The following is a 144,179-nucleotide window of genomic DNA, read 5'->3' as shown; positions in this document are numbered from 1 at the left end:
GGGCTGCTGCATTAATACACCTTACGGTTGCTGCCCCGACAATATCCGACCTGCATACGGACCCAACTTTGAGGGCTGTGAATGTCAAGCCTCTCCGTATGGCTGCTGTGCTGATCAGAAGACATCGGCACGTGGACCACAACAAGAGGGCTGCCCATGTGAGACCACTCCACACGGCTGCTGTCCCGACAAAATCACAGCTGCCAGAGGACCCAAATTTGAGGGCTGCCCGTGCGAAACAATGCAGTTCGGTTGTTGCCCGGATGGTCTGTCCTTCGCCAAGGGACCACATCACCAGGGATGCCACTGTGCCCAGTCAGAGCACAAATGCTGTGAGGACGGTAAGACACCAGCTAAAGGACCGAACTTTGAGGGCTGCACCTGCGTTGAGACCGAGTACGGTTGTTGTCCAGATGGCGTTACCAAGGCTCAGGATGACAAGTTCGGCGGTTGCGAAAATGTTCAAGAGCCACCACAAAAGGCATGCGGTCTACCCAAGGAACAGGGTAGCTGTGGCAACTTCAGCGTCAAGTATTACTTTGATACAACCTATGGAGGCTGTGCTCGTTTCTGGTATGGCGGCTGTGAGGGTAATGGAAATCGATTTGAGACCGAGGCTGACTGCAAGGACACGTGCCAAGAATACACCGGACAGCATGTTTGCCTGCTTCCAAAGAGCTCTGGTCCCTGCCAAGGCTATACCAAGAAGTGGTACTTTGACACAGATCGCAATCGCTGCGAGGAGTTCCAATATGGCGGCTGCTACGGCACCAACAATCGCTTCGACAGTCTCGAACAGTGCCAGAGCACCTGCGCCATTAGCGAGAGCTTACGTAAGTAATGGGTGAAATATATGAGTACACAAATTTAATTTCCAATTGAATATTTATTCCATTATAGCCGCCTGTGAGCAGCCGGTGGATAGCGGACCGTGCGGCGGCAACTATGAGAGATGGTACTACGATAACCAGACCGATGTGTGTCGCCCCTTCAGCTATGGTGGCTGCAAGGGCAACAAGAACAACTATCCCACTGAACACGCTTGCAGCTACAGCTGTCGCCAGCCCGGAGTGCTTAAAGGTTTGAGATTTAATTTGTTTATTTACCGTGGTTTGGTAGCGTAATGTGTATTAGCAATGTTTTGCCTTGGGATAGATTTAAGCATGAACTTTTTATTTTATCCTGGCTAACGGTATGTTTTTCCACAATTTCCTTTCCTTTGCTTGGCTTTTGTCTGTGCATGATTGCTTGTTACTTGCTATCTATAACCTGAACTCCTGCACGTTATCCTCGCCTCACACGTACACACATACCCAGAGCAATGCTCACTGCCTAAGCAAACCGGTGATTGCAGCGAGAAGCATGCCAGATGGCAATTCTCCGAATCCGAGAAGCGTTGCTTGCCCTTCTACTACACGGGTTGTGGTGGCAATAAAAACAATTTCCCCACATTGGAATCATGCGAGGACCATTGTCCTCGACAAGTTGGTAAGCTTTAAATGTTGTTGTGATCGCTTTCAATGTGAAAATGCGAAAAGCTGGTTTCCCAAGGCTCCGACACTTTTAACACTGTCCCATTATCTTAGCCAAGGACATTTGCGATATTCCCGCTGAGGTCGGCGAATGCGCCAACTATGTATTTGCCTGGTACTACGATACTAAGGATGCTGCCTGTCGCCAGTTCTACTATGGCGGCTGCGGTGGTAATGAGAATCGTTTTACCAGCGAGGAGGCGTGCATGGCCCGTTGTGAAAAGAAGCCGGAGCCACCAACTCCTCCCCCAGCGCAGAGCGCCGTGGACGTCTGCGATCAACCGGAGGAACGCGGCGATTGTGACAGATATGCGCTTAAGTGGATGTTTGATAGGTCTAGTGGTGCTTGTCGCCAATTTTATTATGGTGGCTGCGGAGGCAATGGCAACCGCTTCGAGAACGAATCTGACTGTATGCAGCGCTGTGGCAGACAGCAGCCGGAACCACAGCCCCGACCTCAGCCAGAGCCACAACCCCGACCACAGCCAGAGCCACAACCCCAACCACAGCCGTCAGGATCTCTGTGTGATCAGCCAGCGTCTGTGGGCGATTGCGCTGAGTATGTGCTCAAGTGGAACTATAATTCAACTTTGGGTAGCTGCCAGCAGTTCTACTATGGTGGCTGCGGGGGCAACGATAATCGCTTCGATACCGAACAGGACTGCTCTGCGCGTTGCATTGCTGGCGTAGAAGAGGAACCACGCCCGGAATCCGATACGGACAAGTGCTTCAGGGCCCCAGAGCCTGGCAACTGTTATGACAACACAACGCGCTGGTACTACAATAGCCAGGAGGGACTCTGCGATGAGTTTGTTTACACTGGCTGCGGTGGCAATGACAACAACTTTGCCACCGAGGAGGAGTGCCAGAACGACTGCCATCCTGCACAGGAGACCTGCTCCCTGCCACCAGTGGCCGGACGCTGCAGCGACATCTCGCAGCGGTGGTACTTTGACGAACGAACCGGTGCCTGCCATCAATTTGAGTTTACAGGCTGCCGCGGCAATCGCAATAACTTTGTGTCAGAACGTTCCTGCTTGGAGTACTGTCGTCGTGATCAATCGCAGCCGGAGCCGGAACCAGAACCGCCAGCACCTGTAAGTTAACTAATTATATAATCTGTTTCTATAGCTGCTTAGGCTTTGCTTCCTTTAGTCCTTCTCGGTGTGCACACAACCTCCAGAGGCCGGAGAATGCGACAACGAGACCACCGCCTGGTTCTACGACAACGAGAAAATGGCCTGCACAGCCTTCAGCTACAGCGGCTGCGGCGGCAATGGCAATCGGTTCGAGACCCGCGATCAGTGCGAACGCCAGTGCGGCGAGTTCAAGGGTGTCGGTAAGTCAAATGATTTATATATAATTGTATAGTGTCCTAGTTTTATTAACGTGTTGTGTTAGACGTTTGCAATGAGCCGGTGACAAGGGGTCCCTGCACACAGTGGCAGACCCGCTACTACTACGATCGCGACAGCCAGACCTGCCAGCCCTTCACCTACGGTGGCTGCGATGGCACTGGCAACCGTTTCAACGATCTCTATGAGTGTCAAACGGTTTGTGTCGCCGGCCGCGAGCCACAGCCTTCGGGTGCGGCCAAAGGTAACAATGATAGATGTCAGAGCCGAGAGCAATTCGTTTAATTGATTTTTTTGTATTTGATTTTAATTTTGTGTGGACGTAAGTAGATATCTGCCGGCTACCGGTGATCATCGGTGTGTGCAACGGGCGCTCGGTACAAGAGCGTCGTTGGTACTACGACGATGAGCGCGGCACTTGCGTGTCCTTTATTTACTCGGGTTGCTCTGGCAACCAGAACAACTTCCGTTCCTTTGAAGCATGCACAAATCAATGCGGAAGTAAGCCTGCCAACCAATACCAACTGCACCCGAGCACCCGAGCACCCTGCACCCAAATCAATACCCACCACAAATGCACCAAATTCTGCACACTGCCTCACTTTCTGCACAAACTTCAAAATGCTTGATTGGTTAAGCGTAGAAGTAGCATTCCTTAGTAGAAGTACTTAGTTAGAGCACGTTCACTAGACATAAGCTTGCACGCAACTTGGTAGATTAGCTGATTAACTACCTGTGCGAATACCAAAACTGATCACTTTTCACACTTTTCACAGAGCCAATCGAGAATGAGATCGTCAACGAAATCTCTCCCAGCCGCTGCGAAACCTACGATAACGAGTGCCGTGATCTGCGCTGCCCGTACGGCGTGCGTCGGGTGCCCGCCGAATCGCAGCCGGAGTGCGAGCAGTGCATCTGCTTAAACCCTTGCGAAGGCTACCCTTGCCCCGAAGGTCAACAATGTGCCATCGATGTGTCCAACAACGGAGATCGCGATAATCAGTTTGTGCCCGTCTGTCGTGACATCAACAAGCCTGGTGTCTGCCCACAGTTGGCGGCCAACGCCAGCGATTGCGCCCGGGAATGCTACACCGATGCGGACTGTCGTGGCGATAACAAATGCTGCAGCGATGGCTGTGGACATCTCTGCGTGGGTCCAGCACGTCCCACACGGCGACCCAATACTCCGCCGCCGGCAGTCATTTACCCAGGCGAGGTGAGAGCTACGCTTGAGTCGAAGCAGCCACAGGAACTGGATGTACAGACCTCGATTGGCGGCATTGCAGTATTACGTTGCTTTGCAACTGGCAACCCGGCCCCGAATATTACCTGGTCTCTAAAGAACGTGGTGGTAAGAAGTCAACAGGCTTTCAATAGGAACGAACAACTGATACGCACTATCTATCCATTTTAGATTGACACGAACCAAGGGCGATATGTGCTCACCTCGAGCGGTGATCTGACCATTGTTCAGGTGCGTCAAACCGACGATGGAACCTACGTTTGCGTCGCCAGCAACGGCTTGGGCGAGCCAGTGCGTCGCGAAGTTGCACTACAAGTAACAGGTGCGTGAGAAATCTATTTATTTAAACTATATGCCATAAGCATCTGCAAATTCTTTAAACTACATTTATTAAGAGCGAAATTGCGAAGACACCTTAACCATTAAAATGAGCTAGGCAGAAGGAGCTTTATGTCCTGCATGTTCCCTGAGCCGAGAAGATAGCTATTTTAGCAAGAATATGATCAGCTTGAAGAACTTTAGGCTCAGCCACAGACATATTCACAACAATAATTGAATATTTATCAGTTAGATATTTTGGAATCCTTATCAAGGCTTCAAAAAGCAGGTTTTAATTGCAAAGCTTTAGCTCGGAATCAACATTTTCTATTAATATTTATAGCTGTATTTAGATTTATATTTTTTGAAAAGATGGTTTAGTTCAATATAATTTTGTGTTTGGATAATTGCAAATATTTCAAATCGATTTAAAAAAATTTAATCTAAAACAAATTGAATTGTTCTAATGAAAGTGAAAGCAATAGATCGAACCAAAACCTCGGCTCATAGATGTGTGTTAGCGGACTTGACGCACAAAAACTTAATTTGCTAAAGAGCTTTATATAAATAACCTAGGCTAATTGTGTTTGAAAATAATTTGCACATGGCTTTAAAAACTTCGGATTTTCGAAGAATATTATATGTTATTGCTTGCTTTGGTGTTGGCGTCAGAACTAACTGATTTTTCTTTACGCAATTGTGCATGTTGCTTGCTTTTAACAATTTGCATGTTTTTGGTTACGTGTTGGTGTTGGTGTTGGTAGAGCCTAGAGATGTGCCCGCCTATATCTATGGCGATAAGAACGCCACCCAAATTGTGCAACTGAACCGACCGGCGTTGGTCCGTTGCCCGGCTGGTGGTCAGCCTGCGCCCCATGTCAGCTGGTGGCGCAACAATCGACTCTTCGGCATGGGCAGTGAAACGGGTCGCGCTGAGATGAACCGCGACTATTCGCTCTTCTTCCGCTCCATACAGCTGTCCGATCTGGGCCTGTATACCTGCGATGTGTACAATAACAAGGGACGTCCAGTCTCGCTGCATGTTACGCTTAAGGCGGTAGGTCCGGCACGCGCTGTCAACAACGAGGACGCCAAATACTTGCAGTATATCATTGACCCAGCTACGGCGCCGGTCACCCAAAGGCCCACCTATCCCTATAGACCATCGCGTCCGGTCTATGTGCCACCCCCTGTTGTGCACGATCCAAGAAGTAAGTACAAATCGCATGATACTTTTTCGGAATGGTTTGTTTTTGTGTTTTTTCGATTTGCATAGAGCTGAAAGTAATTTGAAATTATATTAATTATCGCTTTATAGTCGATGCCCGAGCTGTTATTGGTCTGGACCCGCAAAATAGCTACACGCCCGGCTCCACAATTGCGATTGGCTGTGCGGTGCAGGGCAATCCGGCGCCCAATGTCACCTGGACTAAGGATAACACGCCCTTATACGCCAACGAGCGCATCCAAATAACATGTAAGGCTTCAATCTCTCTCAATATATCAGAACTTTGGTAACCTTTCTCCATCTCCTCCATTTCAACCAGCCGATCCGCATCGCATGGTCATCCATGATGTTACCACCGAGGATACCGGCGTCTATGGCTGCACAGCGCGCAATGCCTATAGCTACAGCACCAGCCAGGAGACAGTTACCATCGAATGTAAGCAACTAAATATGAGGTGGAGGGAATTCCACTAAAGTTTTCTTTATTCGTTGCAGCTGTCATACCGGTATCGCCCGAATGTATTGACAATCCCTATTTTGCCAACTGCAAGCTGATTGTCCAGGGCCAGTACTGTGTGAATAAGTACTATGCGCAGTTCTGCTGCAGATCCTGCACATTGGCAGGCCAGATAGCGCAGCCTCATCCTAATGCGCTTTAATTCCATACCAAACTTTAAAGCCTAGCATTTTTGTTGGACTTCTGCATTGAATTGAGTTTAAACCAGAAAATATATTCCGAAAATGAGCAATGTCACAAAACCAGCAGAGAGACCAAATAAACCCGCCAATTGCATAGCCCACAGATCAAATATATAACGAACGTTTTGCTTAGTAAATACATATACATATATCATATACTATATCCTATATACGATGATTTCTTCCAGCACAAAAGAAAATAGTATTAGTACTTTATGTTTTTTGTTCCTATTTATTTTTGATTTAAATTCAATCCATAGAAGAAAGTGGCTAAAACTTATTTTCATTTTATAAATATTATTTAGTGTTTTTTCTACGATATTTGTGCAACGAGTAAAGCAATTTAAGTCTAAAAAATATTTGTAAATAAATTAAAATTATATAATAAAGAGTGCATATGTATAAATACTATAACTCTTTCACTCTTCAACCACCCACACACACACAAAAATCATTTCAAATCATTCAACAGGGTGGCAACGCCCTACAATAAGGGGTTATTGATTTTTCCACCAAGCGCCACGCTGCAGCTGTTTGTTGGATTCTGCGCTTTGCTGCCTTGGGGTGGATGGATTGGAGTTTGGAGCAGTACACAGAGAGAGAGATAGTAAAATTTGTTTGTGTTTGTCATCGCGTGCTGTATTTTTTTTATAACAAAATATTTAGAACAAACCAAAACATAGTTTAAGTCGTTGAAGCATGGAGGACAGCGGCATAGATAGTGAGGATAGGCAGTCGAATATATATGAGGATGGCGCAGCGGGTTTGCTGGTAAGTATTCAAATAACTCAAGACAGAAAGAAAGACTCACGGCCATGCCCAATGCAGAAAACCGCCAGTGGAGCGCCCAAACATATGTCGGATCTGGAGTTTGAGGTGGCATTTAGGGGTGCCAGCAAGGTATATGCGCCGACGACCATTGAAATCGATGAAGATAGGGCTGGCCGAGGGACGGAGCGCAACGAGCCGCCAAACACCTGCCGCATACTGCAACGAAAACTAGAACTGAAGGTCGAGCGTGCCAGGCGCAATTATACACAGTTTCAAGAGGAGCAGGTGGGTGCAGTAAATCAAATTGAAAGTCCCTGAGCTGATGATATATAGTTCATCTATTCTCCAGGCAACTAAAACACAAGCGGCAACACTCATACCTATCAATCGTTTGCCCATTCCGGGCGAGCAGGAGCAGAAGCCGCTGGTCGATTATAAGTCTGAGAGCAGTGACGAGGCGGAGGAGATATCCTTCTTTCCGGCACAGCTGAGGCGGGCCAAACGACGGCAGCAGAATCCCGAACTAACCGACACTTTTAGCATACAGGAGATGACCATCGAGTCGGATCTGGACTCCGATGACAGCGGCGGCACTCAGAATCTCGAACTACTCTTGCCCTCCATGAAATCAAATATTTTGGATAAGTTGAAGAGCTGCTTTGGCTGCTGCCGGCGCAGGTAATGCCAGGAGACGCGGCACAGCAAGGGACGGTATAGGCACAAAACACGTTATTGAAAGGCACTAGAATTCACTTGTAGACACAATATACACATAGCGTACATAAACGATTGCCAATACAGATTTGCAAATACACATATATTTATTTGCGTTCATCTAGATAACGATCAAGATAATTGCTTTGAACACATTTCATCGCCATCTCTATATATCCGTATTCAATGTTAGACACACGCCCTGCAGTATCCAATGACTCAGATCCTCCGAGGTGGCCAAATTTGCCTCGAACACCAGACCCACGCCCATGGCATTGCGTCGCAGCGATGTGGTGTACACAGGCGCCAGGAATGTATTCTGCAAAGGTATAAAATGTTATTGAGGAATTTTGATTGGTATTTTTATCATAATCTATTACAACTAATTGGTATGGAAAATTACGAGCTTAGTTTGAAATGTAAAATGTGTTGTATTACGAATTCCTTAGGCAGTCTAGGGATTTCAAGTAGTTAAGTTTCCTGATCTAGCCCCACCCACTTAGTATGCTCTGTTCGAAAAAGTTTGAACTGGTTGCTCAGTTTAACTTCCTATACTCCGCCGCGGCCCCTTTGTTCCTGGCAAAAGTTAAAGCAGCCCGCATTTAAAATCAGAAACAATTAGCACAACAGCTGCCCCATTAGCTGCGGAGGATGCGGAAGCTGTTGGTAATTTAGTGCACAGCATTTAAACAAATATCAGCGAGGGTGAGCACACCAGCCACCAGCCACCCCCAAAATTCACGTATTACGCTCCACCAAACGCATATGTAGATACAGGGTACAGGATACAGGAGGACATTAGTACTTGTCTTTTGCAGACGGCGTCGAGCCCAGGCCGAAAGCGAGCAGCGGAATAAATACAAACCTGTAGCTTAAGCCGGTGCGCTTCAATGGGGACCACGGCCAGAATGGCCAGCTCTTCGACCAGAACTTTTGGATGCGAGCGCTTCAGCTGGCCAGCCTGCATGTCAAAGCGTGCCCCCTCTATATACAGGCCATGCACATAGCAGCCCTGCAAAAAGTTCAACGATTAAAATGCAAACAGAATTCTTAATTACGAAATTAGTGCCAGGCGAGGGCGGGCAGCACTCCTGCTGGTCACATGGGGGGTCATAGTTTTGCATTTAGAGCCGGACGGACTCGACTCACCGTCGCTGGGCGCTCCTCGACGTCATCGGGCTCCGAGTAGGTGGTCACATAGGTGAATAGCGTCGAACGATCCAGGGGCCAGGCGTTCTTGCGGCAGGCAATCTGCGAAAGGGGTAGGGGTAGCGATATATTAGGCAGACTGTCATTATGGAGAACTAGGGAGAACTAACCTGAACCAGGGCCGTGAGGTAGCTCTGCGGTATATGTAATCCGGACAGCCACATGACCAGCGGCTCGCCCGATATTGACCAATACTTGTACTGCACGGCGCGTTTCTAAAATACCAGGTAAAAGCGAATCGCTGATTAGTGGGCCTGGATCTGACTGATTTGTCCGCCGTCAAGTTGATTAATGAGCCGCTACTGTGGCCGGGAATGCGGCGACTCACCTTTAAGTGCTCCAGCCAGCTGGCCAACTGCTTGCATGTGGCTGGCGCCAGTTTGGCCCACGAGGCTGGCAGCAGGCCATTGAATAACGAGTTGGCAATGTTGTCCAGGATATTGTCCATGCCGATTTCGCCGGCGATGGCCTGCGGAGAGCATGCAATTAAATTAAAAGGCACAATGACAGCACATATGCATGCATGAATGGGCGAGGGGCACGACTATTTGTGTGGGCGCGGCAGCATCTATGCCAAGACAATGGCAATGGCAGCGGCAGAGTTCATTTGCATTTGTAAATTTATTTTGGCAACAAAATGCAGCAAAGAATCGTATTCGAATTTGCTTATGGGCAGGACGTGGGCGACCACGAGCATTGGCACGAGTCAGCAGCCAAGTTGGCAAATGCATAAACAAAATGCAAAACAAAGCTGAAGGATTTATGTGAGCTGCCCATTGACAGGCGTTGCGAATGCCAGAGCCATGGCAATCTCTTAGTTACCTTGCGCAGCAGCTCCAGCGTCTTCTTGATGCGCACCACCAGTATGTTAAATCGGTCCAGCTCCTGCAGCAGCACCACGCCCGTGGGTGACAGACTCATTTGGATTTGCTTGCGGATGCGCCACGTCTCGAAAGCGGGCGGAAGTTTTTTCAGTATTCCCGCAGCCACCAGGTCGATGAAGTCGTCTCGGCTGATGCCACCCGAACCCTCACCTAAATGGCGAAATTGTAAAATAAGTAAGGATTGACAATGGCAGAGAAAGCCACCATTGTTATATATTATGTGCAACATTTGTGGTCTACACTATGCTTCTTTTTTCCTATCCTTTTTTGTTTTACATTTTAATTTTTATTTATTTCTTGTTTTTATCCTCGACTCTTCCGATTTTTAATTGTCAATTAGCAAATACTAAAGCTCATGAATATGCAAATTGTCGGCAGTATTTCAGAGAGCTACCCTATAAAAGCGGAGCATTTGGTAGAGAAGCAGGATTAAAGAGGACTCTATTTTTATTAAGTACAGCTCAATTTAAAATTTTATAGGTAGATCGGCGCTGACGTATGTTCCCATTTTGTTGTCGTGCTTGTTATTCCCTGAACCCATTGAAAACACCAAAAATTATATATTTTTGCTCAGCTTCAATAGCCGAGTTTGTTTTAAGAATACACAGATCAATTATCGAAATTAATGTCAATTCCAAATGGATGTTGAATTTTTACAAATATACGAACACAATAAGATATATCATCAAGATCGGTTAAAGTGCATGTGTACAAGAGCGTGCGTTCATTTTCGAATTCTATAAATAGAATTGCAATTGCAATTGTTCTGTGTGAAAGTGCTTATATGAAAGGTCAGTTTTATCCGTAAAGACCCAAATGGTAGTATGACGACGAAGTATGAGGCCGAGGCTAGTAGATCGTTCGATCAAACGGGGCGTGAGATCGAAAAATAATTATTTTTTTTAAATTTGTATAAACAATGCTAGTTGTATGAATTTTCCTATAAAGTAGGTAAATAGGCAAAATGGGTATTTTTAGACTAAGGCCTGAGTAAAGCGAATATGTAGAATATGAATTTTCATACTAAATCATCAAAACATTTATGTGAAATATCGGAAATTTTCTTAAATATACCGTTACTATAATATGGACTATGGAAATGGGTAAACTATGTATTCAATGGCACGTGCAAATCAAGTTTGTTTCAAATCAGGTTCAGGGTATCTCTTAGTCGGGCAATTCCAACTAGAGCACTCTTGTCTCTGTATAACTGTGTAGGTTCTTCAATAAAGATCTTTTAGAATTATCAATTATGGTAAAACGGATGCTGGTCCAGATTGTTTTCAATTTTTGATGTGAGGTTACTTTTCACCAATCTACAGAGTATTCCCTAGTCAATAACTTTCCTTTCGTATAAGTAAATATATATCACGGCAATTTAAACAAAAAACTGTTCGATTTTACTTGGTAAATGTTGGTCCATTCCATTTATTTTTTAAATCAGCTGCATCGTCGCGCTTATTATTTCATTTAAATGTTACAGCCTGTTTGTTAGCGAGAGGGAGGGGTGGGGGGGGGGGGGGTCTGTTTACGTAAAATACTTTACCAGTTTTGACATTGTTTGGTGTCCACTTGGTCGCTGCGTTCGCGCAAAGGTGTTACAAAAAAAACAAAAATTTTTGTTAAATTGAACATAAATATATATATGGAGTTAAAACATTTTTGCACAATCATTGACATGCCACACACATGCGAGTATGTGCGTACGTATGTGTGTATGTGCATATATTACAGCATCGAGTGCGAGTGCGAGTGCGGAAAATGGAAAAGTGCTCTCTGATGGCGGTTTTAACACGCTTAAGCTCGTAACGCAAAATTATCGACTTTCGGGTGACGTTTTCCACCAATTTCTGTTGCTGCGAATGCGGATCAGGGTGAGAGAGCGGTGAGAGGTTAAAACTGAATTCGCAGCTTTTTTGCGGCGATTTGTGGCGATTTGCGGTGTGCGGGTGGCTATAAATGCCTGAACGAATGTGTGTTCGTGTGAGTGTGTGTGTCGAGTGTGTGTGTGTGTGTCGAGTGTGTGCTTCTATTTTAATTTTTAATGCATGCCCTGTTATTGTATGCCGGCTATAATGGCGCATGCAATAAAGTTAATTGCAAAACCGCAACTAATTAATTAAATTAAATTAAAAATTCAACATGCCCAAAATGCAACAGAAATGAAAATCAACAAGATAAAATGTAATAAACGGCTGACAATTGGCACACGCTGCATGTATGTAAATTAAACCATTTACTTGTAAATGGCTTCCGTTTTTTAACCGAACTGTCAAACACTTTATCGGATGCAGATACATGTGTAAGCTCATGTCGCATTCAAGCAGCAGGTCAATTTTCAAAATGCAAATAAAAAACTACAAAAAAAATGAAACAAAGCTCTGAATTCGAGGACAGACTGGATTTTAAAATCTTGCCGAGTTCCTGAAGTCAATACTAACTAATGAGCTTCAGTATATTCATAAAGTACTACACATATTTACTATATTTGAATAAAAATAAATAAATAAAAATAAATCGAATTAATTTCGACATATAAGATAAGAAAATGAGCAGCACATTCTTAAAGTCTGCAAAATCTTTTAGAATTAAGAAATTGACTAAGCAAATGGATTTATGAATCTATGATACATCTTTAGTAAATACTAAAATATCTAAAAGTGCACTAGGTAAGCATATAAAATAAAGTGTGGCAACAAATCAATGTACCCAGAATTTTCTGGTGTGCATCGTTGGCCAGTCACTCACCAGTTTGCGGCTGCAACTCAATCAGGCTGTTCCAGATATTGCGCGCGGCCATTGTGTAATAACCGATTTCCGCGTTTGGATGTAAACCAAATACATCCGGCTTATTGACCAGAGGCAGTTTGTCAATGTGGGCTGTGTGATCAATGCAGTTCGCATGTAAACAAGTCCCACTAACAAGTCTGACTACTTACCAATGAAGTCCTCTTTGAGTACGGTCTCCTCTTCGGGCAAGCAATAGTCGACGTGCTCATCCTCGTAGAAGTGGAACGATTGGAATACGTCGAACAGAAAATCACCCATATATTCATTCATATAGCAGTTGGTAATGCGTCTATCGAAATCGTCAATGACTCGGCCGCCGTACATGACCTCGCCAATGAGATACTTGAGACTATTCCAGGGTATCTTATCCTCGGCGCAGCGGCTCAAATAGTTGCGCAGAATCTCCGTGCAAACCTCAAAGTCCGTATCGTTGAAATCGTACGCTATATTCCAGCCAAGCTTATCGTATTTGCGGCGCTCCTAGTCGATAGGGAATTCGTATAGGGAGGGCATGTGGAACAGATTAATTTGGGAAAAAAGTAACTGCGCTATCAATAACAGTTTGTTGAGCAAAAAGCACAATGGCAGCTCCATCAATTGGCCAACTTGGGCGCAGTTGTGTCCAAAATGCTCTCAACAAACAGCTAAAAATGAACAAATTAATAAATAACGAAGTGCATGGCACAGACGGAGCAGCTGTGCCCAGCCAGCCCTTCGTATGCAGCTACAAATTTTTTGTTTTTTTTTGTTGTCTGAAAACTCACTTGCACAACGCCATGGAAGAAGGCGAGCACATAGATTAATGAACGATAGGCGCGATGAGAGCACGCCTCCAGACGATCCTGTCGCACCTTAAAGAACGTCGAGCGCAGGTTCAGCTTCAAGCCATTGGGCGGTTCAGTTACCACTATATATAGATAGGGTATATAGTGGCTTATAGATATTAATGCTGATTCGATATTTACCCTTGAGGGACTTTTGCAATATGCCGATAGGGAAGGTCGGTGTTGGATCTGTGGTAATCCATAGCCGAAAGTCTGGATGCGGATTCTCGACCTTGTCCAGAAACTTTTCCAATTCGCGCACAAATTTAACCAGCAAATGACCATTTTGCAGCATCAACCATTGACCCTGTCTGATGGCGGTTTCCAGCATTGTCAAGGCCGTCTTCTCCTGCCCCTGGCCAAGCGAAATATGACAGAAATTGCCCATGCCACCAAGTACGATATCCGCTAGTTTAATCAGATCATTGGTGGGATCCGAGCCGGCGCTGAGTATAAAGCAAACGGGTATCGAGGCGGTCGTTTGCTCATAGACGGCGGAGAAGCTCACAACCGGTGGCATAATATAGAATTCATCCATGGTCTCCACAATGTATTGATTTATGCAGCGGAAAATTCGATCCACACGGAAGCAGCGCAGGAACAGCAATTTCTGTGGTGAGAGCATGAGAAATGAATCGCCTTTAGACATTGGACATTCTAATAGCACAATGACAGCGACGCTGACTGACACGGTCGCTCATCGATGTGCCATATAGTTAGTCCTTGCCAGAACTTGTATTGTGGCTGTTGCTGCTGTAGCTGTTGCCATCGTCCTTGTGGTTTCTAGCTTAGCTCAAGTGCAAATTGGGCTCGCCGCTGGTTTCAAGTGCGACTGCCGGCGTAAATTGCCGCTCATCTAATGGCTTGGAAAATTGATAAAATATGGTAATGCACACACCAACACACACACACACACGCTGAAGCTACAGCCATGCTGGCTGACAAAAACAGACTGCTAATAACTTAAGCAGAAAATGTGCGCCAAAGTTGCAGGACGTAGCAAAAGTCGAGTAAAACTGAACCAGCCCAGACTGTGTGTGCTTGGGTGTGAGAGCGTGGGTGTTTGGGTGTGTGTGTGTGTGCGGCTTGTACATAATAATCCACTAGAAACGAGCATAAAGTACGAAATCCAATAACGCTCGATGGCAACGGCAGCTCCTGGCAAGGACCTACTCGGACTAGGGCCAAGCGGCAGCCACTTGAAGCTGAAAGCATGCAAAGCAAAAGCACACAGCAGCAGCGGCACTTGCCTGGAATGCAGTGCATTTGATGTTGTACTCGCCGGGGCATTCCACCTCCTCAGGATTCTCCAAGTCAAACCACTGCACCACCATAAGCCATGGGCATTCGCCGATAAGTGCAAACAGAATGAGCATCGGCAACGGAAGCCATTGAATGCCACATGCCAGTCAAGAACAGTTTCAGCGACCATCCAATGTCCAAAATTGTTGTCGTCGTCGTCGTCGTTGTTGTCGTCGTTGTTGTTGTTGTTGTTATTATGTATTTTTATGGCATAGTCACAGAAGCAGCAGCAGCAGTTGATAACAGGGCATTGGAGTTGACGTTGACATAAAGATGGCGCACCATAATATCGAAAAAGAAAAAGAAACAAAAATAAATAAAAATGTTGAAAATATGAACATGGATTGCTTAACCCATTAACGAACGCATATAGATAACGATTCTGTAAAGCATATTGGCGCATCTTTAAAGGTAAGCAGATAAATCAAACGTAAGCGCGGAATTGCCCGACTAGCTTATACCCTGTACGGACACACACACAAGCAGGCATATCGCTGGGGTCGGTAAAGCGATATTTATTTACAGAATGCAATAGAATATCTAACATCTGTTCTAACTTGGCATACGTATGTGTACATAGATGGATAGATAGATGGTATGATATTTTAGCTCGACCTAAATGAGAAATATTTCAAATAGGTATTTGTAGTATGACATCATATACCATGCTTGATTTGTATGCATATTTTTGCGCTCTATTCTTATTCTTCATTTTATAGAATCTGACAATATATGTATACGCTATAGCTATGGGGACTTACCTCCTTCCACTCTGTCAGGTTGAGACTGAAATGATCTGGCAGCGAGCCAAACGTGTTCGGAAAATCAAAGGCTAATTTAAGGACATCCTCCCAGCTCTTTTCAGACAGCCATTTTGTGGGATTGCTGCGCTCGCTCTTTGTCAACGCGATGCTGCCCTTGATGAAGAAATCAATTTCCGCCTGCGACAGGACTCCATCACGCTGCGCCAGTTTTGTGGCGATCTGGAAGGAGAAGAGCAGCTTGTGCCGCTCAAAGATGCCCGTGCAGCCATAGCAATAGACATTCTCGGTCAGTGTCTTGATAATGTTGTTCAGACGCTTGGCCAGCACCGTGTCCGGCACAGCCTTGCGCAGCGAGTAGACGAAGACATCAAGATAGGCGGCGAGCGCATACTGATACATGCTGTTCACTGTGGCCATGTCGGCGAGGGCGAAGAAGAGGACTGCGCCGCGCTTGGCAGCCGGCCGATAGCCGTTGCGAAGGATTTCAATATCGGCGGCCGTGTCGCTGGCCAGCTTGAGCTGCTCCATGACAAGGCCGGCCTTGGATTTCGTGTTCTCCAGAGTCTCGACCAGCTCGACGTTGTCCAGCATGTTGCCCGTTGAGGTGGCCAGCTCGCGCAAGAGTGAATCTTCGAGCTGCTGGAGCAGCTGTTTATTCTCGCTGGTTTGTGCTATAAGATCCGAGCGCTGTTGCTCGAGATCCGGCCGCTCGGTGCCAACCACAACGCTAAGCAGCTGATCTTCCAGACCCGTCTGGGTGACTGTGTAGTTGATGACCAAGGCCTTGGCGTAAACGGCGGGATCGAATTTGGGATTGGAGAACTTGGTGGTCAAATAGAGTCGGAATCTGTGATCCCAGTCGACTTCCTTATCGCCCAACATGGTAAACTTGCGCCCTCCCTGAACACGAATGTTCTTTTGCAGAACGTCATCAATGACCGGATCGATGTAGTCGTCCACATCTTCGAATAGTACAGGCAAGCCGTACATTATGGCCATTTCCAGCTGCTTTAGGAAGTCCGAATCGCTGAAGGAGAGCACCTTGAGATTATTACGATATTCCCTCTTGCGAATCCACTGCAGCGCCTGCAGCTGAGGATCTATGCAGAGTGGAAAACGCGAGGCGCGCATCGTTAGAATGCCGTTCTGAACGGAGAGCTCATCGGGCGGCAGGCCCTCGTTGGACCATTGCGAGATCTCCACATCGGTGGTGAGATAACTATCAATTTTTAAGGGCAATTTCGTTGGTATGCCCAGCGCAACGATATCTTCCAGCCAGTCGTCAAACACCATGGCCTTGCGGAACTCCCACGTGAAGGCACCTGTGTAAGCCAAAAATGAGGAACTGATGAGGCAAACGCCAATGCTATCGATCAGCTGTTGGCCCAGGCTGGCCATCTCGGCGCTCCATCGTATCAACTCAGAAGAAAGACCACTGATCAGTTTATCGGATGCGATCAAGCGACGTTCGGCCTGCTGCATCATCTCGGTCAAGGCCCGCATTTGCTTCATGGAGGTGGCATAGTGCTGGTTCAACTCGTCTAGTTTCTCCTCCAGCTTTTGAATCTCGGAATTCAAATGATTTAGCAGCTTTATTTGCACTTCCTGCTCCTCAACCAGGAAGTCGACGCGCTCTTTCTTCGGCTTGACTTCGCGGTAGACATCAAAGAAGCCGAGCACCGCCTTCACGAACTTTAACAAGCCCGCTCCAGCAACGGAAATTTTTCCCATATCATCGAGATTTTGAGTTTTCATATGGTTGCGACAGGAGGTGATCTGCTTCTGAGTCAAGGCCTCGCAGTCCATTTCCATTAAGCTCTTAAGGAAGTTCACATCGCTCATCATGCCCTTGGCACTCTTCCAGCTGATCTCCTTGATGCCCTTCAATATGGCAACGCACTCGCAAACAACCTGCACGGCGGCCGGGGGCGTGGCAAAGGAACGAATCTCAGTGATCTGGGCTTTTTCCAGCTCGGAAAGCGCACGACGGGCTTCCTCTAACGCCGGCATTGCATCAGCCAATATCTCCTCAGCCTCTTCCTTTTCGATGGCAATTAGCTTGCCTTTAATTTCCACCTCCACGGACTTTTCAGATGCTTCAGCTTTTTTGGTGTTTGCCTTTTGCGTGGATGACTCGATGGTGACCAACATGGCCTCGCACTCCGCTGCTGCAATGGCAACGTTTTTCTTCTGCTCTGTGACTATAATGCGCAGCTCATCAATCTGCACGGAAGCCTCTTCGATTTTCTTAATACCCTCCCCGAGACGTTCGCGCTGCTGCATGATGTGCTTATGTTTCTCCTCTGGGTGAGGTAAAGGTAATAATAAATGTTAATCAGTATAATCTTGGCATCATGAATCTTACCCAGTAGTCCGAGATAGGTGTTGATGTAGTCCAAGTAGTGCTTGGGCGTTACGAAATTACTACGCCTCAGCTTCGTTTGATAGTCCTTGGAATATTCCTGAATGGTCATATGAACATGCACCACATGCTCGATGATCGCCTCGCGGTGAAGCGGCGGTATCATGGGATGCTCGGTGAGGAACAGCTTTGCCACCGCATAGAGCGCCTGCTTGGGCCAGGGGAATACCCAATCTATGTACGTGCTGCCAATGAGACCGGGGAAGCTACGGCAACGATTGCGGAGTGCATCACCAGCTGGAGACATACAGAGTACCACGTGTAAGTTCTCGGCGCAGGTGCGCAGGAAATAAGCCCAAACAGAGTCCCTGTGATGGGAAGAAGTATTAGATGGGGCTGGGATAAATCTTTAAGGTTCTCACTTGGATGCAGAAAGTCCCTCTTCTTCGGCAAATTTGCGCACATGATTGACAATTCCGTCTTTATCCTCATCTGCAAATAATGCTGGCACTTGGCCCACTGTTAGAATGTTGTTGATCAACTCCAAGAATCCCTCCTCGGCTATCTGCAACTCAGAAGGTGTTAGTTCTACCAATAATAATTTAAACTCATTTCATACACACCTGTGCGGCTGTGAACAGGAACACGACCTTCTTGCGCTTAACTCCAGCGATGTTATACAATATTTTAAGGTCCTCGCGGAACGAAGTCTCGTTGTAGCCACGGGAAATTGTGATCTCAAATACCTCACACTCGGCCGCAAAGGCGGAAAGGCGCGTAACACACTTCTTGCCGCAGCCCCCGACGCCAATGAGCAGCACATGACCGCGATTCATGCGCAGTGTGCGATGCACCCGAGTCAGATGCTCCAAACAATCTTCGAACAGGACTAGCGTCATTTTTTGCCTGCGCTCGCAGTACTCGCCCAAGATCTCGGTGAACAAAGTGTAGACCGCTTTGTAATCTACGAGATCTTCGTAGAGGCGCGGCTCAGATTCGTTGGTGAAATTGCGAAAATCGCCGAAAACCAATGGATCACGCAGCACAAAGTCCTTGAGCGATAGAACCACCTCCGGGCCCTCATCACCCTCCTCATCCTCCTCTTCGTCTTCCTCTTCGCGTGCTGCGGCAGCATCTTCGGCAAGAGCATCGTACAGTAGTCGAGCCTGTGCCTCTGCTGCTGCGGCTTCCAAGTCAATGAAACCATGTTCTTCCTCAAACTCGGGGGGAAAACGTTCCTCCACCTCGAGGGCCAGATTGCGACGCACATTGAATATGTCCTGCATGTTGAAGTTAAGCAAATGTGCTCGACCTTTCGGGAAAGCTTACTTACCGTCTGCGTAATAAGACGATCGCATATTATTCTGGTGAACTCATTGCGCCAGACACGTATGAACTCTCGAAGGCCCTTGAAATGCTCGGGCTTAATCAGAAGCATGCCCGCAAAGATGCGCGACAGATCCTTCAGATTGAAAATGTAATGGAACTTCGATGGGGTCGGCGGCAGATCTACAATGACCATCTGACGACACGAAGGACAACAGCAGTAATTAGAGCAGGCATTTGCAAGTGGCAAGGGCCACGCCCTACACAAATCAATTTTATCTCTACTACTGGCAATATGCATTCAAATACTGAGCATCCTTTGCACGAGGTAGAGAGGTGGAGAGGGGGGAGCAGGGGACCTGGACAACTTGCATTCACTTAAATTTACAGCCATTATCGAGCTGCAGAGCGCCGCACCTCTCCAGTCCTGGCAATTCAATTCAAATAATTCATTTTATTCCATTTCGTGGGACATTAATATCTTTTGGCCTGGCGCGTCGAGTGTGTAAAGAAGACATACGAACTAGACAGGCCTGGGTAGCTACTACTCTACTACTGAAACTGGAATCTGCAGGTGTGAGTAAATCATATTCAATTTTTTTTAGGTTTTTTTTTTTTTTTTTGTCAGTCTGTTGGAGCTGGTGCTGCCTCTGCGTATGCTGCTTGTGGCAATTGTGGCGACAAATGCATTTTTATCTGCACGCAATGAAATGCGATAATATTTTAGTGTCAACAATTGTTAAAAGCGCCATAAACTAATGCTCCTGCCTTCGGAGGGGGGCAGCGCGCTGCGAAAAGAGCCATCTACAGTTCAATACTTGAACATAATCAAATTTCGCTCCGGCCAAGATGTGCTGGCAAAGATAGGCGGAGCACCGAGCACCGAGACAGACCTAGACACAGTCAACTAGGCAGCAGTCGAGGCGGGTGACCATTGTGTAAAAGGCCAAACAGCAAATGGCAATGCTACCAGCCCCAGCCCCAGCCCCAGTTCCGGCTTTTCCTCTTACTGGGGCTCTGGCATCAACTGCCACCAGCACTGAGCTGTACTCGAAAAACCAATGGAGCAGCCATGGAGAACGACGCTCCTCATGGTGCATTACAGACCATTGAATAATTTCCATTGTATGGCAGCGAGGCAGCAAAGCAGATTATGAAAAATTGCCTTTATTTGCATATGTAAATCGAATTTCATAAAATTTGTGAGAGATTTTAAAGCGCTCTCCAGAATGCGATAGCTTTTTGTTCGCCCCGCACAAGAATTCATACAAATTTCCTACAAAAAAAAAATACACAAGAATATTTAAACTGTTTTTAACAGTTTCTTAGAGTAAAATTGGAGTGTATCGTTGGGGGATATATCGAATATGTTTCGTTGAACTACCTTGAAAATGTTAGTTGTTATAATAGAGGGGAGGGGGGAGGTTTCGATACCTGGACTATGGTATATAAATATATATATAATATGTCATACGAATATTAGTAGGGAGAATAAGTAGAGTAATAAATATCAAACCTTGAATAACTTGAGAGTCATCACGACAATCATGTCGGCAATCAACATGAAGCGATTGTGGAACTTGGTATATTCTAAATGGCCTTTAAAAATGGACGAATAGATTTGGATGAGCGACTCATCGTTGGGGAATACGATGTTGTATGTGGAGAACATGCTGATGAAGCGCGGATCAACCTCGTTGCGACCGCCGCCAGCGGTGCCCATGGCGGCATAGAATGTCATATCCTTAAACTTCTTCCAGTTGAGATCCTTGTCCCGGTCGTACATGCCACCCCGTTCAAAGAACAACTTTAAGAGCGCAATGGGCTGCTGTGTACCATATCTGTGGGGAAGGGGGGGTAGGCGTAAGTTTAGAGTGCTTTGAAGTAGAGGAACGGTAGGAGCCTATCAGCTGTCGCTGGCAGTTTCCTATTTGGCTTATACTCACTCATCCACCTGCGGCATGTTCATGTCATCAATAAAGCAGGCAATTTTCTTGCCCATCGGTGGGCCATACGTATCCTTGGTGCGCTTCTCGACGGCCGCTTCTAACGTGCGCTGCACATCCAGCGACGAGGTTCTCGATGAAAAATTAATATTGAGTATGACCTGAAAGAGTGGCAAAGGTTTGAGAGAAAGCTATATTGCGTGCAGCTCCACGTTTGTGCGAGACATTTTTCAATTACATTGACAGACGGATTGAGATTGCGCAAATATTGCATGATAGTAGCCGTCTTTGATGTGCCAGCCTCGCCCACCAGCAGTACGGGTCGTTTGATCTGTGAATCCAATCGAAATTAATATTATCGTTGAACAGGCAGGTAAATAGCTCGCGGCATTCGTAACTTTTCAACTTACATCGCTCATGAGGCCAAGCAGCCGATTGGTCCGTGTATTGTCCACGGTGGGTACGAGAATTTCACTGAACTTGACGGCTGGATCATGCTCGTACGTCTTCACTACCCACTCCCAGGCCTTCCAGCAATTATCCTTCAGATCCCAGAAGTAATCATACAGCGTGGGCTTGCCCTGTGGAAACTGTCCGCCCTCGGCGGGCGACTCGTGCGTGTCTTGGACCAGCGGGAATCCGGCAATGCGTTTCATGAACTCATCGAAGACGACCTGGTGCCGCTCGAGCAGACAGGCGCCGAGCGAGCCGTAGACAGCCTGCAGGAAGCAGCACTCCAAGCTGTCCGTATTGTAGACCTTGAGCACAGGCTCATCCGAATTCTTATTCTCGGACGGTCCATATGTGGGCAGCAGTGCGTCATACAAGTTGCAGAACTGTGTGACCATATTGAGATCCGTTTGCATAATAACCAGCTTGAGGGGATTGCCTTGCGTGGTGCCATCCAGACCCTCCAATATGAACGCTATGGCATTCACAATAATCTTCTCGAAGAAATCGTTGAGCATCTCTCGCTGTGGCTCCGGCCGGGTCAGTACCCAGCGTTGCCAGTAAGGACTGTAGCGCAGATTCTTGGGATCCACATAGACCATGCCGGCACGGGAGACAGTGGCTGGGGAGGCATAAAACAAATTACCCACCTCAAAGAGTAGCGCACAATAGTTCTCGAGGCGTATGCGCTCCCCGTTCGCCAATGTTAACAGCTTGTTATCATCCATAACAGAGTTCATGTTCTCAATCCAAAGTGCATCCACGTCGCCATCAAAGCAGGCATAGCGCCGCTCCTGTTTGTGTTGAGCGGTGTTGGATTGCATTAGCCTGAGTGTGTTATTCAATGCCAGCAGATTCTGACTGGCGCTGGCAAAAGCTATGGCTATCACAGAGACACCACCACTGGCGCCGTGGGCAAGAGATTACCTTGCCCGAGTAACTAAAAGAGTTGCCAGGGGACAGAGTACGTTCAGTTATTGCCGATAGGCAATGCCTCGGCCGCAGGTTGTGCAATGGGATGTATTAGCGAATGGCATGATTTCCGCATGAATGATACACATGGAACGCCAAACCAACGCACACCAAACCACGCTCCATTCACAACCACATCCTAGAAACTCGCGTCTGTTATATTCAGCCAGCGTCTGAATTGGCACTGAACGTTGTTGTGTGTGTGTGTGTCTATGCGTGTGCGTGTGCGCGGATTAGCTGCTGTTGCACTTCAATTCAAATGGGATTACTATGGGGCGAAGGTGCAAGGTGACGCGCTATGTGACCCACCTGGTGGTTCGACAGCAGCCAGCGCCAGAGAATATCGGGGAAGTGTTGCGTTTCCTGTACTTACCTCACGCTCTATTGGCTTATTCATTTCACGGAATATATTTGAAAATAATCCGTCGATCCAATCTCTCGTCTCCATATCCAAATAACCATATAATTCAATTACCGAGCAAGCCTGTGTGAGAAACGTTCACATTAAAGAGTTTTTCAAGAGCTATGCATGTTTACTTGTATGTATGTGTACACATGCAAATAGTAATTGTTGCCTAAAGTACGACATGTACTCTCAAAATGACACAGACATAATTCTGGGGAAAACCCATTTAACGTCTGCAATTTAGTCCGAGTTCTAACTCTCTGCGTATCTCTGCTCTGTTAACAACTACTTATTGCATAAGTTTCTATTGAAACTGGACAATTTTGAGTGCACTTATATTTTCTATTGTGATAGCAAAACAAAGAGAACTGTATTATTAAAGGGAAACGAAATCACCTGAACGTCCCACTGCTAACCGGCTTGGACATAATGGAGGAACTTGACATAAAAACAGAGGAGAAGGTACACAATTAAGCTCAATGCAACGACAAATTAATACTCTTTTCTCGTATTTTCCCCTAACTATAAAAATAAAAATAATTAAATTCCATTTTGATTAACGATAATATAAACTACATAAGCAAGTATAATATAATAAATTATATTTGAACTATTTAAGAAAATCGCATGCTCCTAGTATTCAACTTTTGTTAACATAATGTTGTAGTTGTTATGCTCTGTGATAAGAGTATACAAATTGTGCGAAACGTAAAGCGATTTGTGTGTGTGTGTGTGTGTGTGTGTGTGAAGGGAGGCAGAAGTGCCGGACCACTTACCTTAGGGTTAAGCACAATGCACTTGGTGGGCAGGCCCATGTGGCTTTGCGCTTTGACCAGGGCATTTATGACAACAGTTTTGCCGCCACCTGTTGGGCCCACAAGCATGGTCGAGTGGCGGGTCATCATGGTTTCATACATTTGCACCACTTTGTCTTCCTGCCGTCGTACAGTGTGCGAGGGCAAAAGGTAAAGGTGAAGGCGTTCCCGTTGTCGTTGCCGTTGCCGTTGCCGTTGTTGGGGTTTGTCATAAATGATGTCGCCAGCGGGCGGTCGGAGAGAGACGAGCGCCATGACATCAGTTGGCCAGCAGTTGACATTGTGTGTGACATTTGTGTCATTTGTGCAACGTTTTGTTTGATGAAAATGGCAAAATTGGATGGCAAAAATGGCCAGGCGGAGACGAAAGCAGAGAAAATTGTATTAGTGAAAATTGTCAGCAGAAATCAGATAGTAGATGGGACACACAGCAAAGGAGCAAAGTTAAAATTAGATGTAGGCAGCCGCACACGAGGGTATGAAGGAAGAAGTTCTCTTCTGTCCAGCAAAATGCTTTGTAACATTTCCACCATTTGCGATTATGCGACAAAGCGCAATTTACAAAGTGTCAAAGTGTCAACGATGACAACAGGACTGCAGCAGGACAACTCCGGCAACTACTTCTATAGCTCTTTGGTCTGTCTGTCTGTCCGCCAGCTAGTTTTTGCTTGTCAGCCATGTCATGACTGTGCAAAAGCAGCACACGCACAAAGCCATTGGCAGAAGCACTCACCTGGTCGGGCAGCAAAATGTAGCCATCGTTGACAAGGACCTGACGCGTTGCTGCATTGAAGTCTGGATAGCCTATGCGTGGGCAATCAATGCCAGGAAACAGATCCTTGATTAGGCCCAAGAACAGTGGCACATCTTCGAATATGAATTTGGGAAAATTCATGTCCCGCAGCACGCGCATCAGGACCACCGCCTCGGGCAGATCCTCCGACTGACGCTTCATGACGCCGGCCATGCGCAGCACAGAGTTGAGGGAACGCAAACCCCAATCGTAGTGGCACTGCTTGGAGAGCTGCTCCTGAGCCAACGAATACAGCACTGTCATCTTCTTGGCCAGCACCTTGGCCGTGAGGAAGCCGTCGGAGAACAGCGAAATCAGACAAATGAGCTCCAAGTCCGGCTTAATGCAGGTCACAGGACGGAATAGAGCCTTCACCGATTCGGGCAGCTCTGTGCGGCCCGCATAGCCCGGATTCATGGTGACAAATACGCCGCACTTGGGATCCAGACTGATCTCAACGCCTTCGAACTGTCGGTGGCAAAAGTTAAGAAAAGTTTCAACAAGATTACAACATTAATTCTACGCACCACAAAACGCTTGAGCTTGCGTATCAAACCGTTGCGTATGGTCTGCAGCTGTGTGGAGATCACGCTGAGCACCGATATATCGATACGATTGAACTCGTCGAAACAGCCCCAGGCACCGCATTGTACCAGACCAGACAGGATGGTGCCCACGGCCCTGTAGTCCATGCCCTCGCCACAATTGGTGACCACACAGAGCAGGCCCATGGCCTTGGCGAGATCCTTGACGGTTTCGGTTTTGCCAGTGCCGGCGGGACCGGCCGGTGCGCCGCCCAAATTCATGAGCAGCGCTTGGGTAATGGTCAGGTAGATGCGATCCGTCAGCGGCGTAATGACCAGACGTCCGTTCAGACCCATGTACTCGTAGCCGAAGTCGAAACTACCCGAGCACTGCAGCACATGCAGGTTGTCATAGAACTTGACCCAGTAGAAGCGAAGCTGACTCTCCCAGCTGAACTCGCTGGCATCCAGCACGTTATCCCGCACGAAGTTATCTATGATATCCCGGGCATGCACATCAATGGTGCAGATGGCCTTAAACTTCAGACGATCGTTGCGTGATAGATTGGAGCGCACTTTCAGTACGAGCTCCTCGATCTGATAGTTGCTCTTCATGAGGAAATCCTTCATGGCACGCATGTTGCCGTGGTTTTGGGCCTGATCGAACGCCTCCTCCACCTCGGCCGTCCACCAGACTTGGCTGGCTGCCAGGCCCACCATGCCCTGGTAGTTCATTAACCAGTCCGGCCTGTGGAAATCGAAAGTGCCCAATGACTGTCAATTTAATGCAATTGGCCATAAATATGCCGGGACATGCGCTCCGGCCGGCTTATACAAAATAAAATAATAAATCGCCAGCCAAATGACAAAATTATACAGCACTGTCTCAATGTAAATCGCTGGCCATAAAAGAGGCTGAAGCGACGGGGGTGTGGGAGTCGGAAGCGGAAGCGAAGTCCGTGTCACATTTGCGACTGGCTTTAGGCCATCATATATACTATATATATATTTTATGTTGTTCACTTACCTTGAAATTACCAGATCGGTGCCGAAGTCGTAGATGCACGTCTTGGTTATATAGCGATTCGAACGGCGCATTTCATCCAGCACATCGTTCATCCAATGCTCCACGCGACCCTGCGCCCGGGCTGTTCAACAAAAACAATAAGAACAAGGGCAATAACCACATAAATAAACCCCAGTCGCCAATATCAATAAGTGTATACAAAAACAATAAAAATCAGAGTACCCAAATTACAACAACAACAACAACAATCGAATGCCCAATCATCTCCAGCAGGGGAAAATGGCAACGCCGACTGCCTTCAAATTAATTAAAAGAAATTGGTCAGCCAGCCAGCCAGCCGGAGAGCCGGAGAGCCAGAGAGCAGTGCCATAAAAAAGTTCAATTTTAAAATTGGCAATCAGTGCGTAGGGACTCTGCCCGCTTACAGGATGATTGGGAGCGGGATTGGGAGCGGGAGCGGGAGTGGGACTTGGGGTGTACTTACTGAAAAAGCGAAACTCCATGACCTCGCCCTCGCTGGATATCATGGCGGTAACAATTGTGTGAGCGCCCTCCTTCACCAGGCGCAGTGACTTGATATTGTCGTACATCTGCAGATGCGGAATGGAAAATTGTGAAATCAATGCGCAGGCATACATTTTTATTTATAAGCCAAATAAATTCATAAAAATTTACCACGGCTCTCTGGCCTGTGGCGTTTGTGAGCAGTGCATGTGCTGCACAAATGGCGTAATTTCCGCCTTGGACATTGGCCAGAACGCATAAACAGTGACATTAACTTTTATGGCAAGATTCTCTTACACTCACACACACTCGCATACATAAAAATAATGTTGCTGGCAGTTTAGCAAATCTGTTGTTGTCACACCCATAACCACACCCACTCACACACACACACACACACACAGCAATACTCACACATGGTCGAAAACTTCAACCCACCTTAATGATGTGGTTCTGCACTGCAGATGGCTCGCTGCTGCCCAAAATCGAGAGCAGCTCATCGGTGGATATGAAATAGAAGCGCGGGAAAATGCGACGCTTTGAGTCCAAATATTCGTTTAACGACTTCTGACAATTTTCCAAGCCAACTCCCAGACTTTGTATATCCAATAAACGTCCGGGCACTGCACAAAATGGCGCCACTAACGGATTTTTGGCACAATCGACCATGATCTGCAATGGAAGAGGAAGCGGCAGTTAGAACAGTAAATTATTATTATGAAAAGCAATGAGCGCAACAAAAACAACAACAACGATAAACCATCAAGCATAACACAAAAGAAAAATATATTAATCTTGTTAGACCTTTGTTGAAATACCCTTGAAATGGAAACTATAAAACAATTGCCTTAAGTCTAAGAAGAAAACTTAAACTACAATGAAAGATTAAATATTCTATATTTGTCAGATATTATTTTAACTAGCTATTGGGAGTATAAAAACAATTGCTGGAATAAATATTTTACATGTATGGGTTGTTAGCTTGGAGTTTCCAACAGAAAAACCAAGTTTTCCGAAACCTCGTCCTTGAGCCAGCGCATACCTATTTATTTATTCAGAATTCTGCATCTTTTGCACTCTAAACATGCAAGGGAAGACAACTACTGTGCTTGTAAACTGCATTAAAATACTAGTGAACACATTTGTTTGGTAGGGTATAAACATAATACGAATGTCGAAAGCAAATCAAAATAATAAATCATTTCATAAATGGCATCAAATATGTCGGCAAATGTTGCAAATGAAACGTAAAGTAAACGAAGCGAGTGGCGAGCAAGGTTAAGTGAAGTTAAGCGTCTAACACAAACACAAATCTACACACTCACTCACACACACACACACACACACACGGACACAAACGAGTGTGTGCTTGGCAAGGTGAAAGCGTTTGGCTTTGGTAAACACAGTGCGGGCTGACGGTGCGTATGTGTAATGTGTGTGATGTATGGCTGTTGGAGCTGTAGGGAGCTGTCTGAATGTAGGCAGATATGTATTTGTAGTAGTTGTATTTGTGCGGCAACACAATTACGAATACGCAAAGTGGTCGTTTGCATACGTATTATGTTTACCGTTAAGTAAGGCGTCGCCATATTGTCGGCGCACATTAAATCAACTCAAATAAATTGAGTAGATATTTTGGCCATGGCAGTGGCGAGCAGGCAAACAACCAGGATAAACAAATATATATACCAAAACAGCAAATACTAACTCTGCGGTACGACTTGTCAATGTCGTCAAACTTGCGCGCCTCCTCCGGCAGCTGTGTGCGTATGTCGCCCCCAATGAAGATGCCCTCCAAGTAAAGCCACTTTCGCTGTACGACCATCCACTCATCAATGATTTCGGAAATAAGCGCCAGTGCGCGTTCCCATCGGTTGACGGTCTCCAGAAAAGGGCCAATGAATCTGCAAACGAATAACAAATAAATGTAAGAATACTCTAGCTGAGAGGGATGTCAACTATCAGATTCCATGTACATAGAGATATTGTTATCAAATTGGAAGATAATTATGATCCCAAATTCGATTGTGCTAAGACTCAACTCAACTCTTGCTAGCAAGATACCATGTACATAGTGATAATTGTGATCCCCATTTCGAATGTCTTATAACAAAATTACGCAGGCAAAACTTACTGACTCGCTCCCATTGACTGCAGGTTCATGGCATTATCCTCGAGGACTTGCATAATTTCATCGACTGGTCCCAATATCCAGCCGCGGTCCTCCAACCCCTTGAAGTGCTTGTTTACCTTGAAAGACATCGCACCCCATGTTTCCTCCACGGCGCGTACGCCTCGCTCAATTTGCAGCTCCTTGATGGCATTGGTGAGAATCTGCTCGGCGATTTCCTGATACTTGTGCAGCTGCATGGCAAACATATTGTCCAGGGTGAAGCGTGAGGGCGACATATCGAAATATTGTCCCGTCTTCTCCATCAGCTGAAGCCAATGGCGCTCGCGCAATGCCTCGTGCTTGAGGCTGACCATCAGCGGCACCGTGGCCTTGAACTGCTTCATGTGGATCTCCAGCTGCTGGCCCGTGGGCAGCTGGCGCACCTGCAGCGGCGATAGGGTATAGGATAGAGGGTAAACGGTTAGTTAGCGCCGTCAAATCAGTTGAAACAATAGTGCGGTGGTCGGCTGCTGTCAGCTGTGGCTGCATCCGCATTGAATTATGACGAAAGTGCTGCGGCTGTGGCTTTGGTGGTTAGGTTTGGTTTTGGTTTTGGTTTTGGTCAACGGCAGCGGGCTTGTTATGTTGGCCAAAAAGCGCAGTCTGTTTACATTTGCGCGCGCGTTGTCCTCGCCTCTCGCTCTGATTGTTTGCACATGCACATTCAATGCATGGCCGGTGCGGCGCTGTGCGGGCATAAATTAAATTCCAGCACGGGCTGCAACAGCAGGGAGCGCCGGCTTGTCAACATGGCGAGGAGGAGCACAGTCCAGAGTCCGGCGCAGGCGTCAATCGACACCCGTTGGCATTTTAATTATTTTCAATATTGAACAAATTGATTTGCATTTTGGGACACTGATTATGCCTGCCGACTAGGAAGGCCGTGAGGCCCATTCAAAATTATGCATGATAAAAGCTGCATTAAAATGTGTGCATGCCAACTGATTATATTCAAATTTCTGTACATTGCGCTATTTATATTAATGATAAACTAATGAAATAGTTTGCATGCTAATCTATGCATGTAATCACTGTTCAGAGATGCGAATGTACTCCCAACCGCGCCCACTTTCAGTACGAGTTGCGCCCACTTTTCGACAACAACTCGGTTCATTTGTATGAACAAAACTTTTTGGCGCGACAAACTTTTGGCCTGGCCAGAGTGAAATTCCTCAGAAACTTGTTAGTGAAGTAAATAAATCAATTTGTCATAATCAGTTTAGGTGCAAAATTTCGACGCTGCTAGGCCAAATTTCACTTTCCTTGTTTGTTGTAAAGAGAAAAGTCAACAAGTTCCCAGAGTTCGACTATCAGACATGCCTTATAAAATCAGACGCATATGAACTCTGTGAATCTCAACACCTGGTAGCTCACGGGTACGTCTGATTCAATTTCAGATACACGAGAAAATCTGTGTAAGCAATAAAAGTCTACCCGCTTAATTTCATGCAAATACAGGGTATCAAAATAAACGGAATGCAAAGTATTTGCTTGTTATTGTTTTAACGCCTCTGCAATTTTATGAAAAACTCCAAGCTGGCCGAAAACTTTGCCAATTAGGCAAACTTTTTATCTGAAACGCCTTAGGACTTACCGCTTTGGGCATTTTACGGAATTCCTTCAGATAGCTCTCAACGCCCTCGGTCAGGAAATTGGGATCCAAATCGACCCACAATGTCTTGCCCCAGATCTCGCGGCCATTCTTCTGGGATCTGTACAGCTTGTAGATCTGCAAAGCAAATACAATTACAACTGATGTTGGATTCTGTCACATGGGTAGGGTCCTCACCATCTGCAGGCCCTCGTACTCGGATTGTATGCGTGCAAATTCATGATAGTCCACCATGGGCATGTCAAACAGACGCTCGGCATTGGCCAACTCCTGACGCCGCAGCTCTCGTTCGTTTACTTTTTGGCCATACGGATCCATCAAGCGTACGCCTCGCTCCAGCTCGGGGCCGCAGGAGCCAGGTCCGTTTTCGTCCCAATCCTTGATGAATTCATCCAGCTGTAGAGAATGAAAGGACAACGCAATGTTAGTGCAGTACACTTCGTCAAGTAGCACTGTTTGATTGCTGCGCTTTGTGCAGAACTCCCAGTGCCACGCCTTTCGCCCCTCGCGCCTCATGCCTTAATTCAAATAATAAACACTTCAAGTTAATTCATTTTACGCCGACAGCGCCGTTACCGCTAACAACTGGCAATAATGGTTGAGGAAAAATCCAATTAAAATGCCATTGAAGGGAAATAATAATAGAGGGAAACAAAACAGAATTGCAGAAAACGCAAAATTGCGGAAATGCAGGGTCGACAGTGCCAACTGAAGCCCCATACCTAGGGTCTTACACTCCCCCCCACCCCCTCAATGAATAACGCCTGGCATTGTCTTGACAACTTACATCGTCGCAGAAAACGTCGATTTCCACGGAAGTCATCTCCGCGAACTTTTGCTTAATTGGTTGCAGCTTCTCCGAACGATACAGCGCCGATAGAAATAGACGCTTCCAGCGTTTCTCCAGATGATGCGCCATCAGCATGTCCTCATACGAGAACTGTGAAATAGAGAAAAAAGAAAGAGAAAAGACATGAAAACGCACCCACATTCAAATTAAGCAATGTCCTTCAATTATTGCTGAGTGCAAATAATAATCATGAATAGTGCCGAATTCCACTAACGAGCAGCCAAGTGCCGCTTCCACAACCGCAACTGAAACTCGGAATAAAAAGCGTGGTCAAGTCTAGCGTGTTCGACTAGCCGATGCCCTATGTCTGAAGTTTCCTATCACATATTTCTAATTATTAAAATGCAATGCTCTCCATATGAAAAACATATATTCTTATATTCTCTGATATTACACTAAAAGGGCCAAAAATGTCTTCTACTATTAGACTATGGTAACTATTACGAAGAGTTTTTAAAGTCCCATCGACCCGTTTTAAGTGGTTACTGGGTATGGAAAAAAAAATAGCACAGCTTTCAGGGCCGCCGCCGCAGTTGGTCGCCGTTGCATAAATTTTCATATAGCCTTAGCAGCTTTTGCGCTGTATGGTTGCCTGTGTGTGTGTGTGTGTGTGTATGTGGGTGTGTGTGAATGTGCATTTGTTCATTCATTAATTTATATAAAATGCAAGTTAATTCCGTTTTGTCTGGGCCAGAGCTAAGCGCCGCAGCCGCAACGAAATGCCATCAATAAATGAACGAATCCAAAATGGTGGACACACACAGACACGCCCACTAACGGACAAAGGCCGGGACTAACTGTGCCGGAGAGTACCGTTAGCAGTTAACTGCTGCCACCCGCTGGCTGTGTCTAGTTCGACTGTTGCGCTTATATAACCATTTTGTGTGTGTGAGCGTTGTGTGTTGTGTGTGTTGTGCCAAATACGGAAAGCCATTTTCAAATGATGCTCCACTCACTGACCACCAAATATGCATATGTAAACAGTCTGTAGCTGCAGCCGGCCGCGCGGGCTTTAAAGGATTTCGAAAAAGGATTTCCAGAACAGCTCATTTGAATACCCAAATATGCTCATGGCGCAACTTGACATAAGCGAATTTCGTTAAGCCAGTGAATAAGGCTCTACATATTGGGTTTATTAGATTTCATGGAGAGTTGGATTGACGCCATTTGGATAAAGACCCGAATATAACAATTAAAATAGATTTAGACGGTTTTGCCCGACTAGGAGGCACCTGGAACACAGCGCCGAGCTGCCAGCTTCCTTTTCTGCATGCATCCACAATTACACATACACACACAGCACATCACAGGTACTGCTTCTTCTTCCCATTGCTGCACTCTATCCGGAAGTGCGTAAATACTACATAGAAAGAATATAGCTCGAAAAACAGAGTTTTTGACAATTTTGGAAGAAAAACTGGCTATCGATAACGATTTTTTTTATCGATTTTACGTAATCGTTCAAGTTGTCGAATTATTTGTATCATTTTTATCTGCATGCGGCATAGCAGAACCTACATATGTGATAGGCAGACAGAAAGAACGAGACGAGGTTAATAAAGAGAATATATACAATTTATGGGTTGTCGTAGGCAACTATAACCATAAACATTTTTAATGGATGTTCATTTTTAAGCTAATCTGTGGCTATCGCTAGGAATTATTTGTCTTCTATCGGAGGGGGAATATTTTCATTTTAATATTTAGTGAAAAATGAACAAATGACATTCTAATCTAGTTTCGGCATACTCTCTATAGAGCCTTATGTTCTGTTTCCGAGGCTAGACACACATATTTTGTGGACGTATAGAAAGGATAGTTATCTATCTTAATAATTTTCTAATTTTAATAATTATTTGTATTAGATCATGTGTTTATTGAACATATTGCAGAGCTTATATATATATATATAATAAAAATAATAAATGAATCGGAAACAAAAGCAGTTAGCTTACCAGAATTTGATGCTCACTTAGCACTGTGAAGGTCTCCTGCATCTCATGTATTTTCTGCTCATTAGTCAACGTGGACGACTGGACGGTGGCGATGGTTTGCATGACCAGCTTAAAGTCCTCTAGCTCGCGTGTGGTCTTATTAAGATTCATGCTCAGCAACTATCAGAGATCAGAGGGGGAAGTAGATGAGTAATTGAACTGGTGGAGAGCTAGTGGGCCATATGGCTTGTGGGTACCCACTTTGATTTCGCTTCGCATGGACCTCATATTGTCGTTGACATGCTGCAATAGCACCTCGCCCAGTGTGGAGCACCAATCCTTGGCGTGTTGTACGATGCTTTCCAGTAATGGGCTCAAATTTATGCGCACACATCTGACGTCATGGTGCTGGCGCATTTGCTGCAGGGTCTCCACAATGGTCGAGTAAAATGTAAATTTCTCATCGATTTCGACCAGTGTCACTTGGCGTTCCACAAACTTTTGGCATATCATATCCTTCTCGAAGGCCCACAGATTGAAGTACTTGCGAAATCTGACAATGCCAAATGGAGGCATTTACATAGACATGCAGGAATATTTGTACTTACTGCGACACAAAGCCTTTTGCTTCGGACACAACCTTTGCGGCCAAATCGTGTACGTTTATGACAAGATTCACGATGTCCTTGATGCTCACGACGTCTTCGAAAAACGTATAATTATATTTCCACGATGCGCCCGCTTCAATTAGCGGACAGTTCAGGCAAGTGCCACTCATCCAGCGTGTAAATATTTTCAAGCTGTGTTTGGCGTCGCTTTAGCATAGGATTTGTAAAAAATCAACGACTTACCGCGTCAGATAATCCTTGGCAGCTGTAATTATGATGTTTTGCAGCTCATTTGCCGACGGTTCCAGCACAATTTCGGACATGAGCAGCACTGCGCTCACTTCAAACATGGGCTCCTTCGATAGCAGACGATTGATATAACACTTTAAATTATTGTAGGTCATGCTGTGGAACACGAATGCAGATAAACATAGTTTGTCGTTATACACTTTCCAGTTAGAAACTCACTCAATAATACATTTATAGGTCTCCTCCTCCCAGTACTCGTAGTAGTTACGCATTTTTTCCGAACGGCCCGTGAATGTGCCCAATACCAAACTCTCTAGTTTGATGAGGACCGGTCCCAGGGAATCGTAAAGCTTTTTCATTTGGGCCGCTTTCTGATTGCGCGACGACTCCAGGAGCTCGAAATAGCCTTGACAGCTGTAAACCCCCGTACCGCAGGCAATTTCTTGATGCATTTTCTGTTCATCTTTTTCTTCCTCGGCCTGCATGATTGTAACTATCTCGCCGGTCATCGACGTGAAGGTGCGCCCCATTGAACTTTCCATGGATTCATGGGTTAAGCTACGGTTAGTCACTGTGCTTATGATGGAGTCTTTGGAATCCGATTTTTCTTCATCCAGGTTAAACAGATTGTATTTTTGGATCTGATCGATACGGTTGCGCAAGTCCATGCGTATAAAATTGATTTGCGATACGATCGAAGTCAATTTGCGCAACTGTGAATTGATCTGGTCACAAAACTTGCCAATGTTGAACGATATCCAGGTGTATCGCCCCACGCCCATTTGTATGAATAGCTCCGTGTCGTAGATGTGTTCGCGCAAAAATACCACTTCGGACATGGACAAACTACTTATAAGCGCATTGTATTGATTAATGACCTCGGACAGCTTTTCAAAGTCCTTGAAGAGAATGTCTTTTCTCATAATGGCCGTGCGCAGCACCGTGGGAAGCGTAAAGCCCAGCTGCTCAAATAGCTGACCCTCGAACATTGTATCAAAAACTTCACGATTCAAGTTTACTACAAAGTGCATTCCGTACTCGATCAAAACCTTTTCCCCAACTAGTTCCCGCCAGATTGGCAGCATATGTTGGGACTCCGCACGTACGAGTACTTGTGGTAACAGAAAGGAATGCAGATTAATTTTATATATAATTAATAATGAAAATTGTTATTGGTAATGTGTAATGCAAACATATAAGCAAATTTTTCATTTGATTTCGTGTTTCTTGGGGAATGAAATCGAATCGAATTTTGCAATGTTAATGTACTTTGTTGAAGAATTTTAATTGCGAATATGAAAATGCTCTGAACTGTATAAATACTAAAAATTAAAGCAGTCAGCAAACAAATATATTAATGTAAATAATATTAATAAGTATGAACCATACGTGTAAAGGAATTTGTGCTCATTTCATGCTTACAGGGTATTAAGAAATATTTAAGATATAAAGGTGTTAATGATGGAATATTTGAACTTGAAAATGGGCATACTTCTGGCTTAACCATGTCTTAATATATAAACAGAGTTTGTCCTGCCTGAATAACTAATCGGTGTCCAAACATTTGGGTCGAATGTGAGCAGTCAGATATAGATATATATCCAAATGGGGAAACAACACAAATAAAAAACAACGAAGCCAAATAAACTTGGTTTGCAAAAGTCATGTGATGGGCTTGTGAGGCTTAAGTTTTTGAGCAGGGGCAATCGGTTGGTGGGAGGGGAAAATACATGGTGGTAATTTAAGTGCCTTGGTATCTGTCTGAACTTGGTGCGAAGTACAGATAAAATGTTGGTACCAACATTATTCATATGGTTTATATAGTACTATAATAAATATGATGTTAAGGAGAGTAATGTGATGATATGAGTGCTTGACTGCGCATGCTCACCTTCACATGTCTGCATGCACTCCCGATCCCGTGATGTGATATCCCTTGGCTTTCGGTCCTTCATGCTATTCAAAAAGGCGGTTGCCTTGCTCAGCTGCAAGTTGGCATGACGTGTCTTGCCCACCATCCACATGATCATCGCGGTGAGTACCGTGAATCGATTTATTTTGCACATGACACCGATTTGAGCGGCATCTACAGCAGCTTGTGCGTCTTCTTCCTCCTCTATGTAGCTCGTCGAGAGTTGTCCATGCAGACTGTTATCAGATTCCAAATCCATTAGGCTCAAGCTACCGCCATATTGTGAATTATGAATTTGCAATGCTGAATTGGCGCGGCTCTTGGCCTTGAGTGTTTGCGTGGCCTCCGTTATATAATTCACTATTTCGGGAATGAAAAGTTCGATTAGTGGAATGCCGAATTGTCGAGGTGACAAATACCTACTGATTTCCTCCATGCATATTTGTATGTGCAATATGCATGAGCGATTCGTATGGTTTATTATGAAAGTGGCATTTTGCATATATTTCTCGAAGAGTATCTTTTCGAATTGGTACATGACAGTCATCAATTCGAAATATTGCTTGAATGCGCTGCGCTTCAGAAAGCTATTCTGCATTGCCGGATCGTCTTCGACGGTCTTGAAGGCCAATACAGAGTTTTTTAGTTTTCTGCCCAGCAAACGCGCCCAACAGACGGCGCTTATTTTAGCCGGTTGCAGTTTTGCCATTGGCGGAGTTTTCTTATGGCTCTGTAAAAATATACCATCATAAGCGCGATAAAACGAATAAATTGCTGACAATTCTACGCACCACGAAGACATTTTCCACGTTATTAATCTCGCTCACGAAGAATCGTAAGAGATTCTCATGTTTCGTGGAGACGAACTCCTGTAGAACCTTGCGCGTATCGATGGAGTTTGCATTGATTAGCAATTTGATACCCTTTTGTGCTGAGAGCAGCGAGTTGATGCTCTGATCAATGACCGCTTTTGCCTCAATTTCCAGCATCTCGAGTCGCCTATTGAACTGCTCCAGCGAGTACTCCCAGTTCTCCCAATTGCTGGGCAAGAACATATCATAGTCCACGCTGCGAATCAGATCGTCTAGCAATCGGTAGATCTTACGCATTAGATTATCCACAATGGCGGGATCGGTGATCAGTGCCTTAAGATTGCGTCCAAACAGATTCTCATACTGTATAAACACGCGCCCCACATACGCAATGTCCACGGCCACGCGGTATATATGATTCACTTCTTTGAAGAGCGCCACACGATCGAACTCCCAGCGGGAGCCGGCACCGGACTCCTCAATGTGCTGACGACTCACCTTGTAGGCCTGCTTCCAGCAGCGCAACAAGTTCGCACAGTTGTTGGCCGTCTCATAAGTGAACGAGGCAGAATAACTGAGAGTTATGAGGCCATTAATAATTGAACATCAGAAACGTTCTACTTCGCTGTACTCACCGAAATATATTGTCAAAATTGATAATTTTCTTAACCTTCTGCACAAACACATTGGATATTTCACACAGCAGCACTTGCATTTCGGGATCACGACAATAGTAGCTGGACATGGTCCAGATGTGGCGCAGCCCGACCATAACATTCGGTATCTGCATTATGACCATTTTAAAGCTGTCATAATTTTGTATTTTCTGAAGGAGAGATGGAGAAACAAGGATAGAGACTAGAGATGTCAGGTTGATTTCTGTTTTCTACACACCTCCAAGTAGTCTGTTACGGTGCCCAAGTAGTCTGCGTTCTCTTTGGCCAATTTAAAGCGATCCTCTGTTTTGGCAAGCACCTTACTCCATTCGTCAATCACCGCGGAGCCATCATTCGTCAGTCGGTTGAGCACGGCCAACACAAATTCTGTTTTCAGCTGTTCCAGTGTGCCATACAGATCGATTTCCATTTGATGCCAGTATCGATACTCGGCCATGGGTGTAAACTCATCCAGCTTGCTATCTTTCAGGGACTTCATTGTTTTATTCAGATACTTCATCCAACCGTCGACCACATCCTCAAGCTGTACTTGTGTGTAAGTGGGAATTAGCTCCAACTTCCTGGTATCCACCGGCACGCGTATGAGCGCTTCTTCGAATTCGGTCTCCTCCTGACCGGGCAGCACGTAGGACGAGGGCAGATTGAAGGCCCACACAATATGATTGATAGTCCAAACGATTTCACTATCGAACTCCTCAATCTCCTTGAGCAATCGACGCTGTATTGGCATAATGCGCGGAGGGGTTAGCTCTTCGGCAATATGTTCCGCTTCCACCTTAGCTTTGGTCTCATTCAGCAGCTTTTCCCAGCGCGCGGCAATAGTCAGCTTTTCAGGTTTCTGCTCCGCTGGAAAAAGGGCTCCAATGTATTGTCCCGCTATCGAATTTCTTGCAAGCAACTTACCCTCTTCCTCAGATGATGATGGCACTTCGACGGGTACATGGTGCATCTGGTCTTCCTCCTCTTCGTCTGCTTCGCCTTGAGGCTTGGCTGTTGCCATTTTGGCCTGCCGCAGCTTCTTGGCTTGTGCCTCCAGTGCCTTTTTCTTTCTGCCATGTCAAAGAAAATAAATAAACAAATGAACACAATTAAAGGCGGTCGACATGTAAAATTAACACAAAGCGTAATGAAAAGCCGCTGATAAGCGAAATGAGCAGCAAATGCCAACAAAGGACAACAAAGAGAACAAACAGGACAAAAAGGACTTCACTCCGATTGCGCTGGCTGCCATGCGACGAAGGCATTTTTTTTAATGCACAAGTGTCTGCCTAAAAAGGACGACCAGAACAGCGCTCAGCGGTCAAGTGGCTGCTTGAGAAGGGGCGGCAATGAGAGCAATGAAAACCCAATGCACGGGTGAGTGAGGTTCCGCCAGGATGTGCCATAAATGTTGGCTTCCAAACCGAATGGTGAGGGGCGAAAAGACAACACTGATGTCGACGCTGGCGCTGGCGCCGTTGATGGCAGCATGAAATCCGATTAAAAATAAAAATTCTTATCGGATGCGCTGTAATTTATGTGCGAAAAGGGTTATGCAGGATCCCGAAAAAAAAGAAACTGTAGCCGCGTCGATGGCAACCAGTGATAAATGCAAAACAAAGGGCAAACGAAAAATGTGCACGGAGTAAAAAAAATCGAGCAAAAAGCCAGTCGGAGCAGGCACTTCAGCCAGCATAAAACCAATAAAGCGCGGGCGTTACGCCCTCCTATTGCCCCTCTACTGCTAGAGCCCCCCCTTGCCGCCACCCAGTTAGCGAGGCGAACGCGTTGCCGCGCTCGCTGCCTTTGTTAAAAGTTAAATACTTTTGTTGTTTAAGCGCTTTCAAACGAAATTCCGATGGTTTGGATAGCTCCAATAGACCCGGTCCCGATTCCTTGGCCTCACTGGAAACATTCTCCCCAGCATCGCCAGCGGCGCCGCCACCCTCCCTCTGGGCGTCATTACTCTCCATTTGCTGGGTATCCGCGGTGTCCGGTTCGCGAAATTGAAATTGAAAGGCGCTTTTGTAAACCTGCAATAGAAACAAAAAATAAGAATAATATTGGAAATTTCATATGTTGTTCTAATAGGCCGAGTCTGCTGTGTGTGGAGGCGGCGGCAATCTAATTGATTTGCAGCGTTGATTTGCCAAAACCAATTTTCAAAATTCTCAGCAAATTCCCAATTTATTTTCATGCAAAAAGCAAATATTATGGCAGTTGGGGTGCGCTGCTCTCCCACGGACCGCAAAATTTGCAAGCTGCCAAGTCTTATGGGCGAAGGGCCGAAGTTCAGGGGTTGAGTTTGCCAGCCAGCCAGCCAGCCAGTCAGCCTAATGGAAACCGCAACACATTTTGAGGCTATGATGAAGCAATTTGCGTTGAAGCTGTCCGCTTAAGGCGTTGTGGGCGTGAGGCTGTTGCCACACCCCCCCAAAACCCTCCGCATCCGCATCAACAACCGACTGCTTGTTGTGCGCTGAAGCGCAAAAATCTTTCGCCACAGCGTCCATTTTGATAGATGACTGCCTTGTTTTAGGAATTAATTACAATTCGTCACATTTTGTTTTGCGGTTAAGCATGAACGGACCACCGAAGATGGCCGCAGCAAAAGAGGGGAGTCCAGTGTGGCTCATATTGAAGCCCTATTGGAGAACAATGGCCACAGCTCCGAAGCCGTTGATTGATTGAATAACGTTTTATGGGGTGTGAAATGAGCGAAAGGGCGCAAATTTGAGTGATTCTGGTTTGCGGATTGTGTTGCGGCATTAAGTGGCGCATTTTGATGACCAGCTTACTAGCTAGGAGCCGGGCTTACCATCTTTAATGTGTCTCGCAGCGAGTCGATGAGGTTGCCCCTGATGGAGCCCAATAGAAATAGTAATGGCATTTCGGCAAAGCATTTCGATATCTCCGTGAACCAGGCTGAAAAACAAAATAATAAAATTGATGAGAAAATGCACACTAGAATGCGCTCCATTGTCTATCACAATTATCAAGACAATATGAGTGGAAATATATATCCTTATAAGTCTATTCGTTTATGTGCCGAATAGAGATTACTTGAAAATGTATGCGCAATGCTGGTAATAAACATGAGTTGAATAAACATAAGGCATTACTTACAATACAAATTATATTTTATATAAATTTATATAAATATATGTATATATTGTTATAAATTTTTATATATGTATATATATAATATAAAATATAATATATATATATGTGTATTCTTATTGGTGTGTGGTTGGCTATAGATGTGTGTTTGGGTGTGCAAATGATTACATCCTGAACCCATTAAAAATGGACAAAAAGGGTGTAATGTGCTTGTGCAAATGTATCTAACAGGCAGAAGGAAGCATATTCGACCCCATAAGGTATATATATTCTTGATCAGCATCAATAACCGAGTCGATCTAGCCAAGAATCGCACAACCTATAAGGGCCAGAGACTTGAAATTTTGAACGTAAGTCCTTCACTAGGAGTGCTCGCGCAGTAAGACTTTGTTCCCCATAATCGATAACTTGCCCCGTTTCCAAGCAATCGACAAAAATCGATATCGAAATACGGCTTATTGGGCAAATCTTGTAAATTTACCAATAAACTTCTTGAATATTATATAAATCTAATATCCTTCATTCTATAACTATTCCTAGTGAGGGAAACATGTTGATTTTTTTTATTACTGCTTAAGCAATCGAATCGTAGCACAAGGTGTATTTGGTGTTGGCAGATGAGGGTTCAGGGTAACCCCTAGTCGGGAGCTCCCGACTAGAACCTCTAGCTTTTTTTTTGTTAAATTGCATATACTTAGTCATCCAAATGTTGTATAATCTATTTAACTAAATACATTCAGATAATTACAACTTACGAATTTCTCTGGCATTTTTGCGCATTATGTACACATATCTTATTTTTGGATCCATGTGATGTGATTCCATTTCGCCAAAGTGACAATGAAGAATTGGTGTTTTTACATAGGCGGGAACCATTTTCTAGAAATGGACGAATATATTAATAATATTGATTCTGTTTTATTAATTTGCAAATAAATTTTTTTCTTATTTATATAAAAAACTATTCGATAATTGTACAAATCCGAGCTGACAAAATATAAACATAATTTTGTGACCAAGAGTAGTATGTTATGTACATATATATTGAAGTGAACAGTTTGCTTTCAACATGCTTGTACCCACCTTAACCTCAACGTAGACCGGAACGTAGCTTTTCTTTTTGGTTTTGCGACCTGTTGTAATGGGAGGATAAGATTAAGTGCATTAGCATGGCGAATGGGCGTGTCAGGTGCAGTGCAGTGCATTTGGATGAATGTGACTGTGAGCTTGTGATTGACGTGCTGAGAAAAGATGCAGTTGGGGGCATTTGCATAGCCATTGTCCCGGAACTTTTCGGTTCCATTTAAATGCAATGAATGGAATGAAACTTTGCTGTTATCTTTGTGCCTTGCAAAGCAAATCAAATGAGCTACATTCGCGAATGCCGGAATAATGGGCGTGGCGCTGAATTCAAATTAAAAGTTGCAAAAGAAATGAATATTAGGCAGGCGCCCGAAATGAGGCTCCTAAATATTTATGATGTGCTGTGGGCAGCGTGAATCAAAGGGAGGACAAAGATTTGCGTTTGATATTAAGTTGGACGGGCAACGAATTTATGCGCTGCATTCGGCAATAGAGGGGCGAAGGTGCGGTCAAAACTTTCCAAATTAAAAATGGCGTAAAGAACAAAGGAACCTTGAGCAGGGATGCGTCATATTTACCATTATCCATATCAGAGCTGACTGCACGAATGAGCGCAAGTAGAATAAAATGTGTAAGCAAGTCTAAAGCCAGGATCTATTAAGGACAACGAGAACTTACGTGTGCGTTTGGAGCGTGCTGAGCTTTTGGCGCTGCTTGCAACGGTAGCATCCTCCTCGCCTTCGGCCTCACCCTCGGCTTCCGTCTCAAAATCAGTTCCTTCGGCTGCCTCCATTTCCATTTGTTCGGTCGGTGGATCCGGATCCTGCCCGCCTTTTTTGCGCCCCTTGCCCTTGGCAGCACCTTTCTTTTTCTTCTCCTTTTTCTCCGGCAGCGAGGGTCGCGGCACTTCCTCCAGCACAGTGATCTCCTCCTCCACGAGCCGGTCAAAGAACGTGCGCCACACGTACATGATGACGCGATCCAAATGTGCCTGCCGTTCATAGCGCTTGTTAAAAAACTGATCCAGAGCCTGCCTATTGGCGGCAATCAAAGCGTTGACATAAACCGGTTCGAATACGCCCAACTGGTTGGCAATGATTGTCTTGAGCCATAAGACCCGAGGCTCGTCTAGGTTGACCTCGCCCCCTCCGAAGCTAACATCCTCGTGGACCGATGCACTGACGGACTTCTCCGAACCGCTCTGCGTGCTGTAAGACATTGGCGATGGCGGCGCTTCCAAGGCGCTTCCCTCCTGACTTACTTGGCTCTGGCTCTGGCCACTTCAACGCCTGAGTGTGTTTGTGTGTATATGTGTTTATTTGGTTACCGGTTGCTGCTGAGGTTTGCACATCAAACGTTGCCGTGTTCTGGATAGCTACTTGAGTTCCTTCTGTTCCTGTTGTTGGCACCCTCCTTATTTGTTGCTGCTGTTCTTGTTGTTGTTTTTTCAATCAATTTCAACTGCCGCTGTGCAGTTGGTTTTTGCGCTTGTTTGTTGTCTGCGGTGCGGTGCCGTGTGCTGTGCTGTGCTGTGCTGTGGCGTGTTGACTCGCCCTGGCGCGCTGGCGTCTGCAAATCCTTTTATGTAACCTGGGACAACGTCTGCGGCCGCGGCGGTTGCCAAATGTTGCAAGCCAAATATAAACGCTTTGAAATGTTGAATGCGCTGCTCAATTTGTAGCAACGTTATGTGGAAAATATTTCATTTCCTTTCATATTATATACACATACATATATATTGCCGCGCTGCCTTGATTTTGTGTTTTAAGTTCCCAACTCAAGTTTTGCTTATCCTCGTTTTCATTGTTGCTGTTCTTGTTCTTGTTATTATTATTATTATTGATGTTGTTGTTGTTGTTGTTGGGGATATTGTGGCGTTGCCTTGGCTGGCTGTTGCCATTGTTGATGTTTGCTTAGCAACCAGCTCGGCTTCACATGCCCTTTTGCCACCTGTCAGCTGCACTTGCAACATGCAACAGCGCTGGGTCAAAAGCGTTTGCTGCCCTCGGGGCGTACGCGTTGCGTAAACAAAACACGCAGCGCTCACTTAATGGCTATGCACATTAGCAACGTGCCAGGGACTTTGCCAGCCAGGTCAGCCCCAGCCCCAGCCCCACTCCCAGCCCCTGTCACAGCGTCTGCTAGAGAGCGCCCACTTCCGCCCCGGGTCAAGTGACTGCATCGTGCTGGATGCTCGCCATTGGCTTAATAACTGTTTAAGTGAAATATAGAAATAGAAATATTTACAAAGCTGTTGCAAATGGCGTGCCCATTTGCTAAGCCTTCTAAGGCTCTGCGATGAGTTTACTTTGAGTGTTGCAGTCGTAGACAAGCCACGTCCCCCCCTCACCAACAACCGCTCAACTCAATTGAAGACGCCGCGTCAGCTGCTTTGATTGAGATGGCAATGCTTCAGGGGGCTGATGCAAATGCGGTCTGTTTGCGTTCAATCAAAGATTGCTGCCTGCTTAGATATGCCACAGAGAAGTGTGTGCTTATATCAGTAGATATATGTATATCTTTTGAATAAACTTCATATAGCATTTGCTAGCGACTGCTTGAGTAAACTAATTTTGAGAGCTGCAATTTTAAAGTGCGTCACTTTGTTTCATTTAGCTCTTTACGAGTCCCATGCATAGTAAAATCCACAGAATTAGGCGTATTACCCAGCTTCCAATAATCCAAAGGCAGTTTGTTGTTGTTGACACTTCCTCCAGGCAATGGGCTACTCCTTGATCTATTCCTGCCGGCAGTCGCAACGAGAGTCGAGTTCAATACTAATTGAAATATATGAGTGTTTTGTCATCGAAGCAGGCAGACAGGAAACCAGGTTGAGATCTGGGCACACGGTTGGATGTCGGATAAAGTGCCGCAGGGACTAGGAGCATCATTAAAATGCATGGTTCAAACTGTGCGTATACTTAATATAGATTGTTCGGCTAACATTCGGTACCTTGTGGCTGTAATTTTTATCCGTCATGTTTTTATTTGTATTTATTATTGCGTCGCTTGGCTTTGCACCAAAGCGTTCATTTTGTTTGCAGGTGAAATGCTTCACGCAGCCCGCAAAATGAGAATTTATTGACTTGTGTGTGTGGGTGTGTGTGTGTGTGTGTGTATGTTTCCGTATGTTTGCCTCGTCTATAAGTGTGCATGCTTGTGCTCAGCTGTTTCCGTTTGCGTCTTCTATCTGCACCACATGAGTTTGATAAACACACACCACAGCTTTGAGACAACTTGAAGGATGCTCGCGCCTTGTTTGCATTTGCGCTTAATAACTCTCGAGCGCTGCCAAGCATTATAGCAGCACATACAGACGCACACACACATACGCACATAAATAATTAGCCGCCGGCATTAGTTATGCGCATGTATGTCAATGTGCTTAATTGCAAGTGCAAGGAGCTCGAAAATGTCCTCTGTGCCAGGTGTGATATTTACTTACTGAAAACATATCACATTTACTTTGAGTACCGTTGATGTAATTGGAATCACTTTCAACTATTTAAATGTGTTCCTCAGCTTCAGTTAAGTCTCTAGGTGAACTCAGATTAAAGATGCAGAGTACTTCTTGGAAAATATGAAAAAATGTTGTGAAACTTAATGTTTTTAACAGACTAATGTGAGTCCTTGCTTAGGGACAGTAATTATTCGTCATGATAATAAATTGGATCGTTCTGATAATTAACACATAATTGTTTAATATATCACATCAGTTGTTTTTGTGCATGAATAAACAGAACAAAGAACTTTAGTAAAGAATACGACTACGATGAGGCTTATAGATATTTATATATTGAATAGAAAAAAGGAAAAAAGAAGGAATGCTGTTATATTTTTGATATTATATATGCATAATATATGAATTATGCAGAAGCCTTGCTACAGGCCATATCAAATTAGAGCACTCCACGAAAGTAGTTCACAAAAAACTTTGGTCAAGAATGTTCGACTAGGATGAGTCTTATAGATTTATAAAATATATTGACTAGGAAAACAGAAACATGTAGGAATGCTGATATATTTTTGAAATAATACTCAAAAGGTTTTAAAGTATGAATTATACACAAGCCTTGCTACACGCCATATCAAATTCGAGCACTCCACGGAAGTAGTACACAAAAAACATTGATCAAGAATGTTCGACTAGAAGAGTCTTATAGATATATGTATTGATTGGAAAAAAAAACACACGTAGGAATGCTGATGCATTTTTGAAAGGATTCTCAAAAGGTATTAATATATGGCCATATATTTATACCCTTGCAGAGGGTATTATAATTTTGTCGTGAAATGTGTAACGCATAGAAGGAGACATCTCCGACCCCATAAAGTATATATATTCTTGATCAGTATCAACAGCCGAGTTGATATAGCCATGTCCGTCTGTCCGTCTGTCTGTTTTTATGCGAACTAGTCTCTCAGTTTTAAAGCTATCTTTATGAAACTTTGCAGAATTCCCTCTTTCTGTTGCACGCAATTCATATGTCAAAACCAGCTGGATCGGACCACTATATCATATAGCTGCCATAGGAACGATCGGTCGAAAAGTAGGTTCTTGTATGAAAAACATTTTTGTTTATAAAGTTATCTTGACTAAACTTGGTATTTATTAGTTTTACTACGCTCCCCATATATATGCAAAATCCTAGCAAGATCGGACAACTATATCGTATAGCTGCCATAGGAACGATCGGTCGAAAATTATGCTGTTGTATGGAATTTTTTTTTTTTTTTCAAGATATCTTTACCAAACTCGGCATTTATTAGTTTTACTATGCTCCCTCCACTTATGCAAAATCTTATTAACATCGGGCTACTATATCATATAGCTGCCATAGTAACGATCGGTCGAAAATTAAGTTGTTGTATGGAAACCTGTTTTGTTTTTCAAGATATCTTAACCATACTCGGCATTAACTATTTTCCCTGTGCTTCTTAGATACAGGCAAAGCACTATGAGCATTTTGAAAAGGTTGGGTCTGCAAGGGTATTAAATCTTCGGTGTGCCGAAGATAGCACTTCTTTCTCGTTTTATATAAATTATACACCTTGCCTTGCCTACAGGCCATATCAAATTCGAGCACTCCACGGAAGTAGTACACATTTCTTTAGTTTTAGGTTTCCCAGATTCGTAAAATGTCAAAGTGGTATTAAATGGGGCTGTGCCTGTGCCCATGGCATGCCTTGATCAGTCTAATTTAAATTCGTTAGGCCTAGGCGTCGTCAGCCTTTCACACATGTGGTGTGCTGGTCAAGCTGCATATCGGGCGAGGCAGCAGCTTACGGGCCACAGCACGTTGCATGCAGCAGTTTACAGTGCTGTCGTTGTGTATCCGTTTCCGCAATGCAGAAACTTTCAGGCTGTTGCAGCTTCGGTTTGCTGTCTGTGCGAAGGTCTTTGTTCTAGCCTATAAAATGTCGGCAGGCATTTCGAAATGCTACGGCTGTAGCTGGAGTGGATGCATTTTGAAGCGGAGTGTCTGCCGGTGCAGCTTTAATAAATCCTTGCGATTGGGCTCCCCGCTGCCCTTAAATCCGGCCAAATACAAATAGGCAAGCAAATGTGTCCATTAGTGTGCACAGAATTTCCCATCTTATCTGTCTGCAGTCGTTGTTCATGTGCGTCCATTAATAAACATTGTCAACTTTGAGGCGACGCCTGCAGTGCTCAATTGCAGCAGGATGGGCACTAAAACCGCAACAAGTTCTGTAAAATTCCATTGCACATTGCACATTGGCAGGCTCGCATACTGCTGGCCTCCGCCTCTGGCAACTGGCAGATATTGTGCGCTTTGCGGTTATCTAATGAGTCGACGCCTGAGAGAAGAGTCAGTAAAACGAACCGCATCCGATGCTGCTGAAGTTTCCATTCGGGAGCTGTTCAACCCTTTGATCAAAGCAATTGCCCAATGCAGCATTTTTGAACTAATAAAACGCCAAACGAACTCTTTTCATTTCTCTGTCGGTGCGTGTGCTTTCCTGTATCTGTAACACTGTCCAACAAATTGATCTCTTTCAATGCAAGTTGTGAAGTTTAGAGTGGGTATCGTTATCATTATCGATTTTTTAGCCATATATATATATATCTATGCATGTTTCTTCGTACGTTTCTTCACATTTATTAAATTATGGCCTTAAAATTTGTAAGTATTATATTGCACATAATTTATTATAATAGACATTGCTCTTCAAGCGTTTCCCATAATCCTCTCAGGGGAGTAAAATTCGCGAGACAGACCTCTGAAAATGGGAACAAATTGAAGCACGTGGACCTTTAATAATAGAAATTGACTATGTTGTCATTAAATTAGCCTTAAAAGGCATTCTCATATTGAGGAGGAAGGATAAAACTCACATTCGGTTTTTGACAGTGCAATTTATTGACCTCACCCATGCGCCATGACTGCAACATGTTTGGGCCCTGGCATTCTACATTAGCCATGCCGTTTAGAGCTCAGGCTAATTAACGGCACAGTGATTGCCCTGATATTTCCATTTGCTTTCCCTGCACAAACACACTCACACACACACACACACACACATAAACTCGTGAACGTAGAGGCAGACACACACAGCTAAGTAAAAAGTAAAGTTGGCTACAACAATATTATGCAAAAACAACTTTTTTGAAAAGTCAAAAACTTTTTGACTGACTTAAGTTTTATCATATTTTTGCGCCAGCGAATCTCAGCCAAAGATTCGCCGTCGCTCAGTTTCAGTTCAATTTGCATACGCACTCTGAGCATTATTTTTATTTACCTGATTTAGCGTTGATTTATGATTTTATCTCCTGGAAAAAAAAAACGAAAAATCTCAGCAGAGATGAGAGAAAAAACGCGCGCAGAAAACTCAAATTGAAATGCAAACGTGGCCATTGGGCCCCACGGCACGGCTGGACGAGCAGTTGCTGCTCCTGTTACTCCTGATACTCCTGCTCCAGGTGCTGCTGGAGCTGCTTGTGTATGCGACTGGGTTGGCCATAACTCAAAGCTGAAGCTTTGTTGCTTACCAATTGCCGGCATCGCGTCACGTGTTTTCATTTGGCTTCTTCGCTCTCATGCCAAGTGCTTGGCGAGATTGTCACGTTGCCGTTAAAGGAAATCGCTGGCAACATCATTGGCTCCCAAACAAAGACGGGGGAATGGCTGCTAAAGCAGATAAGAATCCCTTGCACTTACACAGTTTGTGTATTGCATCAACTGCAGTTGCCTTGGGCATGTTGTGTCAGCAGAATGCAGCTCCTCCTCAAATGATAATGTTTTCCTTGTGCTCTCCGAGCTAATTAATGTCGCAAAGATTATCCCAGGGACGGTTATTCGTAATTAGGATAATGGATATAAGCGCCCATCTCTTGGCTAGCCTAATTACTGTTTGCCATATAAGTTTGTGTCAAAGAGAGTCTGAACAGGCTGTTAATATTTATCTCTGACCGGTTCATTGACTCGATGGTTACCTTATGTGATGTATGTGCACACTTAACGCAATTTTCAAGAGACTATTGTTCTAATTATCCGATCGGTTTCAAACTGACTTTTATAGATTTCGATATATATGTATATATAGAATTCTAATTATGTATCCATTCAATTTCTTCTGCAACAACTACTTACCTAATTTTTACACACATTATAACAACTTTTTTAATCCTTTCACTCACTTCTCTTGTCTTTGTATAGAGAATTGTATTATGGTTTTGTGCTTATGTATGTAACAAGCAGAAGGAGCTGAGTTGATTTAGCAATACCTGTCTGTCTATCAATTTTTCTATCCGTCTGTACGTACTCGTCAATCTCTACTACAACACTCTAGAGCCTTGTAATTTGGTATATAAACACATTTAAATTTGGTACTCATACCCAATAAATTTCATTAAGATTGAAACAAAAAAACAGAAGTCATTTAGCAGAAATTTTGTAATTGTTTTCTGCAAGCGGAAGAAGCACGCTGCGTAAGTTGCTCAGTTGGACGCACAAGGGGTTGTGGGGAGTGTATAAATGCATCTATCCTTCGTAACTATTCTGGTCTTTATTTTATGATTTAAAGAACACCAAATTATTATATTGACTGACTGTTGCAGGGGAATTTGTAGTGGACGACACTTGACCAAGCGTTTTTAGTTATTTATTTCAATATCAGTATTTATAAATATATGTTTTATTGTAAAAGCCACAAACAAAGACCCAAGCCCTGTGAAAATCGGTTGAGTTTTGACCGAGTTATGGGGGTGGGAAGTTTTGACCTATGAGCATTATTAAGTTATCTTGAAAAACAAAAAATGTTTTTCATGCAAGTACTTAATTTTTGATCATCAGTCAATCGTCGGCTGTATGATATATGATTTGACTCATATTTAAGGGCTTAAGAGCTTTCCTATAGCAGCTATAAGATATAGTGGTCCGATCTGGTCGCTTCCGACATATTAACTGCCTGCAGCAGAGAGACGAGCCTATGAATATATATATAGCTGAGATACAATTTTGATTATAAACGGGCAAACAGAAACATCTGGCTAGATCAACACGGCTGTTGATACTGATCAAGATTATATATCCTCTTGTGAGTTACAAATTTCATGAAAAAATTATAATACGCTCTACAAGAGTAGAGTTAATATAGATGATGAACATAATCAATTAATATATATAAATATACTCATTAATTTATTTGAATGGAATTGATGGAAATGGGTCATGTTCATCAAAGTAATTGCATGCACAATTGAACGGCCGTTAGCCTGTCTTTTTCTGTTGTACAGAAAATGAATACAATTTCTTTAATTAAATATGCTATTGATGTTAATTTTATATCGTTTTTGACAGGCCGACAGGATGTGCTGTCAACGGCTGCTGCGAGGACGACGAGTCGAGATCAGCAAATATTGGGTTCAGCCCCCGCTGGCCATTCACCAGGGGCATGTCCAGGCCGATGGCAGCCGTCATGTGGTAGTTTCATTAAAATATGCAAGCAATTTTGCGGTAGAAAAACACTCGAAATTCTACAAAAGCAACGACCTGACGAACCGCCGCACATTCGTTGGGCCGCCACCCATGTGAGGTAGGTCCCGGCGAATTTTTCATAATTGCATCGTTTGGGACAGTGAAATATTTTGCAATATTTAACAGGCAGCAGAAGCGGCAGCAGCCAGCTGCTGCAACTGTCAGTCTGGTCAGGATCGAGGAATAAACAGACAAGGACGAACACCATGCAGAAAACGAGCGCACCGAGAGCGCATTTATTTGTCACTTATCACACACGGCGCTGCCGCTGGTGCCGCCAGCCCGTTGGGCACTTTATAATTTCCATATCCACACAGACACACTGTAGAACACTGGGCTCGAAGCTTTTGAAGAAATTTACTTGATTGCTGCGACACGCGCACACACACACACACAGACACAGAGAGACGTAAGCAAATATGGGCATATGTGAGTGGAGCTGCGGTTTGGGCCAGGACCGCGGCAGAAAGTTTTATTAATTACCTGCATGCGGTGGTTGTCGGTCACGCGAGGCGTATGAGTAATATACGCAAGACACTCGTGTCCAACGATGTTTTCATTTAATTTCATGTTTTAATTTTCACGCAATTAACGCACAAAACTTTCTCTCCTCCTCTCTGTTTGCCTATCTACTTCTTGAAAGTTTAATTGGCCCAGATGACTGACGACACCTGCTATTAAATACGCCAAGCCAAACAATTTAAGGTGAAATGCAATTTAGTAAATGGCAGCTTACCGGGGCGAGCGGCGGCGGACTTTCATGTTTTCTAATAAATGAAGTGAAAATGTTTTTAGCAAACAAATTTATGAGGCGTGCTACGCCCAAATTATGATAAAAGATTGACGTCCATGCTTCTGAGAACGTAGATATGTGTGTACTACGTTCTGGCGTGCATATGAGCGCTGGGGTGAGAGCCAAGCAAATATGCGCAATTTCGTGTTTTGGCAGCCGAATAAAATGAAGCACCGAACCAAAAGTGGCGCGTACTCAAATGTAAAATGTTTGTTTGCGGCTCTGGCCTCGAGCGGGCAGCAGCGGGGGCCCGCCCCCTTCGGGAGGGTTAGCCTTCGTGCAAACATCAATCACAACGCCAGAGCCCCGCGGCCCGGGCCGGGCCCAGGGTAACAAGTCAGTTTATACAGAAAGCATGAAATAAGTGTGTACATAGCAACAATTCAGAAATTCAAAAGATGCGCAATGAATGTAGGCATGTGCCAATATCGGTGACTGTGTGTGCGCGCGTGTGTGCGCGTGTGTGTGTGTGCTTGTACAATCATAACTGCAGCGTAGTGGAAAAATAAATATGGCGCCAAGTCGCGATTACGCACACATTCGCGCACACACACAGAGTGGCGCAGGCACAACACACACACACACACACCACGCTAATTTCCGTCACGTTGGGCACACAAAGGAGTGGCAGGACACGTGAGGAGCTGGCAACCCAAAAAACGCGAGCATGCCTGAGTGTGTGCGTGTAAGCGAAAGTCGTCTTGGTAACATAAAACTTGCAACATTCAACATTGTAAAGCAGCTTCAGCAGCACCAATTGGCACTGAGGCGTAAAAGGCAGCCGGAAATGCAACAACAACAACAACAACAACAACAACAACGACAACAACCAAAAGCATCAGTTGCTCTTCAAATTGTGTTGCCTGAGTCTGGTTTTTGTGGGATCTTAAAAATTATTTCGTTTATTTCATAGGTGTCCCAGAAAAAGCAAGCTAAGGGTTTCAGAATATGACACTACACTTACACTAAAAATACCAACACTCTTTTGGCAAATTAAGTTTTAAAATCACTTGAATAAAATGCAGAAAGCGATTTGTTGTTTGACAATTTAAATAAATAATGTCGTAGGTAAGCGCAACTCAAAAACTTTTATGCATATCGAAGGTAATAAGACTTCATCTATACGAAAATCACAAGAACTAGAAAGTCTATTCATACAAAAATTATGTTTCGTGTTACATATGCATATATAAATTACATATTTTTCTTTTGCTGCCTAGATTTTTACATATTTTTTTCATTTCGATGGTATTTAAGTAGCATAATAAAAATTATGTTTGTTTTTGTTATTTAAATACTTATACACATACAAATATATTGCTAAGGAATTTACGCACAGTGTGGAGTTTCAACTTGTATTATTAATATAATTATCTTGATTTGAATAAAGGGCATTATTATTATACTTAATAATATATTTAAACAAGACTGTCACGCCCTGAGTTTGGCTCGTGAAGCTGGTTTTCCCTATCTGTGCATCTAAGTTTCGGTTCCAACCTTGGTTTTGAAATTTTTTAAACCTCGTTATAGCTCTCCAATAAAATATTAATTAAATTTCCTATATCTACACTATCGTAAGGGAAATGTCAAAAAGTAAAAATTATACAATCATCTGACCATACGTCAACTAATTTAATTTGCAGCTGGCTTGCAGCCTTGGATTTAAGTAAATATGTTTTTGATTAGATTAGTTAGACTTTAGTTATAGAGACAGAGAGAACGTTCTTTTTATTTCTCGATTAAAAAGCAAATTCTTTAAATTGCACAAAGAAATATATCAATAAATAAACAGTAGACTTATTCGTCAAATAAACTCTTGTATTCATTGACATCAGCTCAACATTTTTTACTTAACCACAGCTCTTTTGTCTCAACCACAGCTTTTCTATCAAAGATAAATGTTCTGGCTAAAGTAAAATTCTCAAATACCAATATAAACGGCTGCCTCTCCCTTCTCTTAAATGAATTAAACGCACAGAAATTAAATCAACTTTAAGCCAAAAGGCCAGGCCAAAAATAGTTAGATTTCAAATAATTTGAAAAGGAGAAAATCAACTATAATTGCACGCACTTAAGCATATTTGCTTTGAATACCCCGTAACTATAATAATGGGTGAGGTTGTATAATGAAAAGACATTAATTCAATATTTTGTGAATATCATATCACACGACACATGTTCAGGTCGAGTATTCTCGACTTTAATACTAATACGCTTTAAATATTCTTTGGCTCTTTTTAATATTAAGGATATGTGTAACATTCTTTGTAATAGTTACTGCTGTCAACGGCATTTAGCAGTTTTCTTTGAAAACCCAAAACCATATTGAATCTAGTTGAATTTGAACAGAAGGAACTAAGCCGCAGGCAAATGAAGTTAGGCGACTCCAGAAACAGAATTCAACACTAATTTTCCTAAAAACCATTGCTTGAAGTTTCCGCAGAGCTGTGTGAAGCATGTAAAACAATAAAAGCGCGGCACAGTTTGGTTGATTTAGGCCGGGAAAGCGGGGGTGGAGCTTGTTGGTGGAGCGCATGAAAGGGGTGTGGGTAGGTTCTAGTGACTTCTAGCCGCGATTTTCAACTTAATTAATTAAAAGCAAATTAAAAGTTTTAATCTCTGCGCGGCAAATTGTTGCTACAAAAGGATTTTCAGTTGGCCCAAAACTCCAGCTGCCTGGCGAAGGGGCAAAAAGTGTCTACAACATTCCATGGGCTAAATATGAAGAAGGCTCAGCTGATGAACAGCAATAATAAACTGTGGCAAAACATTACAAACTGTTGTTGTTGTTGTTGTTGTTGTTGATGTTGTTACTGTTGCTGCTGCTGTTACTGCTGCTGCTGCTGTTAATGCTGCTGGCAGTGTCTGATGTGAAAACAATCTTGGCGATGTGCACAGCAATAGGAAGAAGAGGAACAACAGCAATTTGTTGACTTGTAAAAGGGTTGGCTTTGTTGGGCTGTTTAGTTCTCTAAGCCAGTGTAAGCAGATTTTATCTTAATTCAATGGGAAAATTAACAAATTTTCAAAAGCCAAACAGCGGCTGACACAACACGCAAAGTCAATTTGTTAAAATGATTTTCATTGTGTTGCCAACAACTTTACCTGAGAAACAAAGAGCCGAGGACCCAAAAGATAAACTTATTTTAAAGAGCTGTACGACTGAGTCGAGATTAAAGCTGTTTACAAGAAACTTTCAATGGGCTGCTTTCTCTTGGACAAATCAATAAAATGACTTTAATTCTTGGCTCGGGTTTTGGCAATTTAAAGCAGCTTATTGTTTTTCACTGTCAAGCTGTTAAATGTTTGTAGTGGCACGATTTTCACTTGATCCATGACAGCAAATCAGAGGCTAACCGATTGCACGTAGCAGCAGCAACATGACCAATACAGCCAATACACTTGCCAGCATGCCCCTCGCCCGATGCTTAACATCACTTGCACTGAATTTATGATGTGCTGTCATCGCTGTCGCAATGTGCTGCATTCATCACGTGGCCGTCAGTTGCATGTCCAAGGCGTCGGATGGCTGTCATAAAGGATGCTCATCAACGGTTTGGGCCCAAGCTGGCTGCTAACGCGGCTGTAAAGCGTTTATGGGCTGCACGAAGAAAGCTGAGCTCTGGCCGAGTGGACAGCTCAAGCTCAACTGGAGCTGATTCACAGCGCAAGACACGCCTGGAATATGCAAGGAATATTTTCAAATGGTTTCTTTTACTAATTGTGCGGCTTGCAACTCACTGGGTGGCAGATTCAAATTTATAGGCTGTCTTAGTTGTTGTGGGCGTGGCCAGCGTCTTGTTTTGCATTTACAAATTGAAAATTTGCTGGCCAAGAGCGCCGCCGCCTGCCAACTAACGTCTACGAGAATGGCGCCGCATTTAGTTGCAACATTTTATTGGTGACTTTTTGGCAGAGTTTGCCTTTTGCTGTTATTCTTGTTGTTGTTGTTGTTGCTGTTGCTGTTCTTCCTGCTGGCGCTGTTGTGGATGCTGTCACTGGCTGGTGTACTCGTAAATGTCAGGCCATGCATTTGCATTTCAATTTCCATTACAATATACAATTTGGAGCACCAGCCCAGCGATGGACGCCCACCTAAAATGCCACGCCTCCGCCGCCCCGCCGCCCCGTTGCTGTCGTTGCTGGCCGCGATTAGCGCGCTATAAATCTACAAATTTTGCTGCATTTTAACAATGTTTTTCGGTTCGCTATGGCAGCCAATTTTCTCCGCTTCTCCGGCTGTTGTTGATGCCATCGTTGTTAAATGCATGCAGCGGCCATAAACCAAAATCATTCAGCACAGCCACGCCCCATTGAGAGCCGTAAAACAAACATGCACATTCCGAGCCCCGATCAAATACTCCAAAATATCCAGCTCATTTGGCTAAAGCTTGCTCGGAGCTGGGCGCATTTGCATTATTTGCTGTCCCATACGCATTTAATTATAAGACCAGCTTTCGCATTTGTCATGGCGTACACTGATATTAACATATAACCCTTGGTGTATCCCATAGCCATCCCTTGCCATCCGATTTATTCAATAAAAGGACTGATCAACAATTTAAAACAACAGACTTTTTGCTTTACTTTACATTTCTTAAATTTAATATCTTCCTACAAGCTTCAATTTAAATGCTTACTTGGAGTTTGGCTGGGTTGCAAATATAATTTTACTCGAAATAGACATAGAATTTACCTAAGAAAATGTAAATGTGTCCTAGCGACAAGAATTTTATAATTTGTTTCTTGTTTCTAATTTGCCCGCTTGTAAAATGCTTTTATAATAATCAATTTTTGTTTGATGTTGGCAAGACTTCAGGAATTTAATAACTCACAATTCCATATTCGATGAACGACTGTGGAATTGCCGAGATAATATTTTGTTTTTCGCAGTCACTTAGCTTACAAGCCCTTTTCAAGAGGTCTATTGCGTATGCTCCCAGTTATCCGGTTGCCAGGGGCGACCCTGGATTTGAGCTTGCGTTGTGTCAGCAAAGTTTTCGCAGAATTCACAGCGCGTTGCTAAGAGCTTCAGTTTTGGGTAAATTCTTGTGGTACTTGTTCTTTAATCCCTGTGCATAGCACCAGCATGCGGCAACATTTTGCGTTACGCATACGCCGCGTGTGCCTGTGTGCCAGTGTGTGTGTGTGTGTGTCGATGACGCAGCAAAACGCGTACGAGGGGAACTTTAAACAGGAGCCCGATGAGAATGACTGCACAATTATGAGAAAACAGGGAGTGGAGAAGGGAAAGTGTGCAAAGTGGCTGCGTCTTGCCTGGAACCAATGGATCGTAAACATTAAGGCCAGGAAAGCGATAGGGGCCAGGTTGTTGTTAGTGCACCTGCCGTGTCTATAACAGATGCGCATGCACCTCGCGTTGCACTCTGTGTGCCTTTTGAGTCTGCTGAATCTGGAGCAGCAGCAGCTAATTAAGACAAACTAACCTGTGCCAGTGCGTGTGCGTGTGTGTGGTCTGGCCCGGGTTGCGCTCTGGGATCTTGGAGAGTGTCCTTGGACGTTGCGGGTGGCAGCGCTGCTCAAGGGCGACCCAAAGCCGCCTCCCTTCGGCGTGCGAGTGTTTTGATATACGGCTTTGTTACAATCACAATGTGTTTACATGGCGCACAACAGCAAACGCCGCATGTGAGACCCGTGAGCCAAGTGCACTTAATTTGTTTGCTTAATTCACAAAACATGAGAGGGCGATGGCAACGGTGCCATCGTGGCAATACCTGAGCTTGAGCCAGGCCAGCATATGCTTGTATGTCCTGCCAACGGCTTGGGCTGATTCGTGTTAAGTCTATTTGCTGCCTGTTTGCATAGCACTCGCCACTTTTGCTGGCAGATGCCACTGCATGTACTTAGAAGCAAGTGTACCGAGTATATGAAAACAAGGCCATCTCCATCGTTTATAATGCCGTGTAAGTGCGGGAGTTGTTGGTAAGTTAGTGTGTGCTTGTAGCAAGCTTATTGCCAAAATTATGCAATGATATTCGTAATTGGTTTTAATCCCCAAAACTAAAATAGCAGCATAATTGGCACTGCCCTCGCAGCTGGGCATGAACTAATTGTTATGCTAATTGAGCGAACTTACCAAATTCGACAGGCTTATGGTTGGGTTCTTCTTTACGCCTCACGAGTGCTTTTGTTTTTGTGTGTGATTTTATTTTGTTGCTGTGCTCTATTCGAATCACACATTCTCTCTATAACAATGAACCCATATCAAATCTATATTTATTCACATATTAGATCTTTGTAAAAGAATATACTCCTAATCCCTGACCACACTAATTCACATAATTATCAATGTATTTTTTTAGCCTGTTGCAGTTTTATAGATGATATTATATATGAGATACTTTCAACCATTTCTATTTTTGCTAATGAAACTCGTTTGAATAATTGTATTTTATTTCTTTATTTCGTCATATAATTTTGCCATTATCGTTTATAATTTTGAGCTTAGTTCCTTACGCGTTGGCGTTTTGTTTTTTTTTTTGTTGTTTTTTTTGTTTCTTCCTATGGCGTGCTTTGATTTGGTTTCAAATTGTATTTTTTGTGTGGCGTTTTCTTACCACTCATAAATAATTTATAATTATGCATATTGTTTAACATATATTTCTGTTTTGACTTTTCTCGCTCTTTTGAATATTTTCGCTACTCCTTTCTTTACGTTTCAATATTTGTTTTTCTTTTCCTGTAGTTTAGTTAGATTTTACATTTTAATTTTTATTTTCGTTTTCGTTTTCGTTTGCAAGACGTTTTTATTTTTATTTGTATTTTTTTATTTGACAATTTGATTTTCTTGTTTGATTTACAACAGTTTAGCTTGCAGTTTAATTCAGTTTTGTTTTAAATATAATTTTCAAGTAATCTGCCTATTTCTAAAAGAGGTTTATGCGTCGCAAAGTTCAAAGCTGCTTTCAAGAGTATTTGCTGAACTTTGTGGAATTTTCATGAAATGCAGAAAATTTCCCATTTGTCTTATAACTAGAAATGTACGAGGATTTTGCACAGCACATAAACCTCTGCAATTAATCCTAGTTATAGATTTTGCTCTGCTTCAAATATTATTTTTTAATTGGCTTACAATTATTATTCAACTAACATTTACTCTCTAAATTCATTTAGTTTGACATTTATTCTAATCATGTAGTTATATAAATATATTTAAATGTAGCCTAAAATAAAGTTCATATTTTGCAGCCAAAACAAATGCTTCACAACATATACGAAATATGCAAAAAATATAAAGCCACAAATTAACCACAATGCGAAAATTCAATTAAAATAACTTTACTCCCATTCATTTAATTTATTGGCATTTTCATACAATTATTTTTTTTTATTATGTCATAATTAGCCTTTCATTCGAACATTAATTAATATTTGTTTATGTTATTTTTACTTTACGCGCCGTGCATTATTGCATGTATCTATTGTTGTTGCGTTCATCTTGTTTATGATTTTCGTTTTGCCTTGCATTATTTTTTCTTTTTTTTTGTGTGTTTAATTTTTTTACAAATAATATTTACATAGCTTACGTGTCTAGGCTGCGGTTGTTGGAGGGTAGGGTGTACTTAATATATAATTATTTTTTACTTATATTCTTAATTTTTTATTCTCTTTCGTTAGTTATATAATGTAAATTAGGTTGCAAATGAGTTGTTTTTGTTTTTGTTTTTGTTTTGCAAGTGCATGTATTTGTTTATTTTAGTTTATTGATCTTTTAAATTTATGTTTGTGTATTTGTGTTTTATTTGCAGATTTTGACATCACACCACGCCTTTAACATGCATAATGCCTGTATGCATTAAGTATATATATTTGTATTAATTATGTAAACATTTTTTCGTAGCTGCACTCGGATTTGCTGTGCATGTGTTTGAGCGCAATTAATTAACCGCCGGCATTTGGTAATCACTTGTTTTCAGCTCAGATTTTATAAATTTGCAATAGGGTAATTGAAAATAATTGGGTTTTAATCATAATCTTAGCATTTCCGTTGCGGCAGCGTGAAAAATATTAATTTTAAATGCACGACTATTAATTTTTTTGCTTTTTATTTGTTAAGCGTACAACAACAACATAAATTATAAGGGTTACCCACAAGGACATGCCGCTTCGCGTTCACAACGCGAACCCGTTTTGAAAACATTTCTTTCTTTATTTTGTATTTTTTAATATTTTTTTTTTTAATATATTTTTTTTTTGTTCCGTTGCTTTTTTATAATTTGCAAGCTGCACTTTTGTGCATTGTTTGCATTTGTTATTTTTTAATTACACTTTGCGGGCTGCTCGCCCGGAGCCTGTGCTTCTTGTTGTTGCCTCGTTATTGTGTCTGCTCGACCATTTGCTTATGTGGCATGTCCAGTGTATCCTGGTCCTGGTCACAGCTGTGCCGCCGCCAGGGTTGCCACGGCCAGAGTCAGCACGCCGATAGCACTGCAGCTGCACTGTGCAGCGCCGGTGAGTGCTGAATTATCCGGATCGCCATTGACATAGCGCTTGGAGCCCTCGAGGCCCAGCAAATTGGGTGAAATAGTGGTCGGCGGCGCCATGCTTAGCCCAATGCGTTGCTGTACATTCTTGTGGAACACATGCAGTATGGATACCTCGCAGAGCAGCAGTATGCTGGTCTGATACTTGGGCATCGCCTGGAAGAAGCCCTGCAGCACCTGGCTGTGCGGATAGATTTCCAGGGAGGAGTACGTGGTCGAGCCCTCGAATGCGTCCTGCGTTATGCGCTGCAGCGGCGTTTTGTATACCTGTCACGGCATTAATCAGCACCTGGCGATTTACTATAAATCTTTAGCTTGTACCCACCTTGCGGCCGTTGATGTACCAAGTGATGTTCGCCGGCGGATAGGAGGGTCCCACTGTGCACACTGCCTTGAAGTTGTCGTTGACGCCAATCACCTTCTTGTCCACCTGCATGGCCGGATCGTCTTTGGGCAGCTCAATCACCTGCATGTACGCCGACCGAATATCAGTATGGAACAACGGTGCATCTTCGGACACCTCACACTGATAGCTACCAGTCAGATCTCGTGTGACTCCTTTCAGTGTGACCGACGTTGCATCCGAGTTGGTTAGCTGCAACGAGAATCGTCTCTTTAATTAAAAGGAGAATTTCGACCGCAGCTCAACCTTTGAATCTCTTAATTAAAATTGAATTAAAACGTATAAATTGCGTTCAAGAGCCCGCAATGGAGGACGTCATGTGGCATGGCCATTTTGCTGATTATACTCTTTGCCAACAGGTTTACTAAGCATGAACAGAATTCAAAGAAACGAATGAAAAATGAAAATTAACGACGTAAAATTGAAAATTCATATTGATTTGTTTTGCTCAATAAAAGTTGAACAGACAGTTTAAATCCTGCTTAAATCCCTGAAATACATTTAATCTGTTTTTAATTGAGAATAGAGTTGAATATGAATGCGAATATATGGCAGCACAGAATTCCACACACAAAAATGAAAGTGAGCTGAAAATGTAATAATTTAATAGACAGTTGCTTTCAAACGTTGCCAGGCAAAAATTTATTGAATGTTCATATATATTAATCAAATGCAATCAATTGCACTTTGAAACCACGACACAATTTATGGTCTTGGTAGATTTAACTTTAGTCCAACTCGGCCATCATCAAAGGAGAGAGTGTACAATATTCGTTTGGATATTGGCAAACAAATATTCTTGTTGCTGGCAGCCTTTTGGCATTTGTTCTGATAATTGGCAGCAACCGCTGGGCCACTTGGCCCAACTCGAGCGTGGCCTGCTGCTCAAAATCCACTTCAGCACAGCAACCAAGTAACAGCACTCGCGATTAACGTGTGTGCTGTTCGCTGTGTTGCAGATTTGAGATCCTTGCATTTAAGTGCAAACAACCCTTTTACGTTTTGCATATGCCGCCATCCAATGCCGCACATGTTTTTTGTTCATTTGCATCTATACTAATCCTCTCTGTGTTCCTAGCCCTCCTGCCCTCCTATTGGTACTGCCGGCTGCCAGCTCCGAGCTGTACTGCATGAGTCGGTCCTCCATTGTGTTGGCCTCCGGGCGCCCACTGCTATTTACGACTGTTTCAACACTTTAGCGCATTGCTCTCTGGCTTTCTATTTAGTTGCCGCTGCCATTGCTGTTGCTGCATGGTCATGTGTTGTTTTCCAATATTGTTTTAGTTTGTTTCTAGATTTGTTCAAAAAGTTAAAAGAGTATATTGGCTTCAAGCAACCTCTTTGTATGTAATACAATCATTTTTGGGAACGTTTGCAACTGGAGACTTAAAATTTTGAATACAGTGAAAGCTTCCTTAACTGGACACTCATCATCGCACTTATTTTGTCCGCTTATGGGAAAGATACAAAGATCTTATTGAAATAAAATAAAATTTCACGCAACGACAATTCCTCTTACTCAAACAAAATAACAATTTCAAAATGTTCTTCAAGAGATAAAAAACTTCTTCTTGGTGCCATTTTAAAAAAAATGTCTTTGATATTTAAACAATCAGCAATTTCATTGCCATTTGTCTTAGAAGGGGAACCATAAATTTCATTTGCATCAACACAAATATGAAGCGTGATAGTTTGTGAACAAAATTTCTCAAAAGTTAGAGTACGTGTTTAGTTATTGGAGCGTACACCTATATTGAAATAATTATGAAAAGCTTGCGTTGACGAATTTTGTCAGGTTATGGGAGTTGTCGGTAATGGAAGCTTTCTCTGGATATATTTGATTGGTTATGTTAATAAGTCTGGAAATTGCCTCAAGCTGGATACTTGAAATTTCAAAAATGATTCCTGTATATCCAGCTTAAAGTGTTAGTATTTTTGAGGCTAGCCGCAAAAATCGGAATCTACCCAGCGCTTAGATTAATGATGTTCGCCTCCAAATATCGATTCAATTTATTGAAAGCGAGATCGAATTTTAAATGAAAAGCTATTAAAGAGCACCTCTAAAAATCGATTAAGAAACTCGCCAGGAATAATATCATACCTAATGCTGTTATTGCATACTGTGAACGAGTATTCCGCAGTCGGTTACGCCCGACTGCAACATTCTAAGTCCATTCGTAGATAATGCTATCGATAAGGGCGCCACAGTAGCTCCACCAGAGCCGTAGCAAATGCCAACGCCATCAAGCCAATAGCCACAGCTGGTTTAGTGCTCGCGGCTCCTTTTTGGCATATTGGAATTTGCTGCTGGCTCTCGGGTCTGGATTCTGGATTCTGGGTGCTGGGTGCACTCTCTGGCGGGTTGTGGTTTTAGTGGCTTTTGGATTTGTCGACGTTGATCTCGTTACGCAATCGTAAAATGAAAACAAATGCGAAACGTATTGATAAGGTTATCTATATGCTCTGTGTTCGTGCTGTTGGCGTATGTGTGAGCTATGAATAAATGCGCGATATGCCACAGAATCCAGCTTAGTAATAGCCGCATTTGGCATCCGGGAACACGAGTTATGAGTGCAACATTCTAGTTGCACTGCACATCACAGTTGGATATTTTTGCAGTTGGAGTTGGAGCAGGTCACGAGTGCCTGTTGCACAGCTGGGCGGCTGGCGATTATAATGTACAACGTGAACAGGATTAGTCGCTTTGAATAATTATCCCAAATGCATAACGTTATCTGTGGCCATAGCAGACACATAAGCATAAACAATAGTAAAACATTTCAAAATTCCATGTCAAATATTTTCTATTATTCTGGTATACTCTATGTGAGTTGCAAGTATGAAGTATGCGGCTCTTATAATACTCATTTGCAAGGTAAATGATAATGTTGGTTTTGTGTCTTGATTTCCATTCCTCTGTCCGAACGAACACCCTTTTTTTTGGCACTGGGATCATGGTGAATCAGGATTATGTATATTGTTAGACGTTTTCGAGCTAAAATTACAACATTTTGCATGAGGACTTCTGTGGAACACATCTAAGAATTGATCTGAATACATTTGGCTGACTGCAGGGCATTAAGCTGCAAGGTTCTTCCTAGTTTTTAGTTTTTAATCTGTCACATAATTAGATGCTCTTTATGGAGCTACAGCTGCGACTGACTGTGAGCTCAACCCATTCAGAGCATTAAATGACGTTAATTATGTAATCAAACAGACATATATGTGTGTGTGTGTGTGTGTGTGTGTGTGTGTAAACATATACATTTATATTTGTATGCAAATATTGTCCCTCTACAATTTATTTATTTAGCTGTTTGTCGTTGACGTCGTCGTTGTTGTGCTCTGCGGCTGGCTGGAATGACGGTTGCTCCTGCTCCCCACTTTGTTGTCATATTTATTTAATTGCATATGACTTTTGTTGTTGTTATTATTGTTGTTGTTGGTGTGCCGTGCTTCGTGGCTGGCGGAAACGGAAGTGGCAGCGCCAGGAAGCGCGCCAAACAAACGCAAATGTCTGCCATTTTGAGGAACTATGTGCCCGGTCGAATCACAGTCACACACACACACACACACACACACACACACACATATTTAAGTTACTCATATGAAAATGTTGCGACATTTGTAGCTGCTCTGGCAGGCCGCAGGCAAGAGAAATGAATTCTAACTAAGCCCCAACTCAACTCAACTCATCTCATCCCGACTCGACTCGACTTGAATCGACTCAGCTAAACTGAACTCAAGTTGCTTTTGTTGTGTTGGAAAAGTTTTTGTCGTTGCGCTTTTTTTCCTGTTTTTATTTATTTGTTGGCTTTTAATTTCTATTTATATTTTATATTGCTTTAGTTGCCGCAGCTGCAACTCTGTGGCATAAAAAATTATGCTACTAAAGCACAATTTTGCATTACAAACATACAACATACATATGTATGCGTGTGTGTGTGTGTGTGTGCTTGTGTGCGTGTGTGTGTGTGTAAGTAAGTGCGAGAGTAAAGTATTGTTTCAATAATTCTGGCTTTATGAAATAATAACTTTACTGCAAAACCGCTTCGCCGGCTGAGCAGCCAACGTCGAGTTGTAAGAATACAATGAATTTCGTTGCAATGCCCCCCCCTCCCCCCATCGACCCAGCCCGATCCTACTCGGTGTGCGTGTGTGTGTGTATGGGCCACACTCGAGTACTTTTGCAGCTGTAGCCACGCTTCTCGTTGCTGCTGTTGTTGCCTCCTCGCTGAGTTTCCGCTGTTTGTTGTGCAGCAATTTTAATTTTGCCAACGCTGTCGCATGCAGAACACACACACACACATAGACACACGGACACACTCATGTAGGCACACATACAAACGCATATAAGTGTGCGTGGCTCAGCTGCAGCCTCGTTTGCATGCAACACTTTATGAATTATTGCTGTATCAACTCAAGTCGCGGTAGTCAGCCAGCCACACACTCCACACACACACGCGCGCACACACACACACGGCCACGCACATGCACACACAGGCACACACATGGGCACGTATTATGTCATTCCGAATTTCCGTTGCCTCGAGCTTTGTTGGAACTAACGGCGCTAGCGTTGGCGGCTCGTTCCCGCTTCCATTCCCGCTTCCATTCCCGCTCGCATTCAAAGTTCCCGTTCCCTCCCCCCCACCTGCTCTGCTCTCCCATCCCTTGCCGTTCGCCTTTATAGTTGCCCGTTGGCATTTTACAACTTTGACTGCCTAACGCGCTGAGCGCAGTACGCAGTGCGCCTGGCAAAAACCGACCACAAATTTACTGAATGAGATGTTTCCGGTGCGGTGGTTCTTCTTCTATTTGTTGCTGTTGTTGTTGCTGTTGTTGCCCATTGCCATTTGTTGTTGATTTCGTTGGTGTTGTTGCCGCTGCTGTGAACAATTTTTGGTGTTTGGAAAATGCATGGCTTTTTATTGTGCTCTTTGTTGGCGACGGCGGCACACGCCATGTGAATGCGCCGTGCCAGGGAATTGCGCCGGGATATGGACAGTGTCAGATGGCCGGACCTACCAGCTAGTTACCAGTATATATATCTATATATACATGTGCTCTGTGCTTGTCTTGAATGTAATGCGCATTTCGCATTTCGCAACTCGCATTTTTATTTATTATGTTTATTTGCAGCCATTTGTCAAACATTTTTGCCAAGGCCGCCAACCACATTTGCAGCCACAACAACAAATTCAATCGGCAACGTACAGACTGTGCCACGAAGCTTTGCTAATGGTAATTGAAGTTGCCAGCAAAAACTGATATGTACAAGGTAAAGAGTTACCTTGTTACCAAAATTTAATAAAGAGCACTTAACGCTAGCAACTAGCTAAAAATATTAAAATATTGTTGCTTTTATGTAACTGCGATTCGCATAAATAAAATATGATCCCAATTAAATTCAAAAGTGCGTATTTTACTTGAATTTTAAAGAAAACGGCTGCAACTATGATTTATCTTACATTTTCATTTCAGCTAAAATTAAACTGCAAACTTTCATCTTTAAGGCTTATCTATACACATTTTGTATCTTTTCTCAATTTTAAGAAATTTCAATTTCATCAGCAAGAGAGCGAGTAACAATTTTGTATAGCTTCCAAAGTGTTTTCGTAAATGTAACAGAATTATGTATTTCTATTAATGCTTGGGAAACGAAACTTTATTAATAATCTCTTACGTAAGAGCACAACTTTATGGTGTATATATAAGCTTTGCAATTACTTTTATTGCAGGCAAAAATAAATTTTAGCTATCCATACAAATTGCATACATTTTATTACTTTGCACATATCGCTTACGTTTGTAAAACGGATTATTTTCCACATTAAAATACGAAGGTTTTTTTAAAGCATCCCGAATGTAGAGTAATTTTTTACTTGCTTAATATTAAGTTATATTATTCTGGTAAATATAATGAATGAACATTTTCAAATCTTTCACTATGTTAAAAATCAATCCACATTCAAAATAATTTGTCCTGACTGGCACAGTTTACACTGTAAGAGCTAAGAAGCTGATATTTTTACAGTAGTTACATTGTTTTATTTCAATTCCAGCCGCACGTGAATAAATCGAATAATACGCTTGAACAATACCTTTTTGTTTACCATCCTTTGTGAAAATGCATATGATACGTGTATCGTACTCTTCGCAAAACTCACCCTCTGGGATGAAAAATGCTTGTGAAAGGTATTTTGTTTATTTATCGGCTTTAAGCTTCACACTGCAAGACCAACATTGGTCGGAAAACGTTGGACTCAACTCTTTCCTTGCAATTCAATGGACTTCAAACGCATTTTCAGAGGGGAAATAAGTGTTAAATAGGTGTCTTAAATTTTGAGCAAAAGTCTAGGATCGAGCAAGGCCGTTAAATCATGACTAGAAACATTAAATTAATTTGCAATTATGACGACTTTTTATGAAACCTTAAAAAAAAAAGCAGAATTAGGGTAAATATATCACTCTCCATGCAGTGCTCAATTAAACTTTGGCGACTTCCAAGGCCAACGACTACGACAGCTACAGCTACAACTGGAACGCTCTGAGGCTGTGGCCTCGCCCAGTGTGCATCTAATTAACAACATTCGGAGCTGTGCGCCTACCCACACAGAGCCAGGGCCAAAGCAAGCCAAATTTATCCAGCAACTGCGGGAGGTCTGGCTGGCCCATGGCGGGCGCAAAGTTTTTGGCCACTTCTGTTGCCGGCTGCGTCTTCTTTTTTTTTTCTGCAGGCGGCGAGTGTATTAATTTTAAGGGCACATTGCTTTGCATAAATGCGAGGCGGAGGCGTGTCGGGTTATTAACAATGTTAAAAGCAAACGCCAGCAACAACAACAACAGCAACAGCAACAACAACAATGCCAGGACACTAGACCAGAGGACACTTGGTGTGTGACTGCCGCCGCCATTACCGCGAACTTAATGCGGAATAATTCCTTCCGTGTTGACAGTGTGCAAAAAGTTTTCGGGGCACAAATTTCTGGTCCGGCCGACAGCCGACAAGGATGAGTGCTAGGACGAGCACGAGGACGAGGTCCATTCTCAGACTGAGGCCGTTTGGTTGGTTGCTCGCTTCGGATTTTTTATTGTTGCGGACAATGAATAAGCCGCAAAAGTTTTCGAGCACTTGGCATATCCTATTCCTGTAACTGGCACCCTCTATTCCCCTCTCCCCTCTCCCCTCCTGCTTGCCTATACCCGCCGCCTGGCACAGCGGGTGGCCCTGGTAATTGTGTGTTTTAATTGAAGATTGCCAACGTGTCTGACGACGCTGTCTCTAAATTAAAAATTTAATTACATTTAACATGATGATTATTATTTCTCTTTTTGTATAACCGCAGCGCAGTAATCGTTGCTGTTCTTGTTGGCGTTTTTGTCGCGAGTGACATGCGGCATGTGTGCGCTTGCCCAGGGGGGGTGAGTTGGGGTTAAGGTATACATATTTCTATGTTGAATGACTTTTGAAGTTTGTTGGCGCGTCGCGGGGTCGGTCTGCAATCAGGCGCCCCTTGCTGTCTGTGCCCATGCCTTGATCTGCATACATTTACATTCCAATAACGCTCAAGTGGACGACAGAAGTGCACTTGGTCGGTCGGTTGGTCGGCTAGCCGTGCCACGCCCACGCTCACGCCCATGCCAAAGCTGCCGACCCCGCCCTCGCCCGACAAGTGCATTGCATGTCAGTCACAGCAGTATCAGAAGCAGCTGCCATTCAAGTGTTGTCCCGAGCACGAGTGCGACTCTGAATGCACGCCCATCGCTCTATATGGTCTGCCTACACACACACACACACACGCACACACAGACTGACATACATGCACACCGATATAAATGCATGTGCATAATCATAATAGCCACGGCCTGAACTTTTCTCATTAAGCGTGTTTAGCTGCTTGAAATGATTTAGGAAAAGTAAAACAAGTCAAGTTATAATGTTTTAATCTCAATTATGGTACTTGCCACCATTTCGCCTGCATCTCTTCACTTAGCTCGACTTGTCTCAGCCAACGGCATTCGTAATCCCACACGAGAAGTGTAGATTGTGTGTGTGTTTGTGTGTGTGTGTGTGTCATGTTTGCCTTGGCATAACTTAAAAATTCCATTTCAATTTGCATTTGTGGTTCTGGATGGCCTTTGAATTTTGCCTTCGTTAGCAGCACCCGCAGCAGCTATCAATGTAAATTAGAAAACGTGGTGCTTCATTTCGATTCGTTGCCTTGGGGTGTGGCATATTTTCATTTTCTTTTTCTTTTGCTGTGTTTATTTTTTCACTTTCAAAAGCTGCCTTTCAATATGACCGACATCTGCTACTGCGAAGCTACAGAATAACCTTCAAACTTAATTGCAAAGCGCACGTTTGCTAAATCATTTGCATTAACCAATGGACACGCCACCCGCCTCTGACCCGCCTCTGACCCGCCCTGACCCGCCTCTGACCCATCTTGTTGCCTCTCTCTTTCTGTGGCTGTGAGCCTTTCACCTTTTGCGGTTCATAGCTCATTGCATCTCAAGTAGTCCGTTTGTTTTCAGCACAGAGAAAAGCGAATTTGCTTAAATTAAAATTTGTAGTTTAGTACTTAATGCCACTTGAGCAGGCCGCGCCCCTAAGTAGGCTACACAATATGCGCATTGATTGCAATGCCAATGGAGGGTTTGTAGTTTCCGATCCGCTGACTATATGAACCACGGCATCAAAATATCGAGAATAAAACATAAAATATAATTAACATGAAATGCTAGCTGCTCAAATTGCTTCACCAATCGCTGGAGCCCGCGCCGCCCTTCCCCCTACCCAACCAGTTACAGGCAACTGTAATCGAAATATTTAATTAGTGCGAAAATGCTTTTGAATGCCAATTAGTGGCAAATTAACATTTCCACAGAGCTGCTCGCATTGAACGGAGTTTTTCTCTCCCTCGTTTTTATAATTCTTCTCTTTGTCATTCTTTTTATTTTCCCAGCTACCGCATAGAGCGCAAATTAAAGACACAATCAGAACAAATTAATCAAGTCCGATTGCTGCTACCGCTGATTGATGTGGCCTGTTCTGCTCCTGTACCCCGCCACCCCTTTCTGATTCAAAGAGTGAGACAGAGAGAGAGAGAGAGAGAGGGTGTGCGAGAGAAAGACATACAGTGACAGGATATGGTCGGTGGGTGGCAAATTATATTCATAAGCGCATATTTCGCTCTGTTTCGCATTGTACTATATAAGTTAAAACAAACATTGCCCCATCTTTCGACATTGCAACGACGGCCCCTTCGCTTGATGCCATTATTTATTATTATTTAAGGTCGGCCACTTGCGAATTTGAAAAATGTTCCATGGAGTATTGGTAAATGAGTTTGGAAATTTTATGTGCGCGCGAATGAGTTTTCAATTTATATTTCGTGTTCGAAAAAAATAAGACAAGCAAAAGAATGTTGTTCATGGCAAATTCGATTTTATTTATTTATGATTATACGACAAGCGATTTTTTTACAGCGCCTGTGGCGCATTCTAGGGTGCTCTTGGGTATATATAGTACGATTTGAATTTGTTAATCATAATTAAGAATATTATTTTATAAGCTAGAAAGAAAAGCAGAAAGTAGATTCAAGCATTCAACTAGAACTGACCAAATGTGAGCATTCGGAAATGTTTTGGTTTGAGAAACATTTTAAATGCTGTCCCAGAAATGTTGTCGCTTTGCACTTGGCCAGCAATTTATTGCGTACTTTGCGGCTGTTGTTTTTATTAATGAGTGCAGCACAGAGCAAGCACTGCGGCTCTGCTGATATGATCAACTATTACATGCCTCTCCTGAAAACAATTTCAGCTCCACGCACTCGCTAATTCACTGTCTAAGTCCGACGTTGATTTCTACTCAATAAAAATCAATTTGTGCATTCATCACGAGCTGTTACAACGTATCGTCCAGAAGGGAATATACCCACACATATTTGGAACAAAGGGTATAAACACAAACATGAATGCGAAACGTATTCAGCGCGAGGTTGGTCTGCTTCAGTTGCTTCTAGTCGCGCCATAAAATATTTTGCACATTGCGCAATATTTCAGTTAGTTGTATTCGCACTTTTCAAATTGTGCAGGACTCGCACACACACACACACACACACACACACACACAGTCACACACTCACACGACACAGCCAAAAAATGGCAAATAAAAATTGCGCATAACTGCCAGTTAGTGTGGTTGAGAGAGCGAGAGAGGGAGACTGGAAAAAGACAGCAATAGCGTGGCGCTTTCATTTGGCCAGCAGCTTTAGATGCTATTGTTGTTTTTATTGGTGTTGTTGTTGCCGCAGGCTGCATTTGGCGCCCCAGTCGCCATTGTCCACATTTAAATAAATATTTACACAATATTTGAATGTTTTCGCAATTCCATTTGTTGAAATGCAAACTTTGCTGGAACGGACAAGACACATACGCGGCACTACGGCGAGATTTGTACGTTTCATTGACAAAAGATGATAAAATGAAAGCAGAAAATAAAAAAAAATAAATCTATTTATTGCTAAGAGCATCTTTGATAAAACCTGTGGAGGGAGGCGCACTATGTGATCGCATGCTTAATTTCACTTACATCAACATTAATGCCTGCAACGGGGAAGACAAATGTGGGCGTCGCCTCGCGCGGCACATAGCGATAGAACTCTTCCTGGCCAAAGTACCAGCGCACCGAGTACAGCGCCGCCTGCAAAAAAAAAAAATGAAGAAGAAGCAGCGTTAATGAAAAGGTTGAATGGATGGCCGCCAACAGAAGAAGAAGGATACGTCCTCGACAACGAGTACGAGTACGAGTACGAGTACGAGTACGAGTACGAGAATAAGGACTACGACAGCGAAGACAAAGTGCTAGTAATTATAATAATTAAACAAGCCGTCGCCGTCGCCGTCGCCGTCGCCGTCGCTGTTCTCGAGCCCGTGTCCGTTCCTGTGCTCATTCCCATTTCAATTGTCACACTCATTCCCCAAGGAAGTCTCACTTACCTTCTCCAAATCGTATTGACAGGACAATGTCGCTGCATTGCCCATGATGACTGCTTCCGGCACGAATATCTTAAGATCCTTCAGTCCATGAGCTGTAAAAGTGAAAAAATGAAAGCAAACGCAAAGGATGAGAGATACACATTAAGGCCAGCTGAAAAATTAATCAGCTTATGATGCAGTCCTATGTCCATTCCTGTTCACATTTAAGTGTTAAAGTGCACCGCATCGAGAACTTTACGGCGTGGAAAGTGGAATCCATTGGACTCATTGCAAAGCCTACGGTTTGAACTCGATTATGTCACGGCATAAAAACTTAATTACACGCGTTCAGGGATCGGATGCGCGAGCAGTTGGAATTGCGGGTGTCTGCAGCCGGATCCGTTTACATGTTAATTTATGACAATGCATCGAGCAGCACCGTGTGGCTTGAATTTAATGCAATTTACTTAATTTTTATTTTCGTATTCATGTGTATTTTTTTATTTTTTTCGTCGCCCTTTGCTTTAATTGAGAAATGTGGCGCATGCTCTGTTAAACAATTAACATTGCATAAACGTGCGCCACACGGCGTATGAGCGATGCGGCGTAATCAACTTAATTTGTCGCCATTTAGATAGACGGAAAAAAGGGAGTCTGATTAATTTGGAATTTGTTGCATTTTAAATACAAATACATAGTTGGATTGCCCAAAAGATAAAATGTTTATTTTGATAATGTGGATAACAAAAGGAATGCTTTATTTTACTTTGACATGTGACAGTCGTGTAATCTGTTGCATAATTGTTATCGCTTTGAAATCAATGATTTTATAAGCGTTATCCTTTGACTGGCAACAGAATAATTGAAAAATTATATAACTCGTGCGGAGTAGAAATGCCGGCTATGGGCACACGTGGAACTGGTCAATTGGATGACCAGCATGCGGTAGGCCGAATTATGGCAGCTTTAATTGAACAAACCAATATTCATCAAACGCTTTACAGTTCAGCCCGACTGAACTCGTGGCGAGTGCCGGGTAAATTATGTGTAATATTTTATAAATTGACTGGTTAACGAGTGTGCGTGCTTTTATATCTATGAGTGTGGGTGGAGTGCAATGCATAATGTTAACAGTCATTGGGCAAATTAAATAATCGATTGTAGCCACATTTGAGCACGTAGTTCGCATAATAAATGCAGCGGTACAAAGGGCAGACAGACAGACAAATGTATACGAACTCTATTTAACTATTTTGTGAATGTAGTATAAGCTACACTTATTTGTGTAAGCATACTTACCGCTCGGCAATAAATTGGAGATTATAATGCAGCTCAAAGCCAGCATATTGAATACTGCATGCAAAGCGGGTAAGCCTTGCCTCGGTCTGAGCACGCAGGATCTTCGTCCTTTTACTTTTCCGCCATGGCTGCCCATTTTTATAGTTGCGCTGCAAAGAGTAGTTTGAGAGTTAGACGCATGTGTGAGTAAAAGTTGCAAGTTGCAAGTTGCATGTTGCATGTAATCATATTTGAATTGATGCTCTCGTGCTTATTGATAACTAGCCTGGCTTGGCCTGGCCTGCTTGTTAAAGTTGCCACATGCACCCTGCCACAGCCACAGGCAAAGGCACAGGCACAGCTACTGCTGTCGCTGTTCCTGTAAAGCGCGCATCCTTTGTCAGTTTGACAACTTTCTAAGGCTTTTAAATGACACGCGTGCGCAAGTTTCAGCAGCGTCGACGTGCTTAAAAACTTTGCAGCAAGACAAAAACCTTTAACTAAGCATCACAAACACACACACACACACACATAGATTCGTGCTGGCAATACCCATACGCAACGTGCACCAGAAGCAGCTTGATACACAGTGTGATTGAAGACGAGCACCGACCGGTGTCTGACATTTCGAATAGATTGAGTGTGTGTGTGTGTGTGTGTGTGTGTGTGTGTTTGATTGGCAGTCGAATGGACAGACTGATGGACAGGCAGACATATGCTCAGAAAGCTGACCACAGCATTGAAAACAATTGTCAGCTGCTAGTTGCAGTTGCAACTTTCCTGACGACTTGCCTGTTGGGTTGCTGCTGCTCTTCTTGCTGCTGTTTCATTGTATCAATTAGACCGCAACTAACAACAACAACAACAACAACCAGAAAAACAAGACTTCGAGCAACAGTGTTATGCTGTCGTGGCCACAAAAACAAAAGCTAATGGTCAGAAGTTACAAATGTGGCACATTGCCAAGCAACAAAATTTGATAATGATATTAAGGCATTAACTCAGGGCGAGCTAAGAACTTAAGCATGGCTTCAGGACTTAAACTTATTTAGCTCTTTGGCAATTCGAGTAAGCAGCACACATAAACATAAAGCTCGGGAACGCAGCTTAAATGGCATTTTCGAAAAACACAACACGCAAAATGCACGCACAATATTGCGTAAAGTGCCATTAGACCGGCATCGGGTCGGGTCGTTCGCCAAGCAACTCTCCAATCATTTTGTGCTTTCAAGCGAAAGACTCAAAGTTATTGTCCCTTAACCACAGACAACAACAAAAAAAAACAGAGGGCAGAAACAAAATACAAGAAAGCCATTTAACTAACTACGAGCTGAGATGCGAGCTGTGCATTTTGCACGCCCATCGACGGCGAAACCTTTTCGACATTTTATCTACAACCATATCGTTTTGCAAATTGTCCAGGAGATTGGGATGCGTGTCCTTCGATTTGTTTGCCGGCATGCCTGCTCTCATGTGAGCATTTAAATTAAATTTAAATATTATTGTTGGCAAGTCGATTAAGCCCGGGTCATCATTTCAACTTTAATGTCTTTGTTTTATGGCTCTGAACGCCTGGCACGCAGCTAACATATATACCGGGCAGCGTTCTAGGAGTCAGTCTCCGTTATGATGTACCAATACAAATGCAAATTCCTTGTGGTTGTCATGTCCTTATCCCACGCTCCCGCATTCCGCCCGAACTACTGGCCCGATTGTTATTGTTGGCTGCTTCTGCTTCTGCTGCTGCTGCTGCTGCTTTTGTTATTGCTCATGCCATGGGAATTTCGAAAATTTCTATTACGCATAAATTTTATAACAACAAACTCTCAATTATTTCATTATGATTTTAATTAAAATTTTCGATCAGAAACATAAACTTCGCCATTGCGTCAATATGAATGCCGACCGACTGCCGACCGACTGCTGTGCCCTGTAACCCTTTATTTCGGTTAGAAATCTGCGTTAATTTTGGGCTGAGGAATTTGCTAATTTAAAATTAATTTCAAATACTTGCTTTATATTTATAAACTTTCAAATAAATACAATTTCGCTACGTCGAAAAAATATTGTTTTTAAAAGTATTTTAATGATTGATACTGAAAGTTTTAAATTCTCAATATACATCGTCTTACTTGAAAATCGAGGAAAAGGGTGAGTACATTTGGGAAGGTGATTTGAAATTATTTGAGATTATTTGCATATTTGAAAACTCGATTGCAATGGACCGAGGAATATAATTACAGAAAAACCTGTTGTTTGAGTTGTCTTTCTTTTGTTTTCGATAATTACATGCGCATAACTTTATGATTCTTTTTGCTGATTTTTATGGATGCGAGGCATAAAGAAAACGTTTCGGCACTTAACAATTCAATAAACCTTGATTTTATTCTATTTAAATGCCATTTTGTAGACAAAAACCAAACGAATTCTAATGGGAAAATGTTGAAAGTACAATTAAAAAAGTTACAGCTAAGCTCAATAAAAGCTACGCGCCTTGTGTGCGTGTGTATGCTTGTGGGTGTGTGTCGGGGAGCTTAACTTTTTTTAATGTGTAATAAAACAGTTGATTATGACGTCATTAACGCAAGTCTAAGCACGCTAGCAAAATGCCGGAAACCCTGAAAAAATAATCAAATTAATTTTTTATGTAGAAAGTTTGCAATTTACCAATAAGCTGCGAAACTCAGCCTTGGAAGCTGCGTGAAGCTTAGCCGGAGAGAAGATGTAGCTAAAGGGGGGAGGGGGGGGTGGGGCCAGAGGGTGGCAATGCTAACGTTGGATATTCAAATTGGAAATTCAATTGAAAGTCAAATCAAAACAAAACAAACGAAATCCCGTGATTGACAACATTTCAACTGATAATGAGCACTTTGCTTCAAGGCCAAAGCACGGAGAGAGAGAGAGTTTGAGATAAGTGAGACGAGAATGAGATACAACAGGATGTGTCAGCACTGCTATCGGCACGGGTATTGGATAGAAAGCTGTCTGTACTTGTAGGCGGATACTGACATTCCTTTCGTGGCATAGAATAAAAAGAGAAGAGAGATGGAGTGCCAAGTCACAGATGGCCGACTGGTGTCCATGACGGAAGTCCTGACGTGCAACAATGCTGACCCAGCAGTGAGGCTGCGGCATCCTGGTCGCTCTCAATTGCCAACACTATTGATTTCAGTCTCAGTCTCAGTCTCAGTTTCAGTTTCAGTTTATTTAATGCCAATCTACGCCCTTTGAGCCGGCCACGTAGCCAATTTGCAGATAGGTATCGCCAATATGAGCAGAAATTGGCTTGCTTAGCCGATTAAGGTGGGCTTTAACAATGGCAACTTGAGTCCAGGCTCAACCATACTTAAAGTGTTTCAGGCAGGCGTGTGTGTTGGGGCGCCATCATTCACCTACACACATACTATATGATTCATTTGTTAATCGCCAGCTGTCAGAGCAGCGCACACATCTACACGAAAACAATAATCGCAAGTCAAGAGAAATCGCTGCCAATATACAAACACACATATATTTATATATATATTTACATATATGTGTGGGAAACAAATACTTATTTATATAAAGCGTTAAATGCGCCTTTGATTGATGCGACACTCGCTCAAGGGCCACTCATTAGGTTTAGTGCCACAGTGTCTGCCACACACACGATAACTCCAGGCTGCCAGGCTCTACAGAAGTTCCTCCGACTGAGTAGCTGGGCCTCTAATCAATCAATCTGTGTTTATGCTTTGCCCCAGCACAATGGCAGCACAAAGGGAGAAAAAAAAAAGAATGAAGAAGAATGAAGGCGGCGCATAATGAACAAAGCGAAAAGCGAAACTTGGCGAAACAATTGCCTCAGTTGCTGCATCGTTTGACGAATGCCCCCAGGCAAATCTCAATCCAAATCCAAATACGGAATACTATAATCGGTTCCATGCCACTGGTTAGCCAAGCATCAAGAGTGCCGCACAATAAAGGCAACCAGCAGCCACCAAAAATGCCATCTATGTTTGCTTTGTGCGGCGTTGGCGTTTTTACAACTTCCGTTTCTGGGACAGAGTTCATCACAGGTTCACACAGAGTGGCAAAGGCATTGGCGAGGGGATTGGCAACGGCAACGGCAACGGCAAAGGCAAGATTCCTGATTGCCAATGAAGGATTAATACGCCGGTTGCTCCTGCTCCTGCTCCTGCTGCTGTTGCTGTTGCTGATGCTGCTGGTGATTCGAGACGCTTTGATTGCAGCAGCGTGTCGCTGCAGGCGACAGTCACCAGGACCCTGCGGAAGCTTTGTGTAATGACACAAAGGATTGCAAATTGCCAAGGCACTTCCTGAGAGGACATTGATTTAGGTTTCGTTTTCTTTTTTTATGATAATAGTATGAGTTCCGCATGCAGATCATAACCACAATTGCTCGACTTGGTCAGCAAGCATGGCCACAATCGGATCTCAAGATTTGGCTTTAATTATACGTGGCAGACTAATGAGTTATTTGCCATCCATCACAGATATTACAGGATGCCCCATTTGCCATAGCCGCTTGTTCAAAATTGAATCAAGTACTAAATGCGGTTTGCCATTTCGACTGGCAGCTGACTCCGGCACCAGCTAATTGCTGCACTGAGTACATGTGGTCAATGCGGCCGGAAGTGGCCCAAATTTGGTTGGTCATGATGATAACGCATTGCGCAGTAATAAGCATATATAACATATAGATATATATAACATTTAGAGAAAAAAGCACCAAGTAGCCGAGTAAATATGGGCATGTTCGCCTGTTTCTTTCTATGAAAAGTGTGCATCTTTTCAACTGAAACTGTTCGGAAAGGACCACTGGATTATATAGCTGTCATAAATATCATCGATCGAAATTAAAATTCTTGTAATAACAACATTTTGCATTACTAGTTTGCTATGCTTCTTTACTATGATCTAAATTATCTATGAAGGTAAAAAATATTGCAGTTATTTGCTTTATTCTTGAAATATCTCTATATATATAAAACTGTTTGCCCTGACTGATAATTTTGAAGCTATAATTTTCAGTGCAGTTCCCTCACGCTAGGCAGGGGCTTCGAGAAATTTCACTCACAAGTGTGGAAAAAGCGCGGAAAGTGCTTGTTTGAAACTTTTTGGTACATAATCCCATATGTTTCGCAGAATTCAAGCTTCCTCGCTCAAAGGTTTGATGGCGATTCTAAAGATCAAGATTCCCACCACCATATGAACATGGGTGGAACCGTTGACTCCAACTTTGGGTTCTTGAATCGATGAACTGTAAGTATATTCACAAATAAACATGGAAATCAGGATAGATGTGCCGGAAATGGCCGCGGAGTACCCGCTGGTTGTTTCAATAGGGTTTCAATAAGATTAAATAATGATACGAATTTAAAGAAGTGGTATGTAAAATTTTTTGAACCAATTAAAGATAATTTGAACACACAAATTTTCAATCAATATTGAATGGGGATTAACTATTACTAGTTATATTCACACGACCCAACCAGGAATATTGTGATTGAAAGTGCATTATGGTAAATCGTAATGCTAGTTAATGCAATGAATAGTGAAGTACTGAATGTTGTTGCACAATCAAAAAGATAAAGAAAAATGCTGTTCATTGTGTTGCAAACTTTATCGCAAAGTTATTATAACAGAAAAGGGTAGAAAAAAGCGAGCTCAAATGAGTTGACATTTTGAAAGCCAAAAAGTTTGCGCACCCACGCAAAGATACAAACAGAGAGAACGCTGGTGAGGAGGGGTGAGGGAGCGAGGCAGAGTTAGGGAGAAAGATAGAAAGATGGAAGAATAAAGCCGAGAATCAGATGAAAGCCATCTGAAGTTTGTATTAGTTAGTTGCTGGCAATGCCAAAGTCCAACGTCTGCCGTCCGCTCGGCTTGCGGGCTGGCTGAGGCAAACACGGAAAATGCATTTGCAACTCGAACTGTAAACCTCGAAACCGATAAATCACATGGTGAAAAACGGGCATTAGTATATTTTGAACAAAAGAAACTTAAAGGATTCAAGCTCTGACTGTCCGTCGCGCCGGCAGCCGGGCAAGAAGGCAATGACGAAGTCCAGACGACGCCGGTTCCCTGTTTGCATTTGGCGCTGTCCGCTGCTATTTATGAAAATAGTTTTCGGAGCAAGTTGCTCTCACAAACCCTCCTGCTCTGTCTGTTTATGTGTGTTGTGAAAGTTTTCTAACCACTGAAAAGTTGGGCAAATTGTGGCCGAACAATGGACGGCAGTGTTGTGATTTCTCGGCTCCAATTTCAATCATTTAAGTTGTGTTGGCAACGTGTGGCAGTACGGGCTAATAATCTTTGCCGTTTATCGGATTATCAGCTGGAAATTTAATACATGTTTACGCAAGCATAAAGAAAGCTGCAAAAATAAACCGTATACTAGGCAAGGCGAGTTGCATAATTATCGCAAAGCTCGGGGCACAACTCGCATCAGTTTCCCCGTCAAAGTCACTCACATGCCGTTTTCGCTTGGTTATTGTTTATAAGCCTCGGAATTTTCCTTTGCCTGTCTGTCTGCGCTGCTTTTTACATGTTAATTTACAAATAAGCGGCATAATCTTACAACAGCCAACAGCCGAGCAATGAGGCAGCGCACGGAAGATATTGGTTTACATTGCCCGCCGGGCTGAAACTTTGTGCGTATGTCGTGACTGGCTGAGCTCAATTTAGTTTAACTTAAATAATTAATTACTTGCCGTTGCCTGAGTTATGAAATGCGCAATTAGGCGTATTTAATATTTAATTAAGGGCTTATAGCGATCCAACAACAACAACAACAACAACAATCCAACAGGGCCAACTAAACAACGCGTGCCCCGGTGTGCACGCAAACACACAAGAGGTTAGGGCGCCGGGGGAATGGGGCATGGCAGGGTGGGGGGTGAGTAAAGCGAGGCGACTGGATTAAGTGGTAGCTTAGGCGCAAAAACAGAGGGGCGCCAGGGAATAGGTGACTGAAATATTGCTGGACAGTCGGCGTTCGACGGTGCGTATACTTGATTTGCAAAGATACGCGGACAACACACCACAAACTCTATATTAAGAAATGTGGCATAATGGGGGGGCCGGACAAACAGATTGATAAAATCCAACTACGGGATAAGCAGCTCATGGAATAAAAGATGGTACGAAAGATTGCTAAGTGATAAAAAAGTGACTTGAAGTGAATGAAAAAAGAAAGATAGCTTGCGACAGGAAATGAAAAAAGTGAATTATTCATATTCAAAAAAAAGAATAAAATAGAACGAAAATAACCAAATACTTTATGAACTGTTGAAGGCAGAATGAGGTCTGCTCTTCAGCAAAAACTTCGAAACATGTACTGAATATTTATTTTGATGTTATTATACCCTGTAATTATTGCAAATGTGGCTTTGTGCAAGTTTAAGTGACAGATGTACCCCAAAGCTCAGTTCATTTAGCCATGTCAGCTTGTCCATCTGTTGGTCTGTAAGACAGAAAACTAAAAAAGCTAGAGACTATAAATTTAAAATATGTAGTATACTCCTATGCCGAATGATTTTATCATGTTTGACGATATCTTGACATGACTATAGCTTTCTTACTAGTTTTAAACTATATTCGTTTGTACTGAAGATCTTCTTAACTGATTCAATAAATGAATAATAGCCTAAATCCAAATCTGTTTCAAAATTGACAAACTCGCATATTTAAGACCCTTATGGACCTATTCAAGTACTTAGGATTAAAGAACAAAGTTTTATGTATGCATCGGTATCTTTATGTGGCTGCATCCTCATGTATCCGTATCTCTCAGTAGGTATCTTGAATATATTTTCACTTATTGGATCGGATAAACTTGAAGATGTAAAAATATGTTTACATATAAAATACAGCCAAAAGGCATGCGATTGGCCATTAGGCAGCACTATAAATACTTTCAGCTAGTTAACTTGCTGAAGATCCCATGTAGATACAGAGGCTATAAGAGGCACTGCCTGAAAGTCCTGATAATTTGCTGCTGCCTCCAGAGTTTCCCAGCCAGCCCTCACTTGAACGATTTTTATTTTACACTCATTAAAAGATAAGCGAGACAAGCTAATGACGTTCGGGCTTAATAGTCAGGGTCGGCGAGGGGTAGCGGGTGGAGCTGACAAGTGACGAAAGCGATGGCGGCAATGAACTGAAAAGAAAATGGCGGCGGCGTCGCCAAGACAAGCCATAAAACGGAAGAAGCCTTGCCAAAATAGAGAAAGAGAGAGTGCAAAGAGAAGAAGAAAAAAAAAGAGTGTTTGGCAAAAGACAGACAAGAGTTGGGCGTGGCCAAATATCTGTGCCTGGCCTAGAAAAGGGCGCAGCAGATAAGAGTCGTTTATGATGCCAACGTGCCATACGACGCATTCAAAGGCATCGTACATCTTAAACACACACATGGACATGTGTGTGTGCGCGCGTGTGTGTGTGTGTGTGTGGGTGGCTGTGTGCGTGCATGCCGCAAGACAAATTCAAATCCCTGGGTAATTAGGAGTTGTGTTCATGTCGTCGTGGTAATAGTTTTATGTTGCCACATTGTTGGCGACACGATGCGTGGTAACAACAACAACAACAACAACAAAAGCTACTACAAAGAAACAACAACAATGTTGACTGAGATTGAAGCGTGCCCCTGCCAGTTTCGGGGTTAATGTTTGTCTATGCCGTCGCCTGCGTGACATGCAAAGCTTCTGACTAGTTAGCAGCAACTGCTGCAACTACGACAATCCGCCAACCCCCTCCCCAAGCGGCCGAGTCGCACTGAAAGCCAGCTCCAAATCCGGCTGGCGTTCTATGAAATTTAGCATTCTTTGCAGCCGGCTCTCATCAGCTGGCTGCATTTAATTTCATTTGCCGACGATATTCCCACTAATTAACCCGTTGCTTAATTTAATTTTGTCTAATTTACTATAGAGCTGCACAAAAGTTGTCGAAATACATGTGGGAAATGGGTTTTTTTTTTTTGGTATGTAAATAGTTGTGGTAGGGGGAGGGGAGGGGGGAGGGGCGAGTGCCGCTTGGCTTTGTTTTGCTGGCTTGAACTGGAGTTATGTTCGCGCATTTGGCATTTTTATTGAAGCTAAAGTTTTGCGGCGGCTACAGAGCCAAGGATATAAGAATACATTTCAACGAGCATAAAATTATACATATTTATTTTATTATGAATTTATGATTTTGTTTTTCTGCTGCTGCTGCTGCTGCTGTTGCTTGTGCTCGGGCATAATAGAAAACGGAAGCGGAAGCGTGAAATGAGCTTTTTGCATAAACAGCATGGCACACCAACACACACACACACACACACACACACACATGCATACTCATACACAGCAATACACACTCACACATAGACTCGCGTTGCCCTTGCAGGTGGCAGCGCAGCTGTTGTTGTTGTTGTGGCATTTTATGACACGAAACTCATAACTTTTGGGGCGCTGCTTATTTTGCTCATAGTTTGCCACATAAATTCACAGACAAGTCGCTGGCATCGTTGCCGTCATTGCAATTCTTCTTCTCGTTCTCCTCGTTGTTGTTATTGTTATTATTGTTGTGGTTGCGGCAGCCGCTGCACTAAATAAAGTGCAGCAGCCTTGCAGGCGCTGCATCGCCCACAAGATAAAGTGCCATTTGAAGCTTGCGGTTGATATTTTTCTGGCATTTTTTTTTTTTTAGTTTGGTTTTTTGTTTTTCGAGTGCGAGCTGCGCCCATTTTTTGGAAGTTCCTGAGTGCGCTTGCAAATTTTTTATTCGGCATTTGGCGCTGAGCCACGAAGACAACTCGCATGGGCCAAGAACAGATTCTTCGTTGGGAAAACTTTGTTAAAGACTTGCTGTTGTTGTTGTTGCTGCTGATGGTGGCTCATTTGGCATTTCAGGTGATTAAAATTATCAAAGCGTCGGCGCTTGGCGCGGCTAAATGTTAACGCTTTTTATGCGCCGCCTTTGTTATAATTTATAGCAAGAAATAATGCGCCATTAAAACTTTGCGCGCCAGTGGAAAGTGGAAAGCGGAAAGTGGAAAGATGCCCAGTTCCAGATTCAAGCTGGGAGCAGTCGCAGCTGCCTCCCAGCTTTGCATGCACGTGTTGAAAATGCCAGCGATACAAATCTAAGTCAAACTTGTGGCAGGGGCATGTGGCATGTAGGGCAGCTCAAAATGAAATCAACGCTGGCAGATAAGAATCGTTTGCGTTGCAAGCTCGTTAATACATTTTTGATGAGACACAACAAGTGGCAAACACTTGGTCAGGCCAGGCAGGGCAGGGCAGTGTGCCAGGGCAAGTTATGAGCAAACTTCTGGCTCACATACACACACGCACACCCGCGCACACTCGCACATATACTGACACACTTTTGGCCGTTTGCGTTGTTTGCCGTTGCTTTTGAAATGTTTCTGCCGTTGCCTACATAAATCAAAGCAGAAAACTAAAAGGCAGCCACAGGCAGCCGTGGGCAGCAGCACGGCAGCCAGGCTGACAGGCTGCCAGGCTGCCAGGCAGCGCGGCAGGTACAGGCTGTATCAGGCAGCAACTACAGTTAAATATGTTGTAACAAATAAAGTACAGCAGTTGGCCAAAAGGGATCGGGCACAGTCCACTGCTGCTACTCGTCAGCTCATTCATATTTATGGCATTTTTGCATTCAGCCGACATCATTTCGTAATGTAATGTGAAGACCAGTTACAGAGTGCTGTGCTATACCCCCTGCCCTGCGCCCAGCTTACCCGTGCTTCTTTGGCCCTGCAGGCTAACTGAAATCAAGGCAATTGGCACGTTGCTCATACGCAGCGTTGGCCCAGCGGCTGGGCCTGGCTGTGGCTCTGGTTTGGCTGGCTTTATGTTTTGGTCATTTATGAAGCTCATAAATTACACAAAAATTTCTCCGTTGCCTTCTTTGGCGAAAATTACTCGCAAAAAAGGAATTGTCTAATAAACTTTGCAATAAATTCGAGCATAAATTTTGTACACAGCGTCGCAGTCGAACTTCAAGCGTTAAAACTATGCCAACAAAAGCCATTAATTCCAGTCAGCAGAAATGAAGTAAAGTGTCAGTTCGTGGACCGAGCAGACAGTCGGGACGGCGGGACGGTGGGGCGGTGGGTCAGAGGGGTGGTCAGTCGGGCCGCCAGCAGCGGAAATTAAACGCTGCTAGCATTGGCCTCTGTTCTTGTTGTTGTTGTTGTTGTTGGTTTTGCTTGCTTGTCCAATGGCGGACTCATAATTAGATGATTTAAAGTTATCGCGAAAGTTGCGATGCTTGCACCTGGCAGGTGGACCGGCAGCCTTTTCCTCCCCATTGGCTGTTCACTTTGCCAAATGTCTTTTGGAACTTAATTGCAAAGTTTGGCGCTGACTGTGGCCAAATTGATTTTGTTGAACTTTGGCGCATAAATTATGCCATTTTTAAACAGCATAGTGGTTGAGGCACTTATATATATATAAAACATTTGCCCCATTCGTTGCCAAAAGCTTTAAAAACATAAATACATACATACAAATAATTTGGCATTAATGAAATTCACTTTGTAGCTGCAGAACTTTAAACATGCCGCGGGCTCAAAGTAACTGAGAGCACAGACCTTTCCCCGGACCGAACGGAACAGGGCAGGATAATGAGCACACACGAGGCTGATGATCTTTTGCGAAGTGTGTGTGTGTGTGTGGGTGTGTTGGTCTATGTTTGCCTGTATGCAGAATGGATTAAAAAACTTTTGATTAACCTTATCAAAAGCAAAAGCAGTGTAAACATCGCACAGACACAGCAATCAGTACAGCGATGCCAACAAGGATGCGTGCTTCGAGCAGCAAAAAGTCTCATGCAAGTTGTTAAAAGAAAATAAGTAACTTTTTGACAGGCTGCCGCTGCCGCTGCCTCTGCCTCTGCCTCTGCCTCTGCCTCTGCTGCCTCTGCTGCTGCTGCTCAGCACACAAAGCTCACACAAGCTAAACTGGCAGCCTAAATGTTTTCTTTTTGTTGTTGCTTTTATAGTTGTTGTTTTTTTTTTCGATTTTTCTTCCTCTTTGCACAAAGCAAAAGCATAGCAAAAAGTTTTTATTTTTAAAAAGGCAACTCGCTTAGCCTTTTGCTGGGTGCACGGAAAGGCAAATAAATTAAAATAAATGCAAGAGGGCAGCACAGAAAGTCGCTTCAAATTTTATGAAGTATGGAGTAGTCAAAGATGATAAATTGTTTCTTAAGATTTCAAAGCATTGAGATGTTATTTATAGCGCAATCCTGCCGTGGATTTCTGTAATAAGTCGAAACTCTTAAGACGAAGTTCTTAAAAGCATGTTGGCCCAGCTAAAAGGACTTGCTTGAAATCATGTCCAATTTTATTTATTTATAAAAATATATATATTATTATCTATTTTTAACCTAATTATTTTAAATTAGCATTTCCCGAAACGACTTGCATCGCTTGCGCCTTGGCTAGGCCGATAAATTTTCCTACCCCAACCATCCCGAGCAATACAGTCAATTAATAAATTCACATAGTATAAATCCAAATATAATTAACGGCTGCAATTCCTCTTTGTTATATCTGACTGACTACCGCTGGGTGGAAGTGCAGTCAGCTCAAACTTATTCCCAATGTTATTTATAAAAATTCTCAAAGACTTGCTTCACGCCTTGCGGATGGTAAATGGGAGACAAAGGTGTCGTCCGATTCGCTTAAACCTTTATTTCGAAAGTCAAAAGAAAGACTTATTGAATACCATTTAAGCAATTTTGGTTGTATGCAACTTTTTCGCTTGCCAAACAGCCTATTTTAAAAATGCCCATCAACTCATTTGACTTAAATGGACAAAGATATTTGAAGCATGAAACTTTCATATAAAAAAAATACTAAACCGAGGACTAATGAATAATGTTTGAAATGTAAGTGGTCCCGAAATTGTTTTTACCATTCGCGCCAACTTCTGAACTATATAGTTGAAGTTGTTAACATCAAAATAGTCATGTCGACTGACACTCAATTCCGGCTTTTCACATAAGGTGGTCCGACAACATTCAACATTCCCATTGTCCCTGATTCGGGACAATATAGCACACTGAGTAAACGCTAGGTAAAAAACTCATTAGTGCTGTCTTTGCTCATGTTCATAAAACTTTCTCTCTCTTCAACTGCATAAAAGAAAAACCTTTGGCTTTAATATGTTTAAGGCTCTCATATTTTCTAATTTAAATTAAAGCATGAACGCATTGTAGTTGACAAAGCAACTATAGTATAGGACAAATTTTAATAATTTTTGTCAACTCCCATCCATATTTAATTTAATTGTTTTCGTGTGTCGCTACGGTGTGCACAACGTCCCCATTGTCCTTGTTGTGGCCTAATCAACCAACTTGGATAGAAACTGCTTTCGTTGCCCATATTCATATAAATTGTTTCGTCTCAAATGCACAAAAGAAAAACTTCGGTTTTCATATAAAAACATATAAAACATTCATATTTTCCTAATTAAATTAAAATATAATAAAAGAGTTTCTCTCCTCCTTCTTCCGACAAAAATGCACATGTCTGCATTGTAATTGACAAAAAAATCACACGAAAAGAAAAATTTTATATTATTATTAACTCTTATACATTTTCCATTTCTTTGTTATTTTTAAATACAATTTTTATTGCTTTCTTCTTTGTGAATAATAAAAATTTAAATAAACAAATTTTATAAATAGAGTATCGTTCCAGGAGCTGAATTCCAGCTTCATATCTCTTAAGGCTATTTACGTTGGTCACTGTTCAATTATTCAGTCTGGGCAAGCTCTTTTCATGTAATTAAAATAATTGATTAGTAATGTTTTCGTGCTGTAAAGTATGTTTTTTCGTGCTGGTAAGGCCACAACCATATCCATTTTCATATTCGAATATTCTCATACCTCATTAATGCCCTGAATAACCATTAAATGAGACAAAGAGCATAACTGAGGGGGCTAGCTAAAGTGAAAAAAATAAACATAACTTATATACATGTAATATATATATATTTTTTTTCAGATAAAGAATTTCTTTTATTGATAACTGATGTTCTGGTACTTTAGTCTAACAACTTTTATCAGCGCGAGGTAATACCATAAAAATAATATTATAGTTTGGACATGTGCCGCAGCTATTTACTAAAAGGACACAGATAAATTCTAAAGGCATTAGAAAAATACGTTAACAAATATTGGAAAATATCATCTTTTGAATATGGAATGTTATGTATGTGTATGTTAGATTTCCTGATCGATTAATTCGCCATTTACCAGTATCATTTAACATTGGCTTGTAAGAAAGAAAAAATTAGCCAAGTTTCTTGAGTCTTAGGTGCAGGGTATCTGCAAGTAAAGCACACACGACAAAAAGCATACTTGTATTTTTCCATAACTTTTTCTGTTTTACTTTTGAGTGCAATAAAGCCACAATTTGGCAACCGCAAACACACACACACTTACGCACACACACACACACGCGCATCCATGTAAATGTCTCTCAAGTGTCGCACCTTTTACGCATTTACGATTTTTAATAGGATTTGCGGGAAGAAAAATAAAAGCCAACATCGGGGCGTCACGTTTACACAGTTAAATGTGCTTATCGCTGGGGCGTCGCACTTCAATCAGTCAGCTGAAGGGCTGAAGGGGGGCGTGGCCCAAGAAGCAACGATGTTGTTTTCTGTTTGCTCTCAAGGAATTAACATGTCACATTTGACGTGCGTGTTCCGCTCAGCCCGTGTCCCACCTTCCCGCTCGCTTCCTCATATGTGTGTGACATCCGGCGTTGCCTTTTTCTTGATTGCCAAATGAGCATTACTTGATTACCCGCAATTGCATTTGCTGTACTCGTTTTGCGGCACACACACACACACACACACGCGCACAGAGCGCCTAATTGCCGCATATGCGACATAAAAACCCTGATTTTTAACATTGCGCTGGCTGCGCTGCTTACAGCATACTTGACATTACTGCGACTGCGGCTGCGGCTGCAAACATTTTAGGTCAAAATGCTCAAAAAATATGGAAACTACATAATACTTTAAAACGGTGTGTGTGTGTGTGTGTGTGTGTGTGTGCACTTGTACATAAATGCTGCAACAGCTAGCTGTAGTTTTGTGCTGCATTTAATTACATTCGTCAAGTGGGGGCGGCGGGAGGTGGAGACATTCGAAACACTTTTCGCACGGCCTCGGCCGCAGCCAGCTGCAAGCAGCAAGCTGCTAGTTGCAAGTTGCAAGTTGCAAGTTGTTTTGTGCCAGCTAAAAACCCGAATGCAACGCATTTCATTAACACAGCGCAACTTCAGCACAACAATGGCAAGACAAATACACACACACACACAATACATAAAGCGGCGGAGAAATTCATTTTTTGCTTTTCTGTGCTTGTCGCCAAACATTTAGCGATCCAGGCAGCAGCCAGGCATCTGGGCAGGCACTTCAGCCGTAAGCCAAATGCTGCCTGCCATATTCCATATATATGCACACACATAAAACAGTCACACACACATATACATACAAAACAATGCACGCACGCACACACATTGCCGACGACCTCAATTTCCAGCCCATAAACATTTGTCCACAGAGCAGCAAAAAAAAAAGTGAAAAGACTCAAAAATCGGTTTACATTGTGGGTCGGTCAATGGACCGAAATTCATGTTAAAATAAAAATAAGTAACAGAAACAAATTTAAACTATACAAACATAAACAAAAGACAGCTGAGCTTAATACTACCTGAAATAAAAGCCAGAAGCCGCTTGATTTAAATACCCCTTAATTGGCCAACTAAGCCTTTTACCTTTTTTAGTTTTTAATTAAAAAGAAACATGTGGCTCCCCATTTCTTTTAGCCCATTTCCAGTGACATGAATATTTAAATTTTCGACAAAATGAGATTCAAAAGGAGATTCAGATTTAATAAAGAGGCTAAATAGAGATTAAATACATATCTTGTTCGTGACTTTCATTACTGCTGTCCGGTTATGAGAGATCTTTTGAATACATTTTTATTGGAGCTTCCGGTTATAGTAATGCATTTTGTATAGAAAAAATATTGAATTATGAAAGATTGCTCGTTATGGGTCGAATTCGTTACGGTAGCTTTCACATTTTTCTATGACATATTTAAAGATGTAAAGAGATCGGTCAATAAAAACCGAAGCTATTAAGGAACAGATACTTTTATTTTCTATTTTAATATTTATGACGAAAGCACGGCGTCGCTTCCTTGGTATCTCCCAGTCGAGCAATCCGGACCAGCTAAATCTCACTTGTTTGACAATTCATTGGGATTAAATTGTGGGTAGAGTGGCGCTCGAAATTAGTTCGGATGGGTTACGGGAAATACTATCGTAATAAAAATATGATGGTAATAAATATTTCATATACCGTACATTTTATTGTAGTTTAAAAATAAATGCAGAGCTATTCTTAGCATATATATGCGCTCTTTTATGCTGCCAACGATTTTTTAAAGTATTTAGGCGTTAAAAATAATAAAGGCTGCAAAAAATATCATAAATAGCTACAAAACTATAAATATATTTGTGAAATAAATGAATGATAAAAGTTGATGTAATTTCCCATTTGAAAGGAGTAAAACATACATACTTTGCTTTGAATATATAATGAATGTGTATTTAGTTTTCGAATTCAGCGAATATTGTAATAAATATTTAGTATTTCCTACTTGCATATTAAAAACTTCACTCTTCATATTCCACATCGCTGTAAGTTTGGGCAGGAATGCGAACCTGTAATGACGTCGTCGGGGGATGCCAACATTATTGCCCTCGTCGAACAAGAGGACAGGGTTTCTTGTGGAGCCGGAGGCAACATGTTTACACAAGCACAACTACAGACATATGTACATGTATGCGTACACATTAATATATTTATAGAGATACTTGCTGTTACATGTGCTATCTTCAATATGGGCAGACAGAAAGCGGCAGCGGGCGAGTCAATACGCTGCCTTAATTGCTTACAAGTTGTTTTTGTTCTTGTCGCCGGCCATGTTTATCGTTTAAAGTGGAAAGCCTGACCCCAACTGACCCGGCAATTGGCCGACTGACCAACCAACCGACCGACTGACAATGGACATCGTTTTGTCGGCCCCAGTCTGTCGGCATTGATTTTTATGGAGCTCTCCTACCTCCCTCCCTCCCTCCCTAGCACGAATACATATCTACGAAGCGGGCCTCAAACTGCCCATTTTATGACATTTTTAATTACTTATTTTGCTTAAAACTGTATGCGGAGTAGGCGAATAAACAAATGCTGTCACAAATTCTCTTTCTCTGTGTGTGTGTGTGTGTGTGTGTGTGTGTGTGTGTGGGAGGGGTGGCTTATAGATGTATAGAATCAGCTTTATCCATGTTTGGGTACATACACTTGCAAAAATATGGCTTCGTTTATAGGCAAATAAAATAATGAAAATTGCGATACGAGAATGCTGCTCAGCTGCGGCGGGAGCAACAGAGAGAGAGAGAGAGAGAGAGAGAGAGAGAGAGAGAGAGGGAGAGCAGCGGAATCATCACCAGGAGTCCTTTGTTTGTCTTTTATTAGGATAGTAAAAGTCTTTATTGTTGCTCTGCACGCTGCTGTTGTCCGGCATGTCTGCCAGTCAGTCGGCCAGCCACTTGACCAGGCCCAGCAGAATGACGACAATGACGATGCCGCTGTTCTTGTTGTTGTTGCTGTTGTTGTGACCTTTTGTCCATCAGGCTGGCCGCTGGGGCACTGGGGCGCTGCCCTGGCAAATTTTTATATAGTTTACCATATTGCTTTGTCATTGTTGTTGTTGTTGTTGCTGTTGTTGCTATTGCCGGCGTTTTCGTACAGCTACTGCCTTTTGCTGCAAATATTTTTGAAAGAATGAGGCCAAAAGGCAAACTCTAAGCATGGCATAATTTGGAACGCAACCACAATCCGGCTGAGGGACATTGACGAGAGGACAAACAAGTGCTGCCAGCTGTGTGTGTAACTCAATTCTCGGTGCTGCCTATGCCTGATGTCTAAATGGACATATGCAATTCGGGGCTGGCTCGCATTTTGATTGTGTTCATTTAGTTAAGTTTTATGCTGATTTACTTAGGCCGCAGACAGAGCGACAGCCATTTACGACATTTTAACGCCTCAGTGATAAAATCTGAACGCGTGATACATAAGGCCCTGGTCAGGCAATAAACTGGACGCACAATGGACCGCAAAATGGTGAAAACTCTTTGTAGGCATTCATTGAATTCTAGCCTGTCTAACTTAATACCTGTATCTTTGAAGTTTATCCTATTCAATTTACAATTTTCAATACTCAATGAATTGGGTCGTTGCGGCTCACAGTTTTTTGATTGAAATTAATTTCAAATGTCGTTTCTCACTTGGCGCACGCCACAGTTACCAGGGTGACCCTGACCTCGGGTGCAAAGGGTTCGTCGCCGGATTGTCTTTCTGCCACGCTACCCAGCCGGCTGCCGTGTATCTAATGAATATTTAAAATCCTGCACGCCCTGCAGACACAGACGCACACACACACACACACACAAACAGACACACGCTCAGGCACACACAGAGAAAGAACTCTCATGCTGGTTGCGCTGGCAGCGCATTAAATAAAATTGACAAGTATATTGAATGTGAAATTTATTTAAATAACCCAAAATCGTTGGCGCTTAAATAAATCCAGTTTAAGTGCGGATTTTCTTCTATGCGACGTGCACAAACGGTAAGCACAGCGTCTATACAATACTTAAAAAGTTGCTGACCCTGTATCCCGGCTGAATCGTATTTCAGTTTAAAGCACATGTGTTTGCCAACGCTTTTCCAGAGTGACCATGCCCTGGCTTTAAAGTAATAAAATATGTTTGATATAGCGCATACGCCACGTGGTACGGCAACGATCTAGCGATATGTGTGCTGGCTGCCAACCCGTGACGCCGTCATCCTGCGAACTCATCTCATTTCTCATCAACAATGTTGCAAAGTTTCTGGCCCCCGCCTTCGTCGACCGCAGCGGGTTTCAGCATTGAAATAGCAGAAATTTTGATTTTACGACCTTGTTGCCATCATTAACGTTATTTTATGATGACGCTGAAACGACCTCAAAATATTGTGGCGCAGCTTCTCTTGGCCCTGGGACCTGCACTGGCTTAGCTTGGCCCCCAATGCTGCCCAACCCACCGCCAAGTTATGATGCTCGGAAGTATAAGTAAAAAACCAATAAATGTTAATGAAAATACAAGAGACAAAGTTTAGTTTTTGCAGGCATGGGATACGCCAGCATGTGTGAGCCTACTTTGTTCCTGTTGCCGAGCGATTATGTTATTGTGTGCGTGGCATCGAACATAAGCTGATAATATTATTGCGCTATTAATGGGCTCAGGTTTTTATGGGACTTTTAATCGCTTTTGTTACAGTTACCAAAGTTGCAACTATAACTCGACAATGCTCGTGCCGCACACACAAAGGAATCGAAGAGAATGTTGCGTGTGACTATGTATCTCCGACTCTCTCTCTCTCTCAATTTGCTCTCTGTCTTGCTTTTCTTTTGTGTGGCTAGCAGTCAATGCAACATTTAGTTGCGGCCAAAGGCAAAAACTAATTGCGAAGCCAAACGCACTGCCAACAACTGTGGCTGTGGCAAGGTGTGCGCCGCAAGCGGAAAAGCAATTTAGCAAATTCTTTGTCGTTTGGCAAATAGAAAAGCCAACTGCGAGTGGCTGCCCTCCCCTCCCCCCTCCACTCCACCCAACCCCTTTAGCTGGCTGCTGCAAAATCAATTTTAATGACACGATGGAGAAAAAGCAGAGAGCTAAATATATACCCCATACATATATATGGTATATATATATGTGTATAGAAAACCGCTTGAATAGCAAAGAACTGAAGCGAAGCCGACAAACTCAAATGGCACGTCTATAAAACGCCTCAGCCGCCCCCAAAACGCACTGCAATTGCTTCACGGGGTGACATATGCAGGCAGTCATTGCTTTTGTTGTGGTTTCAACGAATGAAAACACGACTAAACACCACAAAAGTTTAGAAATTACTTACGAAACCAAAACCAAAATACCCTAACTTGGTAACTTACAGATAAAAGTATTATTAATAAAAAAAACTGTATACTTTAATATCTAAGCTTAGACGGAGGTTGGACAAACTTTTCATGACGGACTGTAAATCTTTCTCTGGAATGCCTCCGCACATAATTCATGCCTTTAAGTGTATTCAAGCCGACATAAGGTGTATTGTACCCCCTTTGCTGCTGGAGGAGCATCGCATAAAAGGTGTAATGAAGGAGCAGCCAGAAGAAGGTATTTCTTTGTCGCGTTGGCTTGTCGCAATTAACGTTCGCGGAAATTCCTGGCAGTCAAGCAGGCAACGGTAGGCAACGGCAGCGAGCCAAGCAACGCGCTGGTGCGTAAATAGCACGGAAGTCGTTGGGCCCACGCGGCGTATACGTGCTTTAAGCAAGAGAGAGAGAGAGAGAGGGAGAGCCTCAAGCTAGCAAGTGACCTTCTGTAGGAGTGTGTGTCAACTACTTTTGTTGCATGTTGCATGTTGCATGTCGCATGTGCTTGGCAAATAGTTACTTGGCTTAGCATGGCTTCATGTCGTCCCCAGCCTGCATTTAGCGACTTCTTTTTCTTGTTCGCTGTGACAATTTGGCGGCCTACTTGTCGTTGGCATGCCATATGCCAGCCGTACACAAAACAATTGCAGCCATTACAGTTTGTAATTTGGTAATCAGCCATACGAATCTGCATAATGGCAATTGGAGCAGCAGCAGCAGCAGTTGGAGCAGTTGGAGCAGCAGCCGTTTAGGTAAACCAGGCAAGAAAAGTTGCCAACTTTTAATTGAAGTGAAAACGACGATAACGACAGCATTGTTGGCATTGCTGTAGCTTTGTTGCCAGCCCAAGGGGCTCTGAATGAGGACTCCGCATGGGGCTTTAACACACACACACACACACACACAAATTGCACACTCACACAGATACATGGGGGCAGGCACACACATGTCGTCATGGCGTGCGCCATTGCAAAAACAGTTGCGGAATTGCTTTTTAAGCCCACAGCGCGTAGCATAAAAAAGCAGCAGAGCCGTACTCTAGGGTCCCAGGGATTGAGCTGGGCGCTGCCATTGGGTGGAGGACTAAGCCTTTAAAACTCAAAACTTTTGAGCTGCTTGAAGTTTGGGGCTGTGCGTATTTGCCTCTGTGGCGTCCGCACACACACACATGCATATATCCATTATTCAGCTCGTATTGGGCAATGTGCAATGTTTTGCTTGTCCATGAAGTGCTCCGGGTCGTTGCTAACCTGTTGCCATACCTAGCCCTTGGACGGGCTATCAAAGTGCGATAGCGCGGCAAACTTGTCAGTAAATGGCCTTGAAGGGCGTGGCTAGCAGGTTGAGTGAGTGGGGGTGAGGAGTGTGGGGGTGTGGAGGAACATTGCTTGCATAGCAGCACGCAAATATGTCGCCTGGCCCAGCTGTGGCCGTGGCACGCGCCGGCATGCCATATTCGAGACATCGCCTTGAAGAACCCCGTGCGCCTGCCAGCCTGGCTTTGATTTATTGATTTTAGTCTTGGCACACAGCATACGAAATGAGGCGATATTTGCACGGCCCCCATGCCTGGGCCACATGTGGCTGCAGGAGCTCAGCAGCGCAGGACCCGCAGTGTATATCCATTAGCTGCCGCCAGTGCCAGTGCGAGTGCCAGTGCCAACTGCTGTTTAATAAGCCACCACATTTAAAATATGCCAGATAACTAGAAAGTGGAATGCAGCTGCTGGCCAAGTCTGCTTCAGCAAATGGCGCAAGTTCAATTAAATCAAAGCTCGAGCATATTTCTTACCCGTTAGACAGTTCCGGCGCCAGACGCTGTCTGCTGGCGGCAATGTCTGCAAGTATAAATGCGAAGACAAATTAAATTACGTTTAAAGTGCAAGTGGACCAAAAAAAAAAACATACTAAAAAAATCCCTGACTTTGCTATGAAATGTGAACAAAAAATACACGTAATATGAACGGCATTGAATTGATATGCTGAAGCCAAGCAAAATCAAATTGCAAAAACAACGTGCTCAACCTTCGGATATCCTCATGAGAGTTGTAAAGTAACTTTATCTCAAAAATATAATACAGAATCTTTATTGCTGCAAAGTTAGCTTTTTATAAGTATGTAATGCACAATAAAGATATTGCTTAGTTCAAAAATTAAACATAAAAAAGAAATGAACAGTAACAAATAATTATAATAATTGAATAAAAAATAATTATTAAGAGCTGTATATGTTATTATATATTATCATAAATGCATGACATATATAGATCATATTTGTATAGATTTTTACACTAGCCCAATCAGATGCTTCTATTAAATAAACGAACAGCTCAGCTAAACTAGGATTTTTCTTATATTAGATACTCTAATTGGAGAGTTCATATTTCTTGGTCACATATTGAAAATGATTCCCTGTAGATTACTTAAGTAAATAAATAGATGAACCTTAGATCATGCTGTTCATTGTGTCGGATCACACACCTTAATTGGCCTTCAACATTAGTTGGCACATATATGCCCATTTCGAGCTGCGTCATTATTGCAGAGTATAAGAAAAGAAGCCGCCAAAGTGTGAGAAATGGAACCGGCGAACGCCTCGCGCAATGAAACGGAATAGAATCAAGGCAACAAAAAGAGAAATGAATTGAGACTACACATAAAAGAAATGAAATCCATGTGGGCGGTGGCAGGAAGCGTCTTTGGCAAGGCGAAGCCATGGCAGGCCAGGCGAAAGATAAGTAAGAGAACAAAATTAAATTGGACATTTATCAAGAGATTTTTATTGATGCCCCAAGTGCCGGCCAGAGCAAACACAAGCACAAACACAAGCACAAGCACAAGCACAAACACAAACACAAACACACACCACGGGGCGCCACAGCCGACTGGAGACAAAGTCAAGTGGCAGGAACGACAAATGCGGGCAATTATCGTTTTGAGTGTAAAGTTTTATTGGCAAGCGGAAAGTTGATTTTATTTAAATGTTGCCACTGGCGATGGCAGCAACAAATTGCGGCAAGACACGCAAGCATAAATTAGAGCCACGCCCCCAACTCAACTCTCCGGCTGTCTAACTAATTACGTCCATTAGTGAAGCGGCAACAACAACAACAGGAATGGAAACAATTATTGCGCATTTAATCACCTGCTGAAATTGTAATTGTGTTGCATACTTTTTGGCTGCCACTGTACGTACACATACTTCTACGTCTACAACTAATTACACGGCCAGCAAAACCCGGGGCCCCATAAAACAAAAACCCGTAGCCCGTCGTCGACTAGAGATATTCAGACGAAACATGAATTGTTGCCAACGCGATTTTGAATTTATTGCATGAAATTAACTTTCACAAAATAATTCACATAACTTTGGGGCGTGCCGAAGGGCCAGCCAAAGTGGCTTAATAAAATAATTTATGGTTTGGCAAAATGCCCATTTACCGCTCCGCAGCCCCAACCCTTGTCCAACTGTCTGTCTCTCTCTCTCTCTCTCTCTCTCTCTCGCTCTCTCGCTCGCTCTCTCTATCTGTCCGGATGAGCGCTTGTAAGTCTGTCCGGGCGCAGTCAAGTGCAAAAAACAAAGCAAATTAATTGCAAGTCAAAGCGAACCTTTGACTCCATGAACACAACGCACCTTTGCACACACAATTACACGCACACACACAAACAGAATCACAGATACGGACACACACACACACACGCAAGTGCTATGGCAATGCCTTCATCAATATATCCTTTAAAGCCCAGCTAGCAGAGCCTAATCAAATGGGACAGCAGCTGCTTTGCCCGGGCAGCTTTTCAGGCAGCTGCCCAGTGATGCGTAGCTAATATGCCTTTGGCCATGGACACGCCCCTTTGACCGGATAAATGCGTATCTGACAGGGGGCTGGGCCATGCTTATAGCCCGTTGCCGTTGCCTCTGCCAAAAGCAAGCCACTCTCTGGCCAGCGAAGCATTGGACTGCCGGAATCAACAGCTGCCAAACAGTTGCGACGCAACTTCATGTTATCCAGCAACATTTTCACGCGTTTTTTGTCAACAAATTTCACATCCCATTAGCCAGGCGTAAATTGTGGCAGCAATAGAGCATCATTTTATTGCATTAATTGTAGTAATGGATTCGATTTCCAACTCGAAATCAAAGCTGCCACTCATAAGTTGTAAGTGGATGGGTCCCAGCGTCATCTTTTAGGGTTTCTGTTGTTGTGCGTTTCTCGTTTCTCGTTCTCGTTTCCTTTCTATCTGCCTGACACGTTTGACAGCTTGGCGTTTGTCTTTGCTTAGCGGTTGCCTAGCAGACAAATGACAAAAATCCAACCAGCAGGCAACATACCGACAATCAGATACTCTTTTAAATAGGTTTTCTCTAACGAGGAGTTAGTATCGAAAAATATACTTTTAATTATATTAATATTATTGTCGTTTCAACAATCAAGTCTAACGATATATAAATTAAATATTTATATTCTGAATTTGCTAAAGAAGTCATAAAAAATGCACACCAGGTATATAATGGGAGCTGTCTGATCTAGCAGCTTGCTGCATTCGTCCTGGATACAAATATGTAAGGCCTTCTTCTTCTCTATGTAGAAGACGTTCACAGTTACACAGTTGCGACACTTTTTGAAAGGGCATCTAGCATGCTCAACAGCAGCAGTCAAAGCAATAGCAACTGGGGGGATGGGGGGTCTTGAGTCCCATTTGGAAAATTGACAAAGGGCACAGGTGACAAAGACGGCGACGGCGACGGCGACGGCTTCAAGGCGGGAGCTGCTGCTGCTGCTGCTTAGGGCTGGTTGCTGCAGCAACTTCTTACACTTGAGGTGACAGTGCAACATGTGCGATTGTCGAGTGTCAGCGGCAAGCATGCCACAGACAATTCCAGTAAAAGCTTTGCGCCGCGGACAGTTGCGGGTGTTGGCGGCGGCTGAAATTAAACGCGACCCTCCTCGGAAACCCTTCGCTGAAAGTGTTATCGTGGCAGTTGCAGCGATGCGGCTAAGCATCATAACTCAAGTCAGTGCCTGGCGACTCGTCCTGCCACTCGAGCAGCGTGAAAAACCTGCCAAGATGCTGAAGAGTCATCCTCGGGCGTCGCTGCCAGCATTATGCATGCGTCCCAAAGCAGCAGCAGCTGTTGCAGCAGCAGCAGCAGCAGCATCTGCCTTTGCATGCACTTAACATGTTGTACCACAAAATCGTCAGCCATATGCGGCGCATATTAATTTGATGGCACTCATATTTATGCCAAAGCAAAGCGATTTCCTTCCTTCTATGCTGTGCTCTGCTGTGCTGCTTCTCCAACTGTTGTTGCGACATTTTTTGACAAGTTGCACTCAGAGTCAGCGTCAGTGTCGCGCTGGCGAGTCGTTGTTGCATTTGCAATGCGAACAGGAGTCGGAGCAGCTGTTGCAGCTGCTTTGCATATGGACGGACAAGTGGGAAACACAGGCAAACAGCCCTGCCCAGCCAAGCCAGAGATGGGCGCTGTGGCAACTGCCCCCCCCCGCCACTGCGACTTTTCATCTTTTTTCGCAGCACTTTTGCTTCGTTTTTTTTTTCTCGTTGTTCTGGCGCATTCTACTTTAATTATTTCAGCGATGCTGCCGAAGCCGCTGGTAACGACATCAAATTTACATACGCAATTTCATTGTTGCCGCAGGATCTGGCCATTGTCATGCTGCTTGTTGTCCGTCGCCGTTGCCGTCGCAGTTGCAGTTCGCCTTGTCTGTCCCTTGCCACAAACGCATTTTATATTCAAATTTTTTCGCTGTTGTCTGGCAGTCATTGCAAATTCTGCCAGTAGTTTGGCATCCTTTTTGTTTTCTGCACTTGACTTTTGCTTTGGGGCCTGTTGTGTAACCTCTGTTGCCGCGGCCCCTCCCCACTCCCCACAAAAAAACTCCACTTTGCTGCTTATGTGCTCATAATAATCAGTTGCAGTTACCGCCCCCGCTTGAATTTAGCGTCGATTTTACAGGCACTTACACACACACACAGAGAGACGCACACACCCGACCCCAGTCGCAGTTATAGCCAACAATAACAAGTTTCTGTATGACAGAGGGCATAGAAGATTTGTGCAAATTTATGGAACAGCTCGGCTCGGCTAAGAGCAAGCAGTCGCAGATTCCATTTACATATGATTACATAGAACAGAATATCATGGCCGACAGTCTTCGGCACTTGTATAATTCAAATGCAGGAGGAACAGCCTCCAAAGGATAACGAAACCATTTCGAATATATACTTTATATTATTTTTTTATTTATTTCATTTTTCTTGTATCGTAGATAAATAACAATTGTTTGTCTAACGATACATTAAGTGAATTTCGATAGTTGAAAACATTGAGACCGTTTATAATTTAATAGTAAGCTTTGAAAGTGTAATCCAGCCAAAACAAGTATTTAAGTCCTAAAGAATATATTTCGAAAAAATAATCTGTTCATCGCAAAAAATAAAATTTTGTAAATAATAATTTTTTTACCCTGAACCCATTGAAAATGGATAAAGAGGGTATAATGTGTTTGTGCAAATGTATATAACAGGCAGAAGGAAGCATCTTCGACCCCATAAAGTATATATATTCCTGATCAGCATCAAACGCGGAGTCGATCTAGCCATGTCCGTCTGTCTGTCCGTCCGTCCGTCCGTATGTATGAACGCAAGGATCTCAGAACCCATAAGAGCTAGAGAAATTTTAGCTGTAGGTCCTGCTAGTCCCCGCGCAGATCGAGTTTGTTTCCGATATTCGATAACTTGCCCCGTTTCCAAGTAATCGATAAAAATCGATATCGAGATCCTGTTTTTTGGGCAATTTCGGAAAATAATGTGAGCTAGAGTCACCAAACTTGACATGTAGCTTCTAGAATAGTATATATATATCAAGTATCTTTCATTTTATACCTATCGCCTGTTGGAAGCAGAGGATTCAGGGTATCTCCTAGTCGGGAGCTCCCGACTAGAACCTCTTACTTGTTTCACGTATTCGTGTTCACGGCTTGCCCTGTGATTGAGGCCTGCGCGTATCTCTAGTGTATCCCATGGATGGTTCCAACTATCGACTAGCAAGTTTTAAGATCATGGCCAATATGTCGCGTTTTGCAGCTCTACCGGAGAAGGTAGTGTTGCGTAGCGCATTATGAAGTCTGTTAACTTCGTTGTACATATACTGTAATATGCATAATTATTCAACATAAGTTGCCATCTCCGGCTTTTAATGCCTTTCGCGGCAGATTGTTTATGAAGTTGAAGTGCAGTTGATGCTTTTGAGCTGTCCAACTGTCAAGACGCAGCTTTTAGGCCTCTTGATAGCTGGGACTCTTCTCAAGTTAAATGGAGCGCAATAATGGGCCGACAAAATTTGCATTTCTTTTAGAGTGGCAAATGCAATAAACTCCAAAATAAAAGCAAATAAAAAGTAATCAGACTTTCAGATTTGGCCATAAAGAAAAATAAACACACGGGCTAACAGAGCCCGAAAGGAATTAAAAAGTGTGCTAAATAATTCATTTTTGAATTAAAATATAAATCACTTTCACACCATTTTGTCGGCCGCCATCGACACACACACAGCCCACCCAGTTCGCCCCTTGTTGCTTTCTCGTACTCTCGTACTCGTCCTTTTTTTCCAGGACACTTGTTTATTTTATTACTTTTCAACGCCGCACAATGCAAATGAGCGGACAAGAGGGAGGGAGGCAGCGCCAAAGAGAGTCAGGCAACGCGAAATCTTTTTAATATAAAACTGAATTACTTTTAGCAGCGATTTCCGAGAATGTCCCGAGTGCCCCGCACATTAAAATTGACGAACTGTAAAGGCGTTGGCACGCCCACAATTCTACTTCGCAGCCCTCCCGAGCATCCAGGCTGCCATGTTTGCCACAGCAGGTCGCCTTGGGTTATTAGGGTAGCTTATTAACGTGGCCAAGAGTGCGATATAGACCATGACATAGCCAGGGCATCATTATCGAGTGCTTTGCGGCGACGCCTACCTCACCTACCACCACCCCGCTAGCGCAAGCAATTTGAACGCCCTGCGTTCCTTTTTTAATAGGATTGCGTTTTTGGGAATTACCTGAGCTTAAGGCGAAGTGCTGAGAGACGGTCGAGCGACCACAGGAAACGGAAGGGGCAGCGGATATGAAAACGGCAACGGACACTTTTAATTTCTCAAAATGGCAACTCGCTGACATCCGCCTGGCGCATTCGATTCATTGATTTAATGCAGAATAACAGAGCGGATGCGGGCTACGGCTACAGCTTCCCGCCTGAGCGGGCAGGCAGGTGGGCAGGCAGGTGGGCAGGCCGGCAGGATGCTGAAAACTGGCTGCTTTTCTTTCATTACCCATCTTGGCAGCGGCGGAGAATTATTGAGACTTGTTGCAAAAGTTCATATCGTGCGAAATAATTCAGAAAATGCCACAGTCTGCTGGCATGCCCACAGCCAAAGGTGGCCAACTGGCTGCTGGCTTTCAACCTGGTTACCTGTCTGCCTCGATGGCATTGCTGGAATGGCTTGAGAGTGCAGCGCCCGGCAGCGCCCGGCAGCTCCCTCCCCCGGCTTGTCATTTGTGTTTGTGAAATATGCGTTCAATTTTTTACGCTGCATTTTTCGCTTATCTGCCAACTGGCAACTGCAGCCCCAGCCATGCTAAGGGGAGCGCACACATATCAGACAGCGGAGAAGAAAATGCTCATATCACGTATACGCAATGTTGTGGCTTGTTGGTTTTCTTTTGGGAGCGTGCTAGCACACTGCAAATTAGCCGCGTAACAGCGGGGGGGAACTTATAGACGAGGCGGGCAGAGCTGCCTGAAGGACTGCTGTGGTATGTGATAATTTACTCATTTCATGTGCCATTAGCTGTCAAGAGGCGCCGCGCTGCCATTAATGTTCACGTCTGTCTTTCTGTCTTCTACATGTACATATAAGTATATATCTCAATGTGCGGCAAGGGTCGTAGTTGGGCCCGGTTCTCAGTTCTCGGTTCTCGCTTCTAAGTTCTTGTCACTTCATATTTATGTTTTATATATTTTAGTTAGTTCGTGTTGCTCGCTCGTTCGCTCTTGTTCCACATATTTATTATGGCTCACTTTTGTGGCGGCTGCCTCTTTCAGCTGAGCTTTGCAGCCTGTGACCCGTTTTGGACGTTGCATATCTGCGCTGTATCTCAAAAACTTTACCATGCCACACAACAACATCAACTCGAGCAAGCACAAGAGCTAGAAAAAAGAGCGCAGCCTGGCGGGACAATGGCTTTAGCACTTGCTGTTGCCGCCTGTCCGCTGTTGCACTTGAGCACTTCCTGTGGCCTCTCCAAATACACACACTCACACACGAGCACACTCACACACACATGCACATACTGCTATCGTTGCACAGACAATGGCAGCTGCGCTTTTGCAGACGTTTTTGGTGGCGCTTCCAGGCGCTACACAGAGTCAGAGTCCCCGGCTGTGACCTAAATTTTTACCAAATTGGATAAATTTTTCGCATTTTCGGTTTACTATTTCTGTTTTTTTCTTTTTTTTTTCTCTGTGTTTTTTTGCATCGCTGCGACGGCGACTATTTTAGTTGTTGTTGTGGTTTTGCCTGCTCAGCTGCTCGCTTGTTGTTGCAATTTCTCTCCACATTTGATTTATCTTGCCTTATGTACAAGCCAAGCAACATATAAGTGCGAGTATGTACAATATTGTGCCGTATCAAGTTCTTTTTTTTTTTGCCCGCTGCCTTTATCTCTCGCCATTGCTTTTTTGTCGCCCAAGCGAGTGTGTGAGTGTGCGAGTGTGTGTGAAATGAGTCACCAACTGGTTCACTTAAGCGGCCGCGACTACTCCCGCTTCAGCTACAGCTTCAGCTTCTGCTTTTGCTTGTTTGCCACTTGTATCTCTAGAATTGAATCTCGCCCAGCCGGCGTCTTCGTCAGTCAGTAACCAGCAGCAGCAGCAGCAGCAGCTGGAAAAAACAACAACAGGAATAAGAAGCGCTGCTCGGTTTGTCGTCTCTTTGGCCGCAGCGCTTTTTATTTGAGGTTTGTGTTGCCCGTTGTCCTATTTTGGCTACGTGTTAGGCATAGCAGGAATTGTTAGTCAACGATTGGGCTGGTCTCTGTGTCGCCCGAAGCTTTTAATCATGATTTACGAGCTGCTGCGACAGACAGACCAGAGGTAAATATAAATGGAATTTTAAAATGTGATCTGATTTAATTATGCAAGGCTGCCCGAAGTGTAGGCAACACAGCCAGCTCCTGGCAGTCGGGACAACAGAGCACGTTTGTTTTCTTTTGTTATTTTATATTTATTTGTCAGGCAAAAAAAAAACCAGACAAAACAAGCGTCCAAAACAGGAGAGCTTGGCGCCATAGCTGATCATTTGTTAGACGCGAGCCAGCAGCAGATGGTAGAGAATAAAAAAAAAACCTCTTAACTGTGGCATCATGCACAACAAAGATATAAAACTCTTAGCTAATTGAATTTGCATTGATTCGACGTAGTTGGGCTGCATAAGTCATAAGTAAAAGCTACGTGCCCATTTTAATTTGCAAGCGTATTTCCTGGGCATTCTTCACCGTGAATGTATTCAAGTCTCCTCCTTATCGAATTGGCAGAAATTGAACAACAAAAAAATAAAAATTATCAATACAATTTAAATGTTAACATTTCTTGGTTTTTGTTTCAAGCAAGCGTTTGGTTTTATCATAAGTTGATGATTTAGTTGCCTCCATAACAAATGCAACAATAATTATCATCTTACTTTTTCTCCAACAATTAAGTCGACATAGTTTTCAATAAGTCCTTTTTGCAAGCCTTGAAGTTTTAGCTATGAAAACCAAACCTAAAAGAGTTTACAAATATTTACCCTTTTAACAGACAGGCGGCCGATGGAAATTCCTCGCAGTCGGAAAATCCAAGTTCACTTTCCCATAACATGAACTCATGTAAAAGAGTTTTAAAGTAACAAGCAATGGTAGATATAAAAAGTTCAATAAGATATTACAGAAATCTTGCATACCACATAAATGAATATTAAAAGCAGTTTTAAGAGGAAATTCTGATGATATACAAGTTTACTTTTGGGAATACAAACAGTAAATTTCGACCGAAACTTTTATCTTCCGAAAAATAAATTTGTATTATATCTAACAAACGTTTCTATATGCTGTCATATTCGTGTTTCTTTTTTCTTCCATGTAGATAAACTAAAAATTCCTTTGCATTGCCATTACACTGACTCCTAGTTTTACATGTGCCCCGTAAAACATGCCCCGTCACGATATTTTGTTGTTATTGTTCGTTTTATGCCCGCATGCTCTGCTCTGTGCGTCCTAACCCCTGTCGACGGCTGGAGCTACTGACTGGTCGCATTGGATCTGCTGTGGTCTGGGCAGCTGCTGTCTGCCTTTGCCCACGCCTGGCATATTCTTTTGTTTTGCTCTCAGCACTCGCTCCGCTGCACTTTGCTATATTGCAGCCAATTGGCCGTGGCGTAGGCAGCCAGCACAAGGAATTTATGCAGCATGCTGTCTATTAGCTATTAGGGTCAATGTTTGTGCCACCGCTCGCAATCGTGTTTGCATGCGGCAAGGTTTTGTGGCATCTTTAAAAATCAAATTCCAACAAATGGGCGCGGGCGTTCGGCATGCGAATACATAATGTTGATGTTGATGGGAGCCCATTGTGTTTGAAAACATGCTATGCAAATTGCAAACGAACAATTTCAAATGAGACATATTCAAAAAAAAAAGGAAGAAAAAAATGGAGGAAAAAAAGGAACAAAAAGCGCACAAGTAGTCGCCCAAATCCCCGAGCACGACACCGCACACAAACACAAAAAGGCAGCGAATATGCGTGCGCACGTGTGCGTGTGGTATTTGTATACATATATGCGCACAAATATACAAGTATTTGCAGTTCTAACATCAAACGATTTGCTGTCGATGCTCACAGCTTCTGCTATTCCTGAGCGTCCTTCCCGACCGTCGAATGTCGAACGTCGAACGTCAACAACGTTGTTTTCTTTGCCGCTGCCATCATTGACATCGTCATTTTCATCGTCATCGCCATCGTCGTCGCCATCGCATAGTCAATATGTTTTCATTCAATTTGCAAAACATTTTCATAAAATTTCCCACAAGAAAAACATTGCGCACATCTAAATGTGTATATGTGTATATATGGTATACTTATATTCCTACGCTTGGCTGATATGCAAGAAACTTTGGCATGCGAGGCACAGCTTCGGCACTGGCAATGGGAAATTATGCGAAATGTGCTCGATTTGCGTAAACAAACCGGAAATGATGCTGTTGCCTGCTGTCCATTTTCAAAATGAGCACTAGTATCGAGGGGGGGTGGCACTGATTCCCCCTCCCCCTTTCCCTTTTCCTTTTGCCCTTTCGGCCCTTCTCTTATTGTATCCCCAACTGGCTGGCAAAGTATTTATGCATTTATTTATTTGGCAAAAGGATCAGTCGCGTCTCCGCGCTCGGACTCATTGTGTGCCTATTATGCTAATTGAACAGCATAAAAAGCGGGCCACAAAATAAGCAAAAACTCGAGCTGAAGTTTATAGGCGATGCGCGTGCTCTGAGCCCCAAAATAGGCCTCGCCACGAACCTGAGGCTCATAAAAATTTTACTCGCAGCACAACTGAAAAGTATGTAAATGTCCCGAGCACGGGGCGAATGAGCAAATATTTTTAATAAAGTTCATGTCCTAAGCTGCTTTGCTGACCAAACGCTCCACGCAACATAATTAGAGCATTGCCAACTTGATGTTGTTGCCGCTGCTGGAGCTGTTCTTGTGGTTATTGCAAATTGAATTAGTAGCCGCCGCAGGAAGTCGACAGCCAGCAAAAATCCTTTTCCCCATTTGCCTTTATGCTACGTGCCAGGCAAATCAAAGGCATTGCCTGCCGCCGCCGACCTGCCGCCAACCACAAATGGAAATGCAAATTTTCTGTTGCCGACGCGACCGCAACCCATTGTCCCATCCACCCATCCACCAGCCCCTGGTTCTACTTACAGTCCTTGCCCTGCCGCGACCCATTGCTGCAATTTAATTTCTTAAGCAATTTTCATAATCTGCAGCAAATTGTTTCTGAATGCTGCCGGGTCTCGACCCAACCGACGCTGACGCTGACGCTGTTACATTTTATGCAGTTGGCTGTTAGGGCTCGCTGCATTTCAGCCACAAGGCAGCTGTCTTCTCAGCCTACCACACCCCGCCGCCCACACCCCTCCGCCCGACGCTCCCACGACCCACCTGCCACCCGAAGCCCTCACGCGCACAATTTCGTAATGCACTAGGCAAAGTTTTCGCCATTTTTTATTAATTTTCACTCGCTGCCTCTTGCGCTAGCCTTTGACCGATGACCTCGTCGCGCCCTTGAGCCACGACTCCCTCTCGCTGCTGCATAATTAAAATTGCAGTTAAATTCTAAGCGCGGCCACTGGCAACTGAAATAGCAGCTGCTGCTGCTCCTCAAGCATCGTTCACACCAGCCAAAAATATAGCTTGCAGGAAGTCTATAAGATACCCTATATTTCTGATCTAATACGTGACAATATAAGAGAAGGGATTATATTATACTATATACAAGAACTATAAAGAAGTGTACACAAGATTTTTAACTTATTAATATTATATGCCAAGAGAAATACTTTCTGAGCCTCTAAAAGTTAGCTTGCTTTTCCAGACCGCTAAATATTTGAAATATAAGAATTATATAAAGATTATAATAGTTGTTATTATGTATACATATATATTATATTAGCTGAATATTAACTTTTGTAGCTAACAATTGCAATTCTTAAACAAATGTGTCTCAATCCGAAAAGCATTTGCACACGATATCAATTTAGATGTGAATCTTTCTTAAGGGCAATAGTTAAGTTTTGGAGTAGTGTGAACTGTTCTTAAGCGCTCTGCTGCTGCTTGGCAGCTGGGCCAAAAGCTTTTTGCCATGCAATTGCCTCACAATGTGGCATTTAGATTTTGCCAACTATTTGGTGTTGCTGCTTGCGGGCATTTAACAGCATATGCCGCCCGACTCGCGCAGCTCTAACTGTATCCTGGTTGCCCGGCTGCCCATTGACTGCAGCAGCTAATTGTCGCCCCATGGGCGTCGTATTTGGCATGTGCAAATTTCGCACACACAAAAACCAATTAAGACGCCCGCGGCATGTTGTTGCATGCCCCTAACATCCGACCTCCTTACGTCCACGGGGGCGCATTGAGCCGCGCGCGTGATAAATCAAATTTGGTTGCCTTAACAATATTTGCACATACGGCGTCCTGCAAAACACAAATCAAATCAAATTAAAACATAAAGCGTGCCTCTGTGCATGTGTGCATGTGTGTGTGTGTGTGTGTGCATGTAACACATGAACATATGTTCAGGCGGTAAGCGGTGAGTCGTTGAGGGTTTGAGGGTTTGGGCTGAATTGGATATAGTCGTTTATTATTCCGGGCGCATGCAGCCGCCATGTTGAGCCTAGCGACGCGTTTATGACGCTGACAGAATTATGAGGCCTACATGCGTTGATTTCTGATGCCGCCGTCGCGTGTCTCCCCCTTTCAATATTTTCACGCAAATAAACTAAACTGTAAGCCGATGCGCAGCACAGGCTCTCAAATGGTTTTTGCAGCAAAAAAAAAAAAAAAGAATCAGAAAATCGCAAAACGTGCTTCACATATTTGCTGAACATGGCTCATCCTCCGGCTCTTAACCATTCCCATGCCCATGCCCATGCCCATCCCCATCATAAATACATCAGTCGGGTGCAGGCCTGCCAGGAACACTTGAAGGCAGCGCCATCATCGCAGACGCCGCCTGTCGCTGGCAGCGTGTCACGCGACCTGTCAGCAGGCATAATCTGACATTTTTATTAAAATGTTTGCGCAGTGAACATTAACTGCGACAACTTAGAGGCCCGGCCAGCCCCTGAGGAGCAGGACACCAGGACCAGGACCAGGACCGGCTGACACTGAGCCCGCTTCACTGGCTGACTCTGCCCGTGGGCATCCTGTGCTTGAGCCGGTGCTTGCTCTGCTGCTCACTTGATAATCATCTTATTTGTCATTTGCCCAGCTCATCATTGATTGTCCTGCTTCCTGTGCGCAGCATGATGAGCTCTGCTTCTGCTGCTAAACACGCTAAGTAAGTGCTCCTTTGTGCGCATTTCGCACCTGCCCTTTGTTAGCTTTGTTTCGCTCGGCTCACCTGGGCTTGTCTGGGTCACCAAATGTCCAGCACTGCCCACTCGTTTTTGCTCTCGTTCACATCATGACGGTGCAACGTTGCCCTGGCAACTCGTTTGCACAATTAAATTTTAATGGAGCTCCGCAGGACGCCCGTATGCATTTACCCGGTATATTTGTGCAAGCGAGTGCGTGACTTTTCAAGTTAAACAATCAAGTCGATAACAATCAAACGCTTATATTGATAAGTGCATTCATAGATTTATATTATTAACTTCTATTATCACAGCAAAAGATTAAGTCCATTTAATGACATTGTGAGACAACAGCAGATAATATGGTAATATGGAATGATTGATAAACAGGAGCAGATATCAGAAAAGCTGCTGCTAGATTATGGGCTAGTTTTCATAACTAAATCCTAAATGATGAAAAGAGTACATTTTGAATGGTATGAAAAAGCACGTCGGTTAATGTAACTAGGCATCATTTAAATTCTATTTTAAGCCTCGTTTGCTGCATGGCATGCGAGCATAACGTTAGGGTGTGGCATTCAGCTGAAAGTGGCCGTAAGTAGGCAACATAACTGCGCACGGACAAGCACACACACACACGCACACACACACACACACACACACACACACACACACACACATCGTTTGCAGCTTACGCACACCCATGTGACGTATTTGGTTAGCCCGCTTGATGCATAAATAAAAAATCAAGCATAATGTACAAATTCATGCAAAGTACATTTTCATGTTGCTGACAGCGGCGCTAAAAAAAAAAAAAATTGAAGTAGCGCCTATGCAATATATTTGTATCTTGTTGGGAATATATTTTAAAATGTGTGCTGGCGTGTAAAAAGCCCTTTGAATTAACGCTAAATGGTCCCTGGCGTAGATCTGTACTATATTTTATATGGCTTTCGCAGTAAATGAGTTTTATGTATAGTTTGATTTTTAGAGATTTTTTAAAAATTGCATAATAAAATCCTATAATTTCATTTTCTTCTAATTTGTATAAAATTTTATTAAATTTTATATAAGTTTTATTACTTTCACAAAAAGCAATTACATACACAAAAATAAGAAGGTTTTTAATTATCCTTAGTTCATTTAAGGTTCCATTTCTAGCTTTATTATATATTTTTGAAAAATCCTTTCAAAACCAGGACTTGGAATATTGTGTAAATATTTATAATTGAAATTGTGTGCATTGCAAAATGAAATTGCACCATTCAATTGAAGACTTTCGGCGTTAAAGCACTTTTTGCGTCCATCGCAGGCGCGCCCTTATTGAAAATTGTTCAATTTCAAACAATTTGGCGGTGCACACATTTCTGTTTGTTTTGGCGCCAGCCGCTTTTATTTTACTTCTGTTTTTTTTTTTTCCTTTTTGTTGTTGTTGTTGTTATTTTTTTGCTGCTCTTCTATTCACACACGCGCCCAGCTGACGCAGTTCGAATCAATCAAATCAATGCGGAGCTGTTGCCCCGAAACGGCGGCGGCGGCGGCGGCGGGGTTCAGGTTCGGAGTTTGGTTTTGGTTGCACGGGATTCGCAAGAGATGGCAAACAATAAAAAGCAAATACGGTCACAGATAAAGAGCACACCCACAAACAGGCACACACGCACACATAATACAAAGTGGCGTAAACTAACTAAATAACAGTAACAATAACTTAAGTGTGCTTTTTGTATTAGCAGGGGCAGCGCACGCTTGATGGGCCACTGGGCTGTTGGACTGCGGGGCTATCTCAATATCTGGCTTCGGCTCAGACCCCAGCTTGGGGCAACTGCTGCAAAGTTTTTATTTATACACACGTTTCGTGTGCAGCGGCAGCAGCAGCCAGGACAATGGGTATGGCAATGGCAACGTTTCGTTTGTTACGTTACGTTACGTTTCGTTCGTTCGTTCGTTTGTTCGTTTGTTTGTTTATTTGTCGTTTGCTTTGTTTCGTGTGTGTTGGCAATCTATGCCATGCTCCTAAATTGACTAGCCAGGCAACTGGAACACACACACACACACAGCAGGGCAGAGGAGGGCAAACACTGCAGAAGAAGCGAAAGAAAGAATCCCATACGATTGTTAAAGCTCACGTACCGCACACACAACAGTGAGACCATCGGAGACCACATGTCGTATACGTAACGTGGCATATCTTTTCGCCAGCCATCTACACTGCTCCCTGCCCTGCCCCGCCCCGTGCCCACCCATACAATCTTTGTATTCGCAATCAGCCACAGAGAGTGGCTAGCCGCGCGCCCAAGCGACAAGTGCTCACATTCGCACAGTAATACACACTCACACACACACTCGCACACACACTCACTCTGAAGTTTCGATACTTTTAATTATTGCGTACATGACCGTAACACTCTTGCCGGACTTTAGAGGTGACAGCAGCATGGTACGAGCACAGCGCCCGTTTAGTGCACGTATGTATTAATCAGAGAGCTGTGAAGTTTTTTCATTCTCCCATGTCCTGTGCCCTCGCTCCGCTTGGGGATATTGCGTGTGTGTGTGTGTGTGTGTGTGTGTGTTGTGTTTGGGCTGCGCTAGTTTCCTGACTTTGTACCTTTGGCCAAGTAAAGTTGGCTTCATTAAAAATCAGTAGACGTTTCATATTTTGAAGAACGTGACACAACGTGCCCAAAATCTCAAGAGCCCTAGGCGTGGCTGGGGAACAATTATGGAACCGCATGCCTGTATTTTGCGACGAGGCCTGGTGGCTAACCTGATTGACGCATAAACAGGCAATTAAATATAAAAAAAGCAGTTTCAATTGTTGCAATCACCTGCAGCAAAGGTTGGTTAAATGAATTACCACGCACGCGTTTCAAATCAAATTTACGAAAATTTAATTTCAGGCTCGCTTTCATGCTCCGGCAAATGTGCGTGCGTGTCCTCTGCGATACGCAACACACACACAAACACACAAACACACACACAAACAGACACACATTCACATTCCAAAATCAGGGAGGGCGTTAGTAAGCGTGCGTGGGTGTATTTGCCTGCGCCAGGGCGTGTGCTCCTTCTGTGACCAGGACACGGGCACGTTTCTAGATTTGTTTACTTTGTAGCCAGTGCGGCGCACAAATAAATTTCTATAAATTCTTGCGCGGCATTTCATTTGCCATACTCGTTGTCCAAAAATGCCAGCACAGTCAGTCACAGACCCAGACACAGACAATGTTTCGAGTGCACACCACAGCCACCTCCCCCACCGCCGGCCAGGAAACCTAGGGGAGCGGAAGGATCGGGGCCTCTGGCTTATTTATTCATTCATTCGCTGCGCTCTCTCGCAGCTCGTGTGTGTTTGTTTGCAATTTTCTGTGTGAGAGAATATACTAGAGCCGGATGACAGACACATAAGCAGCCAGAACGGGACCAGCAGCAGCAGCAGCAGCAGATGCCTTGAAATAACAGCTAGAGACAACACGCACTGTGACCCCGGATTGCAAGCGCCCATTCCAAAGCATATTTAAAAGCATTGCTGCCCATAATGTTGACCCGAATTTTTGGCAAAGTGTGTACACATAAATAAAGCAACAAGAAAATGAAATTTTTCAGTGATCAGGTCGCACGTCGAATGCCCTTACAAAACAATATCGAATTAAATTGAATATAAATATAATTAACTCAAAAAATATATAAGTAACCCGAAATATACCACATTTTTTCAATACCAAACAAAGTAAATCCATACTTTAACTATTTGAAATTAAATTTGCTTCGTCCACAAATCTACAGGCTCTTCTATTTTCGAAAGGGTATTGCAGGGGCTTAGGCCATTTGAAGCAACCACAAATGATGAGCCGAGGGGGACACTGCGCTGTGTTGGGTCAACAGACGGGTTAAGGTCTTCAATATATTTTATCTTTGCCAAGCAACACTTGGGCTGGAAAAATTGCTAAAGCAAAATAAATAAGATTCGATTTATGTTTGTAGTCCCAAATACGTTTCTCCAATGGGTTTCCGTGTTTATTTATAGACGTTCAAATAGTTCGTTTAGCATCCTTTCCACTTTCCGCCCGGCACCCGGCTTTGGGGACTTTTATCACACAAGCTTTCTGTTTCACTTTCAGGCCGCAAACATTTTTATTTGCGTTGCGGATTTGTGTATTGTGCGCCATGTTTCCATTCTGTGGCAGCAAATTTTTAATGAATTTACACGTCGTGGGGATCGAGGGTTGCCGGTCGCTGGTTGCTGGTTGCCTGCCGTCTACATTTTATACGGGTTTCGACCTCATTTCTTATTCAAAACACATTCGGCAAATATTGATACGACCGCAAATTGTTTAAAATGCGCAATATCCAGCGACAGTTGAAGACAAATTGTTAACTAAAAGCGAAAAACGCCAAATCACGCGGCTCTCAAAACTTTCTCCGTGCTCGCCCCCGATGCGGCGTATACTTGATTATTAACAATCAGCCGCAGCATTCCCTTTTAAGCTGGCAAAAAGCAAGCTAATTGTATAATTAACGCTGCCAAACAGACGCCCTCCTAACCTAGCCCGATCGGGTAAATTAAAATTGATGCTGATGCCAATTTTTAGTTAAAAGTTTTTCCCAACCCGCCACAAAATGATTAATTATGCCTTCAAAGCTGCACGTCAAACGAGTGAATTTTACTTTTGCTATCGCTACCTCAGAGTATTAGTTCGTAGTGCCATGCAAAAATACTAGGGGGAGGGGGAGGGGAAGCCGGATATCGTTATAACCACATAAAATTTGTGGCTTTTTGTTGAAAATCATTGCCCCATTGGTGCTTCATTGTACAAGTGTAAAAGTTTTTCGATTATACAAAAGTTGATCCACACACACACACACACAAGCACACACACATGGTCACATTTGCTAAGCCTTAAGCTAATTTAGCAATTTTTGCTTTGAATGGGAGATAACAAAAGCAGGAAAAAGGGGAATTTTAATTGGAAATCTTTGACTGCACATAACATTTCGATTTCGCACATGTGTGCAATTTTCAGCTATGGATTTACGAATGCGTAGCAAAAAAAAAAATGAAACAATTTGATTGATTTATCTGTCAGTGAATAGGCGAGCAGTAGAATGTGCAGGCGCCGAGGCGAAGCCTGAATGTAAAAATTGCAATTGTTAACTCAACTGGCTGTGCATGAGTTGTTGCTTTTTTTTAGTTTCCTGTCTGTCTATTTTCTGCTTATTTGAGCTGCCTGCATGTCCTTCACTGTCACTTAGCCAGCTTTGTGCCCTGGCGCTGGCCAAGCAAAAAATTATGCAATATTTGTGTTTTGCCTTCCTTTTGGGGCCCGCACGGTCAGTCGGCCGCCTTTCGTATAGGCCCATGTATAATAATGGCCAAACTTCACTCAAAACTCGCATGCCTGGCGTACGCAGCGCATGCACAAGCCCATAAACTTGCCACATTTACATAATATTACAAAAGCCAGCCAACGACCAACGAGCAGCAAAAGTCTCTTGGCACGAAACGTATTTCGCCAATAAATTGAGGAAATGCTTAGCTGCGAACCAAGTCCTCTGGCTCAGTCGCATGTTTGCCATAGTTTAAGGCAATGGCTGGATTTTTGATTTTTGATTTTACCCAAAGATAGATACATTTGCTTTCCGATGCACATGCAGAGCGCTATTTCTGTTGACTGCAAATTTCGTTGGTAACTTATATTGTTGCTGTTTTCGCTTTTTTTTTGTTGGTATGCACAGAGTTTTGTTAACATTATCAACAACAGCTGTGTGTATTTGTGTGAGTGTGTGTGTTCAGTTCTATGGAAAACATTGACCAAATTTGCACAAAAATGAACTGGAAAATCATCTGAAACACAAGATAGCAAAAATTACAAAAAAAGATACAGTAAGAGACCTCTAGCCTGAAGTGCTCGACGGGGTAATACCCTTTAACAACCATTCTACATACCATTCTATATACATACCAAAAATTTACATACTTATACATACAGACTCGTAAGCCGCATACTCAGCACATTATGGAAAGACTGGGTTTCTTCTGCATTTGAAATGCTTTTGTGATAGTCTATGTTAGATCTTTGTGAAATTTTCATAAATATGGCATTCAGATGCATGCAAAGCCCAACACGATGCATACAAAATGTATCTTTTCAATATTGGGTGTCTCCAGGTAGTATGAGCTCCAAGATATGATCAATGAACAGAATGTCAATATCGTTTTTATCGATTTCGGGGAATCTAGGCATATTTTCGATGAGTTTTTCAAGGTCATTAAGAGCCTATGGCTTGCGAGATCGGAGCATCTTAACATACGGATGGAATGATAGACGAGGTGGGAGGTGCTTCTGCCTATTAAATGCATTTCCATGTTCCTTATCCTAATATACTTTACGACAGCCTACAAATCAAATTTTGTGTATTTTTGAGTTATGCCTTTAAACAAGTCTCAAAATCGATTTGTATTAATATTTTTAACATTTAGCAAGAAATCAACAAGAATAATAAACTCGTTTTGTTTATGGCATATGAGAACATATATTCCAAATTTCAAGTCTCTGGTTTTTGTATTTTCCGAGATCGACACCTTCGGCTCAAGTATCTATACTATATGGAGTTGGACATGCCGCCTTTCACGTGAATTTCCATAAGACCATAAACCCTTTTCCCATTTTTAATTGGTGCAGAATGTAAAAAGAAGCAATATTGTTTAAGTTGAACGTTATGCAGAGAAAGAAGCAAAAATAAAAATGTTTCAATAATGTCCCCTGCCGTCTTCATTTGCTAGAAACAATTCTTTGGATAACGTTATCGATATTTATTCAGTTTGCAAAATTCTACTGAGCAAAAAAATATGTAAGAAAGGAAAATAGCTTTTGTTATAAACCAAATACATTTAACAACATGCAAGTATCATGAATTTGTCACAAATTTTTCGATATGTGCAATTGTGATTTAATATTTTAAGCTGATGCTTCGCTTAAAAACGTATTTAGTTGCTTAAATATGAAAATGCATAAAACATGCAAGCATGCATTAATATATGCATACTATAATATAAACATTTAACAAGCTACTATTTAATGGATAAAGTGAATCAACTAGCAATATTATAAAAACAAGTTTTTAAATATGAATCGCCTTTGCCGGGCACTTATTAAATATATCTTTCGAGTGATAGCAAAAAAGAAAATTGAGTTAAAACCTTCTGGCTGTTTCTGAAACTACAATTTCTATTATGTGATTGGATAGGCTCAAAAAACTGTATTTCGATATCGATTCTTATCGATTGCATGGAAGAGCGCCAGTTATCGGTGATTCGCGTGCATGTATTTGTTGTTTTGTGTATGTGTGTATAAAAGGATATTTTGTAAATGTAACTCGGTACAGGGCCAGGACTCACCTAGGAGGACATTCCGCACTAGAGCTTGCCTAGATTCGAGTAGCTTAGCAACATTAAGAGCTCTTAAATACTTTTTTTTGCAGCTACAAGAAAATCAAAACCTGTGCGAAATGTCAGTCGTAGGCCGTGTCCTAAATGTAAATGTTTTGCCAGTCTTCGATTAATTCATTTCGGTCGGGCAGCCAGGCGAACTGTCAACGTGCGCCAGTTGTCAATGGTGTAGTTAAGGGCTTAGTTGTGGCATTAGGCGTCGATTTAGCATTGGCCCCGGCCGCACTCAAAGCGGCAAGTTTTGTGCGCTGAGGGCGCTTAAAAGCGCTTCGGGCCAGGCTTAAGCCAACTTATAAGTGCGCGTGATCACAGATATACACACACACACACACGCACACTTACACATTGAGGCAGTGTCAGAGAGCTGATAAAATGTGAAGCGGATTAAGAGCTGGCAGCAGCCTCCGACTCCGACTGCGACTGCGACTATGACTCAGGGCGTGTCGCCGTTGTACAATCAGTAAATGACACTTGATTCACGGCGCAAGTGGAATTTTTGATAACTTTACCAAAAAGAGAGAGAGAGAGAGAGAGAGAGAGAGGCAAAGTTGGTCAAAAAGTTGGCTGTCGCTTTAATGCGTATAAATGCTCAGCTAGGCCAGGCCCGACCCGACCAGGCCCGGCCCGGCCAGGCCAGCTGGCTGAGAGTGTGTATAAGTAAGTATGATTCGATGCGGCACTTGGCGCTCTCAAAGCCAAGTTAAATCCAGTGCTGACTTTGGGTGTGCTTTACGTGCCATCGTCTATGTTTCTTTCTACTTGCTGCTTCTTCTTCATTTTCCTTTTTGTTATCCAAAGTTGACAAAGTTTGCAGCTTGAACATTTGCGCCTCAGCGCACACGCAAACACACGCACACTCGCCCACACACTGGCACACACTGGCACACACTGGCATAGTCGCACATATACATAATTCAAGAAGAAGCTGGCGACACGTCACACAAATGTCGCCAAAAGCAACTCTCAATGCGCGCCATCAATCTTGGCCATAGCTGCCGCCGTGCTCGGCGCAATTGAATTATTACATCGGGTCCAAAAACGTTTTGCCCGCTGGTCACTTAACCAGCGGAAACAACAACAACAACAGCAACAGCTACAACAATAACAATAACATCAAGAACAACAACATAACTCAGCAGCCAGGGAGCCAAAGACGTCGCAGCCTCGACAACATGAACACAGCGACACTCATTTGCAGTCATGTTTGTTTATACAAGTTTCCCATGCTCCTCCCCTCCTCCCACCACGCTCTCGGCCAGCGATGTCACCAATGAAACATGACCACGTTCATGGAGAATATGTGACTAAAAAAAAAAGCTAGAAATTCAATATTTGTTGTCATTCTTTGTTTAATAATTAGACAAGGAGCTGTTCTCGTTTCGAAAAAAATTGAATTATCTACTCGAATTATTGTAGAAATGTTTAATTTTTACTTGGGCTTTTTCTGGTTTTTTTTAATGAATTGCTAAGCTCATCCCTTCAATCATTTATAGGTACATTTCTAAAAGACAGATTACCGTAGGTCGAGACTCCCTTTTGGTTTCATTAAGCAAAATTTGTTTCAATTCAATTTCGGCCAATTTACTTCAATATTTATGCATTATGACTGTGCGACTTGTCAAATATATCAGTATAGATAATAAAAACTGCTGGACTCTTATTCTTAAAAAGTAATTTGATCGCCTAATACTGTAAAAATACTATATTTATTTTAGCTTCATCTCGGCAAGGTTGAGAAAACTTTAGCAAAATATTTTAATTGTGCAGAATTATCTTAATTCTATGAAAAGGCATTTACAAAATGTACATAAGCTTTTACCCTCCTACAAATACATATCCTCTCAATTAACAACAAAATGTTATATGTATTAGTTTTACACGCAATTCGGAACCGTTCTGAGCGAAAGTTAAATAAGGTATAAAATTAGTGCTTAGATTACAAAGCGAATTATTCCTTGTTGAACCAAATATCATATAATAAATCATATAAATTATTCGACAATGCATTAGCTATTAAATACAAAGATTGTCAGATATTCTTTTCTAAAGAAATTCTAATTTTTTTATTTAAAATATCTATCTACATGCAATTCAGCTGTAGGTGTGTACGTCATGAATCTTCTTCCTAACTCCTAGAAGAAAATTGTGGATGATGCTGCAAATCAGGTCCAGGACATTTTTACTTTATATGTGAATTTAAATTGACAATAGCTTGAAATACAAATTGATTCTTCTGGAACTGTAAACAATAAATAGCAATGTAATTGCTCTGTTATAAAGGTATTTTTGACTGACCATTAAATATTATAAGACACTTAGCCCTATATTTTATATATTTCAATAACGTTCTTGTTGAATAGGGATGTCGCGATAGGCTGGGAGGAGGAGAGAGGGCGAGAGTCAAAGTCCAAATTGTACTCAAATATGTATTGTATATATTTATTTCTATTATTTGTTAAAGCACTTTTGTGGGCATTGCACTTTAAATTGTTAAATTTTCCCAGGCCAACCAATAAATGTTTCAGTTGCTCAAAACTGGCTAAAGTTTTTGGCTACTAAACGGCTGAGTTGCCGGCACTTGTGTGACTAGCTAACCTCTGACCTAGTGACTGTGACAGCAGCTTGTTCATTTTCTTGTTGTACGCACAGAAAATTAAAACAATTTTAACAGCTACTCTCGATGTCGTTTGTCGTTTGTCGCTTGTCGTTTGTCGTCTACGTTTGCTCCATAAATAAAACATGTCAACTTGTTATTGCCGGGCCTCCAGACAGCGTTTGGCCTGCAGCTTGTTATTGTTATTGGTATTAGAATTGGTATTGCCTTTGTTATTGAACTATTTACATTTGTTGCCGGTCGCCGCTAATTTACGACTGCGCCTCCGCTCAGTAGGAGTCTCGGCCCTTTTGGTGTCGGCGCATTAACGTGGCCTTAAAGTAGCCGGCAAATTGTTGTTCATAAATAAATATGCGGCGCATAAATCGCTTGGCCATAAACAAGCCCGAACAGACGTCAAGCGATTTACAGGCATTGATTTTTCAACGCCTCCCGAACGTGATATGATGGGAGTTGCTCCTTTCCCTGTGAAAGTGAAACTTTCTTGGTCAAACAAGTTGCCAGGTCAACCGCAGCACGTTAATATCGAGTATATTGGCCATATTGGCCGTTTAGGCCTTGTCGCTGTTGCGCCTGCTGTTACGGCCCGACTGACACTTATTAGATAAGTTTTTCGAGCTGGGTGCGGCTCGTGTTCAAGCTCATCATTTAGCCATTCGCATTGGCAGACAGACTGTGATTTTAATTACTTGGCTTAGCTAAATATATACATATATACTATATACCAGATTCGAGCGCCAAGGGCCTGCACTCTAAAGCCGAGGCTTAGGCGCCGCCATTAGAGATTTCGTTGTCTTAGCCAGGCATTTAAATTGATCAAAAATATGGCAAAGCGATTCGGCCAGTCTTTGGGTTTGGCCCAGACAATTTCATTCAATCTATAAGTAATTTCTTTGCCGTTTTTATCACTGGGCTGCCTGCCGACTGCCGATGAGCTGAGACCACCCACGTGATTTGAATATTTTTCCAATAAACTTCAACAGCTTTTCAACTTTCAGTTTGAGGCAACTGCCCCGCCCAGCCCGCCCCTAGGCCGTCTGTCTTTATCTATTGGATATAAATTCCCAGGCTCACTTTCATGTCCAGCCGAGTGTTTTTCCTGCTTTGCTACGCCTCAATTTGCTCCGCTCCGCTTCGGTCCGCTTTGCATTGCATTGCGTTTGTGCTCGCGAACTTAAGCTTAATCGAATTTGCCGCAAATTGGCAATAAATTTTAATTCTGAATAGATACCCCAGCGCTGATGGAAGTTAATCAAAGCCCGACCACGTTCCACACTTCAATTCTAGCCCAGACTGGCCCCGACGGGTCTGCACTTCATTTACCTACCGCGCGCCCACAAAATGCAGTTCATCTAGACTATGGTAGCTGCTTTTCTTGCGTTCGGCTGCAGGGCAATGCACTTTGCCCAAAACCCATTCAAATTGTGAGCAAAAGCAAGCACAAAAAAAAACCGAAACGAGAGCAAGCAAAAAACAAAAAGAGCTCAACGGTAAACAAGAGCGGAAGGCAAAAAAACAACGCCTTTCACCTTAGCCAATGAATAAATTTTTTTTTTTGCCAGCCATCCATTCGCTCCCTCCCCGAAGCTTGTCGCGGCTATTTTTTGCAGCCACTTCATCAAATTCATTCACTCGGCGCAGCAGTGCCGCCTTTTATACCCTGTACTTGATGCGCTCGAAGAATTGGCCACAGGCACTAAACTTATGCTCTCACTCAAAACTGCAGATATTTAGATAATCATATAAAGAGCAATGAAATAAGTTATCTGAAGATGATATCTGGATACTTGAATTACACGAACGGTTTGCAGGTAATCGCCGAGCTTATCACTTAAGTTGTTTTTCGCATTATAGCCCTAATCAACTAAAAATGCCATGGCAACCTAAAAATAACAAAGACAACAGCTGCAAAATGCCAGGACTAACGACGGCACATAGAAAATCCTGTAGTTGACAACGCCGCCGGCTCTATGGATAACGAGCAGAACGATTACGCCCACCAGACGGACTGGGCCATCAGTCGACGTCATCCGCGGCGTCTGTCTGTCGCCTCAAATTCAAGAGCTGCCGTGCGAATGGAGGTTGCATAGACCCGGGATGGACCGCGGCCGAGGCGAGCCCGTTGAAAATGCAACGTTTTGACACTAATTTCATTTTGTTGCCATAGTGGGCCAGCAATTGAAGCGGCGACATGAACCGCACAAACAAAAAAAAAAAGGGAAACAAAATACGCAAAAATTTGTTGTCACGCATCCGCCTGCGTTGGACCACGCCCAGTGGCTGCCATAAGTTGTAATTGAGTTGCACTACATTTAATTTCAATTTGGTTGCTGTTGACAAAAAGCGCCGAACGAGTTCCGAGAAAAGTTTCTCAAGTGCGAGCATTTATTTACTTTGCGCGCTGTAATTTTGTTTGCATCCTGAGTTAACTGCAAATTGTAAACGGTTTTTAGAGCTGCGCGCCAAAAGCAAATAGACAAATTCACCAGCAGATGGGCTTGAACAGCAGCAGCCACTGCTACAGATACATTTCCAGATACGGATACAGATACAGATACAAATTGATGGCAGCCACTTGTTTCGCCTCGTTAAGCCAACTTCTCAAGTGCGTCAGACTAGAGGATTTGCGTGTCGGCCGCAAAGTATGCTATGCGAAAAGCAACTTAATTTACGTCGTTGCCACCATGTGCACTTTACACTTTGTGGCAACGCAGCACTACAAAAAGCGCCTCTCTACGCGCTTCTCACTTAAACAAAACGAGACGAAAAACAAAAACAGAAAACTAAAAACTTTGCAACTGCGTTAAAATGCAAATCCCGTTGAAAAAAACAAAATGAAAAAAAAATGCCATTCCGAGAAAGATTCAATTCACATACCGTAGGATTTTATTGTTTGAATGGTATTTTATCAGATTCCTCTGTTTTCATTAATTTTTTATACAAAATTGAAACTGCATTTTTCGTATACGTCTGTAGCGAACAATTTAATTTTGTTAAAAATGTGTAAAGCTTTTTTGTCCCACGATATATACAAATAATTATCTCGATTGTGACTTTGAGCAGTGACAATGTAACTGACTCCGTCAATTCGATTTTTTGTCGCGATTATTGTACACTTGTCGCCATATTAAAAAACTTATTACTACATAATTGTTTTTCTGGTTACTTATGTGTTTGTCAGAGCTGGTCAGATCAGACACAGGAATTTAAAAAAATAAATGAAAATCATGGCTGCTGTAAAGGAATGCCCAAGTCTTGGATAAAATAAATTGTGCAAAATGTAATGCAAATATTTTATTGACCAAAAATCGTTTGCCATTGTATATTAAATTAATTTTTACAATTTCAAATTAAAGTGGATGCGTAACATTTGTGGCTTGTAGAAATATTGTCAAAGATTTATAAGCCCGATTTTATTTTTTGATAGGGTCTTTCTATGATATCTTTAACCTCAGATAGTGAGAGTAAATATAATATAATAATAATTTTATATCCTTAATTTTTAATGTGTACATTTGAACAAGTGGAGAAATACTGGCTCCTAAGAGAACATAGTCACCTTTCCCTTCCAACCCAAGGATGACTGGAAATCAGACCAGGGTCAAAACGAGTCAGCCCTCACGATCTGTGGGCAAGTGGATCACCTGAGTCTCGACAAACTGTATGTGCCACAAGAAGAAGAAACTGTTTTAAATCAGAATTTGTTTAATATTTATTGGTTTGACTTTCGGGCAAGTGGCATACACATGACTTATTACTGCCAATGAATGGCTTAACCGTACACACAATTGCGAAATCAATCGCTGGGATTTAGTGTTTCGTTTGTGGCAATCAGCTTGCCATTCTCCGGCTACCTTCCGTGTCTGCCACAACAACGACAACAACAACAACAACATCGACAGGCGTTGAGCTACCTCTCCGTGACAGAGTCCTTGCTTTTATGCGTATCCTATATGGCATTGCGTTGTGCTGTCATCAATTCGCAACGCCAATGCGTGTGTGGCACGCTTTAATGGGAAACTCTGATTGCGCTCGAATGGCTTCATTTATTTTCAACAAAAAAGAAGAAAAAAAAATGAAAGAAAGCACGCGAAAAAAGCAAGAGAAAACAAACTCGACAGTTGTACATAATATTTCACTTATGCATGTGTGCCCCCCAGTGAGCAAGTGTGTGTGTGCGTGTGCGTGTGTGTGTGTGTGTGTGTGTGTGGAAGTGCAAAGTGAAATGAATGAATGGCATGCGTAACGTTAGAAAATTTGTTATAGCAATTTGAACTGTCAACGCGAAACCGAAAAAGTAAATTAAGAAACATTTGAAATTTAATTCACTCCAACTGACTCTATCCCGTGTGTATATGTGTGTGTGTGCGAGTGTGTGATACAGTCACAAATCTAACTGCGAGGCAGTCTGGCAGGTGTCAGCTGCTGACTGCCAAGCGACTCTCGCCTGACACCGAGCCCTTGGGCAAAGTAGCAGAAACAGACATGCAAAATTAGGCGAATGTCACGAATTTAAAATAACTTTTAATTCATTCTTGAGGAGGATGCGGCTGCTGCTGCTGCTGCTCCTCTGCTCGCTGAGCGAGTACCACATGGCGTATGAGTGCGGCTGGCAAATGTGCCTTAGCTGGCTGCCACGCCTCTTAAGTGGCACATAACTCGAGCTTAGCATAAACAACTGCACAAGCATAAATGTTCGTTAAACTCAGCCCCCCCCCCAGATGCTTGTCTAAGCGGCACAGAGCAATTGGGCGCTATGGGGACTATGCCATATAATTATTTAGTTTCCAGCTGGGCGGTATTTGTGCGCAGCCAGTCGAGTATGTAAATAGCAGGTAGCCAAGCAGTGTGTGTGGCCAGAGTCGCCTTCGATTGCCATAAATCAAGATGATTAGGAGCAGGAGTAGGAGAGGGGGGGGGGGGGATGGCTGGTGGCTGCCACTGCGGTGTCAACTGATTGTTGCTGCATATGCGGCTGGGGCAGGTGTGCCTCATGTTGATGCACGCAGCCGAAAATACTCAGTGCAAATAGAACAGAACAGAGCAGCCGCAGGTTCAGCGCAGAGATACGAGAGGGGAACCCAAAAGCTGTGGCAAATGCGACCGAAAACTTTGCTTAAATTATGCACCAGCGCGCGTTGCTCTAATGGAAAACGGGGGCTGGCCAGGTGGCGAGGAAAAACTTAAACGAAAGGCAATATAAAGCACGGCCAAACAATAACAACAACAACTAAACGTGGCCAATACTAACCTCTTTTCCGAGCTGTTTCAATAAACTGGCGCTGCGGATGCTGCTCCTGCTCCTGCTCCGGATCCTTGCTGTTGTTGTTGTTCTTATTGTTATTGTTTTTAGCTGCTGCTGGTTATGCTTTCTAATCCATGCACGTTTCGCTTTTAATATTTATTTTGCGCTTTTTCACACTTTTACACTCACACGCACACGCACACACACACACACAGCGACGCGCAGAGATAGAGATACGCGCAGTTAGGGACTGGGCGAGTTCAAAGGTCGGTTGCGGTTGCTGCTGCTGCTGTTGATATTGTTGCTTTGCTATTCTAATGCCTTTGAATATCGATGATTATTATGCTTGGATTTTTATCATGCACGCCGCGCATCGCGCCACAGTTCATCAATGCAAATTGCTAATGTAAATTGAACGGCAAAGTTGGCCCTGTAAAAGCCGGCTAATATAAGTTTAGCCGTAAGTCGTGTTAGTGGAGATTTCTAGCGGTATTGACTAACGTAGAATCTGTATAATTTTGGTAACTGGCACTGGGACTCGGGGCGAGCTTGGAATGTTATTTAGTTTTTGCATGCTCTCAATTGTTGTTGTTTACCTTTGAAGACTGACTGTTCCCAGTGGAACGAACGCGTTTCGAGCGCGAATAGATACCGTTACAATAGACAACCGAACCGAACGAAAGACATATTCGAACTGATTGCAGTCGAAGGCGCGTCGAGCGCCGAAACGAAGCGCTGCCAAAACGTGCGCCGCAACGCACGAGACGACGAACGTGCGAATCGTGCAAAGCGCAACGAAACGAAATGGGAATGAAACACAACGAATGCCATGCCATGCCGAGTGGAATGTGGATGCTGTGTGTGCCAATGCCAAATGTTTTGGCTGCTGATAAGCGGCTGCTTGTGGCTTTTGACTTGCAATTGGTTTCGGCCCGTTCAGCTTGACAACAATTTATATTTTGCACGTTGCGCGCATTTAAATGCTTTCGCATACTCCTTCTCTCCCTCTCTCGCTCACACACACACGCTGCTGCCCACTATGTGTGTGTGTGTGTGTGTGTGGGTGGCACTTTTTTAATCACTTTAAAATGTATGCGACACTTTTTGTCGACACGTGCGTGTCAAAATGTTAGCGCTCGGCCAACGGATTAAGATCAAGAAACGCACACGCCGCCCGCCGATTTGTTGCCAACTTTATTACAGTGACAAACAGGTCCAAGAGCACAAGTATATATACACACACACATATATATGTGTGTGTGTGTGTGTGCTTAAATTAATGGAAATAATTCTGGCAGCTCAGACAGGGCAGCGCAGCGTGCAGCAGTTTCTTTTTACGAGCGCGTAATAAGAAAGAGTGAAACGTGCAGCCAGCCATGAACTGGACGTGATGCGTGGCCACGGCCGCACTCGGAGTCAAACCTGAGCACACGTTAACAAAACACACACACACACACACACACATACACACGTAGAAATGCACGCTCACTTACACTAGCGCATTGTTGGAGTTTTTGTAAATTAAAAGCTTGCCATAAGCCTGGCAAAATTAAAAATACCAACGCCGCCTAAGAGCAAAGCTGAAGAGCGCCGAGCAAGCGAAAGAGAGAGCCATTTAGTGTTAGCCAGGCGAAGTTATAGGTTACTGGGACATTTTTAGCGGAGTCGTGCCCTCGGGTCTATGGCGCTGGCGCTGCTTAAGCCAGCAATTAAAATCAAGTTGGGTTTATTTACTAAGGGCAAAGCTATCGCACAGGTGTTGGCATGGCATGCGTGTGCATTTCGCACCTACATATAGCTCTGCCGGCACTGCTCTAAGTGCACTCAAGCGGCAGGGGCAGCGGCTCGACTCCGAACTCCAGCTGAAGTGTTTGCCATTTGACACTCTCTTGAACTTGAGGCAGACTTTGACTGCGACGACGACGGCGACGACGACAGCGAGAGCGACAGCGACTATGACTACGACAACTAGGAAAACAAGGACAAGAGTTTGCTAAGTATTTTTCAATTAAAACGTCTGCGAAACTTGCACGCATGATAAGCACAAAAGTTGCTCATTGTCAGCGCCTAAAAGCCTGCTACACAATGCCAGCCACTCACAACTTTGCCCTGCCACACACACGCACACACGCACACACACACATGCATACACAAACAGACACTCGACTCGGGCGCCAATCAATCTCGCTTCGCCTTAGCATACCAAAATATTGCCATTTCGGCCACTTTTTTTGTATATCATACGCGACATATTTAAATCAGTCGGGCGTCGGGGCGGGCGTCCGTCCGCTTGGGCAGTTGAAAAATTAACTTGTCCGACACTGACGAGCTGGCCATAATGACAACTGGCGCCAGTCCCTAAATAAGCCAACTTATAACTAGCTCTAGCCGGCTGCTGGTTAAGTGCTGGGCCTCGGCAGCAGCAGCTACTATGTGACAATGCTGACGAATGAGAATTGAGCGCAGCCGGCCGACTGGAAATGTACAGTAATGTTCAGGCAGCGCGTCAGTCGTGGCTGTGTGGTGGGTGGGAGGGGGAGGGGTTGGGGTTGGGGTGCTGGGCAAAAGCAGTTTTAGTGCCACAAGCTGGTGAACAGGCGCTGCGCCTGTTGCTCTGTCGCTCTGGTCTGCTGACATGAGCTGCAAAGTGAAGCACGTGTTGGCATAGCAATTTGCCACGGCAACAACAACAACAACAACAGCAACAACAACAACAACAACAATGGCAGGCAAACACTTTTATGTGGCGTAATGAAAAACTGTTATCTGTGTGCGCAATTTGAACGCAATTTGGTAACGCGTTTCGCCACATAAAACTTAAGTGACCCGAAACACACACACACACTCACACACACACACACACACATGGTAGGGGGAATTGCTCTGCGAATGCGTTTTGCCATGTTTGTGCGTGCAGCCTGCAAAACTGTTGACACTCGCAGAAAAGCCAAAAGCCAACAGCAGCAAACAGGCAAAAGACAATGTCAATGACGTTTGCGGCTGCGAGCGTGAGTGTGAGTGTGAGAAATGAAATTGTTTGGTGATTATGCCGCATTAAAGCCAAATGTGCCATGCATAAAGTGCAAACATCCGTTACCAGACGCCGTCACCAGTCACCAGTCACCAGATACCATCAGCATCCACATCAGCATCAGCATCAGCGTCGTCAACGTCAACGTCAACGTTTCGCAGTCGACGCACTTCAATTTTATTGACATGCCCAGCGGCAAACGCCTTGCCACGCCTCCAGTCTGGCCGTGGGCTGAATTGTTTGCAACAGATTTGGTGCAGCCGCGACGGCAACACCAACAGCAACAGCAATAGCAACAGCAACTGCCATTAACATTTGGCTAGGCGGATGCAGCACGCAGGCCACAAACAACTTCATTGAAACCAGCCAGAAAAGTGGCAGAACAGCAGGCAACAGCTAACGACTGCGCGATACCCTATTCTCAGTAAGAAAGCTCCTTTCTAATACTTAAAAAAAAAGGGGGGAGGAGCATTTAATTTAGGGGAATATTTTGTTAATCAGTCCTTAATATGCATACTTAATTAATATACTCTCCTCTCTCTCGCTGTAAAACAGTATATTAAAGTGTATTTTTTTTATGGCTCAAGGCTTGTTTACTACTAAAATTTATTAAACATTTTTGTTGCTCTTGAGCCCGTCGTTGTTGTTGTTGCTTATACACCTTTTATTATTATGATTCTTTTCAGGTTTCTCTTTGTTGCAGTGTGTGCAAAATTGCAGGCAAGCTTAATCCATGAGAAGCTCTTGGCTCATATTTTTAGCAGCGCACAGCAGAAAGTGGTAGAACCAGCTTTTGCCCTTCTGGGATTTTTCTTTTATATACATATATATTTACTATTTTTTTTTTCATGCATTTTGCATAATTTTCATATAAACATCACTCATACGCCATGTGCAGCATGCAGAGGCAAATAATAAGTAAAACAATTTTGCAAGCTTAACACAAATGAACACTTGTGGCTGCTCCTCCTCCTCCTCCTCCTCGTGGCTCCTCCTCGTGGCACCTCCTCGTGGCCCGCAAATGCGTTCTTTGGGGCTTATGAGAGGTGCCTCGGCAAACAACCTCTTGACAGTTTCCGCATGCACTTGGCACTTTTTGCTCAATAAACTTCAAGTTTACCAAATTACAGCCGCAACTGATCAACCATTGCCGCAGAAAAGTGTGATATATTTTTGTGATTTATGCCAAGGCGATGAAGGGTCGTCGTCGCATGTCAATCAGAATATAATTAAAATATAAAGCAAATATTGCCAGACATAACAAATTTAAAAAATTTCCAAACAACAAAAAGACATTGCATTGAATATTACAAATAACAAATATATGTATATAACTGACAATTATTCTCGATAGAACTTTATTTTTTTAAGTAAATTGCAACTTTTGTAAAAACAAAGAATGCATTTTTCCTTGCATGCATTCAACAACTATTTCAACTATGCCAAATTAATGTAAAACAAGCAGGAGTGCTCTAGTGGGGAGTGCCCGACTGTTTTATACCCTGTTTCATCTCATATGAAACAAGCTTGATCTGTGCAAGCCATGGAAGAAGCTGCTTTTAAAATATTAAGTCTCTGGCTGTTATATAGGATAGATAGATAGATAGGTAGACAGACTTGGCTAGATCAAATCGGATGTTGATGCTGAACAAGAATATATTAATTTATTCTTTATTGGTTGGGGAAAGCAACCTTCTACCTGATAGATACATTAGCACAAAACCAATATACCCTTTTCACACATTTGCAATTTATTTAGGGCATAAAAAAACACATATTAGAAATGTTGACTCCAGCGTGAAGAATAAATCACATAGCTGCAAAACTATCTATCACAGAGGGTTCGACATTTTTCTTATATTTTTTTATTTCGAATCTTTTTTAATTATGTACAAATATTAAATATTGAATTTAATATTTAATTTCAAGTACATTTAAAAATAAATGAGAATAATTCATAAGGCTAACCATGGAATTGATTCGGACTTAAGATCATTCATGCTCATTTTAAAGATCTACCCTTACACGATTATGCACTAAATATCTACTATTTGAAGAACATGTTATCGAGATTAATCGAAATAATCGAGATAAGTTTCAATATGGATTTAAGCTCTTAGCCAGACTCAATATTCTCCTTAAATTTACGTACATCTTCAGTTACAAACTGTCAAATAAAATAACTTCTGCCACCTCAGGCTAAGGTTGGAATGTGATGTAAGTACTATATACTTGACATATGCACATTCTGGCCGACTCTTTTGTACTTTTTACCGATATTGTGACTATCTTTTATAGTCGAACATCTTGTTGCCTTTGATTCTTCTTCTTCTCCTACCTGTTCAGCTTTCACTGGCAGCACGCTTTAGGCCAGTTCAAGGAACTGCCTCCGTCTGGTAATTAAACGTCAAGTAAGAAGCGAAGAAATAGAAAACAAAAACAATGCAAACATGTTTTCCACTCGCTTGCACTGTAACCTCTTGTTCTTGTTGTTATTATTATTGTAGCTGCTTTGTTCGGCTTATAGTTGAGCATAGTTGCGCCCTCCCGAGCCAAATCCAGCGGCAGGTAGCTCGCCTGTTGTTTTTGTTGCTCCTATTGTATTGTTTATGTATCTTCAGGATAATGACGCGCTCTTCATTATACGATGCTGCTGCTCTCGCTGTCTATGGCCCGGCTGCCTCAGCTCCTACCCCTTTATCTTCTCGGGCTGCTCGGGGCGCTTTTGCTTTATGTTTTTGTGTGCTGTTTTATTTATTTTCGCTTTTTTTTATTTGTATTTCTTTTTTTAAGTTACTCCGCTCATTGCGTGAAAACTTTTCGACTCCTAGACGTCGCGACGTTTTCCAGAGATAATAGAAACTCGATACGCTGTGCACATCTAAGCTTTATCTATGGCTGCCTTCTCTATCTACATTTTCCGCTATTTTGGCATTGTTTCCCCCTATAGATTGCCTTGTGGTCCTTTGTTTTTATTTGCCCACACCGGCGCAGCGGCAAGCAGTAAATTTAAGTTGCGGCTCCCTCAGCTCCACTGTACGCTGTGCACTGTGCGGTTGAAATAAAAATGTTGAATCGTCATAAATGGCTCCATAAACTACGTCAATAGTGCCCCCTTCCCCCTTCCCCTTCCCCGCGTCCATGCCCATGCCCATGGAATTGTATGGCAGACGGTTGCTTGCCCACGACAAGGACATCTCAACCATAGCTGGCAACTTGTAAGGAATCGTCGGGAATGAGCATAAAAATGAAAATAAAAATAGTTGGCCAGAATAAACGCCTCCGTGATTTTTACATAAGACCAACACTCGCCAATGTCCATGGCCGTGTCCGTGTCCCTGCCCGTGTCCGTGTCCGTATCTGTATCCATGCCGGAGTCCGGAGCGTAGTATAAGTTCGAGTCCAGCCACTTGACGTACTGGTGGCCCTTTGTGCGCATTTTTTTCTTTATTGTTTGCATTGCGACGTCATTGCCATGGGCGCAAAATGCTAGCAGGAATTAATTAAAATGAATGAGGGGACATGTCATAAACAAAAGCAGAGTCAACTGTTGACTAAGCGAGTCAGCCAGGCTGGCTGCGAGGGGCGTTAGCGTCAGCGTGGGCGTGGTCGTGGTCGTGGTGTTTAGATAAAACCACATAAGAGAAGAATCTACAAAAATGTAACCAAAAGAGACTCCATAAATATTTCAACTCTCTAGCTCGCGAGTGGCGCCATCTATCGATGCTGTATTGCTCTGTGTACGTGTGGGCGGGCGTTTCTATGTGTGTGGGTGTGTGTGAGTGTGTGTGTGTGTGTGAGTGTGTGTGGGTGCTGTAAAACAAGTCATAAATTACAGCCGAGCACTGTCAAAGTTCAGCTGACTGCGTTGGCCATCCGGCCAACAGCGAATTCAGCCAAGTGCCAAAGAAATGCTGCACAACCAGCAAATATTGCGCATACGCCGCGTGGCCGCTGCTGCATGCCGCCGGCTGGCTGACTGGCTGGCTGACTGGCTGACAAGTGCAATGAACTCAATTTACAGACGAAAAAAGTTATGAGCGCAACATTTATATTGCGATAAAAATTGAGCTGCGCTGCGCCCGTCCAAAAATGGCCAGTCAGCTGACGTTTAATTAGCAAGAAATAGAGAAAAAAAAGACTTAAATAGAAAAGCCAAGGAAAAGGGTCGCTGCACAGACTTTGATGTGGTTTTGAATGGGACCCCAGCCAGGTCAGGCGGCACATGACCGTTTCAAGCATTTTGCAGCTGTAATTAACCAGGCCATAAGCGAAAAGCACGCAGTCATCAAACGTTCTTAAAAACTCAGCAGAACTCACATGCGCGCAGCGGCAAACCTTTAATTTGACTGAACCCAGCGACTCAGACACAGACAGAAATGAAGACCCAAACTGGGTCTGAAGCCAACTAAAACCCACTCGACACTCGACTCGACTCGACTTGGCTCACGCACTCAGCAAGCTAATTATGCTGCAAATACCAAATAGATGACTCAGCAAAAGGCACTTAACGCCACCGAAATACGACTATGTGCGCGTGTTTGTGTGTGCGAGTGTGTGTGTGTGCGAGTGGTAGTGTATTATTTCATAAAATATTTTCTTAGCTGCTAGCACAAAAGATCAAGTCAAGACATAAATCTCGACATTTCAGTTACGCAAAGCGAGCAAACAGATGATGGAAGTTGCGAAGCCGGCTTAAAGCAGTCAGCAAGAAGGCGAACGAGCTGGAAACTACAATTCTCTACCAGCATTCATTTGGCAACTTGTCTGTAAACATACACACACACACACACACACACACACACACACACACACAAATAATAAAAATACTCGTAGCATATTCTCGTTGTCATTACTTTTGTGGTGCTGACACAGCTAATAACGCGGCACATGATTGTTGCAAACGCTGCGTATGAGTAATCATAATGATGCCCCAGGCCCACGCGCACACACACGCAACAAACACACACACACACACACACACAAGCGAAGAATGTTGTCGAATATTTTTGGGCAATGCGTAAATTATTTTCGCTTGCTAAAGCACCAAAAGAAAAGCAAGCACCAGAGAAAAGCGTAGAAAGCATAATGAAAAATCGCCTAAATTTTGTAGCTGCAGCGGGCGCTGAAATGTATGCTACAGTTTTTTCTTTGTATGATTAATACTTCCATATGGCAACTGGCAAGCAACTCGTCGCGTTCAAATCACATTAATAAAATATAAGAATTTATGGCTTGCTTATTATGAGCACAGACGACAACAGACGCAAACGTATTGGGCCGCATACAGGGTGCCCGCTGCCGATGCATGCGCTGACATACGATTTCGCTGAAACCTATTTCAAGTGCAGCTTTATTGATAGTTTATGCACACAGTTATCTGAATTGGACGAAAAAAAAAAGTAGGTAAACGTTTTGTATATTCTATTTATTAATTCGCGTTTGGTAAACATGCTTGAAAGTTGCCAACTCATCTGCACCCTGCTCACATCCTAGCTTACGTGTCGTAGACCAGCCCCAGCGAATGTCATATGAAAATTTACTTAAACGCAGTTTTCCGTTCCATTGACAAAGTTTGCCCAGCAAAGTGCTCGAAGAGCCAACAATGACGGCTCGCTCGCTCGCTCGCTCTCTCTCTTCAAATGACACACAACAAAGAAGCCAACAACAAGCCACACAAAATGGCTGAGAAAGAGCAACCATAGCCAATACGCCGAGCACACTTCTATACGCTATACATATTATATATACTTATATATGTATATGTACAAGGAGTACAACAGCTCTTCGGCAGCCTGCTAACTGTGCGCATTTGTTAGACTTCAACGTGGGCCACGGATTTTATGCCGCATTTAATAATGCCAACCCACAAAAATCACATCCGCCAATTTAGAAGGCAGCGCCACGCTGCCAAATCGAAGCCATGTCCTCAACATTTTCACGATATCGGCAAGGGGGGGGGATGGAGTAGGCAGTTCGAGTGACGTCTACACATAAGAAAAATCAGCCAGGACAAACTTTGCAACAAAGTTGTCCTCTACTTATTTGTTGCCTTTTTCACAATTCATTAAATTTGATTAGAGAACTTTTGCCATAAAAATTACGAAATTGTGCCGTTGAAGGCTCACTTCGTCTGCGGATTCCGGCTGCATGTGTGCATGTGTGTGTGTGTGTGTGTGTGTGTGTGGAAGATTTGTGTTTGTTGTGCGTGAATATGATTTCGTACATGTGTGTTTGGGTAAAAGTTTTCAACTGTCAGGTGGCAAAAGCCAATTGGCCAGCCATTGGAATTTTTCACAATCAATAGCCGCGTGCAGCCAGCCAACCCCCAAGACCGCCAGCACATTATTTATATCAGCTACATACATATATATATATATATATAATTTATATTTGTATATATTTGTGAGAGTATGTATTCGTAGGCTCTTTAAGCGGGTCAGCAGAAAGACACTTGGAAGTTCGCAAAAGTTTGGGCCGTGTGACTTATAATTAAATGCAAACGCTCGTTTGCGATTAAAAACACAGAAAAAAACGTAAAGGCAAAGACATTGCCGTTGCTTTTAAGACTAATTAATAATTGAAGCATCTTAATGGACTTGTCCCAAACGAGCAACAACTCGTTCTCTCTCTCTCCATCTCTTTCCAGCTCTGCTCCGTGTCTGTCTCCGTCTCCGTCTCTGAGTCTGTGTCTGTTTCCTCTGTGCGTTCGTAACAAAAACTTCCTTTTAAGTGCAGAGGCAATTGAATTAAGTTCCCACTCAAAGAGAAATGCTATTTTTTCTTTATAATAAATATTTGAAAACAAATTAATAATACAGATATCTGCAGGTCCTAGGCTAAGCCAAGCGACGGACACATTTCCAGCTTGGCTGCATTTAATTAGTGTGCGGCTCGGACACGCTTATTAAATTTGGTTATAGCTTATTTTGAGGGTATTTCGGCTAGGAAAAATGAAAATGTATACCTTTAAGCTTGACCCAAACATAAACTCCAACCGACCACACCCACCCATCTCCCCGCCCACCGACCAAGGCACATCAGCAAACTATGAGCTTGCTCGCTCGCCATTATAAACCAGCAGCAGCAGCAGCAGCAGAGCAGAGCACATTGAAGATTCCGGTATTCGACATAATGTTGTGGTTGAGCTAAACGACTGCATAGAACAAGCTTTTTATGCCATACAGTGCCTGTTAGCCATGTCCACCCAGTATCCATACTCGCACAAACACATACAAGAGCGGCAACCCACAGGCCTGACCTGGGCTGCTTTGCGGTCGGGCATATGCGATTACGGTCTGGTCTCGGTTCCTCACTAATGTGTTTCATTTATTCAGATATTTTTTAGCATGCAATGCAAACATATTTGCACCTCTAGATTAAATTTTAAGTTGAGCTCAATTCTTCAAAACAAATCATAGAGTTAGATCAAGCTGAAAGCAAGAAGAAACTTTAAGTTGTTAATTATAATTATAATAATTATAAAATAAATAAACGTTTATTTATCTAGGTTATTTATAACGCACTCTTTCTATTTACACAGCGCATTTGATTTTCGGCTACGCCCTAGAGAGTTCCCCGTTGCGTATTCAAATGAGAATTGCCGCAAAATCCATTTTGAGTTCCGGCCATGGTTGCGCAACCCCACGCTTGATGGGCCGTCAATGGTTTAGTAACGCGTGGCGCTGTACTTGTATTCAAACTCTATGCGAATGAATACTTATTTCCGAATATTTTTTACACATTTATTACTAAACAGCTTTTTTTCAGCTTTGGCATCGGAAATGGCTGACGTGGCACCCCGCCTCGGTTTCTGTCTGTTTCTGACCCCTTATTGTCGTCCAGATCAGAGCCGGTTTGAAGGCAGTGTATTTTCGGCATTTTTCGAATATGTTTGATAGAGTATTTGCTTAGATTTTATCACTAACCATAGCTGAGTGATTTTATTCAGTTAACAAATGAATAGCCGTCACGCACACTCAAATTATCAATTTGTGCTGGACATCCCATAAGTTGTGAACACGTCATGAAACAAGTTAAAAGTTAAATGGAAAACGATGAAAACACCTTTAAATTAATAAATATTTTATTGTAATTCTATTGAAGTAACATTCCCGTTCTCCCTTTATCATTAAGTATTGATATCATTGAATGGGTCCGACTGTTAGTTAACGTATTAGGGACATTATTAAGTTACATTATGGAATACTAAAATTCATATTCATAATTAATTTTTGTATCCAAGACAATGTACATAATTTGCCAGGTATTTAATCAAGCCTTTTGGGCTACTCAGTTTACAGTCCCGTAAATTTGTGATGAAAATTAAAATTTAATTAATATACAATAAGCGAAAACGATTGTATTATCAGTTAAGACGTCACTTTTCATGAACTTTGTGTATCAAATAAACAGAAGGTCTCAATTACCTGCTACGGAGCCAAAATTTGTACTTAAGCTTCCTTTTGGGTCGAAAGTAATCGAACCACTTCAAAAACAACACAGTCAAAAAATTGTGATTCGAAAACGCGACGTCATCAACCCGCCTAGCTTGTTTGTTTGAGCATTCGACTGACCAGCGAGAGAGGTCGCCGGTTCGACTCCAGCAGCTATTGTCAATTTATGTGTTTAATTTGTTATTATTAAGTGTAAAGATTCAATAAATACCACTTAAATTGTTAGTCTCTATTGACCCCGGGAAAATATCGGTACCGGTTGGATCGGACTACTATATTATCTTTAAATGCCATTTAAAGCTTTTCGATTGTAGTGTAGAAGGAGGTAGTGAAAAGTAGATTCATGCCTGAAAAACTTTATCAAAATATCTTAATCGAATTCGGCATTTATTAGTTCTACCTGCAAAATCTCATCAACATCAGATCACTATATCATTAAGCAATAAGTTCTTGTTTAAAAAACAGTGTTGTCTTTGTAAGACGAAATTTAATATTTATTTATTTTACTATATTCTTTACGAATGCCAAATTGACACTACTTTGTCACATACGTCTATAAGAAGAATAGGTCGAAAAATGAGTTTTTGTATGTCCTAATTTTCTGTTTTTCAGGAAATATATTCAAATGGTAAAATTGGATAAAAAGGTGTATAATGTTTGTGTGCAAATGCACGCAACAGGCAGAAGAAAGCATATTAGACATATATATATATATATATTTGGTCATATTTGTCTGACCGTCTACACTACAATCGAAAAACTAGAGACTTGCAATTTCAAATATATATACTGTCGACTTAAGTTGTCTAATTTGTTATCTCCATTATTTTATATTTGTTCATATTTTTTAAAACGTAAATAAAAACATGTATTGGGGCTGTATGGCTAACAATACAATTTAGGTTTACCACAATATTTATTTTACTCCCCTTTGCAAATATCAAAAATACAAAATGCACCTACATTCTAGCTGTTAAATATTTGTATGTCTTTATGTGTGCACTTTGTGGGATGCTTTCACCCTATTATGCATTGTAAAGTTAACGTCAAACTCAACGCTGTGATATCAATTTAACCTAAGGTTTGTTAGCTTTGCCACGCACACAAGTCAGATTGATTTTGTGGGGTTCAATTACATTTGAACACCTTATTATAGACTTTGATGCCGCCTCGCCCCGATGCGGCGCGTCGATTCTAACAATTGGCGCTGTGTTCTTGGCATGGCACAAATTTTCCAATGTATTTGGCATCGTATATGAGCTTGGCGAGTGCTAATGGTGAATGCCATTGGCAAATGAGATTCGCATGCGAAAATCGAATGTAATGGCTAATGGGCGCTGTTATTGGATGGGCAGATCCAAAGGCATAGCCACAGCGACAGTTACAGCGAAAGCCAAAGCAGTTGACAAAGAATTGCTGATAATTGACAATGCGAATGCTGTGCTGATTTTCTGCTTATGAAGTAATAATCCAGCCACGTCAACAAATTTGATTGTCAGCATGAAACACTGGCGTCAACCAGCACTTAGACATCAACAGTCAAGAGGCGTGGTTGGAGGTGTGCGAAGGATCTGAGCTAAATCACAGTCAGCAATACCGCCAGTCGAGTCGAGTCGAGTCGAGTCGAGTATATGCTATAACAAAATCAGTTAGTAAATCCACTCAAATATACGGCACACATTTCCATAGACACATTGACAGCTGCCCGCATGCCTCCATGCAATACCCATACCTCCCCAAAAGTCGCGCCAGCGCCGACAGTGGATTTCTGGCCGGCGGCTGCTCATATGAATGGAGTCAGCGGCGCATCGATTTCACTTCATTTAATTTCGACCAGCCAACGAAGCATGGTACAACCAGCACTCCCTGACTGACTGACGGACTGACTGACTGACGGACTGACTGACGGAGTGGCTGACTGATAGATAGACAACTCAATAACAAGTCGAGTAGAGCACATGCCGCGGGTCGGAGCACATGTTTGTTGTGGCTGTTTCAGATGCTGTGACATCAGATTTTCAATTTTGCGTGCAGACTTAGGAAATAGTCGTGACGAAAAGCCAACAAATATTTCAATAACGTTCCTTTTGGCTTCTTCAGTTGCAGTCGCCGTTGCTGTTTCTATTTCTGTTTCTGTTGCTGTTGCTTGTTGCTGTCGTGGAGTGCTTAATTATTTTTTGCGGTTTTGGACCCCAATCTGTGGCAGAGCCCAAAGTGAACTGGCTTGAGCCATCAGCGGCAAGGCCGAGCTGCTAATGAAACCCAAGCGAAATTGGATTTTCATGTACATGACAGACAGACAGTTAGACATTCGCCCAGTTCAGACAGTCAGACAGTCGCCTTCAACTGATGGACGGGGCGTGGCCACACGTGCTTGACTAATCATGGCTAATTGAGCGCACGTTCGTAATGAGAGCATATTAATTGTCCACTATGACTAAGCGGTGCGTATTAATAAATCAAGTGCTCTCAAAAGTCTACTTAAGAGCATCAGAAAAACCCTTGAAACACATCATGTGTGTGAGACCACAAGATTGTTGCTTGCACTTAAGAATTTTTAGCTGCCGATATGACAACATAATCGATTCTAAAGAGCTGCTCTAAACTACATAAATATAATTAATATATATTTACCAATGCTCTGGCTAGTTAAAGTAGCCTAAGTAAGACGCTTAAACAACAACTACTTAGATGGCGGTAGCAGTAATTGGCTTAAGGGTATTTAATATCCAAGTCTATTTTAGCTTTAACCTTTAAGCTTGTTCATTAAGAGCTAATGGAGTGGGCCGGAGGGGTTGGCTGAGACATCTGGCATAAACTGCAACGGCAACTATAAAATCTTCGGGATTAGATGCAATCAACAATAACAACAACAACATTGCGACGGCGGCAGAAGCAGCAGCCAGGAGCAAAGCCCGAACAGCTGGGTAAACTTTGCGGAGCATAGTATGTCAATTCTAATTGTCATTACGTATACGTAAAGTGCACAGAAAGACAAACGAGTTAGCTGCTGATACCCAATGACAGACAGCAAACGAGAAAACGAATGGCCACGAGAACTGGGAATGCGAATGCGACCAGAGAATGAGTCAAAAGTTTTTCGGCCAAAAGAAAAATGAAAGAGCCAACAACTTGGCTGTCGATGAAGACAAATGCAAGGGTAAAAATAAAAGAAAAAAAACAGCTAGCTAGAAAAACGACAGTCTGTGGCAAGCCGAAGTTTTAAAACACTCGCACAAATATAATGTAAGATATACATTTGTAGTTACATAATCAGCATCAATGCAAAATTACAAATTCATTTTTCACGATTGACTTCAAAATAAATCCGTCAACATTTTTTTCAACCTGTATGTTCATCACATAACTGAAAGAAACTGAAATGAACTGAGATGAAAGTGTGTGCAAATATTAGGAGAAAAAACTAGAAACTTTTAAAAACGTAGAGCTTAACAATTGAATGAAAAGAAACCTTAAAAGAAACCTAGCAAAAGCAAATGCCTACAAATGCATTCAAGTGCGATATGGCGTTTTATTTATATTATTAACAAACATTATAATAGAAAACAGTATGTGCTGATAAATGTTAGCTTATAAGTGTTACGCATTTGCCAGCAAATCCGTCATATCCTCAGCACGAGTAGAGCAACGGCAGCTGAAGCTGGCGGCGACTGGTAAAGGGCGATGGCAACTTGTCCATTTTGTAAACTTCAACATGTACAGCCACACATCAAAAGCAGCGGTAAAGCTGGTACTTCCCCCGGTAGTATTGCCGGCCCCCATGGTTAGCCAAAGCCAAACAAAACACTAATGAAGGTGGTCGACGGTGCAGCGAGCACTTGGTCAACGCCAAGCCACTCTTTCGAGGCAGCAGAAAGAACGTCTTGAGCTTTGTCTTTATTTTAGTGTCCCTTTTTTTTTTTGGTCAAGGGGGGGGGGATGGGATGGGTTAGGAGTCAACGAGGACGACATACGGCATCGATAAATTACAAAGTTAAACTAAAATTAAATTCTACGCCAAACAATGCATCTTGCTAGGGCCGTCTGCTGCTGCTGCTGTTCCGCTGTTCCGCTATTCCGTTTTCGGCTGGATTTAAGCTGCCTGTCAGCCAAGGCTCCGGCTCCTGTCCGGCTTTTATATATAGCATTTCCATGCTGGCGACTAATGCAGCTCGGACGATGGCAACGGCGCCCAGTCTCTTCGCCAATGCCATTCATTATGCTAGACATTTTTGCTGGCCATCGGCTTCTCCGCTTCAGCTTCAGCTTCTGCTTGTGCTGCTTCTGCTGCTTAGTTGCCAACAGAAACCAATCATTGTGATACTTTCATTAAATTGTTCCAGCTGCTGGGTCTTTGGCTTGGCATCTTCTTGTCCGCCTTTTGTTTATTGATTTTGAATGTAATAAACGGCATTTGCAATGCATTCCACGGCGCTTCCATAATTTGCACGCCTTCGGAATGCAATTTAATTGGACAATGTTGTTTGGCTTTGTCATATTTATCTCTCGGTTGCATTGGCTGCTGCTGTTGCTTGCATGGGCTGCCGCGGGGCAGTTGCACGTTCATTACACGACAAGCATATGCACAGGGGGTACCCGTAAATTTGATACACTTGTGGGTGCCAATAATTTAAATGAGATATCGCCACATGAAAGCACACACAAGCACGCACACACACACATGCACACGCACGCACAAACAGCTGTGACTTTTGCCATTGGCGCAGGACACTAGGTCAAAGGACATACGGACAGATGCACGCTGCCGGCTTTGTTGGTGGCAACCGATGCCATAACTGTATCTGTATCTATTAGATAAAACACCACGGGCAACTCGGCATGACTCGTGCAACGCATTACCTTCCATACACATTCACCCTGGGCTTATTTGCTGGCTATAATTGCATTTAAGTTTCTTGTATAATTAAATGCACTTGAATGGTGTGTGAAGCACGAAAGCATCTTAATTGGAATGCCTAGTGCGAAAGCCATTATCAGATAGCACATCAAATACGTTGAAAAAGAATAAATACATAGTGAGAGTACGAAACTGAGTTTAAAGAAGACAAGATGTCAATATAAGCTAATTTATAACCCTCAGAAAGAAGATTTAAAAGTGTTTTGGCGCAGAATATGTTTCGAATATGTTCCTTTCCTTATTTTATACCCTGAATCTGAAAATGATTATATTTTTGTTCAAATTTATGTAACAGGCAGAAGAAGGTATCTCCGACCATATAGTCGGGACCGGCTAGACACCTGAAATATGAAATATATATTCTTCAAAACTTAATGCTGAATTTTACGACCTTTCCACATCCTTGATCCAGCCAAACAAATATTTATTCTTCTATACAATATGCAGAATAATCATGACTTTTTTTTGTCGATATTTCATCCCAATTTCAAAATATTCTTTAAACACCGATTTTAAGACTTAAGAAGCAGACTCATCAAACTTGATTTGTAGATCACGTATGCCATAAACATATTACCAATGTTTCCATTTTTGTATAACACTATTTTCAAAATTGAAAAATTAGCCTTACACGTATTTAAGCCACAAGAAAATCATAAAGATCGGACTTATAGTATCGATAGTACAAACGCATTTCCTGCGTTTTTATACCCTTGCAGAGGGTATTATAATTTTGTTTAAAAATGTGTAACGCATAGAAGAAGTCATCTCCGACCCCATATTGTATATATATTCTTGATCAGTATCAACAGCCGAGTCGATATAGCCACGTCCATCAAATATTTAAATGTTGGCGTAAGGGTTAATTATTTGTTATATGAATAAATTAGCTGTCAATCACGTTGCTTTATTTAAGTCTATCATGCGAAACAATTATTTATAAATTTGAAAAAGCTAATTAGTTAATAAGTAAAACGATTAACACACGAATTATAAGTACAGTCTTAACTATTTACTATCTTCTTGTCATTTCTATCTAATAGCACTGAATTTGCGCCCAAAAACGGATCTAAATAAGTAAAAAAAAAAAAAAAAGGCTAGCTACCGACTAGCTATAACTACGCAAAAAGTCACATACAGTTTTCCACACGAGGCGTTGCTTTTAACGTGCCAAGTGACCTCCGTTGCGCTTAATATCGCAGCATCGTCATTTAACATTTCTGTCCGACCGGGTGAGGGTTGTATCATTTGCGTGAAGGCACCTGTCTGAGTGGCGAAGACACTCACAACACCAAAACGCCAAGCAGTGTAAGCCAGAAAAAATCCTTCATGCCGCAGTGCTTTATTTTAATGCCACGCTTCGTTGCCACATGCTGCGTTTTTGCCTCGAGCGGCAACTGCAAATTGCAGCTGTTATAAAGCAGGGTATACACAAAATAAAAAGCACAGTAATAACAAATAAAAATGCTCATAATATCGCGAATGGTCGACCAACTAAGACCCTTTACCATGCCATAAAGTATCCCAAGTGCGTATATGAACGAATTAATTTATGAATCACACTAAGGAAGCAAGTGTCTTAAGAAGTTAAGTTGGTTTATATAAATAGGAATATTTTATGAACTTAAAATAAGAAGGTTTGAGTAATATAGAGAGAAGTCAATAATGATCTGTGGATGGAGTATAATTTATTTTGACTGTTACATTTAATACATTTTTCAATATCATATAATACTTTTCTGTCTTGAGTGCAGGGTATTCAAAAAGAAAAAAAGCGAACGCCCTCGCGCAAATTTATGTGCTGCAAGTGACACTACAAGGCCGCACACTACCCTCGCACCCGGCACCCGCGCACCCGAGACCCGACCCGACCCGGCCCTCATCCGCAATCGCAGTTGAAGTCGCGGGCGGGCTTTCCACTTTTCACTTGACACTCGGCGGCTAACCTTTTGCAGGCAAAGCGTTTTGCAGAGTCCTTGAGTGGCTTTTTTCGGCTGTCGACTCTTGAACGAGGCAGGGGTAGGGGAAACATAACGAGAGAGAGGGAGAGGGAGAGGGAGAGAGAGAAATAGAGAGAGTGGGAGATCGTGCTCTCGACTTGGTACCACAATTTGTGTTGACATCATCAGATTAAAAATTGGGCGTAAAACAAGCAAAGATGATTTCTTAGTTGCTGTTGCTGTTTTTGTATGTGTGGCCCCCCCTCCCCTCCGCGACAGCTTGTGGTCTGGCATTTAACTCGTTTCACTTCATAAATTCACTTTTACGTAATAAGTTGGCTCGGCCCCGCTCTAAGCGCCGCCCGCCATCTTTCTTTGCGTTCTTTTCCGCTATCCATGTGTGTCGCTTCCGCCAAGTCGCTCACTTTGCATTTCGCGGCTGGCTGACTGACTCGCGCGTAGGCTCCAGCCCTGGCTCTGGCTCGGGCTCTGGCTCTGGGTCTCGACTGCGGCTATGGCCCTTTCTAGTCTTTATTTGAGTTATCATGACACATTTCGCTGAATTCAGTCATTTCTTCTGGGCCGGCATCTTTGGCGCACGGCTGTCACCGCGACATGGCGCCAAGCGAATGCGTGTGTGTTCTGCTATATAAGCATGTGTATCTGTGTGAGCTCGTGTGTGCGTGTGTGTGTGTGTGTGTGTGCATTATTTTTGTGTGCCCGTATGCGTAGGTGGGCATGCCCACCTTAAAAGCCCAATGTGCGCCCTTTCCATCCGAGAGGCCGAGTCTGTTTTGCGCTGCTTGGTTGCCTTTGCCATTTTAAAGCAATTTTCAAACAAATTTACTGTCATTAACTTAGACAGTTGATGAAATTTATGTCAGACATATCAACGTCATGACGTCCCTCAGCCCATCCCCCACCCCCTGCCGCAAATCACCGGCTTCTGCCTTTGTCTACTCTATTCGGTCTCTGTGTGTGGCATGTGGCATGGGTTTGAGCCGAGTTTGAGTGAATGACTTCAAAAGCAAAAAGACATTAAATTTTGTTTACACAAACTCAACGAATCCAATTTAATTCAATTCGTGTGTGCATACGTGTGTGTGTGTGAGTGTCTAGATGTGTGTACGGGCTTATACATATATATATGTGTGTGGATTCGTATGTATGTCTGCATGCATGCCAACAACAACAAATCGTTTAGCACAGTTCACTGCCTTACATCATAAAACGTCTCGCTCTCAGTAACTTTACCCATCACTGCCAACACTTAAGGAATACGCCAGACCCATTTCCCTGCATCCCTATACCTTCACCCTCACTCCTTCTCAGCCGCCCTCATTCACTCCTATTCATTTCACTCCTTTCAGACAATCGATCAATTGGGCTGCAGTAATTTGTGGGCACAGGCGCCAAGTGTTCGTCAGCTGTCGAGTATATATGAGTATATGCCAGCAACAACACCAACAAAAACAAAGCTAGGAGCTGCACAACCACAGCAAGCTCTACTCAAACATACCTATATACATGCCGATGTCAAATAGAAGAAGACGTAAAAGTCTGTCCCGATACAAATGTGCCCTTACGGGCATAATTTAAATCAAATTACGGCAGGCAAGACCCAAATATTCTTAATTGTTATATGAGTTACTAACAAAATGATGGGCCCACTTGTTTATTTCACATAAATAACGTAAAATAAACAATTTTAAAAATATCTTACTTACATCTAGCAATTGCTACCCAATCGATCTCTCAGATCGGTTTATATAAACTACCTTCCCTTGTACATTTCTTATGTTAGACTTAACAGTAGAATAAGTTTATTGTATATATTCATATAAATTTAATTTAAGTTGTTCCCATAATAACAGTAAAATTGAAATAAAGCAAACAAAATATATATATTTTGGGACTCTGAAGAGTTATCATTTTCACTATTAATTTCTGTTTTAATTTCAAAATTAAATAACTTATTTCAAATAATGTGCAATGCATTAACGAAAACAATTTGTAAAATTTTTTAAAACTATATTGTATGCATAATAATAATAATTTATAACTTTTGAAATAATAAAAACTTTTAATTTTTTTTTTTTGTTTTAAATAATAATTACTTATAATTTTTAATTTTTTTTTCACTTTTCATATATTTTTGGTAGGACAGAATGGATGCAAAATTAAAATGTTGAATATTAAATTGTTTAATTTTCGGCTAACAGCCCTGACTTAGAATGTAATTTACAATTTTATATATTTTTAAGATTAAGGGATTATATCGCATTGTTAAATATAGTCCAAAAGCAATCAAAGACATCATCCGTTGAATCAAATTCTCGTTACATTTTTTTCACAATACCATGACATATGGCATGGTATAGTAAAAGTAACAGAGTATGGCCAGATTACCGGGAATGGCAATCCGGGCAAATCGTGTGCAAATTTTAATTTTACGAGTGCTCGCGTCACGCATACGAGTTCGACTTTGTTGCGACGTCTGTTATAAAGAGCAGTTGATACAGCAGTAGAGTGTTGCCAGCATATTTATCTTCTCG

At 42.8% G+C, this 144,179-nt stretch overlaps 4 protein-coding genes across 8 annotated transcripts in view; 2 read left to right on the top strand and 2 right to left on the bottom strand.

The window, feature by feature from the left end:
* The window catches only part of Ppn (Papilin), a 21,893-nt gene extending 15,406 nt beyond the window's left edge, over positions 1-6,487 (top strand). The window contains exons 6-18 of one of the 5 annotated variants that reach the window (XM_064694849.1): positions 1-833; positions 901-1,080; positions 1,318-1,488; positions 1,587-2,629; positions 2,688-2,871; positions 2,934-3,131; positions 3,218-3,388; positions 3,664-4,238; positions 4,302-4,452; positions 5,213-5,659; positions 5,767-5,925; positions 5,996-6,112; positions 6,172-6,487. The exon at positions 1-833 is cut by the window's left edge and continues 3,164 nt beyond it. In XM_064694849.1, coding sequence (XP_064550919.1) covers positions 1-833; positions 901-1,080; positions 1,318-1,488; positions 1,587-2,629; positions 2,688-2,871; positions 2,934-3,131; positions 3,218-3,388; positions 3,664-4,238; positions 4,302-4,452; positions 5,213-5,659; positions 5,767-5,925; positions 5,996-6,112; positions 6,172-6,335 — 4,393 coding nt within the window. In that variant the 3' untranslated portion in view covers positions 6,336-6,487. The remainder of the gene's footprint in view (positions 834-900; positions 1,081-1,317; positions 1,489-1,586; positions 2,630-2,687; positions 2,872-2,933; positions 3,132-3,217; positions 3,389-3,663; positions 4,239-4,301; positions 4,453-5,212; positions 5,660-5,766; positions 5,926-5,995; positions 6,113-6,171) is intronic. The other 4 variants (XM_064694850.1, XM_064694853.1, XM_064694851.1 and 1 more) reach the window with 4 other exon arrangements.
* Positions 6,488-6,627: 140 nt separating this feature from the next.
* Positions 6,628-7,947, top strand: LOC135437036 (uncharacterized). The gene is made up of 3 exons (XM_064694855.1): positions 6,628-7,146; positions 7,204-7,431; positions 7,496-7,947. Exons 1-3 carry the CDS (start codon positions 7,075-7,077, stop codon positions 7,826-7,828), a joined length of 633 nt encoding a protein of 210 aa, XP_064550925.1. The 5' UTR covers positions 6,628-7,074; the 3' UTR covers positions 7,829-7,947.
* Position 7,948: 1 nt separating this feature from the next.
* Positions 7,949-43,467, bottom strand: Dhc98D (Dynein heavy chain at 89D). Its single transcript, XM_064694848.1, has 48 exons — positions 42,446-43,467; positions 41,768-41,817; positions 41,440-41,563; positions 40,383-40,489; positions 39,389-39,597; positions 38,489-38,634; positions 37,803-38,431; positions 37,544-37,734; positions 36,888-37,482; positions 36,520-36,826; positions 36,076-36,456; positions 34,404-35,295; positions 34,179-34,340; positions 33,936-34,127; positions 33,589-33,880; positions 33,349-33,507; positions 31,331-31,483; positions 30,721-30,939; positions 30,526-30,660; positions 28,893-29,314; positions 28,467-28,662; positions 27,197-27,430; positions 26,739-26,844; positions 26,255-26,375; positions 25,231-25,975; positions 24,644-25,171; positions 23,872-24,030; positions 23,063-23,173; positions 21,678-22,511; positions 21,506-21,598; positions 21,268-21,428; positions 20,838-21,162; positions 19,329-19,517; positions 18,619-19,275; positions 18,418-18,560; positions 17,999-18,363; positions 15,631-17,936; positions 14,818-14,889; positions 13,709-14,177; positions 13,508-13,650; positions 12,893-13,223; positions 12,702-12,833; positions 9,892-10,103; positions 9,398-9,538; positions 9,180-9,284; positions 9,010-9,111; positions 8,726-8,872; positions 7,949-8,179 (listed from the first exon to the last, which is right to left on the bottom strand). Exons 1-48 carry the CDS (start codon positions 42,984-42,986, stop codon positions 8,030-8,032), a joined length of 15,183 nt encoding a protein of 5,060 aa, XP_064550918.1. The 5' UTR covers positions 42,987-43,467; the 3' UTR covers positions 7,949-8,029.
* A 14,494-nt stretch (positions 43,468-57,961) lies between these two features.
* Positions 57,962-123,948, bottom strand: beat-VI (beaten path VI). The gene is made up of 7 exons (XM_064694652.1): positions 123,286-123,948; positions 94,584-94,629; positions 72,749-72,897; positions 71,471-71,562; positions 71,064-71,174; positions 60,389-60,658; positions 57,962-60,330 (listed from the first exon to the last, which is right to left on the bottom strand). The coding sequence occupies exons 3-7, from the start codon at positions 72,882-72,884 to the stop codon at positions 59,953-59,955; spliced, it is 987 nt and encodes a 328-aa protein (XP_064550722.1). The 5' UTR covers positions 72,885-72,897; positions 94,584-94,629; positions 123,286-123,948; the 3' UTR covers positions 57,962-59,952.
* Between the last annotated feature and the right edge of the window lie 20,231 nt (positions 123,949-144,179).

The sequence above is a fragment of the Drosophila montana genome, unplaced genomic scaffold (genome assembly GCF_035044405.1).
Source record: "Drosophila montana isolate Dmon_TW-CO22-7 unplaced genomic scaffold, ASM3504440v1 contig_3733_1, whole genome shotgun sequence".
NCBI lineage: Eukaryota > Metazoa > Arthropoda > Insecta > Diptera > Drosophilidae > Drosophila > Drosophila montana.
This window is presented reverse-complemented; position numbering and strand designations above follow the sequence as displayed.

Coding starts and splice junctions, on each gene's coding strand:
- LOC135437036 (XM_064694855.1), top strand. CDS start 7,075: ATGGAGGACAGCGGCATAGATAGTGAGGATAGGCAGTCGAATATATAT. Junction 7,147..7,203: donor ATGGCGCAGCGGGTTTGCTG/GTAAGTATTCAA, acceptor TGCCCAATGCAG/AAAACCGCCAGTGGAGCGCC. Junction 7,432..7,495: donor CACAGTTTCAAGAGGAGCAG/GTGGGTGCAGTA, acceptor TCTATTCTCCAG/GCAACTAAAACACAAGCGGC.
- Dhc98D (XM_064694848.1), bottom strand. CDS start 42,986: ATGTCTTACAGCACGCAGAGCGGTTCGGAGAAGTCCGTCAGTGCATCG. Junction 31,484..33,348: donor TAAGTGAGCATCAAATTCTG/GTAAGCTAACTG, acceptor TCTATTTCACAG/TTCTCGTATGAGGACATGCT. Junction 13,651..13,708: donor ATTGCAAAAGTCCCTCAAGG/GTAAATATCGAA, acceptor ATCTATATATAG/TGGTAACTGAACCGCCCAAT.
- beat-VI (XM_064694652.1), bottom strand. CDS start 72,884: ATGGGCAGCCATGGCGGAAAAGTAAAAGGACGAAGATCCTGCGTGCTC. Junction 71,563..72,748: donor CTCCAATTTATTGCCGAGCG/GTAAGTATGCTT, acceptor TCACTTTTACAG/CTCATGGACTGAAGGATCTT. Junction 60,659..71,063: donor TTGCAGGCATTAATGTTGAT/GTAAGTGAAATT, acceptor TTCTCGTTGCAG/CTAACCAACTCGGATGCAAC.